The sequence below is a fragment of the Gordionus sp. m RMFG-2023 genome, chromosome 5 (assembly GCF_954871325.1).
Source record: "Gordionus sp. m RMFG-2023 chromosome 5, tfGorSpeb1-WG-v2, whole genome shotgun sequence".
NCBI classification, from domain to species: Eukaryota; Metazoa; Nematomorpha; class Gordioida; order Chordodea; family Parachordodidae; genus Gordionus; species Gordionus sp. m RMFG-2023.
In genome coordinates this window covers 27,724,794-27,868,972 of record NC_088779.1, presented here as the reverse complement: position 1 = coordinate 27,868,972, position 144,179 = coordinate 27,724,794, and the positions used below count along the sequence as shown (strand labels likewise).

Sequence of the window (144,179 nt, the reverse complement as noted above, 5' to 3'; positions counted from 1 at the left end):
TTTAAGCAAACGATAATAATGGAAAAAATATGGGTTTCAGTAAAAAGGCTTGAGTTTATTTAAAATTTTAAAACAAGAAAAACATTGCTAAGCCAAAACGGTTTTTTGAAGGAATTTCCTAACAAAAAATCGTCTATCACAGCCTTGAATAGATTGATTTTTCAATAATTGTTGCTACCGTATCGGCAGAAAAACGATATGCTGATGGTAGATCATCCACTGCTCTTACTATGAAAAACGTTGATTTTGTTAGAACGCTCGTATTGAGCCAAGAAGACCCACCTAGCAAATTAGTCATGTCCAGATAAACAAGTAATTCGATAAATATCAGTGCAATCGAATTATCCACAAAGAATAGCAGCTGAAATATTTTTACCCAAAACCTAATGATAATCAGATTGCCCGTCTGGTAAGTACCAAACACTTTTACGAAAATAATCTCAAGAGGTTAGTTAATTCCATATGTTCCCTTATGAAAAACTGCTTACGGTAACATTACCTAAAAAAATCTCCAAAAATAATAGTGTGTTATATATTGGTATTTCAATCAATCGATTTTTAGTACAACATTTGATTCAAATTAATTTAAAATGTTGGTGTTTTCATGTTTTTGTAGGTTTGTAAAGTTTCAAAAAAACATAAATTTTTAGATATTTCAATCAATCGATTTTTAGTACAACATTTGATTCAAATTAATTTAAAATGTTGGTGTTTTCATGTTTTTGTAGGTTTGTAAAGTTTCAAAAAAACATAAATTTTTAGAGTTGAAAAGTTAAAATTTTGTTTGTCCAACTTTGAATGTGCATAACTTTAGACCCCGTCATATAATTCTATGAAATTATAAAATATTGATAATTTATTCCTCTCTCTTAATCCATGATACTTTATTGAATTTTTTTCTGAATCGAAAGATTTAACGCCAAAACAAAATGGCTATCAGTTCAATCGAAACGCAGAATATTTGTATGTAGGTTTTTTAAAAATTTAAATCAACAAATGTTAACACTCCTTTCGAGATTCGATATAACTCCTGCCCATTATACGCCAAAAAAAAAATTGGTTTATTCTGAATCTAAAATAATTGATACCTATAACATACATCTTAAGATAGTATAAATTTGCCCAAATAACAAATAAATTTTATTATACGTATATATTTAGACACTGTCTTTTTCCATAAATGGGGCGGGTACTATTTGATTGCATATTTTTGTATAAATGTTCTTGGATATTTTTGGTCCCCTCTTAGAAGAATTTGGCTCTGATAAATTTATAGATTACTAATTTATATTATTTTTTTAAAAAAAAGATGGTCATAATTGAAATAATGTATTCATACTTTGGAGGGGGAAGTGTTGGAAGAAATTATTTATTAACTCATAATGGTATTAACTAAAACTGAGAAATTTGTCAATTCGGGTTACATCTAATTAATGTTTGGATAAGATGATAAATAATAGATTTACCCTAACTATGATCGTAACGTCATTTGATCGTAAATTCGCCCACTTTCCTGATTGGTTTATACAAAAACTGTAAATTAAGATTATATCTTAAATATTGTAAAAAAAAAAATTACTTGGAATTACCCGATATATCGAATTATTACCTGCATATAAATTCGTATTAATAAATTCATGAATAATGATTTTGTCCATTTTTACCGAAAATGGACGAAATGGACCAAAATACGATCAAAGGAGGCCCTCTCAATTATTTTTCTTTCTTTCTTTCTTTCTTTCTTTCTTTCTTAAAATGAAATTAAAAGGGGCAAATCGCGAATAAACCAATAACAACTTCAATCTTTTACAGGTAAAAAAAAACATCTACTAACAATTATTCTCTCATATGCTTATTTATAATTTTTTTTTTTTAATTTAATTTATTTTAAAACAATATAGATTTACATGCGAAATACCTCATCGAAGAAAGTTGAGATGTCAACTTATCGAATCATAATGCTAGAAGAAAAAAATTAAGAGAATTGATTTTAAAAACTATAAACACAAAATTAATCATATTTTATATATTTTATTGGAAAATATATGCTATAGGCCCCAATAAGGTTGTAAAAAAAACCTTAAAAAACAACAAAAAACTGTTGTTTTTTTCATATATATGCAATGGGCAAAAACAGAACATATTTTTTTTTATAAAAACATAATTTAGACAATTTTAGAGAATTTTTAAACATAAAAATTTATAAAATTAATTTTTAAGAAAATCAATTTATATTATAAGATGATAATGATAAAGTGAAATTTCTAATACAATCTCGGTAAACTATATTTAATATGATTGTGATGTAATATTTATTTGTTAAGGAACAGATTGTCAAATTTATATATTTTGGAATGTTAAAAGTTTATTTATTCATATTGTGGTATCGTAAGAATCGAATAAAATACGAATAATGAATAATTCATTTTTTTAAAGAAATTAATATTTTTTAGAATTCTTTAGTTTATAAATTATATTGTACTTTCTTTCTTTCTTTCTTTCTTTCTTTCTTTCTTTCTTTCTTTCTTTCTTTCTTTCTTTCTTTCTTTCTTTCTTTCTTTCTTCTTCCTTCCTTCCTTCCTTCCTTCCTTCCTTCCTTCCTTCCTTCCTTCCTTCCTTCCTTCCTTCCTTCCTTCCTTCCTTCCTTCCTTCCTTCCTTCCTTCCTTCCTTCCTTCCTTCCTTCCATTCTTGTAAAAAAGATTTAAAATAAGAATAACTAATTCAATTCCAAAAACAACAGTTTTCTATATTGTTTCCACTCTTCAAACTATTTGTAGTAATCAATGTCTATAAAAATAACGTTTACAAAAAAGTAAAAGAATGCTATTATTAAGTTTCCTAGTGAAACATTTTACATTTCAGGGGCTTCACTAACCTTTACAATCTCAGGGCGCTCAAAAAATATTTTTAAAATGATTTTCAAAATCACCCTTTTTTTTTAGCTAACATTACCCAAAATCACCTTTTTTTTCTTTTTTAGAGGTGTAAAAAATAAATTTCAAAATTTTGAAGAGGCTCTTCAAATTTTTTAGGGCGTGTCTCTGCACCCCCCTCTTTAGTGACGCTTATTATGATACCAGACAAAGATAGGCGTTGATGCCGGCCATGACATTTATTATAATAAAGTCCATGTCTTCCCTTAACATTTTCCAAGCGGTTGCAGTTCATACATTATTGAAGTTGAACGAGATCGCAATCAATTCTATAGAATAAGTTCACTAAGTTTGTTGGTTAAGAGATTACACAGGTTTCCGCTCGTCAAGGCTTCTAGCCATTTGTAATCAACAATCTTTTCATAACTTTTAAAGATTTAATTATCTTCAAGAGATGAAGAGTATGATGAATTAATAAAAGATTTCGATATTTTGTTATATGAATAAAGTGTATTCATGTCAGGTTTAAATAATATGTTTCGTGTTATATTTTTATCTTAAAGTTCTATTTTATTATATTTGAATAAACTAACACGTAGAGAAACTCTTTCATTTAATTTAACATTCTTTTACCTAGATAACAAAGGTGAAAATATTTTTTGGTTAATTACTATTGTAAGAAAGGTTGTTTCGGAAGAAAAGAAGCTTTGTAACATTTCTAAGGGCTTGTTCTAGTAAATCCGCGTTAGGAAAAATAAAGCTTAAAATTAGTAAATTGTTTGTAAAGCTGGAAGACAGAAAAAAGGAAAGGGATCGGTTATAAAGTGATAATAAATCGAATGCCCATAAAATCAAGCATAAATTTTTTTCCATAATATTAAAAAGTGATCTTAAAGTCTCGATTAAATTTTTAAGAGAAAAGGCGGGGTTGAACAATATAAATGTAGTGTTCTGGGAATATGTAAGCATTTACGAATGATTAAGGCTCTAGTGGACTAATCAGTATCTACATGAGAGTGTTATTATTGGAAACAACTCCCCACCCCAATAATCTATAGCTACATGTCCAAAATAATTTTGACGTATTCGGAGCAGCGGATATTCCCATCTTATTAATTATACGTTTTAAATTATAATGACACTCTCTTCTTATATTTTAAAAAAATAATAAATTATCAATACTCTATTACTATAAAAAAAAGTAAATGTAAAAGAATTATTATTTAGAACATGAATAATTAAAAAAACCTCATTTACAATGATTGCATTAATATAGTAAATTGATTGGCATGACTATGAGATTGTTGATAGATAGTCCCCTTTTAAATTGCAATTAAAAAGATAGCAGAAAATTATCTCGAAATAATTATCATTTGAAAAATAATGAAGATGATTTTAAGCAATAATTTGGAGGATATAATAGATCTACCTATAGCCCACCCCTTAGCCTATCTCATAGATGCCAAGTTTTATTCCCTTTAAAAAATAGAAGTAAATTGAAACTACCATCCCTTCCTCTCATTTGGATTCTGACTAGAAGTAAATTTAAACATTGTTACATATAAAAATATTGTTGAAGTATTTGGACAACTATTTCTCAGATGGAGGGATGTCTGATAGAAGTGAACCTAATAGAGATAGAACATTTACCTGAGATTTCGTACCCCGGTAATTTAATAAAATTGTTATCCAGGAAGCAGATTTCATTTTGGAGGTGTTGTGTTTAAGTCTAAGGTTTTTGAATTGTCCTCAAAGTAATTTAAAACTTTTATTATTTCAGGAAAAGGACGCATTTTACATAGTCAACAAGCATAGGCGTAGCCAGGATTTTTATAAGGGGGTGGGGAATTAAAAAATTTTTGGGGGCTTGGCCCCCAGACCTCCTTTTGGGCGGGCCTTCGGCCGGGTTACTTTAGTATATATATATATAGTCATAAAATATTTTTACAAATTTTAATAAAAAAAATAAGCTTAGAACAAATATGAAATATATTTTTATTAGTTTATATAAAATAAAAATATAATAAATTACTTGTATTGTATATACCTTAATATAAGAGCATGGTAATAATTTATTCCAAACAATTATAAGAAATTTATTTATAAAAAGTAAGTAGACACATAGTTGATTTTACTCTATTATATAGAATTAGTTATAAAATATTAGGTAATTCCACTTTTACAGACGTATTTGACAGTTAGAGAATATATTACAGTTAATAATTTAACAAATTTTACTATTCAATGCTCTTGATATTAAATATAGCAACAATTTGCATTCAATTATTTAACGCCATCTATTTATTTTAAGTAAAAATCTAATTAAAATTTAATCTTCATATTATTCATCCCACAATGTCTTAAGATATTTTCTGATGTCCTTATCAATATTTTATAGTTTTCTGTAAAATATATAATTCGCTATATTGATAAAAATTACGATTATCATTTGTTAATTAGATATACTGTAAATCTACGACATATAATATTCCACTGTTTGTTTGTTCTTTAATATTTTTTTAATTTATGATATAATTTTATCAATAGTTTTATTATTATATTTTACTTTTATTAAGATAAATAAATTAAAATTACTCACTTTATAAAAAATTATATTTGATATATTATATTATTTAGTAATTTTATGGATCTATTATTAATAATCAGAGTTGTTAAAAGATACTTTTTAAATGGATCTAGATACAGATACAGATACATAGTCTCAAAAGTTATCTAGATACAGATACAGATACAGCGTCTAAAAAGTTATCAAGATACAGATACAATTTTTAAATGTATCTGTATACAGATACATTTTTTATTATGCTCTTATAGGTTTGCATAAACCTAAATTAATATTATATTGTGAAAATTCATGAAATGAGCTAAAAAATTTATTGACGCGATATTACATTTATCAGAATATAACTAAAATAATGATTTTAATATAATATATGATAATATATGATTAAATAATTATAAATAATTATTAGATTTCAGTAATAAAACATTTTCAAAATTTTGATCATTTAGGCATCCTCGTTTATCTGTAAAGACATTTTTAGCAACACTAAATAGTCTTTCCACAGGGGCGCTTGAAGGAATTGTAGTGTTATATTTAATAAATAACAATTTTATATCAGGGTATTCTTTAAAAATGCTAAAATCTCTACATTCATTTTTGAAAAAATTATTTAAAATTTGTTGATTATCAAAATTTAAATCATTATTAGAAATTATTTCTGCTGTAGGGTACTGAAAAAAATCTGAAATTAAATTATTTGTTTTTTTTTGGCAGGTTATTTGCTTGCAGTCAGTTGATGACTTTGATAATTCACCAGCTAATCTTTGTATTAATTGTTTTCTTTTATTAAGATTTTCTTCCATTTGCAACCATGTCCAATCAAGTTTAAAAAAAGGGTGGAGCATGGTTGCTATAATATTATCATCTTCAAATAAGGTCACAATAAACCTAGAATTATTAAATATTTTTAATTTATTATATTAATTTACCTATCCTCAATCCCTTTAAGTAAGGCATCTAAGAGTGGTAAACAGAATCTCAGGTTCATTTCTTTAAAATTCTTTAATTTGATAATAAGTTGTGAAATAGTTGCACAGTAATAAGCTGTGTACATATACTTATCTCCCTGCAAAATATCAAGGGAATTAGCTATTGGCTTCATTAGCTAATTTAAAATAATGCTATATATATAAATATTATTTATAACTTACTAAACAATATTCATGAATAAAATCACATTCATTAGGTAAAAACCTAGGTAGTTTTATTCCATCACATATCTTGTCTACTTTGTCAGATTTATCTTTTATAATTTCTGACATTAATTGTAAGGCATTATAGGTGGAGTTCCATCTAGTTATATTAGGACATATAAAATAACGACCAATATATTCCTTAATAATCTCAGATGAAATAGGAGACTTATTTTGCCTATTCCATATATTTTGGCATTTAAGTAGTGTTGTGCTATATATCTAATGAAGAAAATATTACTTATTTAATTAAAATTAGTTTTACCCTCTGATATTGTTTACACTGCATGGCTCTATTGGCATCCACAGTGGCTATAAGATTCAATGTGTGACTGGCACAACATTGGTGATGAGGTAAACTAAATGATTCTGATAATTCAGAATCCTGTGCAGTATTATAAAGATTTGATATAGAAATTGGCACAACTGCTTCATCTTCCAGATCATCAATTGATTCACTTGTATTATTTTCAATTGGCTTGAAAACTCTTTAATAAATTAAGTAATCAATCATATATTATGTTTATATTTATTTATAATAAAATAAACCTAAAACATTTTTTAAAATTTTTGGCATTATCTGTAATGGTCTTTGAAATTTTATTTTGAATGCAATAATCCTTAGCTATATCTTGTAAATTTTTTGCTATTTTATCATATGTATGACTACCAGTCATTCTTTTACAAGCCAACGCTACATTTTTTCTTTCCAAACTTATTGGATTTATATAATGAGCGGTTACTCCTATATATGAACTAGAAATTAAAATTTATTAAAATTGCTGAATTAATTATTCTTAATTAATTATTATACAAATTGAAATGTAAACTATACCGGCGATAGGCACTCCAACAATCTGCTGTTGTGCATATTAATGATGGTTCTATAAGACTTTTAATTATTTCTTTCTTTTCATTTTCCCATCTTTGGGAAATTCTACCAACAACTGTCTGTCGGCAAATTATATTTTTGTGTGGAGCCAAAGTGTTGATCATTTTTTTAAAAGAAGGATTTTCAACAATTGAAAATGGCTGCATGCCATCTATAATAAAAGCAATAATTAAATCATCTAAAGTGCCTTGAGTTAAAGTCAAAGGTCTTTTAGCAAAAATATTGATGGAGGATGAGCCTTGTCCAGTATTTTCTTTGGTAGTTTTATTTTCCTTCCCCTTTTTTATTTTTGTTAACAAGGTTGGATGTTTTCTCTTAAAATTTAAATTAGAATTTTAAATATATAATATCTATACCCTTATGTGCTTCAAGATATTGCACGTTGAAGTCTTACTGACGGATATTTTTGTATTTTTAGGTAGACACGGCAAACATTTTACCATTAGAGAATTGTTTTCTTTGTTTTGAGATATTATTTTAAAATATTCTCTATAAATTGGCCATGGTAAAGCAATAGAACTTGTTGTTGCTTCCTCTTCTTCATCGATATAGATCTAAATAAATATATAAACTTAAAAATTTAGTTATAAAATAAAATTTACCATTTCCATATTGTAATATTAAAATTTGTATGGTTTATTGATAAACTCGGACATAATATTTAAATTAATGAATATTTATATATATTTTTTATATATAAGTTTTAATATTTTATGTATATATAATTCTTTATTATAATATTAATAAATATTAATATATAATATATATATATATATATTTATTTCATAAGCTCATATGAAATAAAATAAATTTTACAGTCAAATATTTTTATTTATAATAAAAAAAGGGGTATATAAAATGTATCTGAAAAAGTATCTAAAAACAGATACAGATACCTCTAAAATAATATCTAGATACAGATACAGATATCTTTCTAAAAAATCTATCTAGATACAGATACAGATACTACATTTTTATATCTAGATACAGTATCTAGATACTTGTATCTAGATACTTTAACAACTCTGTTAATAATTATAATACATTTCACTTCTGTCTTAAGACTTATCTTTGGCTTATATTCCATTTATTAAAAAACATTTTTGGTTCATTTTATATATTTATAAATTTATTTTCCCAAAAATCTATAAATTATGATGAATAGTTTTATAAAAAAATATCAACTTTTACATTCTTTCTTTCAAATTATTATTTAAGATATATGCATACATATTTGAGGGTCAGGGAGTGGGGGGAGGACTAAGGGGGATATTTTTTATTAGCTAAAAATTATATTTACAAAAAGTGATAAATTTCTGAAGGGGGGAATTTTCCCTTGCCCCCCTCCACCTGGCTACGCCTATGTCAACAAGTAATCCAAATATTTAGATTTAATCATAGATAATATCCTAATCCCCAACTCAAAATAGGAGGGAACCAAGTACCTCCCTGTTGTGTGTCCTCGTTAAGGTTAATGACATGTGGGCAAAAGAGGAGTACTAGATAGTGCTATTGCATAGTAATTTTATTTTTAGATGGCTACATATACACTTGTGGGAAGCTTCATAGTGTGGATAGAGATAAGGACCATATATGGTTCCGTTATATCAAGAAACTGGCTAAGATTGGCAAAAGAAGCGACAAGATTATATGGATAAATGATGAATGAAATAAGAATAGCGGCACCAGAGAGATTCGAGCGAAGGACGAGAATGAACCCATATGATCGATAGAGACCCAGGCAATGTTGGGCTTATGAGGGAAACCATCGAATGAGATATTGTCCGAACCAAGTAATGACGATTAATAATGAAGCGATAACGTTGCAAGATGAGACTACTAGATTGGATGAAGGAGAATCACGGTAAGTGCCCTAAAGAGAGGTAACTAAGGAAAGGGGTGTTGTATGTTGCTACAAAATTTGAATAATATAAATAGAAATATAAATAATTGTAAAGGAAGCAGTTATGATTTGAATAATTGAATGTATTAAACTTTGTTGCAAAAAGCTCGTTGCAAAAAGTTTGTTGTAAAAAGTTTGCTTTTATAAATCATGATAATTGAATGTATTAAAGTTTTTAAAAAGTTTTTTTTTCTTTTATGAAAATTGATTTTGTGTTTATATAAAGAAATAATTTGTTTAATAGTTTTAGTTATTTTTTTTTTGGATAAATTTTTAAAAGAAAAATTTTGTTTAAATCAGTTAATAAAGAAATTTTAAAATTTATATTTTTATATTAAAATTATAAATTCATAACAGTTTAGTCGGCATACAGTTAGTATCGTAAACAGATAGCATATAAGGAATTTTGAAAAATCAGTAAATTTGTGATAAAAACAATATAGGAAATATTTTACGCGATCTGCTTTTGAAGCATTTTGTAAAGTTTACTTTGATAATAGCATGTTAGAGGAGAATTTTGGATATAAATGCTAATTTAAAGCTCGCATCCTCCCTTAACACCAATTCTTATTTGATATCAATAGACCCTAACCCATGTAATGATTATTTTTGGTAATAAATTCTAAACATGAAGCCAATTACGAAATATCTATCTTCGCATTGTTTTTGTAAGGCAATAAGATTTGCCGCATAAATTATTCTGTAAATCTGTGATGGGAGTTTGTTTAAAATATTATTTAATTCGGTTTAAAAGCATTTAAAAAGAATTCCTTGAGGTATTATAAGAAATTGAAAGTGAGAAGGACGTACCCCATCTAGTCCAGATGTGTAAATTGTTGAAGGAATTGATAGGCTGAATTTTTTATCATTAGATAATGATAACTTATTGAACCGGTGGTATAGAAGGTATGGATGATACGATCAATTAATTTGAAAGCCCAGTTAACTCGCCCTTATTGTTTAAATATTTTTATTTTAACGAGATAAATTATTATTCATCATTATTATTTTAGTTCTTACATGTAATCAGTTATGGGGAAGGTATCAAGATTTCCCAAGTTGTATTAAATATGGTAAAATAGATAAATACTCTGTATTTGGGAGGGATGAGACATTTATAGAGGAGTGTTAGAAAAATATCTAAAAATTTTATATTATTAAACTCATTTTTATACCTGAAAACTTTTTATAAATTGTAATAGGAGATTGCTGCAAAATGTTACATTATCATGGTTATTAAGGTCTTTTGAAGAAATGATTATTTATAAGGTCTGGTTAAAGGGTTCCTAACTGAGAAAATAAGGAATGAGGGCTATGTTTATAAAAATAAAGGGTTAAAATTACTCTGATAAATAATTTATATACGGAAGGTCCTGAAAGGTCAAACGATATGTAAATAATATAAATATACCTTAAGAAAATTTTTTAATCAATTAATTTACAAGGCTTAGTAAACTTTAATTTGGACTAACTTACAAAGTATGCTTGTACTCTATTTCTAATTTGGTATTTTTAATGAAATGCTGGTGATAATCATTAAAAATATGCTTAAACGTCGAGATTTCGTTAATAGTTGTTAAATCCTTTATTTCCATTTATGAGCAAAATCTTTAGGCTTGGATAATATTTTTCTGGATAAAATATTGAGTTTGCCATTTTTAAAAATCTGCTCAAACGGCTCAAACTGATCCATTTTACAACACTAGTTTTATACTTTATTGAACGTTTTCATTGTTTTTAGAAAGTAGCTATATGTTGGCCGACGACGTGCATTATCATAAACGTAATTATGGAAGATCATCGGAGAAAGTGGGATAAAAATGAATTTGAAAAGAAGGCATATGAAAGGTTGGTAGCAGCAGAGAAGGAAGAAGATGGTGATAAGCCTATGATACCTTTTCAAAGAGAACTATTGAGACCTAGGGATTACAAAGTTTGATTACATTTCTGATCAATAATTTTTATATAAAACACTTTGGTATTAAGTTAACATTTTTAATTGAAAATTTATATGGATTTTAGGATGAATATATTTATCGGAGATGTACTGATACCTTAAGTTGTTGTAAGCTTATACAATTGATATCAAACAATGTTCAATTTATCATATTAAGTTTATAAAAAAAATACAATATAGCCCCCTCCTTATTTTATTTATAGCCAAGTTAATTTCATAACAAATTATTTTTTTTATCAAATCATGGCTCAATATAAGCCAATTTCTTTTTTTTTAATTTATGTGGGCTAATTATATTTTTTAGCTATTGGTCACTGGTATTAATTAAAATATATATCTTTATTGTTTTTCTAATATTGTATATTTACTTTTTAATATATTACAAATAATATATATATTATTCATTTTCTTAGCTAAATTATTAAAAACAACTTATTAGTTAAATATAGAATCAAGGATTGGAAAATCTATAGTTGTCACTAAAACAACCCCAGTGGGCAATTCAGGAGGCTATTACTGTGAGGTATGTGATTGCGTTGTTAAAGACTCAATCAATTTTTTGGACCATGTAAATGGAAGAAAGCGTAATAAAATATTTTATAATATTATAAATTTTGTAATCAGATTTAAATAGTTTACAATTTAAAATTTTGCCTGATTTTTATAAAATAATATGTCAAAGAATTGCTGGCTCAACTTTAAGCCTGGGTAAACAGGCTGAACTATTTTTTTATTTTACACCAAAATCAGACCTAAAAAAAATTATTTTAAAAATACCTGGGGGGTATTTTTTTTTATGAAATACCCAAGTTGAGTCAAATATTTTAAACCATAGAAATTAAAAATAAATAAAAAAAATTTGAAAATTATGTAACATATAATATCACATTCATTCACTTATATTTTCATTTTTTTTTGATCCTTAAAATATTTATAATAAAATATTGTTCAAACTAATTATTCAACTAGTCATTATGCTAGGTGATATTTAATCAAATTAAAAGCAATAAAGATACAGTTACTTTATAAAATATAATATACTTTTTAAGGTTAAAATTTATATTAATAAGTATCATTTCTCTGTCCAAATTCATGCAATTATAATGTTGGCAGGAAGAGAGCACAAAATGACTGATACTTAATAAAAGACTATATTAAATTAAAAGCAAAACAGAAAATCAAGGTATTACCATTACCAGTCTAATTGAAAGTGTGATGATTTAAACTTACTCTTTTTATGACATGGAGAGGTAAGATTGAAAAGTTATTATATATGAAATTCATATTCACTGAAGAATGATCTGTAATGGTGAATGTGTATATATATATATTTTGATTAAAAAAAAACAAGGCCATAAAAAAATTTTGCAAACCCTGATTGAAATTTTTTTAGAAAGAAATCTCTAGGCTAGGCCTAAAAATATTAAACTCGGGTAAAAAATTTTTGTTTTAAATCTGGGCTGGGCCATCCAAATGGTACCTCCGCAGGTCTCTGATATATATTAAAAAATTGCTTATAAAACTATCAAAATAAATTTGTTTTTTAAAGGAAACTATATTTGTTCTATCTGCTCAATTTCTCCTGGTTATATTTAAAAAAAATGGGGATATATGTTGCCTAAAATAATTTTTCTAATACAGGCTTTTAATAGATACTAGTCGCATATAACAATGCATCATTATAATCAAACGATGTTTTTTATAATAAATAATAGACATCCGAAATTTGGGTATGTCCATGAAAATCGAAAGATCCACACTTAATCAAGTCAAAGAGCGCATAGAAAAACATATATTAAAAACTGAAGAAGTCAAAAAGGAATACAGTTTCGAACAAAGATTGAAGGAACTCAAACAAGAGGTTGCATTATTTTAATTTCGTAATTAAGAATGAATTATTGTTGGCTGAATTGCAAACACATTTAAACAAAATTATTTTTTAAATTTATAATAATGAGTTCATCATGAATATAGTTGACTGGACTAAATCGGTTTGAACTCTTTGAGGGGGAACATGTAATTGTTATTAATGGAATCAAAAAAGTTTGGAACTAATATTTGGAAAGATTACTGGATGAAGAAATAAAAATATGAGTCAATAATGTGAAATATGCAAAGGTGAGGGCTTGACTGTTAGTAAAGATAAAATTTTCTAACACACTCACCTTCAGAATTCTTCAGGCAAACTAAATATTCCATGAACTTTCTAATATCCCGCGAAATTTAACATGGCCATTTAAGTCACCGTAAATTACCTCTAGATGTAGTATTAATTAGAGGTCTAGATTGGACCGGTTTTCAGCCCCCCAGCCCATTCTATGGATGAATGGACGGATTGAACAATATTTTTAAAACGATGGGTGGGGTGAATTTGTAAAATATTATGGGTGCAATAAGCAGAACAGACTTCTTATTTGTTGAAAATATTTTTTTATTTATTTCATAATGTGGCATATTTTATAAATTTAAGTAAAAAATACATTAAAATTAAATATATTAAAAGAAAAATCAATCAATAAAATAATTTTTAAACATTGGGCTGGCGAGTTAATCAAGATTTTTACATAAATGGACAGGCAAATTAACAAAAAACTATGCACGTGTAGAATACAAGAAGTTGGATGCGGTTTAAAACTCGTCGATTGCAGATCTCTAGTCAAATTTTTCCTGGATTCTATTCAGTTCCATCAACTTTGGTGGGGAGGGGGGGGGGTTGGCATATGCAGAGATCACGTTTAATATTGTTTACCAATGATCACTATAGCTAATTTACTATGGTTCATTCTTTTCACATATCTATCACTTTGTCTATTCAATAATAACACTAACTCCAGCATTATCATCATCGCTACCTTGCCAAAGGAACATACTCATTCATTATACCAATCATTCTTCAACCTTTTCCTTTACATCGTCTCTTGTGTCTACCCTCCTGAATAATGCCTTAATCACTTTGTCTGCTCTTCCTGCCATCCTTCCAACATTCTACTTAACTGCCCTTGTACTGTCACTACAAACTGGTTTCCTTGCAAAGTCACAGGCTGTTTATGACCATCATATGTCTCCTTTTTGTGAATTATTTTTCGACTGGGTTCTCTATTTTTTTTTATCTGAGGCAGATGAATGTATCCTAGGGTTACTTCGAACTGTATCCCACTCATATATTATTGTGCTGTTCATAGGAGGTAGTGGAGCAAATTATTATGGTCAGATGCCCTTCTTGATATCAGTCTTTTTCTTTGTGATCCTATATATTGTGGATCACTGAGAAAAACTTCCATTAGCCATCTAGGCGCCACCACTCCCCTGTTGCACTGAGGCAGAAGGTAAGATTGGGAAGGTGGCGGGGGCTGGAATAAAATAAGAATTTTAAATATTTTTTATTGGATTAAATTTACATTCTTCGTTGAGCGATCATAAATATTTTTTTATAACACCCGAAACTGAATCTAGCCTAGTAATTGGATCTGGTACCTATGGAAAAATTGTATCCGGCATATTTTTTTAGCACTTATTTTTTTTTTTTATATAAATGATAAAATAAAATATATAAATGAAAGATCAACTTTTATTAAAACCTGGATATGATAACTTAAAAAATTTATTTTTATTTACAAACCTGAGTCAAGTCAAATTAGGGTTCATGGAGATGTAATTAAATTACCTATCGAATTTTAAAGGTCGATCCGAATCACCGATATTAAATTATAGCATTTTTGATAATAATGTAATATAGCCGTTATGAGGAAATGCGCAAATAAGAATACCGACTAGAACTTGTAAAAGCAAGTTATGGGCTTAATTTAAGAGGGAATAAATTAACATATGTAAAATTTCGTATTCAGTAATCATAAAATAGTTATTTATCCACCATTTTGATATATCGGATCAGATTGGCCTATTTTACATGTTATTACTTTAAAAAAATATATATCGACCAAGGCGCTTTAAAGATAATTTTAAAAAAGAAATTTTTCATATAAACCCTGAGATGGGCTATTTGGAAAATTAGATTCTTTTAGTAGATTGTTTAGCATGCATTCATTTATTAACTGCCAATTTTTAAAATAACAGCCAAAATTTTAAGAACATAAACACGTGACTGGGATTTAATATACTACCTCTGCAAGTCTAGGATATAAATGATGAAGAATAATTGGCGGCAGAATCATAATAGATAACGGAAGGGTGGCTTCTCGTTTTTATTAAATAGCATCCATCCTAATTTATATTTTAAATTAATATCTAGCTCATAGTTCTTTAGATTATAACAAAAAATTCCCGATATATATTTTGAATATATTGATAATTAAAAAAAAACAAGGAAGAACGGCTAAAAGCACGGAAGAAAGAGAAACAACTGGCAAAAAAGCTCCAGAAGTATCACGGCAATGGTATTCTCTCCAGTCAATCATCGGATATGGCGGCTATCATGGGATTCGGAAGTTTTAGCATGACTACTAAAAAATAATTCGCTCCGATTTATTATAATAATATATTTATATTCGTATTGGTTTGGTATAGTGGAGATGGAAAAATGTATTATTGTGACTTAAAAACATTTTATAATTGTTTTAATAATATATCACAATTTTGTAATAGATATTTTAATATTTAATTTTTATTTATAGATTAGGAGGCGTTGTTATGTTTTATAAATTCATAATCGAATGACCTCCATTATTATTCAAAATAGGCGGCATTTGATGGTGGCACCTTTTAATGCTCCGTTAAATGGGAGTTATGGACCCTCGTTTTGGGATTCAAAAATTTATCATGATTTTATTGCTAAAATTTGGTCGAAATATTGAGTGACTAGTTTTTCTACAATTGTACCTAACTTACCCCTGTTCGAAATTACCCTAGGCCTGAGTATTTGTCCAAATTGGATCCATAGTTTCGGTTAAACGCGTTTCTTAAAAGTCTGATATTGATTAAGGTTAGTTTATATACGGGAAGACTATGATTAGATAATGACTTGTATTATTTCGCACAGAATTTAAAAAAATGAAATGCTCAGAATTTTTTTCATTAATTTCCGAATTAAATTAAAAGTTCAGAATTCTTATTGAATTTTACAGATATATTTTTTTTTAATCTAAGACGATTTTTTTGAGCGTTTAATATATTTTTATAAGCGATTAATTTTTTAATCAAAACCTTAAGAAATAATTCCTAGCATTCATTTATTTTTCTGGACAATTAAATAGGACCCTTAGATAAAGAGCCACCAAGTAAATGTGATTGCTCTTATTATACAACATATCTTACCGAAATATAATCTGATTTATTCATGTTATTAAGCATTAACGAGGTCTAGAAGAAAAAATAGAAAAGAATTAAATATCTAATTTTTCATTTAGTAGTGTTGAGTATATATTTGGGAATACAATGTAGGGGGTAAGATGCGAAGGTGTAAAAAGATAACAAAGTTAGATAAAGTTATTTATGATTAAAAGTACAGGAGTGGGTAAAAACAATATAAGATGATAAAAAAAATCGAAATCAAATTTAAAAGCAGTTACTCTTATTAAAGGCTGTGACCTAAATATAAATAATAAATTTATTAACCTTAACGAAAAAATGAGAAATAACAAATTTTTAATGTAAAAAAAATAGTGCATAAACCATTTTTTTTTAATTTAAGAAAATTTTAATGTAAAAATGCCCAAAGTGGCTAAAAATCCAAGATTTTTACAGTCTCCAATGAATTGATAAATAATCAAAACCAAAAAAGGAATCTTAAATTGAAATATATAAGTTCTTTCTTTTTTTCTTGAAAGAAAATTATTTTAAAAGATAATGGTATTTAGAAATCACGTGATGATGACAATGGTGTTGGGTGTATATATCATGGAGCTCCTCGTAGAAGTGGGGGTATTGTAGCGAATGTTAATGTAAAGCGCAATTTTATTTCTAGCAATAAACTTTAAAAATATATTTTTTATGTCTAACGAATTAGCTATTTCATTGTTTATAAAACACAATCAGAGTTGGGCAGGTCCTCTTGAAAAAGAATCTAAATGATTCTTTGTGAAAAAATGAATTTTAGATATAGATATTAGTAACTTTTTCAAAATATCAAAAAGATACTTGTATCTTTTACTTAATTAGAGTATTTTAAATACAAGATACTTTTAAATTATCATTACCAATTAAATTAGAATAGCCTATAAAATAGAGTTTTTACTATTTATTTGTGAAGAACATAACACACATATAATAAGAATGAATATTTATAATAATTAATAAAACATTTAATGATGAGTTAATTATAATAATCAGGCATTTTAATATTAGTATTAGCCCATTCTTAGCATAGATTGAGAAGGGAGACTAGTATTTTTAGGCAGTTGAAATAATCATGTGTAATAGAGTATTTAAAATACATTCATTATAATATAATCAAATAATTCATCATTAGTTCGGCGTACTTAACATTTTTACCAAAACTAAATAACCTTTCAATTAGAGCTGTTGAAGGTATTGTAGTATTATATGTATAAAAAATTTCCTTAATAGAAGGATAATAATTAAGCATTTATAATATACGACTTAATATAATTTAAAATCTCCAGCCTATGTTATTTGTATTATTGAACTCAACACCATTTGTTTCACCAAAAGAAAAATAATCATAATCTTCTTTATTAGATGTAATCTATTGGTTTTATAGTTTGAGCTTTATTATTTACTCTGGTACTACATTTAGGGCTTCTTTTATTAATATATTATAAAATTATATTTTTTATTATACGACTCAATCCATAAGTTTTTAAAATATGGATGTCATATTGATGTCAAAAAAGCCACGTTATATCAAATCATAGGAAAATATTTTCTTAAAATCTTTTACCCATAGCATCTGGGCAGCTTTTAAAGGTAGACAATATTGTAAACTTGAATTTTTGAGATAACCTATGCCCCTTTTAACGACACATAAATAATATACTATAATATATTTAACAAAATATGTGTTTAACCTTTTATCATTTTTTGATTTTACAAATTTTAATTTTAGCCTGTAAATTGTCTTTTTTAACTTTTATTTTAAAAAAAGTTCCATATAAAATTTTAAGATTATATGATTCAGCGGAACTTATTTCTATAATTTAAATTTCACTACCATGAGTGTTAATCATCCTAAAATTAAAAATATTACATAAAATTGGTAATGATATTCTATCGAGTTACATTTATATATAAAACCTAATCTATAAATATTTCGTTTTGGTGTTATTTTTTATCTTTCTACCTATGATTTGTAAATTTTCCAGATAATTTTGGCTGTCAATATATTAAAATATGGCGGAAAAAAATAAAGAAATTAATACATTCTCGAAGAAAATAAAATATATACTGTGATATGTAAAATTTTAAATATGAATATTAAAAAGAATCTGTATCTTTTGTCAAGAGTATGAAAATGAAAAAGATACTAGATTCTTTTTAGAATAAAGGATCTTAGATACAGATACTAGTATCTTATTAGTAATGTCAAAATGATACTGAGTACAAGATACAAAAGGATCTTTATCTTGTATCTTAGATACAAGTATTCGCGGTACTGCCAAACTCTGAACACAATAGGATTAAAGCATTTTTTTAAGAGAATTAGATACTCGCAAAAAAATGTTTTAACCAAAAAAATCTCTTATAATAAGACAAAGGTTTCCGAAATTTACCCCCCAATTCCCTATGTTTCGTGTCTTCCATCGAATAATTTCCATTACCTCCTCAAAAATTACTTTCTTTTCTTCCCATGATTCTATTTTCTGAATATCGTTTTAAACTTGTTCTATCACTTTTTTCTATCCTTAATCATAGTTTAACATTAAATACCTCTTAATTTTATATTTCAAAATAATTTATCATTATAACATTAAATATATTTACTTAAATATAGGAATTGCACTTTAAATTTTTTTATTTAATTTTAATATAAAAATGATATATATTAATTTATCTTGAATTTAACAATTTTCAATTTAAAAATATGATCTATTCCCAACTTGGGTGACTAATGATCTTCAACTTAGTGTATTTTTTTTAAAAAACGTTCTTTTCACTCTAACAATTGCTAAATATTTAGCAACAAGTGATTTTATTTCAATATTTCATAGTTTAATCTAATATCTAATTGAACAAGGTCGAAAGAGGGGATGGCTAGAAGCGTTTTACCTCCAAATATCTCAAGCGACAGATGGAAAAGTATTTATAGGGCGAATGTAGGCCTTAGCGTGTTGTCCAAAAATGGTTATCACCAATATTAACGTCTCTTTAATTTCTTATAAAACATCCATTCCTGATGATTTAATTAAACTTTTAAAATAGTACTACAATAACATTTTTAATAAATATTTGATAAAATCTCATCTATTATCATTTTACCTCGTAAAGCAATATTTTAAACTTGTAAAATATCGTTTTTAAACTTTTAAAGGATAATATTAAGCTTATGAAACTACTAATTATCCTCAAATTTTAAATTCTTATAGTATAAATTAATTCGTTAAATTTTTATTGTATAATATTAATAACAAGTATTTTGACAAGCTAAATATAATGAAACGGTTTTTGTTGTTTGCTCAGACATCATTATAACATTGTTGGGATTATAAGGATTTCATCAAAAATCGCCCTTGATTTTATTTCCCAGGCCAAGTAAAGGGACTTTGATATAGTAATATTTTAAAATATAATTATATTAACATATTTATAGTATGAAATGAATCTCACGAAGTTTAAGTAGACTGTCTGTTCAATTAGCATCATTTTCCCGTCTTATGGTCTTTTTCAAAATTAAAAAGACTCCTCTACTACTTTCTTCTTTCCTCCCTCTCCCTCTCCCCCTATCTCTATCTTTTCTTCTTTCTCACGCTCTCTATTCCATATGCCCACTCTTCTCAGTGTTTCTCCCTCTCTAATTATAGACAGAATTCCTACATGATTATTTATTTTGTAAATAATAAAAAAGTGAATTTATTTTTGTAAATTGCTACCAAGAGCATAATTGATTTTGACATTTACATTTGTTACAACAATCTCTAGAATTTGTACAAGGCACTCCTCGATACCTACACGGAACTCTGCCATATCGATTTAACATATTTTGCCTTATAATTTTTTTAAATGGAAATTCAGATTTATATATAGACATGCGCTAGTAATATTATATGGTATATTTACTCTAAGATTTATGATTTGACAACAAGGCCAATACCTTGGATATAAATCTCCCCCCCCCCCTAGAAATATATCACTTTTTGTGATTATCATTTTAAGCTTATAATAAATATCCTCCTTAGTCCTCTTCCTACCAACTGTCCCCCAAAAATGTATGCATATATCTTTAACATTAATTTTAAAGAAAGAATGGAAAAATTAATATTTTTTTAAATTAAAACTATTGACTATTGACTATAAATATTAATACTTTTTCTGAAAAAAGCATTTATATATAAAAAAGTGAAACCAAATATGTTTTTTAAGTAATGAAATATAAGCCAAAGATAAGTTTCAAGACAAAAGTGGAATGTATTATAATTATTAATAATTGTTGATATGACCGATTAATACTAACCTTTAAATTGTTTTTTTTTTGTGTTTATATTTTTTTTTATAAATTGTGAAAATTGATTTTTTTATATAAATATATGTAAATTTATTTTTTATTTGTAACATGCTATATAAGCATTACATTTTTAGTTTTAAATTAGATGTAAAATTATTAAAATAAATTAAAAATAATTTAACTCGTTATACTTATATTCTCAGAAAACTTTAATAATAGATCCATAAAATTACTAAATAATATAACATATCAATATAATTTTTTATAAAGTGAATAACTTTAATATATTTGTTTTAATAAAAGTAAAATTTAATTATAAAATTATTGATAAATTTAAATCAAGTAAAAAAAAAATTAGCGCACAATACAAACAGTGGAATATTATGTGTCGTAGATTTACAGTATATCTAATTTTATCTCATATCGTATGACAATCAAATAATTTTTACCAATAAAGAATTATATATTTTACAGAGATTAATATGGAGATCATAAATTATCTTTTAAAGAATGTAGATAAAAAAAATAATTCCTTATTTGTTAAATTAATAAACATCTATTTATATTTAATTAGCTACAAAACAAAATATTGTTATATTAATTTAAACATATGAATATAACTTTTATGTTCAACCAAATATCAATCCTCTTTATTATTATTATTTATCAATGTAAATCCTAAGTGGGTACGATGGATATTGAATATGGAATGGATGATTGAATATTTTCAAAGTTGGATAAAAAGAACTATTTTTATTGATAAGTGATTGTATTTGTAATGGCATTTAATCTATGTTTACTTCAAGGTTCTCACTTATTTTAAATAGCAAAATTAACATAACCATTAACTCTTCCATGATCAAGTTTTATTTAATTGGGCATGGGCCTTTTACCTCTCCTCTTATTTCCCTGGGCTTGCTTCTTGATGATAAAACAATAGTAATTATGCTAGAGAAAAATAATCCTATCATTCAGATAGTCTCAATAGGTAGTGTATTTAACATTATTTATATTATTTTAAGTTAATGTTGATGGAAGATCCGCAGTAAATTTTCTTATAATAATTTATTGATCATTAATACTATCTTATATATAATACATTGAAAGAACAAAATTTGCAATGTGGTTAAATTTGCTTATATTTTAAAATATATATATAATTAATTTGGGAACATTACCATGCTATTTTACAAATAAAAAAGGATGCTGATTGTTGAATTCAGCTAATTTTTAACATGGTTCAAAAAAAGGTACATTCATATAATATGATAATAAACATGCCAAGAATTGTATCAAGACAAGTACATAGGAATAATATTTCCACATAATCAATTGAGGAGTATTAAAGAATTACATTTTACTATTTATACATTTTTAACTAAAATTGGAGAACGCTTATAGAATTATAAACTGTTGCTCAATAACTTTCAAATTTTGTTATCCTCTAATCCATCAGTAAGCATTCTGATGAGATTAGAGATAAAATTCACTATTTATATACTATATGGTATTTGAATTTAAATATTGGTGTGCAAGCTTATAAAGAATGAATAAGCCTGAGAATGCACTAAGTTCACTAAATGTTTTTATACACACATAAATAAACTTTCCAAACATTGCAAAATTATTTCAAATCTAGAGAACCTCCCTATTATGACATGTACTAATGAAAGAACGTTCTCGAATTTACGAAGGCTAAGAACATATTTGAGAAATTCTACCTCGAAAATAGATTAAGTAGCTTAGCGCTCATAAACATTCATCGGGAATTAACAACTGTTAATTATTAAACAATTAATTAATTATCAGATTCTAAAAGAAAATTAGATCTTACATTATAAATTATTACTACATTTTCATATAAATGCATATATATGTAATTTATTATATTTTATATAAACTAATAAAAATATTCCTATTTGTTCCAGACTTTTTTTTTGATATAATCTCTTAACCAATTTCGTATATTTTAAATATATATATTTTTTTTAAATTAACCTACTATCTTGTAAAAATAGTTTATAACTATATATAGATTAAAGAAACCTAGCCGATAGCCGGGCAAAGGCGGGTCCGCCCAAAATGGGATCAGGGGGACAAGTCTCCAGAAATTTATTAATTCCCCCATCCCCATCCCTTAGGAAAATCTTTGTAAGCCTATGTACATAAGTATTATTAACTTTTATCTATTTAATTTTATCATGTAAATAAACATTTCTCTTCGAAATTTAATTTATGGGTTATCTGTTCAAACAATGATATATATATCAAAATGGTTGATAATTTTGATAATAAAAGGGAATGATGGTAGTTATAACAAGTAAAATAGCTAGACATTGGTGCTCTATTACAACGTAAAATAAACAATACAGCTGACCCATAGTTTGGAGAGGATAGGGGCATAGTTTAACCATGATGAAGCTTGCTATTAATGAACCTTGTTAAAACTGATTTAAAGTTCATAGGCAATAAAGTAATAAGACTCAATTATTATATTGAACAGTTATACCTTTAATTTATTAATGGAATAAAATATTCAACGATTTAACTTATTCTGTCTAGCAAAGCTTTCTGGTCGATAATAATCTAGGCTCCCAACAAATTCGACATTATCAATTGAATTTAATAGAGATATAGCATTCATTAGAGTAAGTATATAAATTGCGATGTTAAGGTTATATAAGTACTTCATCATAGGATATATTTATAATTAAAATAATAAAGCCAATTCTAGAATATAAATTATAAGAATAATAGAATTTAATACCAAAAAATGTTTCGCTAAATTAAATTTAAACTTTTTTAGGTGTTTTGTCATTAATCTATTAATTTTTTTTAAATTAGGCTATTATATTAAATCAATATTTAGTCGTTTTTTAAATGTATTTTATTAAAATAAGTGGTTTATAATAGAAATTATTTTATCTTGGAGGCAAGGAGCTATAACCCCCACCCCCTCCCCCCATCTTCCTAACCTTATTCATTTAGGTTTAACTATGACACAATATCAAAATAAAATCTGTTAAAATATATGCAAATAGATATATTATATGTGTTATTTTTAACAATTGTTTGAATGAAATGGTTTTAAAAATTTTTAAATATACTTTGTTATATTACAACCTTAGGTTGAGTATCTCATCAAATTTTTAAATTATAAATTGTTAAAATCAAATATTTAACTTTTTATTATTTTTATTTATTAAAGTATATATATTAGTTATTATAATATTAGAAGGAAGTATATGCTTTAATTTTTAAAGTATAAAATTATTGTAGGCATTAAATGTTAAACTATGATTTAAGATTAAGGATAGAAGAAGTTTAAGTTGATATCCTGAAAGTAGAATAGAATATCATGGGAAGAGAAGAAGATAAAGTACGAGAGGTAATGGAGATTATTCGATGGAAGAGATAAAGATAGATAGTAAGGAAATAATTTCGGTAACAAATATTTTTCTTAAAAGGAAAACTTTAAAAAGATCGGTCTTTTAGCAGATCCATCTTTCTAATTCTATAGATCGGGCTTGCTATCGGAAGAGGTTAAAGTAGAGGAGATGAGTATGAAAACAAATTTTATTAGGTTTAAAAAAAAAGATCGCCGTAAAACAAAAACTAACAAAAGATTTATTCCATATAAGGTAAAATCAAATTTTACCGAAATAAAAAAAAATTCAAATACAAACTAAAACTAAAACCAAAATTTTTTAATGATCGTGACTATATATTACTTTGTGTCTATATATTAAAAAATTTGTTTACAAAAAAAATCCATCGACATATCTATATAAAAATTATATATGTATTGGTCATACTTGAAACTGGCTAGGACCAGTTTCAAGTGAATAAAATATAAAGATCTTCGTCTATAAATTATGATTAGGGTAAAACAAAATAAAAGGAATAATACTGTTTTGAGTGGGAAAAAAAAAGAAAACATATAATAACAATTTTTCATTTCTTTTATATTTCCAACGGTATAAAATAAAAATAGATGTGGAAAGTGGTTGAAGGTTGTATTATAAGAGATTTTTAAGTGAAAAGCGTGTCCCAACGAGATGAGTAAATAAACACAACAATAGGTGAATAAAATGGCGCAAATCACAATTTAAGTATAGTAAAAAAAAAGAAGAAAGAAGCAAAATAAGAATTTAATTATTAATTCATAATTGGCTTAAATAATTGATAAAAAAACCAAAGTGGCTAGTCACATTGGAGTTTTATTTTAAATCTAATTAGTAGCTGATTATGCATCAAAATCTGATGGAAAATAGTATTAATGCACTAGATTATTAACCTAGTTAAAATTAATTAATAATGTATTGTGCAAGCAGACCATAACAATTCTCTTCTAAACATACTATATTTACACTAATAGTCTAGGAAACCCTGCCGAATATACTAATCTTTTTAAGTATTGTTAAAAATATTACGATTTCCGTAGTAAAGGCTGGAGCAGTTTCTTTAAATAAGATAGATCGGTCGGTGGCAAGATCCACTCTTTAACCTGTCAATAATATTAATCGAATGTGTGTTAAAATGCTGGCCAAATTGCCTCTTTTGCAGATAAAAAGGGGAAGAGGATACATATTTAGACGAGGTTCGACCAGAGCTTTATAGCAAATGTTTTGCTCTTTAGCGATAAATTTTTATCTTTATAATATATATAATCAAACTGTGTTATCATTGATAGCCTCATCATTAGACTACAAAATAATAATTTAAAAAACGGGGGATTTTTACCTTGAGTTCTCTAGGATTTTTGCCCGGCAAATTTCTCAATTTCTTCTATGCTTTATATCACTAGGGATAGTGAGTTTGCTCAAAAAGTTTTCTGGAAATTCCGGACCGTAGGAATGAGAAACCTTAGTAATTTGTAATCTATTTTATCAGATACTAAGAGCGGTATTTAAATCCCTAGAATCTGATTTGACATGAAATGTATTACATATAAATTTCCAACACTGTTCATTTTTTATATAATTTAAAGAATGCACAAATTATTTTAATAGCAAAATTGTCTAAAATTGATAGGGTCTTTATAGTCCATATGCTCGAATACATTTACAGTCAAATCAGATCAGACTAACAAATTTAAAAATCGCTCTTTATAAAATATATAAAATTAATAAATTGCTTACCCTATACATATATTTAAATCAAACAAGCTGTCGCTATTAATTGGTTTTGAATTAACGATTACAACTTGTAATATAGAAACTTTAGCGCTATTATGAGTCAAACCCATTTCAGATCAAACAAAGCGTTATGATAAGCTATCTTCATAATGCTTGCTGAATTTATCCATCGTAACCGCATCATAGACAAAGATAAAATTTAACTTAGAAATTATTTTAATATTTAACACAAAAGTCATATTGCAAATAAATATTCAATCATTTAGCCTATAATTATATTTTATTTTTTAAGGACGAAAATGTGTATAAAAAATTTTTAACAAAATAAAATCTCTAGTCATTAGCCATCCCCTGGAAAATTTCTACGAGGGCTAGAATTTTACGGATAAATACAAAACGGGAAATTACACTTGCAAATAGATCATCTTATCCTTTAATTTTGGCTAAGATCGTTAAATAAAATCCTTTATAAATTTGGCATTAATTTATGTTTAATATCAATATTTACTTCTTTTTTTTTACCGTATTCCTATACTTTTTCTAAAAAAAAGTAAAAGTGATTTTTATAAAAATACTCGAATATAAAAAAAGAAATTAAGATAATTTGCTAAATATATATATTTAAAAAAATTGTTTAAGGACCAAAAAAAAATTTAGACTCGATATTTGCTTAATTAAATAAATGAATACGCATTTTCAATTTAACTAATCGCGAAATTTATAAATTCATTTAAAAAAATCATCTATAAAAAGGATTAAAATATTTTTTTATTAACTTTTAAAAAATGAAAATATTACTCCTCCTTAGTTTCCCGTTAATGATTCTGGTTTCGATGGTGCATATGCGCGGACATGGGCATAGAGTATTAGGTATATGATCTATATTACTCACATTTTATCTTATTTTTCTTATATTCTTATATAATTATGTATACAGTATTATATTAAATAGTTCAATCAAAACCCCATAAAGTTCCTGGAAATATATGCCATATATTTAGAGAGGCATGGGAACTTTATTTTTAATTTAAAATATTATCATAGTTCTTACACTTTCAGGAGTTATCGGAAAATATTCGGGGATTATCGGGAACGTTTTGGTTTATGAAAACAACTCTATTTCATCTGGATCGAAACGGGTACCAATAAATAATATTTTTAAAAGAGGTGTAAGGAAGCAGAAGAAGAAAAACGCCTTTTTTCTGAATCCTTGTATTTCATTTTTTTTTTGATAGATATAGATCGTAGTCACGATGGTCGACATGGTGGTAGACATGGCCGCGGCGGACATAATTCTACTTTAGGCGATAGAGTTCATGGTGCAAGTCACGATGGTCATCACCGAGTTGGCAGTGATCATAATCAACGTGAGGGTCGTCGTCATGGCTCACATGATAGATTTGTTGCTTAATTAAAGGCGGATAGATTTAATAAAATTTAAATATATATGCCGTATAGTTTGTAGTTTGTTATTTCATAAAATTTAATAATATCATTATTATATAGATGATTAAAATGTTATATTAATTATTCTTATTTTCGCAATTCAAATCATATATTTAAAATCTTCGGGTATTCAAAATAATTAATGTTTGTGTAAATTATTATGGTTATAAAAATATTTCATAATTTGCAATATTAAATGAATAAATGTAAATATATTTAGCGCCTATGCTTAATATTATTGTAAGGAAATATATTTTGGCAAATTGAATCGTGCAAATTTATTCTACATATTATTTTCATATAAATTCAATGTATCTTTGAAAAATTGTAGTGATGATGAATATTTAAAAGGAATGAGTTTTTTTTACTATAATATAATATATTAAAATATAATATAAATTGGTTTAAAATCACACCTTATTATTCAATAGAAGAAATCAGGCAAATTAGTAAAATGTAATTTACCAATTTTTATAAAATGTCAATGACTAGTTACTATAATTACTTTTTAAATTAAACTTTGTTTCAAAAAATTATAACTTGTAACTATTTATTTTAATACTAATTAATTAGAAAAAGGAGAAAAATAAAATCTGGTATATAAGTTAATGAAATTCCTATCCCATAGTGAATGTGTTATGGAATATAATAAAGCTAATTACCTTATTATCGCAAGGCAATTTCTTATCGAAGGTAAAAACCTCATTTAAATTATTCCCCTAAGAAATATTGCGATGCCATTATTTGAAAAACACTAAAGTGCCGGGAGCGTAGTAACCATGATTTGTTTGAATAAGTAGTGTATAGGCACCATAAGAATAATTGACAGATCCTTGTATTGGCTATAATATCTTAGCTTAAGTTAGGGAGTGTGAGTAGATTCACACAAGATGAATCGTTATCATTATTTATTCATGGAACTTAGGATGAACCATCAAGACGTTTACAATGTTTGTTACAAAGTCTAATCCTTTTAGATTGGAAAGAATAGATTTTAAAGAAATAGTGATTGCATTTAAGCCATTGGAATCTACCTGATCGTTTGCATTGCAGGGGAACCTTTGAGGTAACATGTGCTTGGCATAGTGTCTATGAGTATTGTATGACCATTTTGCATTTAAGTCTGAGTACGATGGCATGATAAAATCTATTGTTTGTAAGTATTATCTGATGATTATTTGAAAGAATGAGTTCGATGAATTTATAGCCGCTTTAGGAATTGAGAAGCAAATGTTCCATAGGTTGGCTTATGGAGTTGCTATCCATTTGTTAATTCGCAGTATCTTTGCTAAAGGATTAAAAGGTTAAAGCCGGTTAGAGTAAAATATTTAGGTAAGTACTAGACTTCTAACTGATGGTGTGGTCACTTGATGAATGATACAATGAAGAGCGCTAATGATGTGCTGGTTTTATTTTAAAAAAATAATAAATTAACTCATTTTTATAAAGTTAAATGTAATAAAAATCATTAATTCCTTTGTCCTAATTCTAGAGAAACTCTAATTATTATTTTAACTTTAAGAAAAAGCGAAAACATATTTTCCTATAATATATTTGAAAATAATCGATTAAATTCTTTAAGCAATTGCCCTGCCCGATTTATTAAATTTATCCTATCGGATCAAGACATACCCAATATGGGCTCGGTTACGTACCTCCCCTGGGCTCTACCCAAGTGACAAATTCTCTATTCTTCTCAAATCTTATTGATGTATTGGATATATATGAACACTTTAAGAAGCATATGATTAATTCTTGAGCTTAAATTTTATCCTAGTAGTTTTATTTTAATTACATATATAAAGATTCATATTTCGAAGAGCTTGTATTCCCGCAGAGTTTTTTTCCTGCAGTTTCTAATTTTTAAGATTTTTTTTTCGCCGGGTTTTCTCTTGAGATTTTATTTCTAACCGTTTTTTTTCTTAAGATTTTTCCCCTTATTTTTTGGCAGAGTTTTTAAAACATATTTTCTCGCTAAGTTTTCTAAATAGAGTTAGAAATGTACTTTGAAATAGGATCCTTAGTTTAATTAAAAAATGAAAATAATATGGTCGAAAAGCATTATACCCTCTGTCGAGTATATATCTGGAAGAGAGAACTGTTTTAGTAAGTTCATCCTAGTTCATCCTTGTCTATTTAGATTAATTTACGTTTTATAAGAGGTACGAGATCCTTGCCAATAGTCTCTGTATATATACAATTTTAGAGCTCCGATTATGTCCTCTTAGTCTATTATTTTAAATTTATAGCCATAATTAGTCTCACGTTAGGCATATATTTTTCCATTCTTAAATCATAAAAAAATATATTCTATGTTTATTGTGATCATTAAAAGACAATTTTTTATCTGTTGATTTTGGTTTAATCAAGACTTTAAAGATTAAAAGATTTACGGATAGCTATATAATTTATTTTGAATTTATTTCTTTTATAATTATTGTTTAAAAATTCGAAATTATATTTTTTAATTTAAATGATAGGTGGATCGAAATTAATAGTTTATTAGAATAAGTATTTTGAGTTAAACTGGTATTTCAATCTCAAAATTATTCTGTAAATTTTATATAAAGGTGGTTAATCTGAGTTAATACATATCCATCTGCCCATAGTTATATGAATTATTGTAAAGGTTATATTCCTATGGAAAACATTATAAATGCATAATATTCCCACTTATAAAACAATTATATTTCATTCTTATCTTTTTAGAGCTCTTAAAGACGAAGGCATTTGCCCAATCATAGTAGGGTTTTCTCCCGTAAAACTATTTCTAAAATCTTTGCAGAGGCGCAAATATTTTGCTCATCTTGCCCGTATAACTATCGCAAATATTATTCCTGATAATGTTTTAAAATTTGATTTTAATAATGCCTTCAATACAATAAAACGTCAACCCTTCTTTCCTTTGTTTTGCAACATACATCCTGAATACTCATAGTATATTATCCACACCCTACATTTCTAAAATAAATAACAAAATAAAATTTAAGGAGATTTAATAGGAAGACACCTCAGACCCTGCCCTATTTTGTATTAGGTTCCACAAAATAATCCAGGAAATTTAATCCAAAATCCTTACCTTAAATTCCTGGTATCTAGATGATGGAATTGTTGCATCAACCTACCCATCATCAAGGATCTCTCACATATTACGGGAATATCACTCAATCTCCTTAAATGTGAGGTTTGCTTCCTAAATCCTAATTCCATTCCTTGAGGCACCACATCACATACCATGTCAATGATGACAAATCTTGGATCATCAATGAAAGGTTCATCGAAACTTTTTAAATATCCCTTATGAATTTGTCTAAATTAAATATATCAATTAATTACCTCCTTGCTCATCAATCTTCTTTTTAATCAAAAACTGATTAATATACCCAAAGGCCTCTAAACCGAGATCCTCACCGATCTTCAAATGCAGTGATTTGCTAGTCTCATGAAATCCAAACCAAGGGTTTTCTCGAAAATATATTGAACATAACATTTTGTGATTTATCCTGGCTTCAGACCATTTTTCCCAGCAAGTCAGGTGCTATATAGACGTAGCCAAAAGGGGGCAAGGGGAACCCTCCCTTCAGAAATTTACCACTTTTTGTGAATATCATTTTAAGCTAATAAAAAATATCCCCCTTAGTCCTTTCCCTACTCCCTGACCCCCAAAAATGTAAGCATATATCTTAAACAATAATTTGAAAGAAAGAATGTAAAAGTTGATATTTTTATAAAACTATTCATCATAATTTATACATTTTTGGAAGAAAGCATATATATATATAAAAAGTGAACCAAATAAGTTTTTTAAGAAATGGAATATAAGCCAAAGATAAGTCTTAAGACAAAAGTGAAATGTATTATAATTATTAATAATAGATCCATAAAATTACTGAATACTATAATATATCAAATATATAATTTTTTATAAAGTGAGTAATTTTAATTTATTTATTTTAATAAAAGTAAAATATAATTATAAAACTATTGATAAAATTATATTATAAATTAAATAAATAATTAAAGCACAATACAAACAGTGGAATATTATATGTCGTAGATTTACAGTATATCAAATTTTATCAATTATCATATGACAATCAAACGATGGCGTAGCCAGGATTTTCCTAAGGGGGGGGTTAAAAAATAACTAGGGGCTTCGCCCCCAGACCACCTTTTGGGCGGACCTTTGTCCCGCTTTTGCCCGGCCTTCGGCCGGGTTACCTTAGTCTATATATAGTCATAAAATATTTTTACAAGAGAGAAGGTTATTTTTAATAAAAACAAATATGAAATTCATTTTTATTAGTTTATAAAAAATATAAAAAATTACTTGTATACACATTAATATAAAAGCATGGTAATAATTGATTTTAAACAAGTATAAGAAATTTATTTTAAACAAGTATAAGATATTTATTTAGAAAAGGTAAGTAGGCATGATAGTTGATATTCTTCTATTATATAGAATTAGTTTCAAAATACTAGGTTTCCACTTACACAGACATATTTGACAGTTAGAGAATATATTACAGTTAATATTTTAACAAACTTTACTAATCAATGCTCTTGATAATAAATATAGCAGCAATTTGCATTTAATTATTTAACATGCCATCTATTTATTTTAAATAATAAATGACATTAAAAATTAATCTTCTTATTATTTATCCCACAATATCTTTAAAAGATATTTTTTGATGTCCTTATCAATATTTTATAGTTTTCTGTAAAATATATAATTTGTTATATTGGTAAAAATTACTTGATTGTCATATGATAATTGATAAAATTAGATATATGTAAATCTATGACATATTATATTCCACTGTTTGTATCGTCCTTTAATTTTTTTATTTATATGATTTAATTTTATCAATAGTTTTATAATTATATTTTACTTTTATTAAGATAAATAAATTAAATATTACTCACTTTATAAAAATTATATTTGATATATTATATTATTTAGTAATTTTCAATGTTATGGATGAAATAAGATTAAATAAATTTGGTTTTAATAATATAAATTTAAATTTTATCTCAAACTAACTAATCTGGTTTCTATCACAATCTATTTATACAAAATATATCAAAACAAAGTTAATTGAATATATTAAACAATCAATTTACATAATTTATAAGATATTCAAATGATATAAACGTTAATATATTTTAAACAATTTAAATATTAATATTCAAATCGACTCATATCAACATTCCACCCTCTTCTACAAATGAACTCAACTCAGCTTCTTCTTGCATGCGAGTCTTATCGAGCAGCTCTGTCATAGTCCTAGAAGTTGTTATTCTGTTTCGATTGTACATACGGTTTCTTCTTTGTTAGCTCATAAGTCATCAGATATTCTCGTAGGCTTGATTCTATCACGTAGGTTTGATAAAATCGTTCTGAACGTTATCGTTAGCTTGATATCAAGCTTCATCGTTATCGTTGTTCACATTTCTACAAAATTGTTATTATCATGTTTCATAATTAATCCAGTCGAATATTAGAATTTGGAATAAATCGGAATATGTAATTTGGAATAGTTGATCAAATCAGAATATATGAATAATATGCACTAATAAAATTTTGAATTTCGGAATAATAAAATATGTAATAAGGAATGATAATTTATGGAATAAGGAATAAAATTTTAATCCAGAATAAGGAATGATAAATCATAATGATTATTATATTATTTTTTAGGTGTTAAGTTAATCATAGCGTTTTATACTTTTAGCGTTTTATGCGTTTTATATTTTTTTTGCGTTTTACATTTTTTATAAGCGTTTAATTTTTAAATTTTGAGCACGTAATCTTTTAAGTAATCAGGTTTATTTTTAATTCTTATTGGTCTAATAATTGGTATCATTGGTATCTTAATCTCATTCTTCGTGTCCACACTTCCCCCTTAGAGGAATTTTTAGGGTCAATTTCATAATATTTTAAACTGTTGTAACATTCTCTTTTCCTTAACTGATCAAGATGCCTACTTACTATCCCTTTATCAGTATAAACTTGAAACATGGTGTTACTCTCTTTAAGCTTGATGCTGCCTTTGCACCACGTATCATCACCCTGTTTCTTATACCAAACATAGTCTCCTCTATTAAAAGTTCGATTTCGTGGTAACGACATGAAGACTTCACCAACTTTATCCTCCAAAGGTTTTAATAAATCCCACTTTATTCTAATGTCACGGTTAAACATTCTCTTGGACGGTGTAACTCCCGTAGTGTCATTCGGCGTGTTTCTATAGTTGAACAAAAATCTGTCCAGCGCAGTTTCTAAGTCAATCTTTATGTTTCTTTTCATATGAGCTTTAAATGTTCTCACCATACGTTCAGCTTGTCCATTAGATTGCTGATGGTAGGCCGACGTTAGTACATGTTTTATACCATAATTGCTGCAAAATTTTTCAAAATCTTTGCTCGTGAAATTGGTATCATTATCTGTAACAATGGTTTCAGGTATACCAAATAGTGAAATAGTTTTATAAATTTCCTTTAACGTGAATTCAGTCGTAATACTCTTTACCGGAACTATAACCGGAAATTTACTGTAAGCATCAACGATTATCAACCAATTCTTTGTAAAAAACGGACCCGCATAATCTATGTGTATCCTTTCAAATGGTTTAGTTGCTGCTACCCATGGATTTTGTATTTTCTTTGGATTGTCATGATAAATATTACAATCATCGCAACTTTTGACTTCCATATCAATGTCGTTGACCATACCAGACCACCACATACGATCTTTGGCTAAGGATTTAATTTTACCTGCTCCCAAATGACCTTCGTGTAACGCCTTCAGTATGTTCTTTCTCAGACTTGATGGAATTATTATTTTGTCGCTTTTGTACAGACAATCTTTAATGATACTTAGTTCGTATTCAATATTTTTATAAATTTTATTTTGGATAGGCACATTATTTCTTATGTCACTCATAACTTGGGATAATTCAAAATCTTTGGACGTTTCATCACGTATTCGGTCAAAACTAAGAGGTATATCGCCAAAGTCATTTATAATCGCGATATCATCAATAACGTCATCATCAATTACTTGTGGTAGTCTTGAGAGGCAATCAGGAACAACATTGTATTTACCAGCTTTATATCTGATGTTAAAGTCGTAACCCCCCAAAATTATACTCCACTTCTGTAACCTTAATGACATGGTGCTAATATCTTTGAGCCCTTTGGTAAAAATATGGATTAGCGGCTTGTGATCCGTTACAATAGTGAACTTAGTCCCTATCAAGTATTCTTGAAATCTCTTGATAGCAAACATAATGGCCAGAGCTTCACGCTCAATATTGGTATAGTTTGTTTCGGATTTTGCTAAAGTTCTTGATGCAAAAGCTATCGGTTTTTCTTTGCCATCTTTTTCAGTGTGAAACAAAACAGCTCCTAAACCTCTTTTAGATGCATCAGTTGCAATTCCGATAGGTAGTTCAGGATTAAAGTACATCAAAGCTGGAGGAACACTAATCAATGTCTTTAGATCATCAAAACTTTTGGAGTGTTCCAAATTCCATTCCCATTTTTCTTTGTTAACAATCTTGTATAAAGGATCAGCTATTTCAGCGAAGTTGTTCAAAAATTTTCTGTAATACCCGGCCATACCTAGAAACGTTGACAATTCCGCGGCTGATTTTGGTTCCGGCATTTTAACGATCGCCTCGATCTTGTCATGGTTGGCGTGGATCCCCTTGGCGTCGATGTCGTGTCCTAAGAACCTTAGACTTTTTTTGAAAAATAAGCTTTTTGCAAAATTAGGCACTAAACCATGAGATAGTATTCTTTCAAAAACCTTCTTTATGTTGTTGAAATGAACTTCGTCCCTACTTCCCGTAATTAGTAGATCATCAATATAAAATATGACATCTTTCATGTCACCGAAAATTTGATCCATAATTTGTTGAAAAATTGCAGATGAAGTCTTTAACCCAAAAGGAAGTCTGGTAAACCGGTAGTACCCCCTGTGTGTAGATATAGTTAATATGTCTCTGCAGGTTTCGTCGATGGGAATTTGTAGGAACGCATCCTTGAAATCTATCTTGGTGAACTTCTTCCCTTCCTTGAGCTTAGCGATAAGATCGTTTATTCTTGGAAGTGGGTATCTGAAGTCCTCAAGGGCTGGGTTGACAGTGTCTTTGAAGTCGGCGCAAACCCTAACGCTCCCATTATCCTTGTAGACAGCGGTTATCGGACTTGCCCAGCGGACATCTGTTACCGGCTCAATGACTCCATCTCCTATCCATCTCATAAGTTCTCTAGTAACAGCGTCTATCTTTGAATAAGGTAACCGTCTAGGTGGTATAATTTTCGGTTTGGCGTCATTACGTAGATATATCTTGACATTCCCTTTGTTGATCGGTTTTTTAGTCAGTTTAGATTCGCAATCATTTATTAATTTCTTTATTTCATCTTCATAGTTGGTATCAATGTTTGCTATAAATTTGTTCAAAATATTACTAAAGGCATTAATCCACATACGTCCCAATAACGCATTTTTATTAGATTTAACGACCACGGCTTGCAAGTGTTTGGTGATACCTTCGTAGGTTACTTTAACTTGAGTGACGCCAATAATCTTGATTAAGTTTCCATCATAAGCTGTGAGTTGTAGAGTGGACTTTTTAAGATCTTTAATACCTATTTGTTTAGCCATATCATGAGGTATAATTGTAAACTTGGATCCCGTATCAACCTGCATATTAACAGCAGCATCATTTACTTTTAAAGTAGTCATGAACGCATTATCATTAAGTTTAATCTCAGTTAAATTGTTGATATTAAAATCACTACCATTATTATTTTGTGTAGGGTTATTTTTTTTTTCAACAATCTCTTCAATGTTCATGTTACAATTGATGTTACTTTGATTCACGTCATTATATTGTAATGGTTTTCTTTGATTAATATTTTGATTATAATTTTTCCATGTATTATTTTCTCCATTATTGTTGTTATTGTAGGATTGATATTGATAACCATATCGATTATTATATTGACTCTGATTTCTTTGATTGTTGTAAGACCTCCCATTATAATTATTGTTTTGCCAAGTACCTCTACCATAATTGTTTGAATTGTTATTGTATTGCCAGGCATTGTTTCTATCATAATTGTTTGCATTATTGTTGTTGTGCCACATGGAGTTTCTTCCGTAATAGTTTGAAATGTTAATCGAAGATTGGTTATTACGAAAATTTCTAGAGTTACCCTCACTGTCTCGAAAAATATTGTTTTGATAGTTTCGGCTAGCACTATCATTAGGCCTAAAATCATTATAATTCCTCTTCTTAAAATCAAAATTTTCCTTACGAGTGTTACGTCCATTATAATTAAAATTATTTTCTCTAAAATAATTATGTTCATAATCATTAGAATTATTCTCATTATTACTAAAAGTACTTTTGCATGGTATTTTATCCATGTTTAAATTGTAAATTTTTTTATTTTTATCCAATTTTTTATCATTGTATACATAATTTGTATCGCTAACGTCTGGTTTAATATTGCTGCCATCTAACTCCACTCCTAATTTCATCATCTTATCTAAGCCTTCGTGCTTATGTTTATTTAACTTCCTTCTGATATTATTATTTAAAGAACAAGTTATTAATTTCTCAATCATTCTTGTATCGTTATCAAAATCGCATTTTTTATGAAGTTTTGAAATTCTAAAATAAAAAGTATAGAAGGACTCCTCGGCACCTTGTACCGCTAAGTTAAAGTTCTTTATATTTACATTAATGTCCTCACTTGGAATTAATAGTTTCAATTTACCAAAAACAATATTAAAGTCTTTTAACTGTGCTTTAGAACATATCGACGTAACTTGGTCTACAATCTCAATTGGTAAGCTACATAGTAGTGTCCTAACTTTAGATCGAGTCTGACTCTAATATGTCCTTCAAAGTATGTCTTCTATTAAGTTAAGATAAGTCTCAGATAATTTTCCTGATATACTTGGGAAATTTAGGAACATATTGAGTGTGTGTAAGAGTTAATTTTTCGTCCATGATAAAATTTTATTTGAGTAAAGTAAACTTTCAATATTTAAAATCGTAAAAGCAAAACATTGTAGTTCATTAAAATCAAATTAAAGTTGTCTAAAAATTTTAATTTTAATCAAGAGAATATGGTCCACTAAGTTTTAATAGTTTATCTATAAAAATTATAATTCTAATTCGTAAAGAGGATTTAGTCCACTAAGTTTTAATTTAAATTATCTATAAATATCTAGACTTAATTCGTCACAAGGAATTAAAAAATTTTTATTGATATTCTATAGGTTAAACATCGCGTAAATTTATATTTAATAACGTAACATAGGGAAAATTTTCTATACCCTATAAATATAGTATGTCAAATATGTAAAGCGTAAAGATATTTAAATTTTAATATTTAAATTTTAATATTCCGTAATTTCACAAGATATAAAAATGAAATTATTTTCATCAAAAACATAGGGCTTCCCATTTAGAGACATATAGGCATCAATCATTTTTCGTAAGGACTTAAAATAAAAGACAATTTCATTCATTCTATTATCACGGACATAAGAGAATTCATTACATACTCCCATTTCCTTCAACATTTTATCAATAATAATGCACTGAGGTATATTATAAGCTTTAAAACAAAACATCATAACGTAAAATGCAAAGATTCCGATGAAAAAACTATTTTTTTTATCATATTACTCTTTTTATTTATATATATATATTTTTATTTTTTCTTTTTTTTTTAACCTTTTACGATTTTGTAAATTTGGATAAAATTTTGACTATCGAAAAGAAAAGTCAAAAAATTTTATTTGTCCTTTTATCATCTCCAATATCGAACGACGAATTTTCTTTTACGATTTTGAAAATTTGGATAAAATTTGACTATCGAAAAGAACGTACCACCGTAACCGGGGCACCATGAAATAAGATTAAACAAATTTGGTTTTAATAATATAAATTTAAATTTTATTCAATTACTTCTTTTTTCTATCACAATCTATTTATACAAAAAATATCAAAACAAAGTTAATTGAATATATTAAACAATCAATTTAAATAATATAAGATATTCAAATGATATAACGTTAATATATTTTAAAAATAAATAAATATTCAAATGACTAATCAACAATGGATTAATAATTATGATACATTTCACTATTGTCTTAAGACTTATCTTATATTCCATTTCTTAAAAGCATTTTTGGTTCACTATTTTTTAATATATAAATGCTTTTTCCCAAAAATGCATAACTTATGATAAATATTTTTATAAAAAAATATTAACTTTTACATTCTTTCTTTCAAATTATTGTTTAAGTTATATGCATACCTATTTGGGGGTCAGGGTGGGGAGGACTAAGGGGAATATTTTTATTATCTTAAAATGATATTCACAAAAATTGATAAATTTCTGAAGGGGGGGGATTTTCACTTGACCCCCAACCCGGCTTTGCATATGCAATCAATTTTACGCGAATTATATATTTTACAGAATTCTATAAAATATTGATAAGGACATCAGAAAATATCTTTAAAGACATTGTGGGATTAATTATATGAAGATTATTTTTTGATATCATTTTTTATTTAAAATAAATAGATGTCGTTAAACAATTAAATGTAAATTGTTGCTATATTTATTATCAAGCATTGATTAGTAAATTTTGTTAAAATATTAACTGTAAGATATTATCTATATGTCAAATATGTCTGTATAAGTATAATTTTACCTAGATCTGGGGGCGAAGCCCCCAAGAATTTTTTTAATTCCCCCTCCCCTTTCCCCGCTTAGCAAAATCTTGACTACGCCTATGGGTATTGGTATCCAACACAGCTTTCTCCTTTATCTTATCTAGTCTATCTGTTCCAATTATCATTAATAATATATCCCCTCCTATAGATCCTGACATATCCTAAGCCCTACCATTTGGGCAGAACAGCTTGTCCACCCTCTCGTCCATTCTCCAGCGTTCAAAAAGACTAGGATGCTGCTTTGAATAAGATAAATCCATATGACGATATTTATAAGCATTCATTCATATTTGAAAAAAAGCATGAAAATTAAAGTTTTAACAAGAAATCCTGACAATTACTTAAGAGAAACTAAGAGAGACATTAATAAAGGTAAATATATAAACCCCATACAAATATAATATCGCGTTTTAAGTTTTTAGAAATTATGATACTTATTTGCATCCTTTTGAGGCAGAACGAGAATATATGCAAGCTTTGAATGCAATAAAACTTGAGAGAGTATTTGCCAAGCCTTTTATGGGTGCATTAAGTGGACATTCCGATGGAATATATTGTATGGCCAAACATCCAACTACATTATCCTGGTTTTTTTCTGGAGCTTGTGATGGCGAAATTAAAATGTGGAATTTAAATACCAAATCACCTCTTCATTCCATCCCAGCACACAATGGGTTTGTTAGAGGGATATGTTTACCTAATTCTGGCAATTATTTTTTATCCTGTGGTGATGACAAGACAATAAAATTATGGAGTCTGAATAATATACTATTTCAAAAAAATATCAAACCACAGAGCATGATAGTTTCTGAGGTATAGCATTTATATTTTATAAAAATATAATTCACTTATATGCTATTTTGTTGTTGATATTTTTACCATTTAAATATATTTAGAAAATCATATATGGGTGTGATCATCACTTATCCAATCCTTTGTTTGCAACATCCGGAGAAGAAGTTAACATATGGGATATTAATAGAACAGAACCTATTAAGACATATACCTCTTCAATAGACAGTTCAAACTGCATTAAATTTAATCCTGTTGAGGTATAATGTTTATAAACTAGAGGTGCACCAATATATATTTTTTTGACTGATGGGGGCTAGTATGCCATTACTAAGGCTAAGTATTGACCTGATGCCAATTGTTTTTTTTTAAATTTAATTTATTCTTGTACCAACAAATGCTTTTCAAAATGTTAACATGATAAACAGTAATTTAGCACTTAAAACAGCTTTTATTGTACTAAAGACATGTTTAATTTGTGCTGAATGATGAAAGGGTACTATTATATTAACTAAATAACATTTTTTATGGAAACTCATTAAAAATACTTAAAAAATTAAAATTATTTTTACTATTTGAAAATTTAACTAATTTTTGATTAAATTTGTATAATTATATATTTTTTTGAATTTAGTTAAGCTATAATTTTTTTAAATAATTATGTATAAATTAAAATTTTAATTAATTTATAAGATTAAATATTATAATCTTTTGATTTGATTTAAAAACTTGCCTTAATATTTAATTTTTCTTAAAAAATATATATATATAATAAATTAATTTAATTTTGGATAATTGTTCAGCTCAAGGAGGGTAGTTAAATACTATTTTATTAACAACCAGTCAAATCTAACAGATCGTTGTTTCAACTAATAAATTAGCTGAGATAAAGGCAATTTCCAACAGTTGAAATTATTTCCTAATTTTGCACTTAAGCTTCAATATTTTAACCACACATTACTTGCTACTCAAAAAAAAATTAAATTACCCATTAAAAATAGTAAAGAATTACAAGGAAATTTTAAACAATGTTAATTTATATATTAAGTTATTATTTTATTTGCACATGAATATTAATTAAGTAAATTTTTCCATGCTATATTATTTTCATTTCCAGTCATTTTTAATAGGCTCAAATAGATAAAAATATCCTGTTTATAACTGCAAAACATTCTCTAATAATAATAAAACCAGTTATATGTGTATATGGAGATACTTCGATAAATTAATCTTTTAAGAGAGAAGATAGGAAAAACGCCATAATGTACGATTATATTTTTTTTGTTAACCCTGTTTAAAAATGGCGAAAAAAGTTAAAGAATCTGATACCCATACTTTATTTACGCAGTAATATATTTTAATTTTATTTTTATACTATTATGTAAATTAACAGGAACCAAGATTTATTTTTGAATATTTTTACACAAATTATACGCCACCTCAATTTTTAATTAAGCATCTAAAATTTATTGACATGACCAAAATTGCAGAAAAGAATAAATTCTTGATAAGGCTCAAACATCGACCACATGAAATGCAAAAATAGCTCGAAAGCATTCCGCCATATGTAAAGATTCGAATAGCAGAACAATTTAGGGCAGAAATGTTACTTGGTCAACATACTGTACCAGAACAAGTCGCACTATTCTTCTGACGAAAATGGACTGGAATTCCCGAAACTGCTAATTTAGCTAGATATTTACATACCTAAATAAGTACACTTAGCTAATGAATATATTTTTCTATTGCTGGATTAATACATAACGCCAAAGGACATCTATCTCCTACCAATCTTTATAAAATGGAATATATTACGACAATCATCATATAGCTAAAATTTTGATTTTTTAACTTATTTATATATTAAATTGCTTAAATATTTTGTTTACATTCAAAATTTATAAAATATGTTAAAATATTATACTAAGAATATTTTGTGGCTGAATACAATGTTATCATAAATCTATTAAAAAAATTTATAATGGGGTTGAACACGGAAAAGATTTCAACCTAGCACCAGAGTTGTTAAAAGATACTTTTTAAATGGATCTAGATACAGATACATCGTCTAAAATAATATCTAGATACAGATATTTTAATCAAAAATCTATTTAGATACAGATACAGATACAACATTTTTATATCTAGATAAAGTATCTAGATCCTTTAACAACTCTGCCTAGCACAAATAAATCTTATGAAATTAGTCGCCATCGCTGTCAATTTATTATGCGGCGGCCCGCATCACCGACAAGCACCGGCGGAAAATAGAAAGAAACGCCGACGCCGATTTATAATCATGGAATCGTTCTAGGTTGACTAAGAAATTCGAAGTTTCTCATCACTGGGAAAGTATTAAAACCGACTTTTTTTCCATGTGGAGCAATCAGGTTTCCAGTATCACTGTGGTTAAACTTAATCATTGGTATCAATACAAATGCCAACTTTAAATTTGCTTTATTGGTGCGCCTCGCTAATTTATAAACAAGATATTATTTTTTTTGAAACAATTTATCGGTATATTATATATATTTAGACAGACATATTAGCTTCAGCAGCTTCCGATAGAAATATAACGCTCTACGATGTCAGAAAACCAACGTATATAAAAAAGGTGCATTTCTATTTCTAAGTTATACTTTTTTTTTGTGGTGTTGTTAAACGGCTCGATTTGAGCCGATTTTTTTTAAAAACGGCTATCTCAATATTTTATCCAGAATAATATTACGCAGACCTGAAGATTTTGCTCAGAGATGGCACAAAGGTCTTGACAGCTGTTAGTTAAATCTCGAAGTTTCGACTATATTTTTCTGGATAAAATATTGGGTTAGCCATTTTAAAAAATGGGTTTAAAAACGAGCCGTTAAACAACGCTACTCTTTTGTGTTTATTTTATTTTTTTTTAATATAAATTTTTTTTATTTTAAATATTTAAAATGCTTAATATTTTTTTTTAAAAAAAATTATCTAAGCTGAAACAAAAGTATATATGCAATATATTTAAAAGTATAAAAATCACGATTACGCAAATATTGAACATATGACGAGTATGAAGAAATTTTTTAAAAAAAAGAGAGAGAAATTAAATAAAACAATTTTTAAAAAAGAGTGAGAGGTATTTGTTTGCGCTGAGACATGGAACTATGGATAGCAATGCGATTGTTTTGATGAATGGGCATAGTAAAGTCCTTCTTTAGTGCAGAATGCTTCATTATGATCGCCAATTATTTCACTTAATTTTCTGTCTAATAATGTGATGAATTTAAAGAATTACTCATCAAAAACCACCAAGAGTATTGGTGGCAAATGGGATAAGTATTGCATTGGCGATGTCCGCGCCAATAGTTCGGCTCTGCAAATCGCAAAGGCAATTGGATCTTCCTGAAGATAAATATGCATGTATCAACCTGGGGACCCGAAGATGAAGGTATTAGGCTGACACCAGCGGGTCTTAAGTTGTTGCTTAAACATAAATGATTTGGCTCAAAGGATATTTGGGAATATTAGCTTTGATGCCCTTTTTAATTCTGTAGGTAGGGAACAATTAGTACACTCTGAAATAAGCGATATATCCAACCCAAGAGGGAGTTGAAGACTAATATATAATTCGTCGTTAGTATAGTTGGAGTAATGGCTAAATGTCGTCTAATTCGGCTCAATCTTCAGACCCTACCGGAGAAGGCGTTTTGATTTATATTACTTTCTTTTAAATTTAAGCTGCTATCTTTTTAAGAAATAATTCCGAGGCCAAAGTGATTGTTTTCGGCTAAAAACTTGATTTAGCCTATTTTTTAGCCGTCTAAAAAATAGGATTTAAACAGCTAAAAATATAATATTTGCCCAACTATAGTCGTTCAGTTAGGAGAAGACCGAGATTTTTTTTACCAGCAATTCTGCAAACATTCTATAGCCCGATTTAGATCTCAGAATAACTTTGGCTGGGAGATTATTCTAATGAAGCATTCGATGATGGGTCGGAGTGAGACACTATACTTTGTGCAAATAATATTTAATCATTCATTCATTTATTTGTTTTTCATAAAATCTTCAGCGTTTTTTAGCTAAAAACTATCACCAGCCTCTACGTATCAACCTCGAAAGAAGCGGAAATAAAGGAACTTGAGCATCGATACTTTGTCGATTTTTTTTCGGTATGGGTTTGTAGATTTAATTTTTAGCCATTACCCAGTTATATCTGATTAATTATTAACCGTATTATGTTATTTATTTGTCCCTTTTTCTTAATATATATAAAAAAGATAACCTTAAAACTGAAAACCAATTCCTTATGTTGGAATCCCATTGAAAGTTGGACCCTAACTTGTGCCAACGAGGATTACAATGCGTACACGTTAGACGTGCGAATGCTCACGAAACCCCGAGTCATGCACGCCGGACACACGCAGGCGGTGCTCGATGTCGACTACGCCCCGAGCGGAAAAGAAATAGTTACGGCCAGTTTTGATAAAACCCTTCGGATATTCCCCGTTGATAAGGGAAATAGCAGGTTTATTATTTTTAAATTGATAAAAAAAATAAGAAAGCTAAATTTAATAAATAACAATTTCCTCGTTGATAATAACCTTTCCCCCTCCCTTTAGGTTATAAATAAGGATTTTAAAATAGATATAAACACTAACCTCAAAAAATATAGAAATTGGAACCAGAACCAATTAAAATTTCCAGAGATCGGTACAGGTTCTAACAAAATTGATACAAGTATAATCAGAGACGCGCCTATACCACTTTTTTTAGTTAGTTTCGATGCAAACACAGTATCGGCTGATAATATTGATATAGGTATCAAAAAACAATAATTTAATATTAGCTAGCTCGTCGCCAGAAATTTGCTTTAGATGGGGGGAGGGGCAATATTTTTTTTAAAATTTATTTATTTCTCAGCGAAATCGAATAATTTATACTTAGTCCACGCCGAAACCTTAAAAAAAACATCCTACGATCTCCGAAATTTCTATGCTCATCGTTACCAACACCTTGGAAATTAACTAAATACATGGAGGAAAAATAATTGTTGACACCAAAAAATCCAAACTATGGGTTTTATCTAAATGATCCTTTCAGAAATCTGTCATTCTAACTTCCTAAGCATCACCTTTTCTGGGTGACATCATATCTTTTTTTAAAATTGATTTATTTAGTTTCTTTTTTTTAGTCACTACTTTTAAAAATATTTTTTATATGCATTCATTTTATGCTTTTTTTAAATGTATACAATGTTTCTGTTATATTTTTATCTCAGATATAAATATCCATCTTTACAAAATCCTTATAAAATTAAAATCTTTTTAAAAATAGATATTTAAAAAAATTACAACTTTTTGATACCGGCCATTTGTATCGGGTAACATTAAAAATATCTGTAGATCGGAAAATGGTTTCATTGCTTATTTACAGAGTTTATGGAACCAGAATGGAACCTATGAATCCCAAATCAATCTCTTAAAAAACTATCCAGATGGAGCTAGATCTTTTTTATAGTCCAGTTCCCAAAACCCGAATTAAAGCTAGGAAGAAAAACAGATAAGAATCAATTAGAGATTGAGTATAATCCCTTCTTTGACTAAGGTGCACTTTCTAAAATAGAAACGATATTTGGAAGGGGACTATGATATAAAAACAGTTGCTTCCATTTTTTTACAAATGTTATTTGAATAGGGAGATATACCATGCTCAAAGAATGCAGCGAATATTCTGCGTGAAATGGTCGTCCGATAACAAATACATATTTTCCGGTTCCGATGAGATGAACATAAGAATATGGAAGGCCACAGCATGGGAAAAACTAGGAAACGTATAATTTTTTAATTTATTATTTTAATGCTTTAGGGAAGGAAATCCCCAAAACACAAAAGAACCAGCTTTGTTTTTTTTTAAATTATTTCAATGTTTTGTTTTTTTCTGAAAGAATTTATTCTAGGATTAATTAATAATATTGTTATTGTAGGAGAGGGAGGGGGACTACAAATAATTTTTTTATAAATGTTAGGTCAAATATGCTTTCGAAACATGTATAAATTTTGTTTGGGAATTTCAAGTGTTAAAGATACTTTTCATAACTAATTAGATAATTTTATTTGGGTTTCGAGTAGTTAGATACTTTTCATAAGTAATTAGTTACAGTTATATTCAAATCTACAACTCAACTTTACTTCTAAATTATGCTTGAATCCCAATAAGTTTCGTTTATTTAATTAAAAATTAAGAAAATTGTTGACCAGCACTTTTGACATCGAAAATACATTGATAGTTTGAGGTTGAGGGACAATAAAAGTAAAAGCAGCAGCGTTCCTGCTACTCTAACCATGGATTTAAAAAAATAATAAATTGTTTTTGATTATTTTTTCTCCAACCTTACCAAAAATTGTAAATATTATTTTAGCTTAAAACGCGAGAAAGAAACGCCTTCAATTACAACCAAAAATTGAAAGAGAAATATGAGAATCACCCAGAAATTAGCAGGATCAATCGGCATCGACACATACCTAAACCTCTCTACAAAGCTAAACGGGAGCTCTTGGAGATTAAACAAGCCCAGTTGAAAAAGTTAGGAATCACATTTTATAAATTTTTGTCCACAAAAATAAACGAATATGCTAGATTTTATTCCCCCCCGGCGCTATCTTCAAGGTTGAGACAATAATATTACAAAGAACTGATGAATCATATGGGAGTCATTAGCTCAAATGTTGTAATTTATCAACACTAAGTTTACGTATTTAACATTATTGTTTTAAAAAAGTAATTACACATTTTATTGTAAAATTTGCATGTTCCTGGCCTTGATAAGTAGATCATAAGCCAAAACGAAATATGAAATATAGTCCTGTCGGTCAGCCTTACATCATCAGCAAATTAGCCTGATGGGTTAGTGCATGTTAATTAGGATTGATCTAAATTTTGAATTCATATAAATAATATTGGCCCAGCCCATTACCCAAAAAAAATATTACTGTTTCGTATTTTTCCTTTTTTTAGCCTGATTGCATATCACTACTATATAAATAAAAAAATTTAAAAAAAAAACAGGTGATAAAAAATGTGTAGGAATCATTCTATATACATTTTTTTATGATAAATAGAATAAACAAATATCATTAAATTATCAAAGTTATCGCTGAATATTTAAATTTAATAATGCATAATGAGTTTTCTTCTTTTTGGACACTTTTTAATTCGACTCCGTGGAAGCTGACTAGGTTTAGAGTTAAAACATAGCTGCTGATAAGCTTGAACTGAAAAAAATCAATTTTACAGATTACTACCATTAATAATACAAATTTATTTATTTTTTTCTCTACAAAAAAATAATTACGGATGGTGTAGAACTTTTAAAAAAAATTGGGCTAGGCAAATTATTCAAAAATATTTTTTGGAACATTCGAAAATCTTAATTGGACAGACCAAAAAATCTTTTTAAAAAATTCTTGACAAGGTAAAAAATTTAAGCCGTTATCTATAATTTAAATACTTTACATCCTTAGCGAAAAAAATCATGTAGGGAACTTTAGCTTCGATTTAAATTAGATTAAAAAAGCAATAGATTAAGAATATAAAATATTTCAGAGATGCAACAATACTAATATTTTGATGTTGATTGAGTAATCAATACCCATTGAATAATTAACTTTTATTTTTTAAATTTTTATTCCCTAGAATTTCTAATTTTTTAATTGTATCTTTAAAATAATCCTCTTATCTTCACTTTTGATAGTTTTTTCTAAAAACTAATTTTCGATTAAAGAGTAATACAAATCGACGCATGTGAATACTACTACCTTTATTCGATTCATATGAATAATACGATTATTTTATTCTGAAATTCGTATTTCTGTATAATGGCTCGATTTGAGGCGATTTTTAAAAACGGCTGACTCAATGTTTTACCATAAAAATATTTCCTAAGCCTCGAGATTTAGCTAATGTCCAAATTTGTGCTACCTATGAGCAAAATCATAAGGCTTGCATAATATTTTTTTGGGATAAAATATAACCTCCACCTAAATATGGAATCGTTAAAAACTTTGTGGTTTGGTCGTCTTAGCTGATAAAGAGTATCGTTATTGATCTAATTTTAGTCATATTACACAGAATTAACAATAGCTCCTTTTATAATTTAGGTTAAAAATAATTATAAAGCAATCGAATTTTCAAATTTGAATATATTATTTGGATGATCACTTTAACATGAGCTAAACCAGGCATGATGCTTATTTAGGCAAAATTAAAGTTTGAGAATTTAATTTTTTTAGGTGCTGAAACTCTCTAGGACCCAACCCTCCAAGGTTTTATATTTTCAGGCCTAGACCGAATTTTTCATAAAATTAAATGGCACAGTTAAGGTATTTTTTAAAAAAAATATTTGGGCCCAAGTATTTAAAAAAAATTAAATACCACTTGGACCAACAAGCTGACATATATTGATAAAATATCATGAGATGATAAATTTTGCTGTTACAGGATCTACCACTGTTATTTTAAAAAAATGTATATTTTAAATATTGAATGCATCTTTTGTTAATTTTAATTAGATTGATCATCTAAAATATTGATTAGTCGAATAATAAATTTAGAAGAAATATTAGTGAATAAATGTGATATATTCTTTACATGTACATTTTAAAAATAATGGCTATTCAAAATATTTGGCTTAGTGAGAATATTTTTTTAAAAATTTTTTAGATCCAGCTCAAGCATTTTTTTAAAACAATTTTTAGGAATCCATGTACCCAAATCTGCAGGTCTCTAATATTTATATTGTAAATAACACAAAATTTTTACAAATTATTTTATTTTGTTGGAGTTTGATCAAGCAGAAATCAGTCTTTACAATAATATCTTTAAAAATTAGCATTAGTTATCGATAATAAATGTTGGTTAAGGATAGGTATTTATGGAAATAGCTCCATCTATATTATATATTGAAATTAATAATAAAGGTCACTATCAATTAAATATAAAGGTAATGATTCCAACCGAGTTTCAGCATCTAAAAAACCTCTCCTTAACTATTTTTTTTACATTCCATAAAATAAACAATCACTGAATATTTTACTATTTTGGGCTTCAAAATGATATACAATTTGTGACTAGTATTAGAAGCAATAGTTTTCAATACTTTGAATTTCTCTTTAATTTATAGGTATATCATCTTTTTGGCAGTTTGCTTTCATTAAATCATATCTACATATAAAAAAGTAGTAAGAACAATTTCAGTTTTATAAGAGTAAAAATATTGATAATGCACACAAAAATTTTACACTATTTATCTCATAAAAAATAATTATTAGAAGATGGGTTGAATAAAAATTTTATAGGCTAGTTTATGTCAACCTCTACTGCCTACAAATTTTTAATTATTATCTTTTACATTTCTATATTTCAAAGCTTAAATGCAATATTTGTATTTATTTATTAATATGATAACCTAAATAGAAATTAGTTTATACTATAGATTTGCAGTTAATGCAGTTCAAATATTATTTTAGGTTGTGCCCAAAACTTTTTCCCAAAATTTAAGGAAATTAATTATAGTTTTAAAAATTTTACATATGTTTTAACCATATTTTTATTTAAGGGGGCCTGATAACTTTTTTTTGATATTTTAGCAACAATTTTCCATTATTTAAACCTTTTTTGTTTTAGGGAAGCCAATGTTATGAAATACAACAAAAATAAAACGAAAGTTGTTGATAAAATTGTAATATCAGAAGAATAATAAAATGAATATATGAATGTGATGTTTATGTCTTTTATTAAATAAAATTTATATATTTTATAAACTACATAATAAACATTATTGGCCTTCTGATGGAAGTGTTTTGATTATGTCTGAATCTCCTATAATATTAATAAATTAAATATATTTTTTGTAAACAAATTTACCTGGTTCAATTATACTAAGCATTCCAACCCTATAATATTTACCACAAGCAGTTCCAAGATCAATATTACTTCCACTATAATGGTGTACACCTGTTTTGGCTAACATAGCATAATATTCAGCTTCACTTTTCCTATATAAACACTTATTTAATATTATTAATGATCTATACCTTAGTTGGGGTGTGTTGTTAGCGATTATAATTAATTTGGCCTTGCCATTTCTTAATGCTTTTAGTGTTTGTTGATATCCTAAAGCACATTTTCCACTTTTCATTACTAGAGCAAGTCTAGAATTGATATTTTCAATTGCTTTTTTCTTTAAAATATGGTATAATAGAATGTGCAATAAAAATTATGAGATTTACTGTCTTTTTTTGAGCAACCATCGTTATGTAAAAAGATAAGCTAATGGAATAAGTTATAGTTAATTCATATAAAACTCATTTTACTTGATTGCGGATAAAAGGCTGTTGATTTAACAAAATGAAATCTCGTTTTATTATTTTTTGAAATTATTATTAAAAATCAAAATTGTTTTTTAATCTATTTATTTGAAAATATGAAAGATTGAAAATAGTATAAGATTTGTTAAGATTTATAAATAAAACATTATAATATTATACATTAAGCTGGTTTATTTTTCTGTAAATGATGGTGTAAGATGTACTCTTTATGTTGGTGGTGTAATCTATTTGGCATGGAGGGAATAGAAACAGCGGATATTACATATCTTTTTTCAAGACCTTAATTTAATATAAATTAAATATGAATTACTTATTAACATAAACTTAACCTCAATAATGATAACTTAGAGAATTAATAAATATTAAATTATATGTTTTTTCAAAGAAGGCTTTATTTCTCATTATATTTACAATTAAACTTTCAACCTCTTTAAATAATATATTTTAATAAATAAAAAAAGCAACAATATATAAATATTTTTTGCTGGCAACAATCTTAAACATTGGCTAATAGACGATCACAAAATTTTTCATGTTTTAATTTTAAAAAGCCATTTTAATTTCTGGGCACTGGAACTGGAAAGAAGCTATTATTCAATCCTATTACTACGTTTGGGCGTAAATATCTTAGTAAAATTTATTTATTTGTGTAAAACCTCATCGTGTTTAGAAATATACTGAATTATTATTTTATTTTTTTTAATTCATATTTTTGGATGTTCTCAAAATAAACAAAATCTTAAAGAAGTAGAGAGGATTATATATCATTTACTTTAAATTCGCATATCATTTTGCATAAAATAAGCAGTTTTTTATAATCATTAAAATTATCTCAATGACATAATGATCATCATTTATTGACATAATATAAAACCTATTTTTTAGATTTTGTTAATTATATTCATATTATAAGTGTATATTAGTATTGTTCCTTTGTTAAATGTATTTTATAAGGGATCTTGTATTTAATTTAAGGTAGATTTAATAAATAAGATTTCTTCTGGATAATTTTAGATATACATTAATCTAATAAAATTAACTTGGAATTTAAAAACTTCAAAATAAATATTTAGATTAAGTTACCTAACTGGATCAATAACTAACAAGAATTCGAACACTTTCAATCATTTAGAATAGTTCTTTAAACTAAGCTCAAATTAATATATAAATAAATATAATTGTATACATAAATTAACTAGCAATAAATAAAAAAAAAATTTTTCAATAAATCTATTCATTCATAGAGGATATATATATATAATTAATTTGCGGAGCTATGATTTTGAAAATATATTTATTCAACACAATAAAAGATCTAAAAAAATTATATTACGTCTTTGTTACATCTAAATATTTATAAAAAAACAAGTAAACGTGCCAAAAATATTATAAAATAATTAAATATTAGCGGTTAAGTCTATAAGAATGTGTATATATGACATACAACTAGTGATAAAAATGTGTGAAAAGGTGAGTTATGTATAAAATGTTAACTAACATTATATTATTTTTTTTATACTAGAGGTGTAGGCTGGACACGGATACTTGTTATCTTTTGACAATAAGTTTTTTTTACTTAAAAAATAATATTCAAATTGGGCTATGGTTTTTAATTTATTGCATCAGGGATAAATCTTTGTCACCCTCTAATGTCATTAATTCTGATTCTTCCATAATATTAGAAAATGAATTTATACCAGCAGACTCTGACTTCTGTTTATTTAGTTCTAAAATCAATATGTAATTTTTTAAATAATTTTTGGATCCACTATTTCTAAATCCTAGCATTTTTAAAGTTTATTACAAACATTATTTTAATATGCTTAGTTATATTTTGTGTCGACTCTCTTGATTTATCTTATAAATTTATAATCTTTAATATTATTAATGTATATTATATTAATAAAATATAAAATAAATCTCTGGCAAAATTATGTCTACTCGTAAACACTTAGGTCTGACAAAGTCAAAATTTTATTTGAGTTTGGGCACATAATGTTTAAATCGAGAATCATTTTATTTTGAAAAATTTTTGACTTTGGAAGCGGCATCCTTAACAAAATATTTAGGAAAGTATATGAAAGCAACTTAACCAAAAAAAGTGCTGGATATTTCTTTGAACCTTTGTCCCTATTCAAAATTTTACAAAGTGACTTGATAAAATCTGATAAATTGAAGTCGACGCGCAACATTTAAATGTTCTATTTGCCAGTGTTTTTATTCGTTAAATTACTTTTAATCCTGTTGTTACAGCGCTTTTGTTGAAATATTTTATAATTTGTTTGATAACATAAAAGCTCTTTTTATATTCTATAATATACATAATATATTATTATTTTTATATTTTTGTATTTAGAACGTTAACTTGATTTTCCTATCTTGTATCTGACAATATCTGTATAATTTTCCATCTTTTTCCATCTTAATGTTGAAGCTGAAACATGTAAGAGAAAGAATTGTTTAATTTGGCATGCGCATGTGTAAAACATCATCTAGCAGATTTTTAAATTTATATCACGTTCGTCAAACAATTTCGAAATTTTTTTTGAAATTACTTCCTAATATCTGGATTTCCAATTTCTACATCTACTACAAGTAAAAATATTACTGACATTTGGTCAGTTGGATATAATTTGGTCTATACTATATAAAAATATTCGGTGTAGATGCCTAATAATTTTGGGTTGAATTGCATTTCTGCTTAAATGTATATTATTTGGTTTTGAACATTTTTTTTAATAAATATATTAAGTTAAAGATCCCGCAAGATTTTAATTTACATGTGACTTTTTTCGCATGAAAACTTATGTTAAATGATAATTTTTATCGATTCAAAATAAGTGTCCTAAAAATCAAAATTTATTTGCGCTTTAAAAGCTGATTTTTTTCGCGTCTATTGATGTATGAAGAATGTTTTATATTAGAAAGAATACTTTTAACGACTTTCAAATTTTATTAAATCATTATTTTTAAACATAAACTGACCCGAATTTTATAATCCTAAACCTCTTAGGCTAAAATTTCAAAAAAAAATTGTCCTAGGATGGGAATTTAACCCACGTCCTTTGAATATAAATTCCAAAGTGGATATCACTAAAAAATACAATTGAAGAATAATGTCTTTGTTATAATAACATGTGTTTTTCTAACAGAATTTAGTAATTTATAACTAAAACACTTAAGATTACAGTTTCTTTTAAAACAACATGATAATTCCGTGTTAGAAATAAAAATATTTATTTTATTATCTTATCAATAGTCAGCATGTTTATAAAATTTAGATAAATGCTTGCTTTCTAACAAAATGATAGGCAATAACCTTCAATCTTTTATTATAGGCTCGAAAGCTGTAAATCCTAAATATTACCAAGTCGAGATATTAACAACCTAATTTTCTAAACAATGACCGATTATTTTTTTTTAATGCAATAAAATTTTTTTTAAAATATATATTAAGTGGTGGAATCACCACGTTTCCTTTAAACTACTATATATTACACACCCCCCCCCTATCTTTTAGAACCGAACCACCAAGTTTGATCCAGGAAAAAATATGATTCTTTCTAGATTTAAATCAAGGGCTATAGAATTGGCTAGCCAAGCTCTTATTGAGTCAGATGAATAAATAAATACCAATTCGTTTAAAGCTGCCTTATGTTATAACTAACATTGACACCCAAAATTAAGGTGCATACATGACAAAAATACATTTTTTAATTTAAAGCAGAGGACTTAAACCCTCCTAAGGGGAATCTTATCGGTATAACCTTTATTTCCTTAATTTAGTCCCTGCACAAACTGAGCAAAATTAATAAAAGTCGCGATATAAGGTTCCACAAACGGCTGTTAACTCAATGTAATTTAGGTTTAACATATGTTTTAAAAGTGTGTTTATATTGACAGGCAAAATTATCTATTCCGATTTTATTTTGTGGCAGAGGCCATGTGTCTTATTATATTTTTATACATGCTCATTTTTGGACTATACAATATACATTATCTTTTTTCGATAATAATATAAATTAATATATAGGAAATAATAATTAAACTAATGGATTTTTATCTTTATATAATAAATCAGAAAATTACCTTTTCCTTTTATGCCAATTTTTCCCTGATAGAATAAATTTCGCAATAGTTTTTCTACTAGCAAATTTTCTGAAAATACTTCTTGTTTAGTTACCATGACTAACTGGCCCTGCACCATTTCTAATGTTAAACCACATTTAACACCTGACAAAAGTTTAATTATCAAATCAAGGATTTGTCCGAATAAAATTTCAAAATCTTCACTAAATATTTCATTAAAATCTGATGGATTCGACATTCCAAGCAATTAATTTGAAGCAAAACAAAATTTATGTGATGAAATTTCAAAAAAAATGTTTAAATAATGTTGTCATAGTTATACATCATAAACTATAATTTTTGAAATAAATTTTAATAAATGATAACAATTCTTAAAGATGGTGCAACCGTTTTCAATAGGTATGACTCGAAGATATTCAACGCCTGAAGGAATTTATAATTTCTTATAAACGACTATGGGAGCTTTGATTATTTGAGTAAGCTGTTATCGCCATTAACCCTATGCTATGTGAAATGGCTAAGCACCTTAAAATAAAATAGGCGAACTTTATTGTTTTATTGAACAAAATACATGATTTTTAAATACTTTTTTGATAAAAAACCCATCAATACATGAGGTCATATAATGATCAAATTTGGGTACATCGTATATTTTTATTATTTTTCACTTAAAATTTTCATAGGTTACATTTAATTACACGAATACTTTTTATTAAAAAACCTTCTTGCTCAATAATTTCTTTTAAATAAACGCTTTTCCCATAACTCGTTTTCTACAGCTTAAAAAATTAAACGGTTTTACCCATAGCTGCTTAACCCTAATAGTATCATCTATTATATAACTCTTTATTAATGCAATATATTTTATATATATTATATGCTTTTTAGATATTCATTTTAATATTATTAAATGTAACATATTTATATTTCTTATATATATATTTTTTCTTTTACATATTCAATTTAATAATCTTACAAATTGTATTATTTACTTGTTATCAATGTTTCGTGCAATCATTCAAATACTATTTATTATTATTTATTAAAGGGTATTCTGTAAACCAAATAGTATAATTCAAATTACATTCGAAATTATATTAAAACTCAAATAGTTAATGATGACACAATCTTATAGAAATAAGATATTAACATCTATCTTTCTCATGGAGTTTATTTTTATTTTTACCTTTAATAAAATTACAAAAGGCTTTTATTTTGTCACACTTAGGAATAGAATTTTCTTCCAATTTTTACTTTATTCTTACATAAAATTCCAAAGACATATCATGAGGTGATCTAATTATTAAAAATATTCCAAGAAAAACATTATATTTTAGGAAGGTTTCTACTTTTGCAATTCATCACAGGAGGAAGAAAAATCCATAAGTCAAATATATAAATAAATCAAAAATGAAAGCTAATGAATGTGAAAAAAATTTCACTATATTATGATTGCTAAATTATTTTAAAGCAAGTTTAACTGTGAAACTCAACCCCAAATTTGAATGTGTTAAAAGCAGACCAATACCATTTGCTTAGAGACTCCCAAATTAGAAACTGAACTAAGGTAACCATAATTTATTAGAGTGTTAGAAACACTAAAATTTTAGAAAATTATCTCTCCAATTATTTTACTTAAACTAAAAAAGAATGGATCCCTGCGAATTTGTGGCTGACCGACCATTATTCCGTTAGGGGTAGCCGGCCATATTTCAAAGCGAAGATTGCTAGATATATCGGTTAATTTAGGAGATATATTAATTACCGGGAAATCAATCGATACTCATAATTAAATTTTAAATCATTTTTTATTCAAAAAGATTGAATTCCTATGTCATACAAATTAGCAAATAATGTGAATCAGTTGCTGATTACAAAAGAAGCTTTACAAGACTAACTTATTTATGGTCGTTTACGCTATAGCGAATGCATAGTTATTAATTTATTAATTGCAGGTACTTCAATTATGGTGACATCATCATTGAAAGTGGTATGGTTGTTAACGCTATACGAATAAATTGTGAACTGATTTTTTTTTTAAAATATATATTATAATATTTATTTTATTATTCTTTAATAATTATTATGTTATTTGCAAATTAAATATAGTTACATCACTCGAAATACGATATGTGGAAATATAATGAACCATAGAATCTTTACTTTAATTTTAGCCTCATCAATAAAGTTATAACAGAATGAGTTTTGTAAAATGGTTTCAAAAGTAACGGTTATATATAATATATCAATTCGCAGGTATAAGCAAATATTTGGCATTAGAACATATGTAAAAAATACTGGCATTCTTAATTGACTCGGCACTACAGAAAGAGATGTGTATAATAGAAATAAGTTATATATAAAAACTATTTTTTGTCAACAATGCATCCTGGTAGGTTAGTTTCATTATGCATTTTTAGTATGAATGGCAATTGAATCATAAATTTCCTTTAGAAATTATTTCAATTTTTACAAAAGTCAGATTGCAACTAGAATTTAATATAAATTTATAATATTTTTACTATTAATAGGATGACTGGTTAATTTCGATTTTTTTTATAAAGCTTATTGTAGATATAAATTATTACTATAATATTTATGTGGTAATTAATATCATAAAAAGACGTAAAAAAATACAAGAAAAAATCTACACTACACAAAAATTGTAAAAAATAAATTATAAAAACATTAAACCACATAAAATATATTAAAAGTAAGCAAAAATATAAGAGAAAATAAAATAAAAATGCAAAAAGTATGTATAATATTGTAAACTGATAAGCAGAAGCTGAATATATAACAAGCACGCCAATTTTCTAAATGACGCAAATGACAAGCTATAAAAATCTAATTTGTTAGAAATTCTTTAAACAAATTCCCTTGCATTTCATTATAATTTTTTACATTGTACTGAAAAATTCAAAAGGCGCCCATGAATATACATATTATCTTTATGTGAATCCAAAAAATTCGAAATCTCAATTTTAAATTATTTAATGTCGCTTTTTAAAAATTTAAAAATTGTCTAATTTTATTAATGTATTCCAGCATGTTATAAGCTACCCTATGAATTTCAGACGCCACGTAACCTCATAAAAGCACAAAAGTTATTAGCGAAATTCTATATTTTACATTGGAATCCTCCATGTGCTGGAATATCTTATAATCGATAAGTTTTATCTCGGACAATGATTATAAATTGAGATCCAGAAATAGGTATAATATTATTATATAATTCCAACTTAATGATTTTCATTAAAAAAAATAATTTTAGATCAATGTCAAAAGTTTTTGTTCCGAATGCATTAAAACAATATAGTCATAAATTTTTATTTAGTAAAATTTTTATACAAAAATAAATATTGTAAACATCCTTTTTTTAAAATATACTCATCCTTTAACAAAATCAATCATATAAACCTCAACCTCATTCTATTTGATCGATAGTTTAAATTTTTTATCAGGGAAGAAAAATTATTTGTAAATACGTTTGAACATAGCTTAATGCCAAAAGAGATAGCAAATTATAGAATTATAATCTCTAATAGCCTTTTGAGAATACGCACAAATCAGATCGAATTTCGTAAATAATGCATTAAAATGTAACTGATCCAACAAAGAATATTGTATATTTGTATCTTAATGTATTCTACAACTTTCGACGTGATTTAATAATATTTTATATCGATACCCAATTTAGAAAAACATTTATCGCCACTTTAAAGTTACATGAATTCATTTTCAGAAATATAATGATATTTAAAAAATGGTCCTTTTACAGTCACATTACTATTAAAAAGGTCATGAAGTTTTTTTAAATAAAGAAAGTCAGTATGTCTACAGAAAATAATTCTATGTAACTCTAAAAAATGCTCAACATTGAGGGTCTTTTTTCCTTAAAATATCGTTCGGCATTAATTAAATCGGGAATAAGAAAAAATTAGTTTTCACATTTTTTAGATAAGCTTACATAATAATAACTAGGCGTGAATAATTTGGTCCAGATTTCCTTATTAATTTATGTAATTATCCGGATGTTCTATCTTCCACCCGTCGATATCGAAGCACGGAAATTATTAACTGTTAATACCATTTACATCCCCTATTCTGTAAATTGAAAGTAAAGACATAATATAATCTGATGTCTCTTCAAATCTAATAAATTGAGCACTTTTATCTTTAGTTATTTTCATATAAATTATTTTTATAATTACATCACGATCAGAGTTGCCAAATAGTAATGATTCTCATGATTTCATGCCAAATTTTTTACCCAATCATGTTTTCTCACATTTTATGTTTTTCTCACGTCTTATGAGCAAATCAAAATAATTACACTTTTTTTCATGTTTTTAAATTTTCTCAAGATATTTTTAAAAGCAAATATAAAGTTTTAAATTTAAATTTAAGAGGCATATTTAGGCTTAGTCATTAACGTTAGCCCTTTATTAAACAATATAAATTTACAACTACATGAAGATTCTCTCAACAAAAAACTTAAGAATTCTTTAAGTTTAAAAATTCAAAATTACGGAAGAATTTATAAAAACATTTTACAACGTAATAATGATGAAGGAAAGATTTTGAATTTCAAAAATGTATAAAGGATGTTTGTAAAAATATTGTAGAATTACACAGAAATACGGTATGATGTTAAACATAATATAGGGAGACATATTAGCTCTATAAGTTATGTTATGAGTCGGCCAAATAGTTCTGACATGGCAAATAGGCAAATTTATATTAAGAGAATGAAATAAGATATGTAAAGTCGCAATGATGAATACCTCGAAAAATGATGCGAGAAAAATATATAAAAAAATCTGAAGGAAAGCAATAAAATTGAGAGAGAGAGGCTCAAATTATTAATATGCGAATAATAATTTTTAATTTTGGATCACCAAATCGAGAGATCATATGGAATATATAAGAAAATATTATATCGCGGCATAATTAATTTAATGATAATTTAAAAACTCCGTTTAATATGAACGGTTTTTATTTTTTTTTAAAAATAATGAACTCTGATACAAAAACAGAATAACTCCAAATTTAACGAAAATAAAACTAAATATTGGCAAATTTTAACATATATGTCAAGTCTTAATTCGATAAAAATATGTATAATAGCGCGTTGGAATTGAAAGTAAAAGCGAATACACAATACCTCCTGTAAGAAGTCTGTGAATTAATATACTAAAATAGAAAAATAATAAATATGTAGCCAAGAAATCACGATCAAAGATGAGAAACAGCTCAGTATGAGATGTTTCTAGTTATCATTTAAAAAAAATGTGTTAACTGTATTGTACATATATTATCAGTGGATATTAAATAATTTTTTCACATATGATATTAAAATTTTAAATCGATTTTTTTTTGACGATTTTGGATTTATGCAATGAATATTTGAGTATTTATGTAAGAAAATGTTAAAAATGATGTCGGGAATGCCCATAAATCTAACATTACCTGATCTAAGTCATTTAACAGATGAAGAGAAAAAAATAATCCAGAATGTTATTCAAAGACAAAAAATAGAAGAGGAAAAAGAGACAAAAATTAGGAAGTAATTCATATTTTGAATGCATACTTTTATAATATTACATTTTCTATGTTGTTATTTATTGATTATCTATTTTAAAAAAGTAGACCAAAATATATTTTGGATAACCCTAAAACCTTTTATTTTCCCATATTTTTATAGACATTGATTTATAGATTTAGTTATATCTATTTATTGTTAACTAGAAAAAAAAATTAGTGCATTATCAATCATATATTATTTGTTGTAGTGGTAAGTTAAACATGTAAAATGTTTATTTTAGAAATTCCAGTTACCTATTATACAAAATTTTTGACTAAAAATATAGATAATATATTCCCCTCTAGATTCTATTAATGTACCCTAACCATGGGGGGGGGGGGTGTAAATTCAATTTCATTAATGAATCTTGTTGCCTCAGGGATGTGATATATCTTTTTATTCAAATCAAATTATTTTATGTTTTGAACATTGTGGAAGAGGGGGGGGGGTGTTTCAGTGTTATTATCTTAGGAGTATCTGGGATGAGGTTCAGGGATAATAAAAGTGAAAGCAACAATAATTTTGCTGCTATAGATAAGGCTCTAAATCCTATTGCATTATTTGAAAAATTAAAATGACAAAATATTTATTACATCTCTACATAGTTATTTAAATGTCCTTAAAATTTAAGTTTAATAAATTTTATTCCAACACAGTGTTCCCATAATATTTGACTTTCCAAATAATCTTTTAAGAGTGTTTTAGTGCAATTCAACCTTATATTTTTAATAACCGGAAAACATTTATTGATAGATTTTAATAGATGTAAGTAAAACTGTTTAAGATGAAGATAGTAGTTATTTTTTTTGATATAAATCAAACCAAACTTTTCTCCTCATAAATTAGTTAGTTGATATTTTTCTAATCATGTTTCTAAAGATAATTTTACATATTATCTGGATGAAGTTATAACAATTGGAATTTATATTGATTTCATCATTAAAACAAGTTGTAAGCAATGAAATTAGTACATACCTCCTTCCATAGTTATGTGGCTAGTTGAAGGCCATGCCCCGGGCTTTGATATGGAAAGGATGGAAATCTAATGACTGTCCTAGGTGACCATTCTGATAAAACACTTGTCCAAGAAAATCTGACCGCAAAATCGATCTTTATATGGCTTAATTCTTGTATTCTATAAAAAAAATTGATTGCACGAAATGATTTGCTCCAAATAATTCTGGCCTCTAGATTTATTTTAGTATGGTTTCGGTTCATGACGGATAGTGTTGTTAAATGACTATTTGAACCGATTTTCCAAAAGGCTAACTCAAGATTTTAGCCAGAAAAATAATATTGGCTAAGCCTTGAGATTTCGCTAATAGATGTCCAAACCTTTGTGCCATCTATGAGCTAAATCTTTAGGCATGAATTATATATATATATATTTTATATAAAATATTGAGTTAGCCGTTTAACAACATTAGTGAGAGATAGGCCCGATTGTCACCGGTTACTGTTCATGTTTGGATCTCCTATTTATGGATTCAATTTCGGAGTGGAAAAATATACATTTTTGATTTATATGGTATATAATAATCTTAAACAAATTTTTTAGTTTCATTCTCACTCAATTACGATTAACCATTAAAATATATTATATATTTTTTTTATTAAACTTAAAAATTTCCCCTCCAATAATTTTATTAATAAATTAGTATTCCCTGTCAAATCATGTCTGGCTGGCTGGTTTTTTTACAATTATACAAAATATTAGACTTAATTTATTATAAATTTTTTAAATATAATATTAGAAAAATGCGACGAATTTTTTTTTTTTTATTAAATGATAAATCCGCAATCGATTTTTGAACGCAATACTGTAAGAGAACCATAAATTATATTTTTTTAAAAAACAAGACTTTTTTCTTAAAAAAAAAATCATTTAATTTCGATTTGTTTTTGAACTTGAATATATTTATATATTAATCATATAAATATATTCAATCCTATTACGTTATAATCCCCAATCTTTTCTCCATTAATTCTTTTCATTTCAATTTCCTTTTTATCTCTTTCTCTTCTTTTTTTAGTTCTTATTTTCTCGTGGCCTTTAACGAAAAGCTTTCATTTCCATTTATCATTTAGAATAACGTCTTATACTATTTTCTATTATTATATATTATTTATATATTTGAAATTTTATCTAAGTTTAAAGTGGATTTTTTTTTATTATTTTACCTTTTTTAAGTGTGGCGATAAAATAATTTTTATTTTACTTTTATTATAAGGTTGTGTCTTAAATATAAAAAATTATATAAATAAATAAATTTATTAATTTTGAAGAAAAAAATAAAATAACATAAGCTATATTTTTATTTTAATGTAAAAAATATAATAGTTTTCTAAATTATTTTTCGCTCATTTACAAATATTAAATTTAAAAAAACTAGTAAGTAAAAGTATTTAATTTGGCGACATTGTTATTAACGTAATTTTTTCTCTTTTTTTGTTTTTTTGATGTTTTTTTCTATTTTCTTTATTTTATTTACAAAACTTTAATAAAAATAATAATGGAAGATTTAAGACATGTTTCAAAGTTTTATTAATTTGAGAAAATTTATAAATTTTGAGGTTTTTTTTCCATATATTTAGGACACTGGCAAAAAAAAATATATACATGGCTTAGATATTTTCACTTTATTATTTATTTATTTCTCGGTTTTTTTCATTTATTTTTCTCATTTTCTAATTCTTTTTTCTTCCATTCATTTCTTTTAAACTTTTTTTTATAAAAATTATTTTAAATTTCCGAAATGGTTCTAAGCATAAGCAGATAACAATGAGACTGACGTCATTCATTAAAATACATTGTGAAGTTTCCCCTTATTCAGTTGGGCACACGCCATTTTTGTTTCTATTGAATTTTTATAAATACATAATTTTCATATAATTTTTATTCAAAATTTACACTGAAACCAAAAATGGCGTTTTACCAGCTGATTTATATATTTATGCACATGTAAATAAAATGAATTACCAGTCTAGATAGTATTATCATGTTATTAGCAAGAGATTCGCTGCTACAGATATTTAGATAATTAAATTTATCTAAACTTTTTTATTTGGTATGTATCGGGCGATACTTCTAATTTAAACCTATATTAAAGACAAAGAAAGATAACTTTGTTAATAAAAAATTTTTGCGGAATTAACTTTATTATGAAAATTAACCAAGATTTTGAAAAAAAACTTTATTTCCTAAAATTTTGAGCAAAAATATCTTTGAAAATCACAAAATTCAATTTTTTTTATTTCTAAATTAAAATTTATTTAATTTTTTTTAAAAAAAAATTTGTGATTTCCTCATGAAGATATTTTATTCAAAAACACTAAAAACAGTTTTTCTTTAGAAAAAAAACGAATTACGCTAGTTTTGTGGTTGCTTCTCCGATATCAAGTCTTTACTTGCATTAGTTTATTTTTATTATTATTTTTTGATTGCTTAAGAATTATCGTCCTTTGATTTTTTTGCGGACATTTTTCTTCGCATTCTTCCTCCATCTATCATCATTAACTTTACATGAATTCCATCTTTTTATATATATATATATCTTTATTGCCTTTATTGCGCATGTGACAAAGAAGGGGAAACGTAATTAAGTCATTTTGTCATTTACGTATTTGTATTTATTAATACTTAAATAAAATAGACACATCGGTCTAATTAATTATTCATTATTAATTTCTTTAAAAAAATCGATTTTTCTAACTTAGCTCTAAATTGTTAAAGGGGGAACGGAAGAAAGAAATAAAAATGCGCGCGAAACCATTTTGTTTATCCGGATCGGGGATCTTTACAGCCCGAAGCTCTAAATTCCGATTAATTTCGGATGCAAAATATTTTTTTTGGCTCGGGTCCGGCCAAAAATTTGATGATAGCCGGCAACTCAAAGAATGTTTTATCTGAGGGAATTTTTTTTTTTAATTGGATGAAATATAAGCTAAAAATTTTTTTAAAAATAAAAAAAATTGAAGTAAGGAGTAGGATTGAGGGCTAGGGAGATGTGGGTTGAAATTTTTAAAAGTGTAATTTTTTTTTGTCACATTACCCATCAAATTTGACATGTCATGTGATTATCAATAAACACATGCTAAATAAGAATCAGCTGTTTTTTCTTATTATGGGACACCTCCCCCACATCGACTCCCACCATCCTTAGTTGAAATATATTTGACATGGAAAAAATATAAAGCGTGAAAATCGACCCGTCAATTGAGTTGAAGGCCGAACCTATCTAACCGACAAGCCCGAATACATTTTTTTTTGTAGCAACGACTGCAAGTGTGGATGTTGGTTTTTTTAAAAATGTTTTTAGCCCAACCTTTTTTTTCTTTAAAATAATATGACTTAATAAATTATTGGATCCTTAAATCTATATAAATAATATGATGAATAGATGAAATGCTATGAGCATTAAGTGAGCAGTTTATTAATCCTTGTTTATTCAAAAAATCGGGCTGCGCGAAGGCCCTGACAGATGTGAAAGCCTTTAAAAATAAGGCTTCGGGTATCAGGTTTGTTTCTAAATTACTATCCGGTGAATACCTATAGTTATTTTAAAATATTTTGCTTAATAGAACTAAAAGCGATTGTATATATACTCCATTGATTTTTTTTTACAATAGTGAACTTTGTGGGTGACTTTAAAATATATATTTATTTTTAAATTGATGAAAATGAGGATAATAACTGGTTATTTTTTTTGTATGTCAAGTTAAAATATTATGAATATCATAGGATGAAAGACAGTTATATATTTTATTGTATACTCTATCTATGGTCATCCAATTTAATTTAATTTAATTTTTTTATTTTATTTTTTTATCATAAATGTTTCATAAAAATTTAATCCATAATCATACAGTTGAATGATCCATAATTCAATTTCTAAATTTCCATAATAAAATCTTCGATATAAAAAAACAAACAAACTCCAATCAAAGCGATTTACGCAAGCATACAAGCGCGGATTATATACCTTGATTCCAGGAGATTAGGATCATGCCATTGGGTCTGGTTTGGTTGTCAGGGCTGTGGCTAGAGGATTTCAGGGTGGAAGGAATATTTGTGGATCTCAACACTATTGGTGATAAAATTGATGAGACAGTGCTTAGGTACTTTTGAAAAGGGACAATGGAAGATGGTGGCCTAGGCTATCGTTATTAATATCACAGAGGAGTATAGTTGGGTGATGAATGTATTTTTAGCTGATTCCGCCAATTTTTAGCTGGCTCTATTTCTATACTTAATTTGTGGGTAAATTGTGAGGGATGTTAAACTTTTCCCAAATGCATTGTAAGGGCAGTATGCCATTTACGTATAACGGTAACATATATTTAACAATGTCTGAGTCTTACTGTGTTTCATCCTGCTATCATTCCAGCTTTCCAGTTCACAATAAATGGTTTACATCAATGTTTTGAACATGCGTACCTTTTAAGGAAGTAACGATTTGCGAAGACCCGTATTTTTATAAACCAGTGTTACTTTAAGCTTGAAGTAATCACCTTTCTTTTTTCCTCCGTCATGCTTCCCCCATTATTAATAGTCACTATCAGATATTTTTAGGGATAATAATTTTATATCTGATTTCCCCTTTTGCACGGTAAAAACTGATGTCATCATTTTAGTATAATTAATTATATTGGATAATGCACTATATACAGACGTTCTCCCAAAAGCTTGGTTAAGTGTAAGATACGGGTGGAGAAGGTCCTGTCCCTCAATCGCTGCAACTGTTTAAAAATCACAAGGCTCCTGGTTAAGATAGGGTATTGGGAGAATTACTTAAGGCTGACCCATAAAGTTTTCACGTATACCATTGACCTGATCTTACTATTAAAGTTATGGATACTAAATAGGATAAAACCCCGTGATTGATTTTATCTTGATAACGCCGTTTATTTTAAGTAAGGAAGGACATAATACAAATGAAGCTAATACGACGTTGTAGCAGACGCGTAGCCAGGAATATTCTACGAGGGGGGAGGGTGATTTTTTTAAATATTGGAATGCTCATTTTTGAGCATTAAAAATTTATTTGAACTAATATCAATGACGACATATAATAATACCTAGACCGACGATGCATTCATAATAATGAATTTGAAGGCATCGTTGAATGCAGATCAGCTGGACTCGCCATTTTGGTAAACCATATAGCAATTATTCTCTTGTTAAAAATTACTATTAAATTGATAACTTGCTCCCTATCTCGATGATCAGGCAATTCTTTAATAAAGTTTGCGCCACACATAGGAATAAATTGGCCTCTCGTTTAAAAATTTTAATATTGATATGGGTATTCAAAATGGCGTCCCCATCTGTTTTCAATGATGTACACTTTTTAATGAATGCATCTTCAGTCTAGGTATTATTATATGCCATTGACTAATAAAAAATTTATTTTAGAACCAATCATTTTTAAAAATATGATAATTTCGAACACAAAGTTATGAAATATTGGAAAATACAAATTATTAAGATAGAATATAATACGTTTTTAAAAAATATTAATAAACCGATGTAAATCACAGTAAAATATATAATTAAACATTTTATATAATTAATTTAAGAAGTTAATCAAAATATTGTCTATAAAATGAAAATTTAATCTTCATTGTTTTTTTAAATAATTTGTTTTGTGTTGGGGATAAGATCTCAAAGAGTAAACCTATTTTATTCAATCAATTTTAATATGTGTCATACTTTTGATATAGGCTCTTATTATCTGTAATAATGGAAAGGTTCTCTCATTTGTGCTTGTACTAATTGGTATCATTTGCAAAAATATACAGTTTAATATGTTTGAAAAACTTGTAGAATTAATATATTAAGGTATGCTCCACTGTATTTCTTGGAGGATTATCTACAAAAAATAAATATTTCATACCTATAACCACTGAAATTAATTGGCCTTCAGATACATTTATATCCTCTGAAACTGAATATAAATTTGCGGAATATTTAATTTTTCAATATCAAGATTTAATATATCCTCAGATCAGAGGAAGTTAAGAGTTACAGTATTTCTAAATTTGGGTAGAGCCATTTGATAAATCACAAATCGTTCATTGATTTGATTCAAAATTAAAAGTGGAATAAAAACGGTTATTTTATAGTGATCCTCAATTAAGTCCACTTTAATAGCGGATGAAATTCGAGGCTTTTGAATCTCAAAGTCATACAATTTCGCGTTCACCTCAACAATCACATAAATCTCGACAAATTCCTGGCTTATATTAACTCCTGGTTTTCTAAGTTGTAATCGCGATACTCATAACTCAGCGAAATCTATTTTCTTGAAAAATATTGCATAAAATTGTTGTGTAATAAATAATTTTTTAATACAATCCAATGAAAAAAAATGGGCAGTCAATGCATCAGCTTTTGATGAAAGATTCTGATATTTCTCCAAGGGCATCCAAAATAAACTTTTCAGATTTAAAAAATGCAGAACAGCTTGATGTAGAAGACTCCATCTTGTCGTGCAGGCTTTTTGCAGTTTCTTTTTTTTCCTGTAGCAGAAGTAGAAATAATTAAATTCTGTCTTTCTGGATATCTGAAAATTTCATGCACTCTAGGAAATTTTCTAATCATAGTTATTAATTAGTAGAGATAAATTAAATATGGTTGTTAAAATTTTCTTATACCATAAATGTTTAAGGTTTTAAAAAAAATGTAAGAATATAGACTTTTAATTTTTGTGAGATAAAAAATGAATATATACAAGAAATTAATAAAAGATATAATGGACCTAAACATGAACATGAAACAATTCATCAAACTGAATAACAATAAAAGATCCATTAAAAAGCTGTTTCGCATCAAGAAAAGTTACCTCCAATATGAATAAAAATACATCTCAGAATTCAAGATTCACTATCATTACCCAATAATCCCTACCGTATATTTCCTATCATTTCAAAAATTTAAACTCATTATTATCAAATATTACCAATACCAACAAACATTCATTCATCTTATAAGTATGCTTTTGTATTTCCTTACTAAAAGTTGTTCTAATATAGTAAAGATTTGTAATGTAAAATTGTCCTCAACCCACCATAATGTAATTAATTTTCACTGTAGTTCTTGGGTATAGGCTCTTTTTTTGTCCCATTCCCTTTTAAATAAGCCTATAGAGGTTTAAGTAATATTTTTCGAAATGTTGCGCCTACAAGTACGTGCGGCTTGCCCACAAACGTGTGGAGAACTCCTCATATTTTAACTTTTATACCCAAATTAAATTGATCCAATAAGATGGAAATGAGGAAAACTTAGCGTAGCTATGTTGCATTTCAACACTAGATGGCATATGCGCTATATATCACGTATCACGTACGTAATATTTAAATTAATTTTAACTTTTTCCTAATATATATAAGAGAATATAAACTATCCTATTTGAAATAGAATCCTTTGCATTTCACAATTGGTGAATTTATTTTATCAAATACAAATGTTAATCTGGATCAAAAGATACCTCCTTGTTTACCTTGGAAGAATCAACCGGATAGGGGATGTAATAATTATTTTATTCGATTAAATTTTAAAAAAATAACGGCCGAGCAGAGGTTATTTATTAGTGACATTTTAAAGTTAGGTCTCTATTTTTTCTGAAATTCCTGCTACAGGTAGGAGAGAGGGGGATTTTTCCCCCACCCACCCCGCTGACTACGCGCCTGCATTGTAGATATTATTAAAGAAAACGACGGTGTGTAAAAAAGCAAATGGTTTTTCTAGCTATAGATTTTTCATTGGCATTTGGCTCGGTAAAATCCATAAAGAAAATAATATTGAAAAGAATTTAAAAAAAAAATAAATAAAACTTCGGGGCATGTCTTAGCTAGATTTAATTTTTGAATTCTATTTAGCAACCTGGTTGACCATTTATTTTTTAAATTTAGAAAGATAGAAAAGAAAAGAAAAGAAAAGAAAGGAAGAAAGAAATATTTTTAGTTTAAATTTAAAAAAAAATCTAAAAAATAATTTTTATTATCATTCATTGATTTCTTAGATATTTTTTTAAAATAAAATTGTTCAATAATTTTAAACAATTATAATTATAAATGTATCCGGCTTTTTAAAAAAACACAAAAGCGTTATTTAATGTTTTTTTTAAAAATAAATAAATAAATAATTTATTAGTTTTTTATTTAAGAAAACAAAACAAGACCTCCCTCCCCGTATTTTGATTGGATATAGTATCATATACTTGGAGAGACAATCCCACGATTAAGTGGGCACTCCACCACCACTTAAGGGAGGGCGTTTCCCCACTGCTTGGTAGTAATTAACCAGAAAGACAGGGCCAGTTTAGTTGTAAAGTGATGTAGGTACCTTTGTAAGATTAAGGGCATGGATAGAAGTTAGAATTAGATATTATCCCGATTTAGATTATGGACAAAATAACATCACGAGTCTCGCTCGTCATTTGGAAAATAGATGTCCCCAACCTTTCCGCCATCTACGAGCAAATCTCCAGGCTTACATAATATTATTTAGGTTATAATTTGAATCGGGCCGTTTTTTTTTAAAAATCTATCCGAATCGGACTTTTTAACAACACCAGAAATATAGGTATATATATTTTATATCTAACCACTAAAATTTGTGTTCGATATTCAGTGGATACCCATGGTGGATATTATATTAGCCTTGTGTTTATAACTATTTTTGGTTAATTATTTTTTTTAATTATGCAATCGATTTCAACTTTTGGTAGTTGCATTTTAATACATCACTGCTTACGAAAAGTTAGTTCAGCCTTGAGTCTTTGGGCCCTCGTCTATATCTTTTTCCTCTGAATCCGGTCTGACCAAAATTTAAAAAAAAATTAAGTTCGAGTTCCACCGAATAGATCCGCGCAGAACTCTAGTTTCCACTTTCTTCGTAAGAACAAAGTTAAAATCACGTGGTACAAAGAAAGAAACAAAGGAGAAAAGAAATATTGAAAAGAAATATATTTAATCTTTTTAATAAAAATACTATATTATTTTTTTTTTCTATGTTGGACTTAATAAAATTCGATTAAAATAAAAATTCTTACGGATTACTCTAAAAGAATTTTTCTATAAAACACAAAAAAGGAAAATAAATTATTGGGCAGCTTATTTAAACATGCTGACACCTGTCAGATAGAGCTACGTCTATAAACATAATAAAATTGGGCACCCATTGGATAAAATGTGGATTCCAAAGGGCGCACAAATTTAAGAGGTCTTCACTGTATCTATCAATTATATTATTTTTTGAAGTAGGTGTATTTATTATTACAAAAAAAAATATTGATTGATATTTTTTAAAAAAATAGATAGATTCTATATAAAGGAATATATACCGCAATAGAAGAAAATGCCTTTATAAGTGGGAATTGGTGATCTTATATGGCTCGATTAGCCGATCACTCGGTATATAATTCAGAAAAATATCAGGCAAGCCAGAAGATTTTACTCATAGATATCATGAAGGTTTGGGCATCTATTAGCGAAATCTCAAGACATGGGCTATATTTTATCTGGCGAAAATATTGAGTTAGCCTTTTTAAAAATCGATTTTGATCTCTAATCTCTAAAATCGTTCTAAAAAGAAATAATAATTAAACATTTATTTCCTATGATTTTAACATTTGACGGCAATCAATCTCGTCCTCTAATTATGAGCAGCGTTTGAGAACAGGAAAAGAGCCAGAACTCTTTTTAAAAATCACCAATAAATCGGTTCTTTTAATTGCTTTTACTTTTAGCAATCGGGAAAATTATCAGCTGAGCCTTTTGAGGTTTTTTTTTTTGAAAATATTAGCTCTATTTCGAAGAAAGCAGCGGAAATAAATGAAGTCGGACTTCGATGCATAGCATATTTACTTTGGCACGCGCCTGAAGATGATTTTAGCCATTATCCAACTATACCGTCTAAAATAAAAAAGGACAACTAATTTATTTGATTCATTTTTTTAGGCAATTTATATGAATTTTGAACCGGAAAATTAATAACGCCTTCGTTTTAAATATTGGAGAAAGCGGGAGAGGGGAAGGGGATTTGGGATGGAAAAATAAGCTTGAATAAAAAATTACATGATGACTAAACGAATAACTTGGTCGTAAAATTTATTATAACGCATTTTTTTTTGTTAGCAACGATGTGGCCCTATTTTCGCGGTTACCATCAGAGTCTGCTTTTCAAATGTGTCTATCTAGATATAGAGATATGCCCTAAAATTACAGATTTTTTTTTATGTATGCATTTAAGATACTTATTTTTTTGTTTTATAATCATGTAAGGCATGCATAATATCAAAATTGTATACAAACATAATTGCTTAAAATTAAAACTAAATATGTGAAGTAAACCAACCAACCATTTTTATTCAGCTTTAATATTTTTAATTTATATAAATATATATAATTAAGCGATTACAAATTAAATATTTAATATATTGACAAAACTAGGGATGTAAAAAAAACGGGGAAAAACATAAATCACTATTAATTATTAACTTTTAAGAATTAAACATTTTTCAAAGTTTTCTTCGCCGAGGCACTTATCCCTAAACGTATGTCATCGCACTAAAAAGAATACCACATTTTTTGTATCATGATATTTTAATGACATTTGTTACTATAAACGGGTCCTTTTTTTATTTTATACTAAAAACAGAGTTTTAACCTTTTTTTAAAGAATGCTTGCTTAAACAGGGGCTAAGATAAAAGCAAAATTAAGCTTATTATTACGAAGGAATCTTAATATACATAATAATTTTTAGAACCTAAATTTGATTCGATTGACGGGGTAACAATACAATATTAAAACGCGAATAACTTTTTAACTCTTTTGAGCATTAAATTTGGTTATGAAGATCTATTTTTCATACTTACCTATATTCATCTTTTGAAATATTTTTCTGGTCGTTTTTACCTCAAAATACTCTAGTTTATTTTGATTTTAGTAAAAATGTGTATACATGTTCCTTAAAGTCATATAGCTATAAAATAAAGTTTAATGGAAGCTTATAACGCAACTTGAAGTCACGTAATAACGATTTTTATCATATATATTACCTTGGGGGTAAAGTTGTTATGGGTAAAACGGGTGTTCCATCTGATTAAAGCTTTAAAATGATTATTTTTAAATATTAACGCCTATACCATAAAAAAAAGATTCTTTTGATCAAAAAAGAACATATATAAATAATTCATGTGTTATTTCGAATAAAATTTTAAAAATTGTCGCAAAGGAAAGAATAATTATAAAAAAAAATTTTTACATTCCCATTATTGTATTGATTAGTTTATAATTAATAGTAATTAATAGATGTCGAAATTGCAATATTTTATTCAATAATTCTATTTTAACCACTTTACCCCTATACTTAGCCCATTTTACCCTGTGTAAGGGGTAAGCGAAATTCACATCCTTAACATAATTAAACCATACCTCTCAAAAGTATTATAGGTAGAGAGCTACACTTTTTTTTAAAAAATATTTATTTTGTAGGTGAGCGATTTTGCTACAATCTATAATTTGTTTTGTTTCAAAATTTTATGGTAAAAAAAAATGCGAAATACGAATCGTTTTACCCCGGTATCCCCTACACAGAAAGAAAGAAAGAAAAGCAAACCGAAAAAATAGAGAGAAAATTATGTAATAATTTTGCGACTAGGACATGAATTTAATTAAAGTTTTTTTTTGATAATGTGTTTTTTTTAAAAAATTTTAAAGTCGATATTTCTGTTTCAGGTAAAAGATCTAGTTAAAAATAATATTCAATTTATTTCTTCTAAAATTAAATTTATTATCTAATTATTTAAAAAAAGGCAAAAATTGATTTTTTTTTTAAAAAATTTTTGGTAGAAAGGGGAAATTTCGAACTTCCTTCACCCGCCTACGCGGTAAATAATGCGTGTTATTAACTACACCTAATAATGATATCCATAAATCATATCAATCTGTGCTGTCTAACAAAATATTTTCGTAAATAACTTTGCCTGACAATAAATTACAGTTTAATAAAAAAAGGAAAATATTGTTCGGTTCCTGTATCACGTAATTTCTAGGGTAGTGATAGATAGCATCGGACTTTATTGGAATTCTAATTATGTTTATTTATTTTTTTGCCTAAAACATTAGAAAACGTCGTAAAAAGTTGTAACCCTAATCCTAAACCTTTTTTTTTGAACTTTAACATTTCTGACTATCTTTTATGTAACAGCCTTTAGCTTAAAAAAAATGGACGTAGTAAAGTTTTCGCTGCTAACCTACCTTAACACTACCCCTTTTCCCCTGAGTTACCCTATTGAGGAGATTGATTTAAGACGGGAAAATAAAATTGTCCAGAGCTGGGGATCGAACTCAAGTCTAAACGCCTCAGTTTATATCTTCTGCGTCATGCCAGCTTTTTTTTTAAAAAATATGCTGATCCTTCACCAATTTCTAATGATGGGATGGATACGTCAGTAATTAACCATTCGTGTTAGGTAGAGTCCGATTAAAATATAAAAAAAACATGCCTTATTAAAATATTATATAAAATGTTTCATAGATCTTCATGTAAAAATATTAAATAAAACCAGGATTTTCTTATAATATAATTATTTTTAAAAAAATTGTGTTTATACATATTTATAGTTATATACACATCATACAACATATTATATTAGTTTGGTTAAATGATTTTTTTTTGGTAGCCCATCCCTAGAGGATCATTATCGAATTATACAAAAAAAAGTTTCGAAAAAATAGATGAATTTTTTTATATATTTTATCAACGTCTTTTCTATGCACGCATTCATTTTAATTTTGTTGGCGCGCAAACGGGCCTCGTTTTTAATTCGATAAACGAAGTGTATCTAATATTATTTATATTTGCATGATAAATTATTAATAATTTATTTTTTTTTAAAAACCAATCACAAAAGTATAATATCTATTATGAAATGGGGGATTTAACAACTTAAACAAAATTATCATCGTAGAAAGAAAGGAAGGTAGGTAGGTAGGTAGGTAGGTATGTAGGTAGGTAGGTAGGTAGGTAGGTAGATAGATAGGTAGGTAGGTAAGTGGGTAAAAAGGAAGGAAGGAAGGAAGGAGGAAGGAAGGCAGGAAGGAAGGAAGGAAGAAAAGAATTATATTATACGTTATACTTTATGGAATTGTTTGAAATTTATAGGATAGTTTTTTACACATTCTATAAATGCATTTCCGGCAAAATGAAAATAAATTGGCAAAAAGCTTGCTAAATAATTTAGCTAACGTTGGAAAAGGGCGTTTCCTGATTGCGTTTTTAGGTATGTAATCTTGAAAGTTTAAAAAAAAATGAATATCTCGAACAGAGCCGCATATTATGATCATGATATATTGTGGCAAGCCTTCTTTTTTTTCTTGGAAATGCAAAAAAATTAATTAGGTTTTTTTTTTCATCCTGACTACTTTTAGAGATGAAAGCGATAATAAAACAAAAGTGCAAAAATGTATTTTTTTTTTCCATGAGGATAAATGATAATGCTTAAGATAAAGTTTATATTTAATTTTTTTTTTGTCCGCCTCGAAGAATAATTTCTTTCCACGTGGAACTAAATCGCATTTTTATCAAACTAACGTATGGCGAAATCTTGGACTCCTTTAACCTTTTTTTTTATTATTCTTTTTTTTTAAAATTAAAATGAGATTTTGAAATTGCAAATCCGGCCCTAAGCCCGTCCAGGATACACTCGCCTGGTCGGATATTTCGAAACCGAATATTTTAAATCGCCATTTTTAGCTATAAAAATTAAAAATGAGAATCCGGGCCGGGTCGGGCCGCGTAAATGAAACCTCCATTAATTAAAATAAATCACGAAAGGATTGTAATGCAAGTGTATAATTTTTCAAATAAAGATTTGAATGATTTAAAAATGAAAATATTTCATTGAAATATCGGAATTTTATTTTTCACCCTTTTTCTTAAAAGTATGGTGATGATTTATTTTTACATTATTTATTTTGAAGAATTGTCTACAGAGGGGGAGGGGGTAAATAAAAACTTAGTCTATCCTAGCATCAAAAATTTCCATTAACGTTAAGTCTACACTAGGACCTTCAAGCGTTTGAGCCAACGTTAAGCCTAGAAATCGGGCCTTATATTTAGGGCTTTGCAAAGTGTTTTTTCGCTGCCCGAACCCATCCCCGAGCATAAATTTTTGGTTCCAGCCCTGCTAAAACATTTTTGGAATGAGTATGAAATATCATAATATTTTAAGGGAAAATTAAAAGATACGTGTATTTAGTCACATATTGCCACCTTAAATAATAATATTATTTAATTCCCAATTTTATAAATGTATAATTCTTAGGCTATTTATTTGAATAAATCATTGATAGGATATAAATTATCAAATGAAAATAACTGTTATAACAGATTAATATTCTATATTTTATGTTGGCCAAATGTAGAATATAAATACATATATATTTTATTTAACCTTATAGAATATGATGTATATAAGTGATAGAGTTTTAACTAGTCACAATACAAATCATCAATGACAAGAAATTGTTATTTGGGGAAAATGGAAATTACGAAAATGAATAAGTGAAAAAATGTGCGAGATGAAAGATGACATGATTTTGATTGACATTTCGATGAAACCAAATAATTATTCCGACCCGAGCCCGAGAAAAATATCCGATCCAGACCCGAATAACCCGTACCAGACCCTACTTATGCACATCACGAAAGGTTCAGATGCTTTAATATGATCCAACGATAGTACAATACTTATCGAGATTGATCATTTATTTATAAAAAAAATGTATTTGGTGTCGTTAAATTAAAATGTCATGCCCACAGCTGATTTGTATAGAATACACATTTAAATGAACGAATAGTCGCTTTAGGTAAATATTATAATGAATGTCATTGGTTATGTTATGACCTTATGATAACGCGACGGAAGCATTTTTAATATGTGAATGAATAAATTTTAAATTTATTTATTTACATCTAGTGTTTTATTTTTCCCCTATGAAATTCTTGATCTCCTTCAAAGGTATTTTTTTTCCAGTTGTTTTCATTTGATGGTTCCATCAAAAAATAGATTTGGAGCTAACTAAAAAAAAAAGTAAAAATTAGAGCATATTTGGGCATAGTGTTATATTTAATCCTTTAAATGTTTTACTTTGCATCATGTACCGTTTCGTTGTTTGGATTAGAGGTCTGCAACAGGCGGGCTTTAGCCAATAATCCCGTCCACTCGTTGTTCGAAATTTTTTTTTAACCCTCCCACCTAATGTTAAATGGTTGTTTTGGCTCTTTATTTATTTTAAATGTATTTTATAATAAACGTATATAATGTGCAATATTATGAAATAAAACTATTATTTTTAATAATTTTGATGTCCGTTCTGCTCAATTTCGTTTGAAAAAAATATTAAAAATTCACTCTCCCAAATCCTGCTCATTACATAAGTAAGGTACGCTAATCTCTTTCGCGAATAAAAAAAAATCGCCGCTACATGGAAGCGCTAAAAAAAAATCAGTGAAAAAAGATCTTACTATATTATTATGTAATTTTTATAAATAATAAAAACTAAACACACAAAAAAAAATTTCTTTTTTTATGTTTATATATATACATTATAATATAAATTTTTTTAAAAGGAATATTAATATATATATATATATATATAACGTGCAAACTAGGAAAGACGAATTAGAAAAGTTTGAAAAAAAATAAAATCGAAAAAAAAATCGATATAATAGTATAACTAATTTATATATAAATCTTTCAGCCTTCCAACTCTTGGTCGGCTTAAAATGTAATGTAACATTTTCATGTATATTATTTAAAAGAAATTTTTTTTTTTTCGGAATTTAAATCACCTAATCTTCTCAGACATTAGAATGTAATATTTTTGATTTTAAAAAGTATCGCATAGGTTTGTTAAAAAGCCCGATAAGATTATAACCAAAATAACATTACACAAGCTCCTAAATATTTTGCTCATGTCTGGTAGAAATGCTTGGGCATCTATTCGCCAAATCTCTAGGCCTACTTTATAATATATAATTTTAGCTAAAATCTTAACCCCGGGCCCTTTTAAGTTATTAATTTTTTACAATTTTTAACTTATTTGGGTAAAAGTAAATTGATTAATTAATTTAAGATGTCTATAGACATGTTTAGAAATAAATAACTCGGAATTTCTATAAATTTTTCTTAACCGGGCCGGTTTGAAGAAATTGAACTCAAATCAGGCCTTTTAACAACACTAGTGTTGCAACAACATATTCTATTTTATTTTTTATTTCTTTTAAATCCTTTTCCATGTTAATTTTTTTTAACATTCAAAGCTATTTTTGCCGTCTCTTATTTATTTTTTTACCGCAAATGTGTGATGGCGATGATAAAAATTTGAAAGAGAATAAAAATGATTAACGGGCCAAAGTGGGAAAAGGGGGAAGAATCCCCAAGATTATTTTTTTTTAATGTTATAAAAAATACATTATCTGCCAAAATAATATACGTAGGTGAAATTCGAGGTATAAGGAACCCGAAGCCCTTTTGGAGAGAGAGAGGAGAACGCTGACTGAATGTTAACGCCTCTTTTTAATTATATTATGCGTAAGATGAGACATGTTTATATATATGACTAGCTATTATTACATTGTGTACGCTATCTTTTCTCCCCGACTGATCCACCTCTTTGCCACATTTGAAGGGGAGGGGAAGATAGATTTATCGGCGTACGCGCAAGGTTTTGTTTTTGAATCCAGAGATCAGCTCGGCTGGAAGCGATCCTCTAGGAATATTGAAAGTTTTTATGGTCAGGCTGGCATACTTGACCCCTCGTGATCATTTCCGTTAATCATAAATTTGCATCATTCAAGGTTTTGAAAAAATCCGAGTCTGTTTTGCACGAATAACCCGGTGCGGTTCGAAAATATTTTGCAACAGATCTCCGAATCCAAGGTAGATCATGTGACCTATATGGAACCTCTTTATTTCATTATTATTGTATACGTATTTATATTTATCCTTAATTTAATATTGATGACATGACGTTCAATGACGCATAATTTTATTTTATGCCTATCACATGATCGATTTTTTTTTTACCTTATAAAATTAATCAATTTTTTTTTCGATCACTTAAATGTAAAATTAGTATGACGCAAAACTACGTATCCATTGTTAATCAATATCGAAAAATATTCAATTTGTCTTTTGAACTTGAGACATTTAAAATAAAATATTAGAAGATAAGAGGGGGGGGGGGTGTTATACCCCGTGACCTGTGGGGATAGGCCACATTTTTGCATGCAGGAGCCTCAAATTATGGGGAAGGACTCCATAAGAATTTTAGTTATTTCATGTTACGCCTCTCTAGAGGCGGGTTGTAAGTGTTAGAATATTAGACCAGACCGCACTTTATGAATGATTTTAATTTTACTCTTCATTTTTAACCGTCATAAACTTGTAAAGCTACGCCCAACGCTTACTTACTTTTTCGTAACCAATCACGTATTAGATACAATTTCTCCAAAAATAAAAAATAAATTTAGGACAACATATCAAACTTTGATTTAGACTTGTAAAAATATCCTTAAAATGTCATTTCGAATTTGTGCAAAATATCACTTTAACCCCCCCCCCCCCTCCACCCCTCTAGTAGAGATAACGTGGGGAGTTAAAAATTTGTATAATTAATTTTAGGAGATATTCCAGCACGATAATTTTATAATGGCGTTTCCTATATTTTAGGTCAAAAGTGCTTAAAAATTTTATGAATTTTATATCCGTCCAATAGTCATTCAACCACTTTACCTCTCCGTCATATCTCATGGGGACTAAAATATAACGCGCAAATGACATATCTTTATCTGATTTTATTTATATGACCATATACCACAACCTTATAAATTTGAAAGGCTTAGATTTACTGATTGATGAACCTGTTTTTTGAAAACGGCCAATTCCATATTTTATCCAGATGAATATTATGCAAGCCTTAGAATTTTGCTCATAGATTGCACAGAACATCTTATTAACGAAATCTCTAAGCTTAATATTTGTGAAGCTAAAATATTGAGTAAGCCCTTTTTAAAAATCGGCTCGAATAGAGCCTTCGTACAACACTAACCATCAATTTATATAAAGATGAAAATATTTAATCATACATAATTAATATTTAATAATATCTCATTAAATTTTTCCATCTTTGAACCATTTTTACAAAAATAAAAAAAAACATGGATAAAATTTTTATGAAATATTTCGACAAAGGTAAAAAAATTTTTTTTTTAAATATCCGTCGGGTTCAAAATCCGGGCCGGGTTCTAAAAATTTGACCACCAACTATTTTTTTAAAAATAAATTTAAAATTTTGATATTCGCAAATTCAAGATCCTCCTTATCCCAAACTAGATCTTCCAAAAAAATTCCCGGGTTCTTCTCGAATCCAACGTCGCCCTCCCGGGACTTCAAACAGTCAGCCATGTCTCTAACGTCGAAGCTTCCTCTTGAATTGGGCGCAAGCCATTTAGTTTCGTTATTCAGGTGCGATGAAAAGTTTTTATATATTAAACCACACCTTTTTGACCATAAATAATTTTTCTAAACATCATCATGGTCACTTATGTCCTTCATAAGCCAACGAGAGAAAGAAAGAAAAGAAAAGAAGAGAATTCGATGTATGAATATTAGAAATAGGATTTGAGCGAGTATAATAATGACCCTTGCGATAAAACGTAAGCTTTAAATGACTAAAAGGGAAAATAATGATAGCTGGTTGGCTCAGCTGTAATACAACGATTCGCGAACCAGAGAAGGTATAACACCTTCTGAATTGTTTCTGGGTCGAAGAACCAACGTTCCATTCGATTTATTAAGACCCCCCCCAAAGACGGGGTTGAAACAAATAGGGGACAAATAATTTGGGCTTATTTGATAATTAAGAAAAGAAATGGGCTATGGGGTATAAGATCATTTAGATAGGCTCTAGGTTAAATAAGATGTTATTATTAATTGGTGTTACCATTATTCGTCATATAATGATCGTATACGATCAGGAGAAATGTAATGTGTTGTAATATTGTGGATTTAAATTAATTTAACATTAATATTGTGATTTTCATTCAATATAATATATTTTATTAATCATTCGTAAAAACTTATTAACTTTTTCCCAGTGACGAAGCGTCAGGTTCACTACTAGGGAAGCAATCAAAAAATTTTTTTTATTTTTATTTTAGTCAAACTCAAACCATAAAAACATTAAGATTTATAAATAAGTGGTATTCGTCATTGTTTTTGAGTAAAATAATAGTACTGCATTATAAAAGTTATTGATAGATTTTAAATTTTTTAATAATTTTTTTCAATCGAAATCAAAGATAGATTCGATAATTGATTTTGGCTCATCCTGTTTCTGCAATAAGATTTAATTCTTTTTAAAGATGAAAAACTCCGTTCTGCACTTGCTGTTGTTGAAGCGCCAAAGTTAAGATAAATTTGCATAATTTAAAAAACTCTTTAAAACTTTTCATCAAATGGTGCATATTAAAAAATCAAGCATTTCATTAACATTCTTTTTCTTTTTAAATTCAATATCCCGAAACACTACCTTAAATTCGGTATCCAGCTTGTGTAAGTCGAAAAATTGAAAATAAGTGTCGTTTAAATTATCTAATAAATATTTTGTGAAATTTTGTTTATTTGGAATTTACTAATATCTAACAATTCGACAAATTTAATATTTTTTGGTGTAAGACTTTTTATGAAATAGAATTAATTAAATCATTTTGAATATCGCTTGATAGTCCAATAAAAACTGCACTATTTCTAAATGATGTTTCAATAGTAAATTTTCTTCCGCGAGAAAATAAATTAATTCAATATAATTTCCTCTATTTACTGAATTAGAAGATTCATCATCACCACGGTATACGAGCTCCTGAATTCCAAGAAAATATATAGAGTTGATCAATATTTTCAATATTTCTCTATTTTATTTAACTTTAGAATTATGCTGTTTCGATTGATATTTTGCGCATCAAATCTATCATATTTTAAATACGATTTTGGCCAAATGTTTTTAATTGAATCATCGACTGCAAAAGAGCGGTTAATTCTTCATGCCGTTGCCTTTGAAATATTCATATCCGAAAACCTTTATCATTCCAAATATATTTTTCCTTTGGGAATAATAGGCATGACCAACAATATAGAGAATTAGAAAATTCACATCCAGTGAGCCATTTATATTTTTCATATTTATCGATAGAAAAATTACGGATACAAGTTTTGATTTCTTTTTTTAAATTTTGTAAAATTGGGTTTGGTCTTCCTTTTCAATAATCAATTTTTTCGCATCAAGATTTATTTAGCTAAATGATAATGTTAATAAATTTTCAATAATACATTTACAATTATTAAACATTAATTAAGGATTTTAAAAACGAAAAATTTTTTATTAAATGAAAGGAAAAAATATTATATAAAAAAATTTCTTTCTCTTTTATTTATTAAAAAAATAAGCATTTTTTTATTTGCTTCTCAATGCTTATATTTTAAATACCATGGCATGATTTTCTCTTTATTAATTAAAAAAAATAAGCAATATTAAATTTGCTTCCCTTATGTATATTTTTTTAACGTAGTAAAAATATAGTAACTTTTTTAACATAGTAATAATAGTATTTCTTAATATAGTAAAAATAATATTAATTTTTTAACGCCATAAAAATTATAATAATCTTTTTTACGTTATAAAAATTATATTAATTTTTTTAACGAAATCAGTTTAGTTTATTTAGCATAGTACAAAGATTATATTAAGTTTATTTAAAAATTTTGTAAGAAAAATTTCAACATAAGTGTAAATTAACCTACTTTTATAATAATAATATAATAAACTTGTAACTTTCCATATGCCATGTTATGCAACAATATTATATCATAAGTAAATTAAACAACTTATTTTTGTACTACCAAAGTACTCAGTTGTTACTCGTCCCATTCTTAAAATTCAATATTATTGTAACTGTAAGACTGCAACTTTATGTTCAACGAAAAACACCATATTCATGCTGAATGTAGATCACAATATTACAATTATTCGCCCGATCTCACGTGATCATAATAGCGGTTGACTATAATGTCAGATAATAATAATATCCTATTTAACCTAGACCTATATGATCTAATACCCTGCACTTAGCCAATTTCGTCTTTTTATTATCAAATAAACGTGCCCAGACTAATTGTCACACACTTAATTTTGTTGGTTTTATCCGAATAAACGTTATAACATCGATATTTTTGGGTTTCAATAAATCGAATGGAACCTCTTCGACCCAACAATTCAGAAGGTATTACATCTTCTCTGGTACGCGAATTGTTTAAATACAGCTGAGCCAACCTGCTATCATTATTTTCCTTTTTAGCCTTTTTAAGCCAATTTACAATGGCTACCAACCTCTCAGCTTGTCTGTTGGAGCTGGGATGATACGGTGGCTCAAAAAACGTGTTTATTCTATGACTCGGCACAAATTTGTTCAAAATGCTCGCTTACAAAGGCCGGATCTCCATCGGATACGATAGTGTCAGGGTAATCCAAACCTGGCCCATAATTCACATAATAAATTTAATAACAATTCTAGTCTGGTACCCGTAAAACCTGTTCATATTCGATCCACTTCGAATAAAAAAAATAAGATTTTTTTAAAAGCTAAATCAAAGAAATCTATATGAATCCGTTCCCACGGTTTCATTGATTTAGGCCAAACACTGCTTACCTATTTACGGAGCATAGCTGCGCACGAATTACACGGGATAGATTCGTTTGTAATTATTTTCAATTTTCATTGCCCATATCAGGCCACACAAATTTTGATTGGCATATCCTATTATATAATAACATATAATACTAATTGAAAAAATAGTTCAATAATATAAGAATAATTATATATTAATAATTTCAAAATCCTACGATTCATATAATATGGTACATTTATATATTTGTCACAACCGCTAATTAATCAATTCAAGTCATTAAATTTATTTTATAGCTAATTAAAATGGGAAAAAATATTACCGAATTTTTTGAAAAGAATCATCAATTATAACATATTACATAGGAGAAAAAGATCATCAAAAATACCGGTGACCATCAATTTATTATAGTCATTTTGGGAAATAAAGAAGGAAAGAAAGATGAAATCTGAAGAGCTTATGAAGTAAATGATAGTCGCCTTTTCGCCATAGTATCCTTTAGTAATATCCAAGGTTTCTTTTTATAATATCAGTGTCCTTTGGCAATTTCTGAGTACACTTCTCATTACTATTAATCACTATATCACGCAGCGACTAAAAATTCTAAAGGCGAATATTACGTTGTTAAACTTTAGTATGATTTAAGGAGAAGCGATTTTTATTACTTTCTCCTTCTCATAGAATTATCCTATCCGCAAAATGACCGAAAGTTTTTTGAGTGACTGGTTTATAATTTATTTTTATAAAGACATTTTTTGTTTTTAAACAAGCGAGCATATAAATAAAATATAAAATATTTTAGATTATATATTTTTTATTTCCGTTTTTAAAAAAAAAATAGACCATCTTCAAAGGCGGATCCCGCCTCGAGCCTTCCTTTTTCGCCTTCCTCATTTACGCTACCCCAATCTATAACTAATAACACTAACTTGCCGCTTCCGTACTCCGCCAGTACGAGTGGAAATAGGTTTTGTGTTTACCTTCTTCACTCACTTTAATTTTTTTTAAAAATTTACTCCAAGAAAAATTTATCTTCCCAAACCTAAATTGAGTAATAAAGAAAAAAATAGCGCTCAAATTAGAGACGTTAGTTGCTACTACACATTTTAAATTAGGAATCATTCATTTATATAACAATTTTAATATCCCTTCCCTTTAACTTTAACAGGATGAAAACCCACCTGTTTGAATGACATTAAATACTTACTTAGACTGATAATCAATTCATTAATTCTAAAATGTGTAACGATGCAAATCAAAAGGTGACACGCCATTTTGATTTTTCAACTAGTAAATTTGTAATATAATATCTTTTTAAACCTTTTTTTTAAATAAAACCTTTTACAATTTTTTGCATCATAATGAACCAACTAGCCACAGGCGTATGCGAATTATTTCGATAGCGGAATTCGGCAAGAAACCTCATCGCAAATCTTCCGATACAGGTGCCCTTTGCGACGTTTGTGGTAAAACCAAATTCGTCGACGGAGCCGGCCATCTTTGTTCTTATTGCAAGCGACTCTCTTGTGCTCGGTGCGGGGGAAAAGTGCCACTCAAGCCGTCATCTCCCCAAGTTATATATTTATATTCCAAGGATTATTTAATTAACTCTCAAACCTTGGTACCCCTCATAAACTAATGTATTATATTCTCTCTTGCCTAACACAAAAAAATACAGAGTATTTGGGTCTGCCTGGGCTGTCGCAAGAAACATCAATCCGTCACCAAGACCGGAGATTGGTTGGAAAAGGTTTCAACTACCGAATCAACGCAAAATCCAGAGGGTTCATCTAGAGGCTCTCTGACGGATACCTCAATTTCTGTCCCCTTTCTATCCAACACACCTTCCAGAAACGGTAGTAGCGGACATCACCTATCCTCAACTCCTTCTCACCTAGGTAGTATGCTAATTATTTTTTTGTCAAAGATTTTCGCCATTGTAAATTAGTAAACATATTATAAATGACTCAACAAGGATTTGATCAAAATAAGAACCAGAATTAAGTACCTAGTCACATAAAGTTCGTGTAAATCTTTTAGGCCATGTGCCTATATAGCAGAGACCTGCAGAGGTATCACTTCCCCGGCTTGGATTTTTTTCGGTCCGGCCTGGGTTCTATATTTTTAGGCCCGGTCTGGATTTTAAAAAAATAAATTTTTTATAGTTAATAAAAGCGTTTTAAAATATACGGCCCGCCGGGTAATTAAAAAATAATTTTTTTAGGAAAAAATTAACGGGGGCCTGGCCTGCATCTCTATAGTATCTAGATATAACTGAAAAGTATATCTTAGCAACTCTGTTAAGTACTATTATTATAATTTAAGATAATTAAAATAGTATGTATTATAATACTCAATATTTTATTTTAAACTTTTTTGCACTTATATTACACGGCCTTAGGTCTCAACAATTTCAACAATCTATCTTTCTCGTCTTCACCTACACCCCCCTTGTTCTCTGACGATTCCGCGAGGGACCAGGATTCTAGACGAGATTTTAACAAGGACTTTAACCGACATAATGCAACCAATGCCTCTGATTTAGAAGTGACGCCCAAGGCAAACGGTATCAACCACAACTATGAAGGTAATGCGTTACTCGATTCTTGTTCGAATACAGTGAATTACTATGGAAACGATCATAATGTCGAAGAGAATGAGGGACGCTCAATTGTTCCCAATGTTTCTCCCGCCTTGGCCACACCTCGCGTTAATATAATGCTAAGCGACGCGGAAGGCGTCTCTCGCCAAACGCTCAACGATAATGATGTTTACGGGTACGACGAACATCGCGAAGAGGAAGCGGATGGGGAAAGATTATTATGTCATTCCAGATCAACGAGCTCCTTTAATAAGCATCAGCAGCTTCAGAGGAGAAGGAAGAAATTGGCGTCTTCCAATATAGTCCACAGTCCCAAATGTAATTTATAAATATAATATTGCGTTTCTTTTCCCGCTTCATCAAAATTAGGGTTTATAAGTTTTAGAGGATTTGTTTCTTTTTTCGTGAACAATCGTAAAAAAAGTTATACGTTTCCAAGTCACCTGATTTCCCGCGAGTGGTTAAACATAACGGTTATGGTTAGCGGTAACAGTTTTAAATTACGTGAATAGGTTTTGTACCAATTTTTTAAAAAAATTAAAATATGAAGATTATTTTAGAGAATATTATAACTTCTCTTCTTTCAAGAATTTGGTGCGACATTGGTTACGAATTTATAAATATAATATTGCGTTTCTTTTCCCTCATCATCAAAATTAGGGTTTATAAGTTTTAGAGGATTTGTTTCTTTTTTCGTGAACAATCGTAAAAAAAGTTATACGTTTCCAAGTCACCAGATTTCCCGCGAGTGGTTAAACATAACGGTTATGGTTAGCGGTAACAGTTTTAAATTACGTGAATAGGTTTTGTACCAATTTTTAAAAAAACTAAATTATGAAGATTATTTTAGAGAATATTATAACTTCTCTTCTTTCAAGAATTTGATGCGACATTGGTTACGATTGTACGATTCTGGAAGTTCTAAATATTATCTCCAGTTTAACGGGTCTGACTCTGAGTTCCGGATTTAGGCGCGTTGTAGTGGTAATACTAAAGCCTGAAGAAATCTATTTTTTTTTATTCCCTTGTGCGGGGCTATAGGATTTTGGTTCTCTTACAATTTTCTCCGAGCCAACTTCTGATGTTTAACCTTTTTTAAAAAATATACTTTAATAAATCTATATAACATTGTTATGTTATTAGCGTAATCTTATAGATAATTAATAGCGAAACCTTGGTTGCTTCTGTTCCCTCATTTAACCTTTTAAAGCGAGTCATTATAACTCCACCCGTTTAAACTGAATCATTAACTTTCAGTGTTATTCCATGACATAGACCAAAAAAAAATTTTGATTACTTATATGAAAACGAATAAAACTTTGTATGATGGTTATAATGGAGTCCAACTTAAAAAATTATCGAAGTTTTAAAGCTCTAACTCTAATGGACCCGTGTATACGGGCTCCCAATACCTTTGCGATTTCCCTTTTAATAACCTCAAATTAAATATTTTGTTCAAATGTATAAAGTGTACACATACAAGTCTACCATGAATTGTACACATAATAGAAAAACTACGAAAATTGTAATAGGTGTTTGCAATATTGAATTGCCATTTATTTTTTTTTAAAAAAAAGAGGGTTATTTTACATAATATTATAATATATTTCATGCTTTAACTTTTTAAATAAAATATATAAAGATTATTTTTAATATATAAAAATGCTTATTTTTATTTAAATAATTTTCTTTATATTTGAATGATAATTCCTCTATCCTAACTCTTACTTAAATATTTAAATACATTGGTAATAAACATCTGGCGAGTTTAATCGTCCCAAATTGGCACTAGCTAAAACTAATCCTTGATCTACCTGAATTATATCTACGCTGAAGGGTTAAAAGTGATTTTTAAGGGCCACAAAATGATATATAATTTATAAATTAAGTGGCCAAATATTTATTGAATAATTCGAGATTCCTAAGCCCGAGAGCTCACCCGGAAATCTGGATTCATTTGAGCTATACCTTAAAATTCACACTATATAATACATATTTTACAACATATAATAACCAACAGAGCAAGTTTCATTAATTCTAATAAAAGGTATCAAATCTTAAATCGATTTGGGCATGCAATCACCCTTCACACATATGAAAGAATAAAGGGAACGGAAAAGGGATATTATAAAGAAAATACCAATCTAATTTCCACCAATCGCATTCAAATTATTTTAAGAGTGTTTTGGGGTGATTTAACCCCAAATAGTATAAACCGCGTGTTATAACCGATCTGTTATAAATTAACGGCTGTTCTTTTACTCTCAAACTTATATCACCTTAATTTGTACGGTTGTCTTAGCTTCTCCTAGTAGGACCGAGCCAGGAATGGTGACGCCCACTGTCCAGATAAATAACTCCGTCGATTTCAACCTATCCGACCCCGAGGTCTCCAGTAACGATAAAATAATCGCCGTCTCATCCGAAACCCTATGCCCGAATGCTAGGAATCGAACCAATTCTGTCGAAGGAGTAAGTTTTATAACATATTATTCTTTTAAATGTTAGTTTTTTTTTTTTGGATATTTGTTGCATTTCTTAAATTTAAAAAAAGAAGTTTCCCTACATTCCCAAGGAGGATAACAACCACTTAAAACCTCTCGAAAAAACGTACCTTACCGACGACCGACTAAAATCCAAAATTAGGGGGTTCGACGCTCGCCCATCGCTCGGTAATCAAAGAGTTCCTCGCTACGATTCGCTGAGTTCGGAGCAGAGCGAAGAACCGCATCGCGTCAAGTCGAATGCCCACCATATCCGAAAATATAAGCCCCTACCTGGTCAAAATAATGATTCAAGTTTTTTTTTACCCCACATAATTTAACTCATTTATATTTTAATTTGAATATTTATCTTAAATGTGATACTTTATTGACCCTTCTAATGTGACCGAAAAGAACCGAGCGACTGCAAACATCATCAGAATCTCCAAGACATAAGGCCTCTCCTGGATATTTATTTATAATACTAATTCTAGCTTTAGCGATATGAGTATATATATCTAAACATATTTCAGGGAAATCTCTCAAAATTCAATCGTTTTGAAATTTATTTATTTATTATTATTCAAAAAAAAGAAGAAGTTATTTATTTGTTGTAAATTGTAATTATTCATAATTTTAAGAAGCTAGAAGATTAGCCTGTTTATATTTCACTTAAAAGTAAGGTATTGGTTAAGGCCTCGTTTATAGTAATCGCGCAAGCGCAATAAGCATTGGACAAAAGCAAGCTAATGATAAGTTAAAATTTATATTATCGCGCATCGCATCGCGCAGTCAATATAAATTTTACCTATATATTTGCTTTCTTTTGAAAAATATCCTGAAGGTTTTAGTTTTAGGATTTTGAGGGCTTTGTTACATAAACCCAGGTTTTTTTTCCCCTCAAATTTTTTTTAAAAAAAACTTAAATCGCTAGCGTTTTTTTATTCATATTTAAAAGATGTGATTTTTCCGGAATCGTATTCCGGCGACTATAGAAATACCTACCCTTCAATACTTTAGACTTAGTGACCACTCCACAATTCTTGGTTTGCATTTGGATCTAATTTTATAAACAAAATGGAATCTAGTTTATTTTGTCGATCATATTTTTTTCGCTCTGGAACCGATACTCGACCTAGCCGACCATTTTTTTTAAAATTTTTTTTCTAAGGATTATGAGGCTGTAGAAACCGGTCCAAAAAAGTTATAACTATAGACGGTAAAACTTACCTAATTAATTTACCCAAAATTTTTAGCCCCCTTTCTCCCAAATTCCTATTGGCTACTATGTATCCAGAAAGATACCCTGATAAATTGTGCAACTGTCTAAGTTGGGCAAAATATTGGTCTTCAACGGTAACTAGGAGTCGATCGAAACCTTAAATGACATTTTAAGTTAATAAAAAAAAATCGTCCTCTACACCCCCACCCCAACTCTCCCCTCACCCCCTTCAAAATATATACAATGAACATCTGCAAATCATAACCCGGCTCGAACGGGCTTCGGGCTGGATTTATCTATTTTTAAAAAAATAATTTCGGTTCGGGCCTGATATTTTTGAAAATAAATAATAAATCAAAGTTAATAATTTGTTAAATTAATGACTTCGTAATTCAAAATTTTAGAGAAAAAAAATTGATATAAAAAAAACCAAAATTATCTTTAAAAAAAATATATATAACTCATTCAATATCTGCTGGCCTACCTAATATTGCTAATACCCTTCCCAAATCTTGGCCAGGCCTATGACACATAATATATATATATATATATATTTGTACAGACTATATAATATGTATTAAAAATATCCTTTAAACAAACAAAAATATTTATTAGTGCATTCCCCCAGAGGGGGTCAATTTATCGAGCCTTATTACGGGCGCGAAGCGGAAGAGGAAGACTACGATATCAAATCGACACCCCTTTCGAGTTGCGACGACGGAGATAAGGAAACCGAGAGCCTGCTCAGTTTAAGTTATTATTCTAAAAAAAAATATTTTGATGAGTGGGTAAAAAAAATAAAACAAAAAAAAACACGTGATTTAAGTATTATTATTTTTATTAAATGGCGGTTCTAACAGACTAGCTAACCCCAGTCTACTTCAGGTGGCCTATGATGACCACGATGATATCTTTTTAATTTTACCCATTTTACCAAAAATTTATAAATTTAAATTTATAAATTTTATTATACAAAAATCAAGAATAGTTTTAGCACTTATTACGGGAGAATAGATTTGGTATTAAGCAAAACCTTCCAGAATCCAGACCCCCCCCTCCCTTATAAGCTAATGGTGTTGAGACAAGAGTCGTCGATGAAAGGGTTTTAGCAAAGCCCACTTGTTATTTTAATTTAACGCGTCCGCCCGCCCAATGTTTAAAATATTTTAGAAAACCTAGACCGGTCTAAAAATCCGCTTATTGCAGACCTCAAGTTGAGATATGATTAAAATATTAAATATATTTAAATCATAAAATGAATATTGTCTATTGCCCCATTCCATGAATTCGAATCATGCAATTTATCGCTCCCCTCTGGGGTTTCCTTATATCAGATATTTTGAATGAATTAAAAATTTATTAGCAATGTAGAATGGACTAGTATTATAATTATGAACTAAAAAAGGGAAACAAGGGGATTTCATTTTAATATTTTGAGTATTATAGTATTCCGTGCAATTCAATTACAAATTTCTTTAGAAAATTACTCCCCCTCTATGTCATTTATTTTATCTACATAGTAAAAAAAACCTAAATATTATTTACTAAATCTAAACTAAGAGCCGACGCCACTACAAATCCAGCCTAACCTTGCATTCATAGTTAGCGCGAATTGGCGGCCAAGTATATAAAATATGCTGTATTTTTGTATTCCTTCACGGCGAATTTGCGCTAACTGTTAATTAAGGGTAAGTCGAGCTCGTTGACTCGATCCATCTAACTGACAACACTTAGTTGAGTCATTTTTATTGTTGAAAATATTTGACAAATACGTTTGTTAAAAAAATATACAAATAAAGGTGAAAGGGAGCTACCAAACAGCCATTCTTCGCCCAACAGGAAGCAGCAGAGAATCACAGAGTTCCCTGATAGCTACTTATCGCCCACCACCCCATGTCAAATGAAGTCTAAGCGATACGAACAAGTTTATATGATGACATAAATTATCGTTCCTTTCTTTTAAAGAAGCCCATTACACTTTCCGGTGTCCATCTTAATTCCGCCATTTTGTAGAAAAATAAATTTTTTTATTCCGTTTATCCATAGCCCACTTCGTTTTTTTTTTAAAGTCAAATCTTGACTTATTTTTTATCACTTCACATTAAGTAGTTATATTTTTTTTTTGGAACGTAAATAATTTATTGATGTGTCTCTTGTTAAAAGATACGAAAAAAAAATAAGTTTTCCCGCCTCGATTCCCTATAAATAGATAAACTGTCATAGATTAATTCTTTTAAAAGCCGAATTATTTAACCCATAATAGGTATAAAATTATAAATTTGTAAGTTATAGTTTACAATAGAAATGCGAAAAAGTTCTGATAAAAAAAATTTATCAGCTGTTAATTATTGTCCTCCATCATTATGATAAAGCAATTATTATTTTGTTTACATATTAGAAAAAATAAAATACATTAACGAATATTTTTATCCATTTCCTCAAGGAAGCTAAATTGGAATCGCTCAATTCCAATGGACAAGATTTAAATCTAGCTAAGAATAACAATATGCATAGCGTAGAATGGATGCCTTCCCCGAATGGCACAGAAATGTTGGGCAGAATTATTCTTTACAAACCAATTACAACTTCGAGCTATGAAGCGACAGGAACTAACAAAGGTTCCACTGACATTATTATTATTTTAAGATTATTTTTTATAAAAAAAATAGTTCTAAACAACTTGCTTGGGTTGAAAATTATTGGAGGACAAGAAGTTCCGTCATACTTACCTTCCGCCAGATGGCGCAAGAGTGCTATTGTGGATAAAGTGAAACGGGGCAGTCTGGCTGATACTGTGGCGAGGCTAAGGCCAGGTATACCATATTACCAACAAAACTTTTCATTATTTCCTCTATCTATTTTTTAATTTCTCTTAAATCCTTTTCTTTATTGGCTGGTGAGTGATTTTAGGAGGAAAATCGCGTTTGAAGATTGAATTCGAGAATGGGAAAATATTTTTACGAACCGAATAGGTCAATCCCGCCCGGGGGGGGGGATTATTTTTCTCTAAATAAATTAATATAAAATCATTGCCACTTAATTATTTAACGAAAAATAGTGAATTCTACCAAAGAGTTACAGTGAATTCTACCAAAGAGTTACCAATAATATTTTATATTAAACACTTTTTACCCCCATATATGAAATTTATTATCAAAGCTTTTCCAATGCTTGCTAAGTCTTATTTTCTTTATTTTACAGCTGTTTTTAGAGAGTTTTTTTCCCCTCGCATCACCCCTTCTTACCCTTAGAATAGGATCTATGTATCTAAATTTGATAAGATGACATTACCCATAAATACGCCTCTATTTTTATTTTATAATATGGTTCAATCAGGTGACGAAATCATCAGCTGGAATGGTCACTTGTTAAGGGACAAAAGTTATGAAGAGGTCTCGCAAATTATCTCGAAATCCAAGCAAGAATTTAAAGTCACTTTTCTCGTCAGTAGACCTATACAGTTAAATATATTTTAAAAAAAAATTGAATTCTATTTATATCTTGTTTCTTTTCTTTTCTTTTCTCGTTATTTTATTTATTTATATATTCATCCATTCTTTTTTTTTATTTAACAGTTCCTTAGTCGTCAGCGAGCCCAGGAGCGACCGTAGGATAGAAAACAACGTTCCCGAAAGTTACCTCGATTTCAACCTCAAATACCGAAGGAAATTTATTCATAATAATCGTGGTTACAACGCTCGTCCTTCTTCTAATCTATCCCCCATATTTTCGCCCCCAAAGTTGTCAGGTTACTCATTTTTCGTCATGATTCTATATTCTCGAAGCCGAAAGATCTAGTTTAAAAAAAAAATGAGCTTAAGCATGATAATTAGCGCATTATCGTTCTCCGTTGCGATGAGAGAAGACACAATTAAACAAATACATCGCTTATGCGTAGCGATAGCGTGGAACAATCACTCCCCCTTTCCCCGACAGAATATCTATATTTTTTTTTGGGGGGGGGCTAGTTATGTTAGCGATTTATTCTTGGATGTAACCGGTGACGCTGAGCTCTAACTAGGAATAGTTAAAAAAATAATTATTTTTATGTTTTTTTTTAAATATAAAAAACGGGGGAAAAATATAACAAAACAAAAAAATGCTTAAAAATTATTTATAAGGGAATTTGGAAGTCAAAAATTTAATTTAATTCAATTTAACAAAATAAGGGTAAGATTGAAAATTTGCGATAAAATATCGGTAGATTGTATTTTTCACGAGGATTGTTGGCAAAGATATCTGAAAATAAAAAACATAGTTTGTTTTTTTCCCTTAGAAAAAAACGGTTCTTTTTTTTATCCCTAACTTCAACGAGCCTTTTTTTTAAAGCGAATTTTTAAAATCGTGAAATTTCGAAATTATACTTTTTGGCAAAGTTTCATAGATATAACATTAGACTTATATATAGTATTCAAACCGGCAAACTTCAATTAGTTGGCCCAAATACGATAACAAATATAAATTTAAAAAAAACATAAATTTATATATTGGAATATTTCAAGACGTTAAAACTAATAATATAACCATTAAAACTCTATTTCCCGATTCAATTTTACCGTTTTAACCTTCATTTATCGTTTTGAAGTTAGGGTTACTTTCAACTCGCCCGAGTTTTTTTTTTTAAAACCAAATTCTAATTATACACTAGCCACCACTAGTAAATTGTATAAGAAATAGTAAGGGAATAAAAGAAATTAGTTAAGCTATATATCAGAGATCTGTAGAGGTACAATTTGCCCCGGCCTCCCGGGTATATTTATAAAAAAATTAAACGGGCCTGGATGGCCGGGCCTGCAGGTCTCTGCTATTTATATATAATTTATTTGATATTCATTATGTGTACATACCAACCATTCTGTCGAAGGTGACGTATATAATAATAATCTGAAACATAAATGGAATATATAAATAAGAATGTCAATTGCTATAGAGAGGAAATAGTGTTGTTAAACGTGCTTCAGCTAACTCAATATTTTAGCCATAAAAAAATATTTCCTAAGCTTCTAAATTTCTCTAAATAGATGTCTAGAACTTTGTGCCCCCCCCCCTGTGAGTAAAATACTTCAGGATTGCTTAATATTCTTTTCTGAATAAAATAATTGAGTTGGCCGTTTTTTTACAACACTAGAAGAAAGAAAGAAGGAACAAGAGAAACCAATAAAAAAAAATAGGTGAAATTTTTGATCAATTATCAAGAAACGTGAAAAAATTTTCTGTTTTATGGATAACACCATTTTCTTACAATGCAATATTACCAAAAATTATAGGCCTTAACTCTTTTGATAAATACTAGCTATGATTTTATTTTATTATGAGGTAAGGAGGGGGAGGGGGCGCGAGAGTGATACATAAAAAGGAATGGAATAAAAATAATTAAAAATAAAACGAGTGAAAGATAAAATGAAAAATAATATTTATTTTTTAAAATTAAAAAAAAGAAAAATAAAAAATATGTAATATATTTTTTATCCCCCCCCCCCCTGCCCCCCATTTGTTTTGTTATTGATCGCAAACGTATAAATATAGAAATATTACAATATTTATAAGAGATTATGAATTGGACACAAATAAATTTATCGAATAAACATTAAATTAATCTTCTTATTTTTTTTTAGACGGGGCTAAATGGCAAGAAAACGTAAAACTAATTTTTACAACAAAAAAAATGTAATCTTAAAAATTTTATCTTTTAAAAGTGTTATTTTGTTTATAATTATGTTATATATAAAAATAAAATTAGAAAAATCCAATTAATATCCCTTTTTTTTGATCATATTAAAAAGTCAAATCCCCCCCACAAAAATATTTGTTTTTAACATAATATTTTTGGAAAGGTATATAAGGGGATGGGGGTGGGGTGACGAAGAAAACAAGACTAATAATGCTCCACAAAAAATAACATTTTTTTTGTGATGTAAAATATCAAAAAATTAAAAAATTTACGCACAAAAAAAATAGCGGCTTTTAATGTTTATACGCAGGCCCATGGTAGGAATATGGCCCCGCGAGACCAGGCGAGTGCGAATTCCGTAATGTGTGGGAGGGGCTTCGCGTTTTTTTCTTCAAAAAGTCCGTTACCCGAGGTCGCATATCTCGATACCCCGACTTACGTCATTACCTCTAAATCAATCAGGCCTTTTTATACAATGTTTTTATCATTTTTTATATTATATAAATAAATTCCAGGGCTAAGCACCGCTACCGCTTACCAACCCGCCTTTCAAAGCAGCGATTGGGTAAATGTGCCAGGCGTTTTAAGCGTCGAATTCCTATTGAGCCCAGATCAATCCGACCCCGGTCTTTGTTCCTTCGGCATGAGGATAATTTCGGCCAAGGATCTTTACTCCTCTTCCACCTCCTCATCCTTTTCCCTTCCTTCTTCCGTGACTATAACCGCCCAAGATGCGAATCTAGGAATTCCTTTCGTCAAAATTTATTTTTCGTGCCAAGGCAAAGAACCTATAGAGTGATATGATTATACTATAAATAAATCTTCATAATATACAAATATTCTAAACCGATACGAAAGAAATCTTTCATTAAATTTAGAGATCTTCAAAAATATTGAAGAAGAGTTAGGAACACTATTAAAGTTTAGCGAAACAAGATGTCAGACACATGAGAAAGCCAAATGTTTACTCACTAATCGTACCTTATAATAGATGGTAGATGGTTCAAAATTTGACTCAAAAAATTTGAAACATTTATATTTAGAATATGAGTCATTAAAAAAATTTATCAGTAGCTTACTCATATTGTCATAGAACAATTGAGCACTCCTGGGGGTTTAAATTAATAAAAAATATCAAGATATTTTGCAAAAGATGCCAATTCACCCCACCCCTTCCCATTTTTTTTTATCCAATCAAATCAGGCGACGAATTTCGAAATTTTTTTTAGACAATAAATTGTTAGGGCATTTATTTTTTTTAAAAAAATAAGAAACGGACAGTAATATTAATTATTTTGGGCGGTAAAGTTTATAATATTGGGGCAATTTAACACAAAGCTGCGAATGCTGCAGATAAAATTACACTATATACCTTTAGTAATTTTTTTAAAAAAATGTTCATAATAACTTTATTCATCCTAACTGTTGTAGCTGTTGAAAAAAAGAAGAAATAAATTTAATATAATACATCAAATGTCAGTTATTTTGTGACAGGGAAATTAGTTTTCCTGGTGGATGGGAGGAAAACGAAATTATCACATGGGTTGTTGTTAGAAAAGAACATTCTTTGTTTGGATTTGGAGTGGAGATATTGGATGAAGACGGGATTGATTGGGGAAGATTTAATATGTTTATATGTTATATATACATGAATAAAGATGAATTGTAGTAATGTTTATTATATTTATTTAATATTATTAGGAAGGATTATTTTGGAGTGATAAGTTATATTTTTGTGAGGGAAGGGTTGAGAGTAAAGGGCATTGTATATTTAATTTTTTTCAAAACTAACCTGTATTAATTTTTTTTTTTAACAAGGGTTTACAAATATTTTTTTTAAAAATTGCTATAATAAGTGATTATTAGATTAAAATGAGAAAGGACATGATTATTAATTTTATGTGACTTTATATTTTTAAAAATATATCCAGTAATTTTATTTAATTTTTAAAAAAGTACGTTTTTACAATTATTATTATAAGAGGATAAATCTAAACTTAATTAATAGGGTGTGGCGTGTTGCGGAGTTTGAAAAAAAATTTTTTGATTTTGTTTTTGAAAGATAATTTTTATGCACGAAAATTTATAAAAAGAATTTTTTTGTGAACAGATTTTGGCATCTTTAAAGGTAAAAAAAAAATTTAATCGAATAAAATCTTTGCCCTTCCAAAAAAAAAAAACTCTTCAATTTATGCACAGAAATTTGAAAGATTTTTTTTTCCAAACTCTGAACGTGTGGTGTGTAATATCATTTATAAACCTGAATCATTTGTTCAGCTTTATACCTATGCATTCGCAGTTTTATCGAGAAGAAAAAAATGACCTTTATTAAGTTTTGTTGATTGATTCATTTCATTTTTACACACATTATGATATGGGCACCGTTTGGAGCTAACATTTTTCTCCCCAACTTAGGACGCATTCATAGTGGTGGGTATACCCATCCGACACTATTTAACAGCTGATTGATTTTTAAAATCTGTTTATGAGATCAATATTTTTTTTTCTTTTTTAAATTCTATACACGATAATAACCTAAGAAATATTGGTTTTAATAAAGAAAAAATCGATTTCTCATAAAACCGATTTTAAAAACCGATTTTAAAAATCGATCAGCTGTTAAATCGTGTCGAATCGCGGATCCCACTTTGAATGCGGCCTTAGACGGTTGCCCAAATTTATCGAAGCATTTTTTTTTTCTAAATAAATGGTAGTCAGTAAGATTTTCTTTGGGACTCAAAATATTTGGACAAATTAGGGAGTTGTTTTACCCGCCAATCATCGAAGAGCCCGAATTACTATGAGTTATGTTTTACTTTTAATAATTATGATAATCGAAAAAATTGCGAAAAAGTACTGATCGGAAAATTCTTAATTTAACTTGCTGCTTTGATATTTTAAATAAATACTACCCAAAAACATTAGATACATCCCATTTTGATTATTTTACTCCCCTCAAAAAAAAAAATCATAACTAAGTAACCTTTTGCCATACCAATTAGAAGATATTTTTTTTTCCGCCAAAAAAACTTTCGGCAAAAATCTGCGTTTTGTCATTTACCTTATTTTGGAGGATCTACTAAACAATAAATGGGTGCGCCTCGGATATCAAACGCGTGACCCAAAGGGCGGGAAATTGGTTAATTTCCTTAGGAAGGAAGGAAGGAAGGAGAGAAGAGGAGTATCAGAAATTTGCCTTTTTTTTCGTAACTATCATTTTTAAAGAAGCAAAATTTCCCCTTACACACCCTCCACCACCCTTCTCCCTCCTAAAAAATGTAATATGTTTTCCAACAATGTGTTATTTTTTGAGCGCGTTTTTTTTAAAATTTTGATTTTACCGGATATATATTCCAGCTGTTTGGAATACCTAATCTTATGAATTGTCGATAATTTTACCGATAAACTTTTTAACCCCATTTTATAATTTATTTGAAAAAAAAATTAAACGGAAAAACTAATATAATAGATTTTATATCAAATTCAAAAGTTCACGACAAAAAATTATCTGAAATTCGTAGGGTTAGGGTATTCCAAACACATGATTGAATACATTTCCACTAAAATCGGATTAAAAAACAGAGTTAAACCCTTCTCGGTAGGTGGATATTATACAGCGTCAATTTCTATACGTATTTGAAGAGTCTCCTGAAAAATTTTGGATCAGTTTATAAATGTTGCTAAAAAGAAAAGGTACGAAGCCCCCTGAGATTGTAATGGCTAATGAGGCCCATATAATATAGCACGGACACCTAAAGACCTTCATAAAATTTATGGCGGAACCACTCCTCTTCTTCACATTGGGAAAATCTTGTATCCGGCCTAGACTCATTTTATAAATAAAAGAAAGAAGAAAAAAAATTAAGAATACGAAAATGGAAATGGAAAAATAAAACGAAAATCCAAAAAAATTTAATCGAAAAAAAAAGATTCATTTTTTTTTATATACATTATATATTTATATAAAGTTAAGTTCATCGTGGCGTGGTTTTTTTTTTGAACTGAAAATGAAACTCAATTATTATTCGCGATTTTGCAATTTTTTTCTTTTTATTTTCCAAAACCAAAATATAAAATTTCTTTTTTATCGATTTTAAAATTTATCAAAAAATAATAACTTTTCATTTATATTTTTTATTATTTTACATTAAAAAAAAATCATATTTTTTTTGTGTGATATTTTTGTTAATTTTAGGACAAAAATATTCAAAATAAAAAAATGATATAAAAATATTAAATTTAATTATTTTTTATTTTTATAAGAGAAAATTTTTATGGGAGGAATCGAAAGATTTATTGGATAAATAGATAATTGGAAAAAAAAAATTTTTTTTTTCTTTTCGCGAATTAGAAAATTAATCTCAAACTGCTTCAAAAATTTCCTTTTTTGTTACCACGAGGGATATATTAGAGACACGTCGAATATTTATTTGATTCCATTAGAATTGTCATCCGAAATTTATTTAAAATAATCGAAATTGTAAAACGGCAAAAAAAGATTTTCGACCAAAGCGGCGAATCAATATTCCGCCGTCTCTCGTTCCTGTATCTGGGATCAAGCTTTCAACGCCGGAATTCACGAATTCCAGGAACTATGCCATTCTGCCTCGGTTCACTTCGTAATTTTTACGACTGCCACTGCCAATAATCTTTCGATCCCGAAATTCGACGAAGGGGAGCAGAACCCATTTCTGGTATTGGGAGAGGTTTAGAATATGTATATATATTTTTGTCGTTCTTGTTGAAAGATATAAACATATATATATATATGTATATTTCAATGTAGTAATGGCGAGGGAAGTTGAAAGAACGACAGGTGACCAATATCATTTTTTTTATTATTAAAAATGGTAGTAAGTTAACCTAAAGCCCTACCGGACCGAGCTCAGGTCGGTCGGGCTCAAGCGGATTTGAGCTCATACCTATTCCTAAAAATACGGATTGGGTCGATCGGATAAGATTTTTTAAAATAATTCATTTCCCCGAATCAGGTCGAACCTGTACGAAATAGATCCGAAGTTCACGGTCCCATCTTTGGTCAGGTGATGACCGTTCCGTACCGCGATTTTCATATAAGTGGGTTTGGCCCAAGTGCGACCTAAAACCGGTAGTATCGGAAAAGAACTTTTTTTTTAAAAACAAACAAATATATTTATTTATTGACGAGATGATTTAACTCGTAGTGTTCTCCGTTTTTTTTTGAGTTGTAATCATTAGGGATTTTGTAGCAGCGGTTTTTTTTTACACTCGGATGCCCTTCCTGCATCAACCCATTCAAGTGGTATTCTATTATAGACCTATTAGACTTACATTACCCGCCAAAAGACGTTCTCACCACCCCCCGCCACGATGAGGCTGAAGGTATTGGAAGTTGTAGAATATAAAATCATCTAATTAGATGCTTAAAAGATTTAGATCTTTTCTAATTCGACAATGTTTTTAAGCCGAATAAAGGCTTTAAAAAAAAGTAGATACATTCTAGTGAAGGTTAACCAGGACCCGTTTTATACCGTTCTAACAGTCCAAAATTTTTTTTTCTTCTAGTTTCTTAAAATCTTATTTTCTCGCTACGTAGCCGTCTTAACCGGTTCCGGCTGATCTAACAAACTCACGAGTGATTGGACTAAAATTAATTTTTCTTTTGAATTGTCCAGTCACAATCAACGAGAAAGGAATAAATAATTTTTTTTTTTGTTTTTATGTTCCCGAGAAAATACGTCCTAAAAAAGGAAATCCAAAAATTCGCGAATAGAAAATGGGTTTTTTTTTTCGTTGAAGAATAAAATGCGCGATTATTTTGCTTATGACCCCCCCCCCCCCTCACTCAACGGCGAAGATTACAAAAAAATACAGCATATTTCTGTATGCTGCCAATCTAATTCGCGCTAACTTTGAATGAGAGGTTACACTTAGCATGGTTCATAGTCATTTTTAATTTGGTTACTTTAGAGCTTCGTTAGCTTTAAAATGAAAATTTAAAAATAATGAAAACAATTATTCAGGCTTTTGTCAAGATCCGTTCGCTGAATTTGAAGCTAGGTGTACGAGATAAGGTCATATTGGATTTACCTCTATTCATTCATGCCTCCGTTTATCACGTAAATTTTTTTTTCCTCATTTTATTATATACACATTATTTTAGTATAAAGTTTTTGGTACTTGCTAAAAAAAAAAAAATTTCCAGCTGAATCGACTAAATAAATCTATAGGCGCATATGCGTATAAAAGAAAATTTGATAAGCACTTAAAGCTCAGTCGATATATTTATGGCTTTCTTCAAAAAAAATGAGCTATATTTTATTTTTTTTTAAAAAATCTGAGGCTGGGGTGATAAACTATGCAGAACCCAATTTTTTTTAGCTGGCTAGAAACTAGTCCTATTTATTCGCCAGGCTAAAAATTAAGCTACCATATTTTAGTCGGCCAATAAAATAGGCCAAAATTGGCTAAAAATTGAATAATTATCCAAAACTGTAATTATTGGGTTTGAATGAATTAAATTACGAACTTAAAAAAATAATAATATGAAGAAATGATAATTATGTTGCAAAATCAAATTTACCCGACAGGATACCCGCACCAGAAACGCCAGAACACTCATGAGCCATCCCACAAATATGACGGGCGGCTATTACAGCGATAGGGAAGATCTCAGAACAGCGTACTCTTATCGAAAAGAAAACCCACCCGAAACTGAATATGTCGACAAATCTTCCAGTATCAAATATTTAATTTGCAATTCTGATTTAACGTTTTTATATAATTAAAAGTCATGCAAATTTTTACCGATAAACCTAGGGGAAAGAAGTGGAAATGTAAAAAATACGTCATTAGTATCTGAAAATATTGCAGGGGAATGGATCTCTTATTGAAATATATTTTTAAATAAAGGGTCCGATGAAACGGGTAGAATATTTTATCGTTCCATCAGCGATTACGAGGAAGACCTACCCAGTTCTGCTCAACACTCCTCGCTCACTTATAAACCACCTATCAACGATCCCCGTCATTCCGCAAAACAAATCATCGACGCTCGCCTGTTAGGGACATCGCCACATTTTTTCGATGAAACCGCGCCCAACGGGAGGAAATGGTCGAGTATAGGGAATTTGGAATACCGACCATCATTGAGGGGATATGCACACTTCACCGAAACATCGAAAGGTTTCGCGTCACAAATAAATACTAATCTTATTTATGCAATAAAATCACCACCGCTACATTAAATTATAACGACAACCATTATCCCAAGTTACTTGCCATGAAATAAAACGCGTTACCTTTACATCGATATTTTTTTAGAAAATGTAACGAATGCCGTTACTTTTTATCACTCTACAACACTCGATAATAAATTAGGAGCCTTAAATTTTTTATTATATTTTACACGAAAAAAATTATTAAAAAAATTATTTATAAAAAGGAATTAAATTTTTGTATGCTTCTATTTTTTTCAGTTCCCGATAGGCGGCCTTTAAGACACGAATCTTCCCTTTCAGGCGATGAACGGATACGTAGCGAGTACCCTTCCTATCTGTCACCATCCTACGTCGCCTTTTACGGGTAAATGATATAACCATTATTGCTATTGTCTATATATATTTGGATAATATAGGAAAAAAAATGTTCTTTTAAAATTAGTTTTTTAAATTTTATAAAAAGGTAATATTTGGTAGCCTCAGCCCCCCCCCCCCATCAATTTTCTCACGCTTATCCTTAAAACTTATATCAAGTCTCAATTTTCGTTAAAACCTAACATATCACTCTGATATAATAAATTAAAAGCCGAAATTATGACAATCCGAACATCCATTCTTTTCTTCCTCCCCGACATCAGAAATACTCGGATCACTTTTCCTACGCGTTCCATCGAACGAACCCGCCCCATGTTCTGGATAGCTCTAATGATAGACGCGAAGAATTTTACAGGAGAATGCTGCCCCGAATCCCTCTACCGGCGCCGCGGCGTTACCTCGAAACTCACAAACCTCAAAAGAGCTTCGATTCTAGCGAAATCTTTCGTTTTCACCATTATCCCGAAACTCTTTATAATCCTCAAAAAAGTTTCGACTCCAGCGAAAATAATTACGACCTACAACGGTTATGCCCACCTGCCTCGCCTCAAATTGCGCGAATAAGGTAAATTCACACATATATATATATATATATATCTATACTGTATTATTCAATTTCTTAAATAAATTATCCAATTTTTAATATTTAGTTGAAAATGAACCATATCTTCGCATTCTTTTACTTTTCAAAGTTTTAGTATTGGAGACTGAGGTAATTACACAAGATTGACTAAATTTAAATTTTATTATTAAGTAAAGTAAACCTCCCAAAAAAAGAATAAATAATTATTTATATAAAAAAGTATTATATAATATAATCCTTTATCATCATTTGCAAAGTCCTAAACATTGTACGAAATATAAAAATTAATAATGTACACCAAAAATTATGAATAATACAAAAAAAAATAAAAAAATTATAATTACCCACGCAAAATTAACATAATAAAAATCCATCATAACATTTGCAAAAATTTTATAGATTTTTTTTTACATACTATGTGATATACCTTTAAGATACCTCTAGAGGTCCAGGGTCAAAGAATATTTACCATTCCTAAGGTATTTTCCTTTTTGGATTTCCTTTTTTTTCAAATTTAAAAAAAAAACAATAATATTTCTTACCCCCTTCCCAAAAAAACAAAATAGAGGTAATCACCCTCTAAATTACTCGACACCCAACTATTACATTTCGTCCGGTGACGAAAGGGCGGATTACCACAGCGATACCTGTTACCACAATCAATATAGGTCGCCCGACGCTGGTCCTTCCATATTTTCCGACAGCGAGACCGCTAATATCAAGTAAAATAAAATAGCATTTCTAAGATTTATTGGGGAGGTGGGAATATTACCTCATTCATAATCAGTGATAAATGGCTCTGATTTTGCTAGTATTGTAGTACCAATTAGACTATTTCTCCAGTCAGGGATTTCTATTACGGGAAGGGAGGTGCCAGGAGCTTCTTGGGGCGGGGGAAAGTGACACAATACCGTCATCAAAATTGAACTTCAAACCGATTTTTCAAACACTTTGTTTTTTTCTTGTGCGATATAAAGCTATAATATGTGCTATGTCTTATATTCAAATCATATTTAACACCCCATCTATTCCACGGAAGTACTAAATCAGCCGACCAAAAGCGTAAAATTCTGCCTAGAGTAATGCCCGCCATAAGCAATAATCGCCTTCAATCACCCGAAATTACCCGTAAAAATGGCGAAGAATCGAAGGCCTCCAGAACTCCAGAAAAACCGCCTTCGAAATATGTCGAAAACCTCGACAAATCACCCGTGATTGTAGCCGACGATAACGACGAGAGGCAAACCTCCGAAAATGACGCGCTCAAAGTTTCGGCCAAAATTCAAAGGAAACCTAGTATAGGCGACATGGTTAACGCCGCTCTCTTCAAAATAGTCAAAAGGAGCAATTCCACTTCCCATATACCTCCTCAAGGTATGACCAAATTTTTTTAATTAATTTTTTTTTATCGAGAATAATAGATTTCTTTTTGATAACAGAAAAATTTGATATCATTTCTCTCTCTTGAAAAACTAAAATAGATACTGTTATATATTGAATTGTTTATTTTTGTTATTTTTTTTGTATTTTTTTTTTAAAATGTTAATTTTCATTATTATATTTTGTTATATGAATTTGAATAGTAAAAAGATAATGCGATTTGATAACGAATGAAATAAAAATATATTTCAAGAATTACTTCTAACATTATATTTTAGATTTAGATATAATGGGAAAAAAAAATATATGCTTACCAAAAAGCCATCAACAACGTTTATATATTTCTTCCCAATTTGAACATTGCATTTTTATCGAACTGAACAGAATGTTATCTTTATTAAGGGACCAAGGGCCTATAGCAAAGCCTCTTTTTATCATGAGCCTCCCCCCATTTTGCCCTGAATTCACAGTTAGCGCGAATTGGCCGCGTAGTTTACAAAATTCCCCACGCGAATTCGCGCTTGATTGCGAGACAAGGCTCATAAATTTGCGAAAATACAGTTATTTGTCGCCATCCGCGTCGCTTGGTCTTCAGGTGAGGAGCTCTACTTTAAAGCAGACTTATTATAAAAAAGAAATAGCATTTTAATCTTTATTCTTTTTTTGGGAGAGAATTTTGCTATTTGCATTCTTACCCCCCGTCCATCTTTTTCTGTTGCCGGTTACGAAGAAATTAGCTACTTTTTTAACCCAAAATTTTTAGACCTCGATTCTATTACCCTTATCCAAACCCTTTTATCCCTCGGACTTCTATCTTACATTCTTAGACCTTATCTTTCAATGTCCACACCTTGGCAGTCCATTCCTTTAAATCTTAAGCTAACCCGTATAAATATCATTCATTTTAACCATTATCAGCCAATATATTTCTCATGCATAGTATTATAATATAATAAATCAAATCACTCGACCCAGATCTGGCGGGCGATGTTGAAAAGCCTGAAAAACCGAACACTTTATCGAAAAAAAAGTCGAAAGAAATCGTCTCCCCCAAATCGGACAAATCAAGTAAAAAATCACCCAACAAACCTAAAATCGCGACGGACACCAAAAAGCATGGTGCTATCATCTCTAAAAAGTCCGAAAATGGCAAGGTCAGAGAAGGAGTTATTTATTATCAATTAAAGTACTTAATAATAAATATTTTTATGGCCTTTTAAAATTCAGAATCCTAACCCCGCAACCCTCCTCAAAAACGACAAAGGCAACACCTTGCCTCAAAATGGCGTCGACAAATCAAAATTACAATCGTCTCCCAAAATCCCGAACAACCTCGTCACTACATCCTCAGTAAGCGGTGGCGTCGGTAGCTCTAAAAATCTGCGAAAAGCGGTCCTACTCAAACAAGCTAGCAAGGATTCTTACGATAAAGGCCGACTCAGTATAAGCAGTGGAAGTGGAAAGTTTTAAAAGAATATTTTTTTATTATTTCTGAAAGAAAAAATAAAAGATGGAAATAAAGAGAGGAAGAAAGAAAGAAAGAAAGAAAGAAAGAAAGAAAGAAAGGAAGGTTGGTTAATAAAAACCATACATTTATTTATATGATATATTCTCAATATATTATAGATTTTACGTGTTTTATTGTTGTACCTCCGTTGTGTTAAAAGTAAATTTATAATTTGCTTTATATATATAATATAGTATATTGTAGTATATGTTTGTTTATCTAAGACTTTTAATTTGTGTCATAAGTTTTTTCATCAATCCACCCGCTAGCTGTTTATTCAAAAGTAAGGTTCGCGGTTTGGTGCATGAAATTCTTTCCGGTCTTTTTGACCGCTAATTTATTATATCACAAATAAATTTACGTTTTCGTAAAATTTTTGTTTGAAATTTTTTTTGCCTGATACATTAATAGATTAATATTGACCATTCGAAATTATTATCATTCTTTCCCCAATAACAAATCAAAATTCCATTTGATTGGAATACTCTGCGCATGCGTTTACATTTTTTTACCTAGATTTTTTTTGTAATTTTTTTTAAACCTATTACAGGGTTGCTATCAATCTTTCCCCAATAAAAAATCAAAATTCCATTTGATTGGAATACTCTGCGCATGCGTTTACATTTTTTTACCTAGATTTTTTTGTAATTTTTTTTAAACCTATTACAGGGTTGCTTGAATATCGAAGTGCTCTATAACTCATCATTTTTTAAAAAAAAATAAATAAACTTTCAAAATTGCTAGACATTCTAATTATCTTTGACGCGTAAATTCTAATTTTTAGATTAAAATTTTTTTCTCTTTAAATATCGACGTAAATTCAGATATTTTTGGAACTTTTATTTCTTAAATGAAACGTAAGTAGGAGCACTCCAACAATCAAGCTCCTGCCCCGCCTCCGATTTACTATTTCTCACCATATATTTTTTAAGGTGTAAATTGAACGAAACCATGTATATCAGGAAATTTAAATTATAAAAATCCCTTTTCTCCAATAAGCGTATCCTCATCTTCCAAAATGACTTCCTCCTTAATCCTTCCCACTACCCCCACGCCTCCGCCCTCATTAGCAAGTTCTTCCAAACAGTATCCTAAATCATCTGCATCTTCTACTTCTTCGAAAATGTCAGTTACGTCCCGACCAACCTCCACCAAATCTCCCGATTCGCCTCTCCCTTCTACCTCCGATAATCAGATAGAAGCCCCAAACCCGCATAAGTGTTCGCCACCCGGTGATGCTTCCGATTTGCCTTACGATAGTTTTATAGAGGGTTTAGGCCCGGCCCAGATCGTGGGTATGCAAATGTTAACCAGCCCTGCCTTGGGCGATGTTCAAGTTTCGCTCCAAAACGTTAAAAAGCCCGCCAGCGTTTTAAACATTTATTCTTTCGCGACGAATTCTCCTTCTACGACATCAAAGTATCCTAATCACGAATCGGAAAAATTATCAGCTCAGGAAGACGGGAAGGGACTCGAAGTAGAAGTCATAAGGGCCAGAGGTCTGGTCTCCAAGCCTCACGCCAAAGTTTTACCAGGTTTCTTTTTTTGAGGAAAATAAGTACTTATAGTAATCTTATATGATGCTAAATATGAGTTAGGCCTATAGTTACTTAGGTATCATATGTCTTAGGACGCGTCTTAGGTTATATATCTACAAAAACGTTTTTGAAATCCCAGCTACCAAGCTATGAAAACTATATTTTAAACAAGAGTACAACAAAAAAAAATAAAGCATTTGAAAAAAAAATATAAAATTTTGGGCAAAAATCTCTTTAGATATCAACAAAAATGAAGATTTATTTTTAACATAAAATGCAATTTTGGAAAAAATTTCATCCAAAATATTTTCAAATCTCATAGGATTTTCTATCCATTTAAAAATTATTCCTTTTTTTATTTTTATCAATCTTTCAATATTTTTTTGATTTTAAAGGAGATTATGAAACCTTGAAAACATTTTGATTCGTAGTGTTAACCTAATGCTAAGATAAAGTTCAATCTTTATTATTACAATTTTGGAGTATAGAATATAGCTTGTATAACTAATACCAATAAAGCCCAATGCGGTTCATAAAAATGAAAAATTAATATAGCGCTTTCTAAAAATAAATGGGACCTAAAAAATAAAACACTTGAAAAGAGAAAATTTATCTTTGAAATGCGAAAATTTCATAAATTTTCTGATATATTTTATATTTACCATTTTTCACCATAATAAATTGATTTGTAGCTACTAGATCTTGGTTCGACATTTAAATATAATACGTCGGATAGGGAATTACAAGTGTTTCTCGGGAGTTTTCGTGTTAAATATGGCAAAAATATTATAATACATTTTGTGGATTAAATTATATAGTAATATAACAATTCCTATTTTATTTTATTTTTTTTAATTCGGAAAAATAAGCTCCTTACGTAAAATTATATTTGCTCGAGGGAAAGAGGTGTGTCGCTAAGGCCAAAACCTCTGTCGCCAGAAGGACCCTGGACCCGTTGTATCAGCAACAATTAGTATTCGATCAAGACTACCGCGGAAAAATATTACAAGTTGTTATATAACATTAATAATATGTAAATATTTATAATCAACTCAAGGGATGACGTATAACGATGATAATAAAGATACTTATTAAATAAATCCATGATAATAATAAAGATACTGATTCTTGATCAATATTACCTTTATATTGTGAGCTAAGATTCTAAGACAAAATATATCATTCTCCAATTATAACCGTTCAAGGTTATATATCATTATCATAATAATTTAATTGTTCTTTGGATTTCTTTAATTTACCTTCCAAACACAAGTTTTTCTAATTGCATTTCCAAAGGATTCGAAATCGGCCCGGGGTTTCATAAAATTCGAAAAATTTTACTTTGTATATTACAAATTTCTGGACAACCATTTAAATTCAGAGTATTTTGGGACCGGGTGGGTTCAGACCAATTTTGGAAGGGTCATTATTTCAGGTTTACGTTGAAAATTCCTGAACTCACTTCCGGTTTTGGGACTATTAGATTTTTAGATAGTAAATTTTTTTAAAATTTTTATAGTCAAAAAATATATTCCCTATTTAAATTTTTTTATTTTAAATGAAAAAGATAACGGTTTGGGGCGAATACTCCAAACTCGAACGCAAGTCATTCATGGGCGTGTGCCAAATAAGGCTCGATCATTTAGGTCTCGACAAAGGTGCCGTGGTCATAGCCTGGTACAAACTCTTCAATAACACCCCTTCCCTCAGTTCTCAGTCAGCGAACGCGCCGGTTAGCAACGTGGGTGGTTTATTTAGCGGGTTATCGAGCGAGATTGCCAAAAAATCCAAGGATAAAGATAGAGACGAAAAGAAATCGCGACGCCGTGGCGGCGATAAGGAAAGTAACAAGCAGTCACTCAATAGACAGCGTTCCTTGTCTTCCATCGAAAGATCTTGAAAATATTTTTTTTTCTTTTCTAAATGATAATTTTTAAATCTCTCCCCACCCCCCTCCTATTTTTTTTCTTGCACATCTATCCTCCTGGAAAATAGTTTATTTTACAAAAATGACATCATAGTTTAATTAAAGGCATGAATATAATTTTTATAATTATTCCAAACATTTTAGTATAATTCCTAAAACTATATTATTTGTTTCATATATTTAATTCCAGTATAAAGCATGTATTTTTATTTTCAAATCAAAGACACACAAATAAAAAAAAAATGAGCTTCCCTATTTTTGAATTAAATCTCAAAACTATATTTCATATCAGATTTTGAATTATTTTGTTTCTTCTTTATTTTTATTTTTATTTAAAATCTCTTTTATTCATTATTATTATTTATTTTTATAAATTATTTCCCTTTTTTCTTATTTGTTTCCTATTTTTTTTTGAATCTTTTTAATGATTTAACTATGTTGTATTTTTGATTGTTTATTTGAATTTATTTATTAATTATGATATTATATAGTATATATATATTACATATTTTAAATTTTCAAAAACAAAAAAAAAAATACGATAATAAAATTGATCTATTATAAATAATTACATGTCATAAGGAAGAAATAACGAACGAACGAATGGAAAGAAAGAAAGAAATTAAATAATGAATTAAAAATAGGAATGAATATGGAAATTACAAAGGAAATAATATTATTTGTAATTAAAAGTATTATCTAAAATTCTTTTCCTTAATATTCTGGATATGTAGCGTGATTCAAAATTTTCACTCTTCTTCAGCCTCCATTTTTCTCTCTAAATATTATAATTTATATTTAAAAAAAAATAAGTATAAATTTCTTATAAATGAATTGTGACACCGTTACTTATAATCAAGGCTTAGAGTAACTAACTGCAAGTGGTTGCTAAGTTACCGCTATAGTGATTTTTGGATAATGCAGTCTAGCTTAGCTAGCCTTTCAAAATAATAGTTTAATTACTAGTTACATTTTTTTAAAGCGAATATCATGCTTAAAGATCATTTATTTATGATGAATCAATTTAATGACAAAAATTAAGTGATATTATATCAAACAATTATTATTATTATTATACTTTAAAGATGAAATTGTTATAAATTCTCATTTTTGTAGCCTTTACTTATATAGCTTATCACTGGAGTGCTTCCCTGAAATTTTTTTTATAAGGTATTCAAGCTCAAAATTTGTTCCGCAAAGTTTTTTAGGTCAAAAGTGTAAAAGTAAATTAGCAAAATTTGTATATAAGATTTGATTTTATATAAAATCTATCAGATTCTTATAGCCCCCCCCCCTCCCGTTTCGTTTGTTAGTTTATTTGAGTAAATAAAGCTAATATAATATATTCTGAAAATTTAGAGGCATATAACTATATTCTCTAAGTAAGACAAAATTAATAAAAGTGATAAATATTAAAAACACGATGTCTTGAAAAAATAAAACGGTAATGAGAATCTAGGAAGGAGAAGGAAAGAAAAGTGTAGGGAGGCATGGAAGAGATAAAACTTAAATAGTTAGAACGAATAATCGAGGTAGCAAGTCTTTGTAAGAAAGGGGATTCCATCACTCACAATATAATAAAATAGTTTCAATAGTCTCTAGTAATTTTGAAGCCATTAAGTAAATTATGTTTTATAAAGGTAGCTCATAGCTTATTTTCTTTTTAATAGTAGCATGTAGTCAGTAATATTTTTCTCATAGTTAACATACCCACCGACAAAGACTAATTTTATAACCTATAAAGTAAATTAACCAAAGAATTACTATTGGAGAAAAGAAATAATTTATTATTAAAAAAATATTTTACCTATACATCTACAGGTTGGACAACCTCTAAGGTCACTTTTGAATCCATTTTTACATTTGAAACCACACCTTACTCGTTTACATAGATCTAAATGTAAATATATTTTCAAAGTAAATTTCCTTCACGCGCATTAATATTCAAACCTAAAAAATTAATTGTCAACAACTTAAGTTTACTATATAATTACTCATCCATTATTCTGCAACAGGGATGGGCATAATTACTCAAAAATAGTAATTAATTCCTAATAACAATTACTTACAAAATTTTTGTATTTAATTATAATTACTAATTCCTTTTCTAAATACATGTAATACTGATTTTCTAGAGTAATCATAATTACATAATTGTAACTCCTTTTATAATAAAATTAAAGTAGGATTTGATTAAAAATCATAAAATATAACGATTTTTATTACTAGATTTTTATGTTTGAATAACAGAAATTTTACTCTTTCAATATAAAGTACAATATCATGACATTTGTATATAAATTAGTATAATAAACAACATTTGATTTATACAATTATTGTTTTATTCAATCGAATTCGCTGTTATAAAATGGAATATTATTTATGATGTCTAAATCTAAATTGTTATTATGAACATTGACATTTGGACCTCTTTCTTTACCTTAATCAACAAATGAGATTGAATATTTTTTTAACTAATATTTTTATAAAAAAAAACTTAAAACTTTTTTTTTAAAGTATCTATTTTTCAAACGATTCGTTATTTAAACGTGTTTTATGATATTACTTATTTAGCAAGGTTGCAAAGGCAAATAGTCTTTCTACAGACGCCGATAAAGGCAAATATGCTTTAGAATTTTTATAATCAAGCTTACTTAAAACATTAGACACTTGATGACTTTGAAAAAATTATAGTAAAATTTGTTATATATATGCTTTCGATGATTCAGTAAAAAAAAAAATGGATTAGGAATTTAATATTTATATATCCTTCATTTTAGGAAATTATTATTAATTTGATTGTGGTCCCTTGCGATTTGAACGCAGAATGCACAAACAACACTTGTGGTTTTTATTAGTTTTTGAAAAAACAAATTGAATTTGAAAATTGTTATTTTCAATTTATCTTATTGTATTTTTGAAGATCAATTATCAGAGTGCAAGGTAAAAATTCAGAAACAATAGTTCAAGGTAAAAATTAAAAATTCACAAACATTCATTATGTTTCCGCCAAAAAATATACGGAATATTGCAATTATTAATTATTTTAAAAATATAAAAAGTATAAATGAATGATTTAAATTTATTAAGCGTTTTTCATTAAAAATTAATTATATAAGAAAAGGAATCATAAATGTAACTGCGAATTCCTAATTAAATGCCTGAAAAAAAATATAATTTAATTACTTACCTTTTTTTTATTGCGAAATTGTAATTAAGGAATTAATTACAATGTAATTAATCATGTCAAATCTTACTCTGCAATTCTCTAAAAAAGTCGGGTAAAAGAAAGAAAGTAAGAAAAATCTCCTCATACCACTTTTAGATAAGCCACCTTCATCTCTAATTATACCACTTTTTGGTGAGTCTTCTTCCTCGCTAACGGGATCGGCACATTTGCATACTTGACAACCAGCGTTGTCAGTAATTCTCTTACAACCTGTTAGACATTTACTTTTAGGTGGACAATCTGATTCATCGATGTCAACCAGTTTTTCTGTTTACAAAATCAATTTTTAAATTAATTCTTTCTTTTTTTTAAAAAATATTTAAAATTAAACGATCTATCAGAGATATGTGCGATTTTAATATAAAACTCACATCATTTTTATTGGTTTTTAGCTAAAATAAATATACTCTTACGAACTACTAACTTATAATATGATTTCGCATAATTAGAAATTAGTATTTATAGATTCCAAATTAACCACTGAAATTACTTATAATCAAGCACTATCCCAAGCTAAGGAACTCCGAAATTATAACTTAACATTGGAGAACCTTAACTGAAGGCTTAAAGTATTTAAATTTCGACACCCCCGTGTCAGACTTTATGAAACTGCCTAACATGATCCCTTCATATTGAGTCAAATGTAATATTAAGTTGAAGATTTATTAATTATGATGATCAAATTCTTTGCAACACAAATTTCTGTGATCAAACTGAATGTGGTTTTAGCGAACAATTAAAAATTTTCACACGAATTTCTTAGTTTATTTAAATATCGCATTTTTTTTTGGAACCTAGTTCCTAACTTTATGACAAAGAAGAAGAATATGGAAACTTTTATTAGTAAGACAACATTCAGTTCAATGGTATTACATGGGGATGAATCGAAATTTGAAAATTAAAGTACATCAGAAAAATAGAAGCGGGTGAGGAAAGGGGGGGGGGGTTAAGATTAAATTACTTTTTTTATCCCGAATATCGGGGTCTCTGATAATCGAGGAACCTCCAGATGGCAGAACATCTTCATCCTCATCGGTGCATCGGCAACTTTGACAACCATTTCTGTCAGTTTGAATACAGTCCCTGCGACAGTTTCTATCAAATACAGGGCACTTCTTCACTATGCCATCATCCTTCCAGTAATCTTTTGATATATATATATATAAAGGAAAGAGTGAGGCAAAATATAATACTAAATCAATTGTATTTTGCATAGTATATTATATATTTTATACAGGAATGATACTATAAATTGAATTTATATTAGTAGGATAAAACTGTTTTTAAGTTATTGAAACTTGTTAATATCTAGATAAACTTTATGAACCTTAGGATTTAACAGAGAGGTATATTTTCTTTTATTAGATACTATTTACCTTAACAAATTATGAGTTGGAAAATTTTTAAAATTATGATTGCGTCTGCCAACTTTATAATTATCCTCCAAGAATGCAAAATAGAGCTACCTTAGTTGCAAAGTATTAAAAAACTTTATCGCACAATCTATCACGAAAAATATGAATGAATAAAAAATAAATATATAATATAATGTATAACATCTGGTGTAGAGAGATCTTTGGCCTGCCACTATTCCGACAAGGATCAATAATCCTAAGAAAAATAAACGGGGTTCCATATTTTTCACTTTATTTAAAAAATTTTAGGGTATAAAAATCGAGAATTTTATTTGCGGGAATGAAACGGATATAATTAAATTTTCAAAATCAAAATGTTTTAAAAAAGCCAAAAATTATTTTAAAAAAATTGGGAGGATTATATTTGTCAAGGTTAATAATGATCGATGGGAAGTGTTTTAAATGTCATATAAATATACGTTTTCATCAAAAAATAATTAACAATTCGAGTAGAATTGGATAACTGATAAGTTGCAAAATCTTGGCTGATATTAAAAAAAAAGAAAAGGAAAAAGGATATACCTTTAATATGAGAGATCTTTTATTCAGTTCAGGTTGTCTTCATAAGATTATTAATAACTTTCTTTCTCTAATTCTAAATGCGAAACAACTTCATCTTACGTATTTAATTATTCTATTTTTTTTTAAAAAAAAATATCAAATCTGTCAGATAAAAGGTAGTGTGTTGTTAAAAGGCTCGTTTTCTGCTAGTTAAATATTTTAGCCAGAAAAATATTTCCTAAGCCTCAAGATTTTGATAATATATGTCTACACCTTTGTTCCTTCTATGAGCAAAATTCTTCATGCTTAGGTAATACTTTTCTGGATAAAGTATTGAGTTAATTGTTTCTAGAAATCGGCTCAAAATGAGCCGTTTAACAACACTAGTTTAACCACGCTAATAGAAGGAATAGGCAAGTAGGTGGAGGGGGGAGGGTAAGGTTTCCCAGAATTTCTCCTATTTAAAAGGATTTATACAAATTAAATTTAAGAATGATTATATGAAAAGTTGGTCAAAAAAAAATATCCAATGATTATTAAATGAATTACCAAATCTTTTTCTTTTTTTTAAAAAAAACTCAAACTCTTGATAATTTTAAGATTTAAATTTATTTGATTTCTGAGAATGCTATCAAAAAAAAATTATCATTTTTCTAAAATATGGGAAAGGCATATCCAAAAAAGATCATCCGAAAATGAAATGGCGGAGGGCACAAATTTCTGTCGATTAAAGACATGATAGTGATTAAGTGATCAGAGCCAAATGGTAATCAGTTTTCACGGATACAGATCATCATTTTATCATGGTTCAGGTAGGATACAAAATTGAACGAATAACGGCTGCTAAAATTATCGCCATTGGCGAGCCCATTATTATTTCCTATCTAAGTTAGTATAACAAAGAACTTTAGGCCTGCTGGTAAATTTAGCTTGAAGACAATAGTTTTTTTTTAAAAAAAATATATCTAAAAAAAGTAAATAATTTGCTTTTTTTTATTAGAATTATTTCCCCAATAGTGATTGAATATTTATGTAAAACAAAAAAAAAAATTTTTCACATGAAAAATGACAAATTTGTCTAGATCGTATTTCTCTCTTTTGTAAAATAAATGTGAAGTTTATTTATATTATTTAATGTGATTATTTGAAATTTTCGGGCTAAAATATTTATTAGTATTAATATTTGGTTTATTTTGATGGTTATTATTTGAAAAATAAAAATTATGATTAGAAATTTTATATAAAATCCTTAAAGATTGTGTTTATTTTGAAGAAAATTCTAATGAATTATATAATACACTATAGATTTGTATATGACTGTGTGATACCCAGTATTGTGCGGCATATTTACAAGTTTCTTTTCATAAAAAGTAAATCTGACTAGTTAAATAAAACTTCAATTCACTAAATATAATATTGACAGGGCAGGCCAGATTTTAGGCCTATTTTAATTTTTTAATATTTTTTTGATAGATTTTCTAAAAATAAGAATGTAATGGGAGAGAAATAGCTGTTTGTTTAAACCATTATCGGTTTTCTTTGAAAAAAACTACTATTTATTCGTGTCTGCTGAAATACCTAAGAGCGCCAACGCACGAAGGGAAAATGTAAATGTAGTTAATTTGGTGGAAGAATGAAAATGATCAAGATGCCGATATTCAGAATAAGGAACATGAGCCTCTGAGTTTGCAAATAAAACAAAATGAATAGGTTTAGATTTTTAAGTTGTTCTTATCGCAAACATTATATTTACTGATTTAAGTCAGGTATATCACCAAATATGCCAACATCTATGTTAGTGTTAAAATCGGATCGATTTTGAAAAACAACCCAATCAAATTTATAACCAAAGTAATATTATGTAAATCAGGAGATTATGCTCATAGTTGGCAGGCTTACATAATTATTTTTGGCTATAATCTTAATAGGGCCATTTTTAAAAATCGACCTAAATGGGGCTTTTAATTACAATATAGGTAAAAGACTGTTACTATTAAATTAAAGAAGATTTTCTTATAAAGTTTTATAATAATTAATTGGAAGCTGATGCAGCTTTTTGCCTCCCTATAACTTAAACAATGGTGAATCGAATAATCTATACCAAAATGGGTTTAACCAATCGGAAGAAAGTTCTTGTGCCCTTGAGAAACATTATATAATTGCAGAGAATACATGGAATAAGAGGATCATAAAGGAGATCAGATTTTTCCAATTTTATTTATGAACTAATAAGCAAATTTAGATACAATTTAAATTAAGGTAGCCATTTCAATTTTCTAGGCATAAAAAAAAATTAATTGGCAACCAATATTACTGAAGAGGAATTAATCGAAATTGAGATTGTTAAAAACTTATTTGTTAAAGTTTAGAAAAATTCTATGAGAGTCAACTTCACCATTAAAGATAATAATTAAATCAGATAGACTTTCAAGTAGTGATATAAGAGAGGGTAATTTGGTTCAATTAGGAAAAAACATAACCGATTAATTTTGAAATTGTTTTCAAAGTATTTTAAAAAAATAATAATATTGTCATTACTTTATTTTTGTTAGTTTTACACTGCTCAATCATTGCATTGACATAATAATCAATTGTAATATAGTTATAATTATTTTCTAAATTACATATATTTTATAAATTGAATCCCTAACAAGTATTATACAAGTATACAATTAAACTATATCAACGTTATTACATAATAATTGTAAAATCAATAAATCAAACTTATTTCTTTCCAGCTATTAGTCAATTATTATCTTCCATCTAATTTTTATAAAAATATCTGATCATTATATATATTATTTATATTTGCTATTTTTCAAATAAAATGGTATATTTTAATTTTGTATTCAAATAACAAAAATTTTATTTTTTAACTACCCCTCCAATAATTTGTCTGACCCCCTCCCTCCCACAAATGAATGAGGGTTTACAAGAGTCCAGTACTTATAAACCAAATGTTGCCTTTTTTAAAATTTAAGTAATAAATCATTCGATATCGAGAGATTCTATTTTGTTCTTGAAAGAACCCCCCTTAGGTTTAATCATTTATACCATTTTCGTGACAATTCGGACATCATATACGCTACAAACATCAAATATATACGTATAGAGTTTAAATTGATTTTTTTTTTGATATAAATAAAATGTAACATACAATTTATTTATTCTAATAATTCTTTACTCAATTATAAATTTATAAATAAAAAATTAGCAATTATTATTATTATCAAATATTATAATTTAATAATAATGAAAATTAGGAATAGAGAATAAGATAATGTTTGGCAGTGTTTGTGGTTACAGGCACAAATTTATCGCAAATAGAAAAAAATATGATGTTTGAAACAGCATCATCTTAGTGGGTTTAACAAACGCAAAAGAAGCAATTATTGTAAAATCTCTGGCATCTCCGTCTGCAAAAACCACGTCGTCTTCTGAAAGGAAGGCATACCGCGAACGGTCTAGCCGAATACTCTATTATATTTTAAGTATGATCAAAATAAGTAATATATGTTTTTATAATAGTAAATCAAAAAAAAAAGAAAAACATTTAGCTTTAAAACCATGATTTAAATTTTTAATTGTATATAGGGCTTTCTAATAATAGCTCTTTTTCTAATCTCTAAATAATTTTTATTTTAAAAAGTGGAAATTCATTTTGATTTAGTTAATTTAAAGCGGGAGGAGGGTGGTTTAAATTTTGTCTCATTAAAAATTTTGTATATTTAACTGAAATACCTTGACATTGACAAATGGGGCAAAAGTTTATATCATGTCGCAAGCCGTATGGACATTCCTTGGCGCAGGTTAGTCTCGGGCACACTATAAAAAATATTATATAAAGTTTTGATGTATATTACTATTTAAAAATTATTTTTGTACATATAAAGAAAAAATTATCCATTAATAATTCAATATCTTTCGAAGAGAATCAAAAAAAAAAGGCTTTAAAAGATAAAAAATTTGTCAATTTTTTTTTGAAAGATCTTGGAAAAAAACGTTCCCCTGCGCCAATCTTAATTGTACGAAGATATACATTTTAGATGATTAACTATAAAAAATGAATTTTTTTATATTATCTAAATTCTGAAATTAATTGGCCTTCGGATGCTTTTTATATCCTCTGAAACTGAATAAAAATTTAGCGAAATATTTAATTTTACAATATCAAGATTTGATATATCCTCAGATCAGATGGGGTTAAGAGAAATTTATAAATTGAAAAAATCGGCAGTCATATAAAATATCAGCTTCAGATGAAATATGTGGTTCAGGTGATTTTGATATTTTTCCAAGGGCATATCAGAATAGGTTCTTCTAGATCAAAAAAAATGATGTAACAGTTTGATGTCGAAGGCTCCATCTTGTCGTGCAGGCTTTTTGCAGTTTCTTTTTTTCCTGTAGCACAAGAAGTCTCAGAAATGTAAATTCTGTCCATTTGGATATCTCAACATTTCATGTACTCTAGAAAATTTTCCCAAGTTATTAGTAGAGATAAATTGAATAGAATTTTTTCTGGTTGATATAATTTTGTTATATCCATCAGTTTTTAACGTTTTAAAAAATGTAAAATATTAATATACAAGAAATAAATTTAATTTTAACTTTTTGCTAATAATTTTGAATAGAATGTAATCTAGAATACTTTGCAATTCACAACTAGCTACGCGTCTGCTCATTACCAAACAGCTGACTGATTAGCCGGATATATAGTTTAGACTAAGCAGTCTAAAAGGTAAGAGAAATAAAAAACGAATTTAAAAAACGTAAAAAACAAACCAAAAAAACCGCTCATAACCAAACAAAAATATTTTTAAAATTTTACCTATTTTAGAATGAACGGGTGTTGCAGTAGTTTTTTTGACAACCCTTTGAATCACCTTCTGCACTACCACTCTCGGAGTCGGAGTTACCGGCTCTATAGATACCTGCCCAAAGAATTTAAACAGAATAATTTCATTGAGTTATGGGAAATGAGGGGGGGGGAAGGAATTTATTTAAAAGATTTAGCTTTTATACCTGTCCAAGTACGAAATGAATTGATAACAGAATCAATACATATTTGATCGCGTAGAAATTCTCACCTAATTTATCCAACATTTAATTAATTTTTTTTTTTTTACCCCAAATTATTTTGACGAGAAAATTATATGAAAACGAAATTTTGAAAATTGTATATTTTTTTTGTGTATAAATGGCAATGAAATTTTTCGTAATAAATGATGAAGGTGTATATAATTAACATTTAAAATTTAAATAACATTGAATTTTTTTGTTTTTTTTAATTAAAATTTAAAAAAAACATTATCAAGATTGATGATGTATTTTTTTTTGGGGGGAGGGGGGGGGGGATTGGAGAATATAATAATTTTTTTCCTAATAATAAAATAAAAGAGTTGTCAATTAGTTTATTTGTATTTTTAGTCATCGATGATATTGTACTTTTAATAAAATTTGTCGGTAAAATTTTTAATAAATATTATTAAGTGTTTCTTTCTTTCTTTCTTTCTTTCTTTCTTTCTTTCTTTCTTTCTTTCTTTCTTTCTTTCTTTCTTTCTTTCTTTCTTTCTTTCTTTCTTTCTTTCTTTCTTTCTTTCTTTCTTTCTTTCTTTCTTTCTTTCTTTCTTTCTTTCTTTCTTTCTGTCAAGCTTTTTAGCCTAAAAAATTGAATTAAACCTCTAAGTTGAGTCTCAACTTTAATATTGATTCGAATAATTTGGGATAAAAACATGGCTACGTTGTTTTATAGTTGACTAAAGTTAGGTAGTTTAACAACACTGGTAAATTTTATTTAAATTAAAATTGCAATATTTCTTAGTTTTTGTATCATAAAATATTATTGTTACAATTATTCACAGCGTAAACGGAGAAGGGCCCACCCCCTTCGAAAATTTGCCTTAAGCTAATAAAACACATTCCCACCTCCCACTTCTCCCATCTCCTGAAGTATATACAATAAATCACTATAAACAATAATTAGAAAGATAAGAGGACCTAAGTACTTCTAATTCCAACTCCCCCCCCCCCCCTCCTCCTCTCCAGCAAAAATTCTTGCTATGCCTATATAATTATAAAGCAATATTGTGATATTTTAAAGGTTCTATTCGCTGAATAAATGCTAATCAAAAAGATATTTGCATAATTATATGTGACATAAAACATGGAATTTTGCATACTCTTTCTTTCTTTTTCTTACTCGAAAAATTATATAAGGTTGAAAGGAAAATAAAAATATTAAAATATTAGTATTTTTCTTGAAATTAAATATTTACAAAAAAAAATTTAACATCAGGAAATATGTAAATATTTTACTAACTTATTTAACTTAAATATGTATATATTTTTCAAAAATCATTTTTCTGCCAGTCCGGGCTTCAAGGTCCTCTGATATATGTATATTTCACCCAATTAAAAAAAATTCATTTAAGTAACAATTACTTGAATTGTGTTATTATCAATATATATATATATATATATATATATTATATATTATATAATATATTTCCCATTTCAGAATTGTTGATCTTGAGAAATATTATAATAAACTCTGAACAGCATAATAAATATTTTATTTTTTTTTAAAATTCAATACATCGCATCATTTCATTGTATATTAGATAGATGAATTTAAATTTCTTTTGCAAACATATTAAAAAATATTATAAATATGTAATTATTTTTTTCCTGTTTTATGAATAATTTTTTTCTTTGCTAAGTAATTAGGATTTTTTCCTTCAAGGATCGCTGCCTATGTATTCTTTCCTATTGTATTAATATAAAATATAATAATTAAGTAACATTATGTTATATAATTATTAGAAAATTTGTTAATTTTAAATCAAAAAACCCATTTATAATTTTTACCTATATATATTGTCATTCTCACTGCCAAAACCTTATATAAAAAAAATGTTAAGGAGAAGTGTGCGATAAACGGCATTTTGGTTATTTCATTTATTTAATAGTTGGGAAATAATGGTTAAAAAGGGGATAATTCGGGTTTAATCTACAGGAACGCGCCGAATTTGTATTAAGGGGGTGCCAGTCTCCAACTTATACTTTATTATATTATATGTAATGTATTAATCCACGATACTTTCTTTTTAGCAGACGCAATGCGGACATTGGTTAATATATTTTTGGCATTTTGGTAAGCAAAATCGCCCCATTGGTTTACAGCGACTGGATTCTATTAAATTGGCACAAGGAAATGAAAAAAAATTGATTAAAAAAATTTTTATATATATATGAGAAAAATGAGTAAAAATTGATGAAGTTTAAAAAAGAAGAAAAAAATATTGATAATTGAAATGGGGATAAGTTAATGTAATAGATCCAGGAAGTGAGGAGAAAGAAGTAATATTCAAATCAAGTAATATTCAAATCGATTGTTAAACAGAAAAACGTAACGAATTATTAGATTTTTTGAATAAAGACTGCGAATGAATAGGAAAGAAAAGTATATATAATCGGGAATATTTTAGTTAAGAAGAATTATGATTTTACGAACTTAATTTTTAATTTTAATTTATTTTTTATTTTGATTATGTTTTTACCTTATATTTAAGTATTTAATAAAGATTTAGTATCATTTAAGTTCTAACTTTTCTTTATTTGACAACGGTTCTCATCTCCCAATCCTAAAAATATCATTATTTTACAGAAAGTTTACATAGCTTTGGGTGGGAGGGGGAGGGGCAGAGAAGTCTAATAACATTTTTATATATAAAATTTTACTGTATAATCTTCTACATAGACATATAGGGCAATCGTTATAATCGGGCAAATAACCATCACGACCACATGGCAAATTACATAGGCGGCAGCGACCTATAAAGTAGTTTTTTTTTAAAATATTTGAAGAATGAATCTTTCAAAAATGAATAAATAAAATAGTAACCTCCCACACTGTGTCCGTGACGGTACTGAGGTTCGAGGCAACCGCTCAGCGTTATTAGAATCCCTAAGCAGATTGTCAACGTCCAATAAAATTTAAGCATATTTATAGAAAATACGAATTTTGGTGGCCTAAATCTTTTGTGTTTATTTTTTGTACGAACAAATTTTCACAAAAAAATCGGGTAAGGATGCAAAAAAAAAATATTCAAAAATTTAAAATTTAACCTTCAATTGATTATATTTTAATTCGATTATTTATTTTTTTTGTTTGTTATTTTTATAATTTTTATTAGCTTTAGGGTTATAATATTCCCAGGAAGGTTTTTAAGAGATATATTGTTCTTGAAAAAGTCAAATATCCGCTTTTTCATTTTAACAACGGATCGCGCACCTCATATAGGCAAGACGCTATTCGCGGGGGCAAAGCGTGTCTAGGCTTATCCCAATTTTTTTCTTAATCTGATAATTTTTATGAATAATTTTAGTGTTTTAATTTTTAAGAATTTAATGAAATCAATCGTATAAAGTTAAATTTTTGATTTTAAAATTTCTTAGAATTATATTTTGGACATGTTTCCTACTTTTCTCTTTTATCGATAAAATTCAAAAGTTTGCGAATCGAATTCTTTTTGATATTTTGGACACAACCTTAAAAAGGTTATATTATCTTAATATAAAATAGATTATACCGCATAGAAAATCCTACGCTCTTAGGGCAAAATTCTTTGACAAAATATAAAAGGTTTCACGAATTGTGTATTTCAAATAGGTTATTTTGTATCATAATTATATTAGCAATAAGTTAAAATTACTTTTTATAAAAGATAAATAAGGAAGAAATAGGGACTTCTTCGGGAGGTTAAAAATCATTTTTAAGGCAGAATTTGCTAAATATAATTATTTTTATGATTTTTCGCTCTACAAGAAGAAAAAAAAACTGCAAATAGAGCTTCGGTGTCATGATCTTTCATCATTTTTGGATATAGAAAGAGCCTATTTTGGATGTCCTTGGAGAAATATAAAGAATGGGAACCAATTATTCACCCGAAACTGATATATTATTCGAATGAATAAGCCGACTTTTATTTCACACTGAAATATATATAAATATATTAATAAATTATTTAATTACACAACAATTTCATGCAATTTTAATTTCAAAAAATTTGTATGGATATGGCTGTGGTTACACTATTATGTTTGCATCTTAGAAAAACTATGAGATAATATCGACCAAGAATTTCAAGAGATTTATTATGATTTTTGAGATTCACAAGCCGCAATCAGTGCTGTGCCAAGACCTTAGGCTACCCAGGGCTAAAAGTAATTTGGCGGCCCCTTAATAAAACACGATTTGCCTTAGCATATTTGATGATGATCTTTCGCAATCAGAACTAAAAAACATATAAACTTTATTAAATTTTAATCATAAAAGAGTAACGCACATTATAAAAATGAATCTAAATAGTCTTTAAATATTGCGATTTCCTCTCCGCATGTTTTTTTTTGCAAAAAGCGGATATTTTGTCGGTATAATCTAACGATGAGGCGATTAACAAGTCTGTGCCAATACAGAATCAGTTTTAGTTAATATGAGCTTTGAGAAGATTTCTGCGGATACCATGGTAAATTGGAATGACTAAAATAATATTTAATTACAATGGATATAATTTGTAAAGCATAATTTACCAAAATTAGTGTTAAATGTTAATATAATATAAAATTTCCAATGGAGTTTTTAATTCAATTAGTATATCTTGCGGATATTAATATCGAGTTCCAACGTATCTGCCAAACATTTATTGATAGGATTTTTTTTAGCGTGCTTTTAAGGCTCATTTTTGCATTTCTCTATTGAATATCAATCCAGAATGATCTTTAAAGAGCTTTAACTGCTGAACGTTCCTGCAAAAAATTTCTCGCCTGGTCTAGTAATACATCGAAAAATTCAATTTTACATTTTTTGAGGATCATGTATAGGCGATCTTCGTAAGAAAATTATTTTAAATCTTTCCGCCTACTAATTAATGTTATTGAAGAAAAGCCCTGCTCTTCTAAACTCATCCAATTCCTGCGTAAGCTCATTGTTGAGTCAAGGAAATTCTGAAGGCCGTTTTCCTTAAAGCGATATCTTGCATATTTCATATAAATGTAATGGTTCTTTTAATATTGTCACTTTACATGACTTTTACTTAATAAATTAGCCTGAGTGATAATAAACTTTTTATCAATAAAGGCATAATATTTTAAACCAGATGACGAGAGTTACTAAAAAGGGAATTGTTTTAAATATTTGGCAAATGGTTTCTCTGCAGCATTTGTGATCAAAAGGGTCTGACACTAGCATATTATATAATATGCGTATATCAAATTAAACACTTAAATCTAATAATAATCTAATCTAATTTAAAGGGTTTGTATGACCAAAACTATAAGTGTGATTGATTTTAAATTTTAAAATAGACTAATCAAAATATCCAAAAAGTGCCTCATAGTTATACAAGCTACAAAAACAGGATATTTACGAGAAAATAAACCAAATTTATTAAAATAATCATTTAAATGGTAAATAAATTTATAAAAAGAAAATTTCAATTAAAAAAAAATCAAATTTCTTAACTAAAAATTATATGCTGTTTTTTTTTAAACTAAAATATATATCAAATTTTTCTTTATAATACATATGGCTAGCAATTTCAAACCTTTATTATAAATTGCAGCCCCTAAAATTGTAATTTCGGCAGCCTGAGGGTGAGATGGCTTCCACGGTGACTCCCCCCCCCCCCTGTTTGCACGGCCTGACCAGGACTTGTAACTAGGTAAAAAAAAATCGTTTCAATATTAAAACGTGATGCTTTTGAGGATTATTATAAAATGACAGTTTTTATTCCTTTTTTGTATATATATTTTTGACTTGAATCAATGAAATTGTGAATTCACCAAACGGCCCTATTCGATTTACAAATACTATTACTTAGGAATAATATTGTTATTGTAATTAAATATTTAGCTCAATTTTATTCAGAGGATATAAATGTATCTAAAAGCTTTAAGCATTTGAATCTTCTTTGTATCAAAGATTAATTAATTAATAATCCACCAAGAAACGCTATGGAAGCATGGAATAACTTTAAACTATATTTCTCAGTTTTTTCCAAATATATTAAAAATAGAAGGAAAAGATTTTCCTGTATTTTCCAAAAATTTCATTTCTCCTCCTCAATAAAGCGAACGAAAAGGAAAATGAATGTAATAAATTCGTTTTTTTTGTTTTTACATTTAGTGATCTGCATCGAGCCTAATTTTTCAAGCCCGGCCCGAAATTTTTTTTAAAGGCCGGGCCTAACTTTGCAGAACTCTAACATACATACTCTCATATTGAATTATACTTGATTTTCTACCATATAAATGACCTAAAAGTTATTTACGTATATATGCTTTTCTGGTTAGTTTTATTTACAGTAAAAAAGTTAGGTTATTTTTAAATTTAATAATGTAGGGAATAGGATGGCTTAGATTTAGGAGAATTGAAATCGATTTAGTAGTATATACTATGTTGGTACATTTTTATTGTAAACATTTAACCGAACTTAACTTATAATTCATATCGTTGCCTGAGAATTAGGTTATTCCATCTCCACTTTTTTGTAATTTTACAGGACAGAAATTTAAAGTTAAATTAAGTTTGGAATGGATAACCTTATATAGGCTATAATTTAAATTTATTTTATTTAAATATTTTGTGGGTTTTTTTTTGGTGTAAATGATATGTTATAAAAATTGGTTTATGTATAAAAGTCATTCTTGAAAAGTGGATATTTGAATTACCTAATTTGTGAAGATATATTGATTAATACACATAATTTAAAAGAAAAAATTGTGTGAAGTTCAAAGGGTAGTTACTTTATATATGCTGGATATTTCGGCTAATTCCTACTTTCCAAAAATTTTTAAAAATATTTTTAATGATATAAAAATTCAGAAATTACATACTTCCTCTATTATTATATATTACATTACGACATAAAATATTAAATTTAAAATTTAACAAATTACAGCTCTTTTTTAAAAATACATATCATGATAACCCCCCGTTTTAAATTGTATTATTAATAATAAATTATATCTAAATATATTTAAAATATCTATTTTTATACCTCAGCTTAAAAATAAAAAAATTTAAAGAGGTTTTTTAAAAATGAGATATATTGTATTGTTTTGGTGTCCTTTTTTATATTTAAAAAATTATTTCGCATTATTTGATATTTATATTTGTATATTTGTGTGCTTTTGCTTAGTTCGCCAATTATATTTTCAGTATTTTTTTTTGGTCGAAAAAATAGAAGAATATTTTTGAATTTAAATTTCTTTCGCCAAATTTTCGGATAATCGTTTTGCATATTTAAAATCCATTTTCATGTTCCCTGTCATTTAGCTTTGATTTAGTAATGTTGATTATAAGTTAATAATATTCAAAAGTGAAATTACCGCTCTGGGATCTAAATCCTGTCTAACCCCGCATTAATAGTTACAGCGAATCCGCGGCTAAGTATAAAAATACACAAAATGCGGCATATTTTGCATAATTCGCCGCAAATTACATCTAACTACTATGAATGAAGGGTAAAGGACTAAGGTGATGGTATAATGAGTTCTTCCCCCTGCGCAATAGGTTTTACATAAAAATGTGAAAATAATGTTTATAAAAATAATTTTGTCGGTAAATCTTCCAGTATTTTGAGCAAGAATTTAAACCGAACTTGAACAGCTAAAAAATTTGTCACCCGAACCTGAACCGATAACCCTTAAAAAATGATTGTGAACCGCGGATAGATATCCTGAAATCCCTATTTTCCAACCTCAATAGGATTTTTCTATCCCATGTTTATCATTCTTTTCAGATTTTAATAACCAGTTTTGACCTATAAATCACTATAATTATTTTGGATCTGGAAACGACAAAAAATAATATTTAATCGACCGGGTGTTTGATTGATTCTGATAATTCATAAGAAGTAAATATTTGATTTCAAATATTTGTACATTTTGGTGTTCAAAAACACATATTTTTGATCCAGAACTTGTACGAAGGAATTTGACTTTTGCCCCCGGCCCAGCCCGGTTTTAATTTTTCGAAACGGTTGTCCTGTCTGGTTTTTAATATATGGCACCTGAGAACTTTGCCATTCTCAGACCTTTAATACCAAATGTATAATTTTCAAGGGAGAGGAGGGTGAGAGGTAGGGGGATGTAGGGGGACAATTTTTAAGCGGGTTTTCCCACAAAAGGAGGTGCCACTTTTGGGCATGTTAGATTTATCACCACATCGATGCACGTTTTATTCCATAACAATTGGTAAAACCATTAGCAAGGGTTCCCATCATAGGTTACGGGGGTTGGGTGCGGTTCAAGGTTAATATATCCTATCAAATAAATAGGAAAATTAAAAATCGAATCGTTTTAAATAATATAATATGTTTTCGAAATTGCAATAAAAACTCAGAGGGTTTAATTCCTAATATAAAATGAAAATTAACCCTATAGTTATAAAAATTATTTTAAATATATAAATTAATTACGCGAGAGAATTGCCAAAAATTCCGTATATTTTGATATTTTATTCTACAATTTATTAATTTATTAAAGAAAATTACTTTAACCTTCATCAAAACAAATCTAACTTTGAATCAGGATAAAAAGTGTAAAACAATTTCAAATTGTCATTTATTTAATTTATAATTTTTTTTTGAAAAAATTTGTTATAAAATGAAGATATATTTGATAGTGCTATTGTTATCAGTTTACATTCTGAATGTGTTATCTCAAGAAGAAATCGCCGCTGCACACGGAAGTATATATCTCTAATTTTTCTCTTTTTTTATTGCGATCTTTCATTTACTTTCTTGTGCATTCTTTTCTTTTAATTTTTGATAATTTATACATTTATATTGTCTTAATATTCGATGCTCAATATCATACCCGTGTGTATTTGAGAGTGATAACAAGGGTTGCTTAAGGTCCGAATATAGAAGAGGAGGAGGGGGAATAAGAGGTTTTGAAGGAAAGAAAATTATTTAAGGGTCCATTTACCAAGGATAACTTATTTTCTTTCCCCCTTCTAGTTTATAATGATACACGTGGGTGGGATAGAAGTTTAGAAATAAGTTTGGCATTTTTAATCAGGTTTATTATTATTATTATTATTATTCTGACTCTATTTTGCTATAAAGTAACTACCACGCAAAATTTCAATCCCTTTCTCAAAAAATATTTATTAATTATTTTATTAATTTAATATGGGAAATTAATAAGAGGTAGTTTCAAAAATTAAAACAGGTTCCACTCATGGAATGTTTAACTGAAAGGATTAGGTTTTTTTTTCTAATTGGATGAAAAGTATCTAAAGTAACGGTCAGGGTTATGATATATTAAAAATAGTTTTATTGACCAAAATTTAGACATTTTTATTGATTTTCTTTGAGTTGGACCATATTCATAATAGCATTTTAACTTTGTTCCTTTACAAACTTGTGAAATATCATTTCTAATCTATTTATACATATATTTTTAGATAAATAAACCGTTAGAACTTCACATAAAAACTTTTTTTACGAAAATGAAATGCTATTAGCAATTCCTAATATTTATTAATTTAGGCATGTTAAAAAAACGAGAAATAAAACATTAAAAAACTATAACAACAAGAAAAACATGTTTTGAAATATAAAAATTTTTTTTAAGTTTGAAACATTCTCCCTCTAAGACTTCAATAAATTATTATTTTTACAATATGCGTTTAGGACGTTGTCCGCCTTTCCATTGCAGAAAGTATTGTCCTAACGGATTTGAAACCAATTTCAGGGGATGTAAAATATGTGAATGCAGAAGAAGTATGTTTATTAATTTACCTTTCCTAAGATTTAGCGTTTTATATCAAAAAATGGTTATTTAACAGTGCAAAGTAGCTATAAAAAAACCGATTAACTAAGAAAAAAAATAATATTTTTTTATAATATGCTTTAGGACGTTGCCCGCCTTTCCAATGCTTTATGTATTGTCCGAATGGATTTGTAATCAATCACATGGGATGTAAATTATGTCAATGCAGAGGAGGTATGTTCCTTAATTTACTTTTCCTATAATATATTTGAAACAAAATAAAAATCTTATTTATATATTAAATTTATATAGTTTGAGAATTTTATATCATAAAATGGTTATTTAACAGTGTGTAGTATTATTTAAATATTTAAAAAAGGCCTAGCTAAAAAGAACACAGAGCATAAGCCTTGAAATGATACTTTACCAGGTAAAAGCTATAAATAATATAAGGAGCTTAGAGGTAAATCAGAATGAAATAATGGCTAACAATATGTTTATACCCCCCCCCCCCCTTTAAAAAAAATAAGAAAGAAGCTCCAATTAATAATTTCCTTTTTTACAAACAATCCTGGGATTTCGCGATTTTATGGCTCGAATATATTCCCTCTTCTTGGAAGTAAATATCCCTACCATATACTTGGTTAATATGAAATATAGTACTTTAAAGATAAATATATAATTTAAAAAAAATAATATATTGACCAGGACGCCCACCTATTCGAGCTACAGTAGGACCAATATCTCCTATTAGAACTACTCAAGGAGTTAGACCTCTTCCTGATAGAACAACTCAAGGAGTTAGACCTCTTCCTGGTAGAACTACTCAAGGAGTTAGACCTGGTTGAGCTGTCTAAAAAGATTTTGAATTTAGTGTAAATGATAAAGGTATATATATTTATTTCCCTTTAATTTATTTTATAGGGCTGAAAAGCATTATTTCTTACTAAAAAATAATTAAAAAATTAAAATTAAACAACCTACGTAAAAAAAATTTACACTTATTTTTAGTTTGTTTTTTTTGTAATTCATCTAATTTTTTTTTGTTAAAATAATCAACTTTAGGAAGAAATTTTAATAAAATAACTTTTCTGGACCATGGAGAATAAAGGCTAGGTTAGGATGAGAGATTAATTTTTTCAATAGTGTATATGATAATCATAGGCGCCGACTTTGTCCAAACTGCGGTGCTTTCATTAATAATTTCTACGGGGGCTTAATCCACATTTGTATAAAACCGATAATTGTATCAGGTAGTGTCTAGATATAATGGAAAATTTTATCTTAACAATTCTAAATCTTAGGGTAAGAGTGAATTCAGTTTGCCAGGAATCAGTATTTCATCACGTGCAATGTCAGCACTATCTTAATATGAAGGTGAATATATTTTTAATACCCATTTTTTTTTAACTAATATAAAATTTAATTTATATTTTTAAATTAATTTCAAAGTTCAGAAGCTAAATTTTTGCTGAATTTCATTGGTCACGTTTTCTTTAATACAATTAGGAAATCAATTGGTTAATAAATTAAAAACTTCCGTTATTTTTAACGAAATTTTTTATTGTTTTATGATTAGTATATGTATATTGTTTATTTTCTATTTTCATCCTGTATAAATGGTTAGAATTATTTATCGGGGTTAAATTCAAAATGACTCTTTTGACATTGGCTAGTGATAGAGGTCATGGAATGTCCTTTGCTACCACCTGATTTTTCAAACATTTGACTAAGTGCGATTGTTAAATCTGATTGTACAGGAAATAAATTTCAGCGTATATAAGAGGTTACCTAAGGCATCAATTTTAAAAGTTATAAGATGGTATAATTATTTGAAAAATTTACAAGGTAGTTTTCTTTACAAAGCTGGAATATTTAATTTCAGGTTTAAAAAAAAAAGTCGAATTTTTTTTATTTAAAAATTTAAAAATCCTTCATTGAGTGGCTAATTTCATAATTCACAACGGGAGGATTGGAGATAAGTCCTCATTCCAAATTAACTTGCCATATACATATAGTTAATAACTCTTCTAATCTGTGATCTTGGCAATTCGGGAAATTCCCTAATTTAACCCTAAATCTTGAGTCTCAATCAAATTCCTATTAACTTACTATGTATTCCTTGCAACTTTCTATAACTTGGGGAAAAAATCTTGGAGTTTTTGCTGTAATTTATTTTATTTAATCATCATGCATTAAATTTTCATGTTTTTTGTTTTTTTTTTAAAAAAAATACTAGGACATCAACAAATACAAATTATCGCGCTATTCAATCAGAATCTTTTATTTATGAACCATTATATACGTTAACACACATCACAAAACTATATAAAAAATTTTTATTATCAAATATTTGAATCTAAAAAAATATAACAATATGTTATATATTATATCAGTATTTGATTAAAAATAATTGAATCGATATACAAATTTATACCTATTTATTGTAAGTTCAAATTGTGTAAAAAATAAAGTAATAATCATTTCCTTTTTTTTTCTAGGTGTCTTATGATGACATACTGGTATTTATTTACGAAATTCATCAGGAAGGTGATGGGGAATGTAAGTGATTTTTTTGAATGAGCTTTATAACATACTTCGAAAACGGCCAAATTTCTTAAGAGGGTGGGTGGTTTTCAGTCAAAGAGAAGCGATTCTTAAAGCAACATCGGTGCCCGGTTTATTTCATGCCAATGATAACAATCCGGCCTGACCTCAAGATCCGATGGTCTGGTCCGGTCCGATAGAAGACCGATTAAAAAACAGTTAAAAGTTCACCATGATTTACTTTTTAAATCGATAAATACGCAAAAAACATATGATTTGTTTAATGCCAAACATTTTATATAATGTCTAATCTTATCCATACTTTTACTTTTTTCTTTTCTGTTTCATTATTTATTCCAAATAATTGCTAAGTTATTTAGCATTATTGCTTATTCTTATTACTATAGTCAGATTAATATCCTTAAATAGATATATAACATATAAGTGTATGGATTCTTGAATTGGAAATAGAAAGTTGATAACGATATAATTACTCTCTTGCTGTATTCCAACTACGCTCTAATTGCAAGTTATTTATTTCCTTTCAATAATATTTTATCATTGAAAATATTAGATTTGTTGTTCCCTTGTATTTTTTTTTCGATAGAAATTTGATTTAGATGATTAATTTTAATTTTTAAATTAAAATATATTATGTTTTGAAATCCATAGGTTTTTTTTTGGTATTCTATCATAATTTTAATATGTATTTCCTAATATAATTGGTATGGAATTAGTTATATTTGTTATGTATGAGAGCTAGTTTGTCATGGTAGATAACTGTGTTAGCTCCTTCCTGGTCTTCGTCCTATTATGCTTTAATTTAATAAGCACTAACATAACAAATAAAGAAGAGAAGGGTAAAAATAAATGTTTTTTAACAATTACTGGATTATAACAATTGCCTGATGGCCGGACCGATAGTACCAGTCAAGTCCCATCCGACTTAATAGCGTCGACGATCCAATCCTGTCTTACATAAAGACTACTACCGGGGTAGGAAGGTTCTAAACACTATGAAAAAATATTTTAAATGGTAAAATTTAATGTTTCACAATTTTACAAGTAAAATACTGCACACTTTTATTTAAAAAAAGATATGTTCCCTATTTTTTCCGGTTCTCCTGGTGAATTTATTTTTTCCCAAATCAGAGTTATATTTTTCGATTTATTATAATATAAAATGGAGTATACCGTACCGCTTAAGGTGCATAGCCAGTGGAATGGAAGGAGGCGATAAGGGGAGAATACCCACTTAGGCCAAATGACGAAATATAAAAGGTTTCATAAATTGAGAAATGCAAAGTGTGTTCTATTTCATATAGGTCATATTCTAATTTAATTATATATTTAAAATTTATAGCAATAGGTTCAAATTAATTTTTATAAAAGATAAATAAGGTAGAAATAAGGTCTTCAGGAGGTTAATAATCATTTTTCAAGCAGAATTTGCGAATAAAATTATTTTTAAAACTTCTTGCGCTACAAGAAGAAAGAAAACTGCAAAATGCATCTAGAGCCTTCGGCATCATGCCATTTCATCATTTTGGGATTAAGAAGAGCCTATTTTGGTTGTTCTTGGAGAAATATCAAAATGAGAACCAGATATTTTACCTTGAAGTTAAATATATTTTTAGGATAAAAATAATTTTATTGAAACCCGGCCTAAGGGGGGGGGGCAAAAAACCTAATTCCTACCGGGTCTGGCCTGAGAATTATGCTATTTTCAGACCTCCAATACTGAGTTTGTAGCGAAATTAAAATATGTAAGAATTCAAAACTCGAATATTTAATGTTATTATGAATTAATTATATGAAATATTTTATAAAATAAAATTGTGTCGAAGAATTATCTTTAATATAAAATCTTTGGGTGTCTGAATGAAATATTACTTGGGGGGGGGGGGTAGTAGAGATTATCTTACCCATTTCTTAAAATAAAGATGGGGTTTCCTAAACGTAGCTCAAATTTCGAGGTGACCTTGGAAAGAAAGTACAAGTGGTCATAGTCTTAGCAAGGATTTTGATAGGAATGGCGGCGCAACACAACACTTATGTTTTTTTTGCCATTTAAAAAAAAAAAATCTTATTTCTGGGTATTGGCGGTTTCATTCTTTATAAAATAAATTTGGGCTTTCTCTTTTTTGAAAAAATTTAAAATGCATTTTTTTCTTCCAAAATATTTAAATCATAAAGGTAAATATTTAAAAAAAAATATATATCAACTTTATTTATTATTGTTTATAGTATAGTATTGTATACATTTATGGGGGATAGGAGGGTGAGAGGGATTATGTAGGGGACAATTTTTTTTTAACAGCTTAAAATATGATTCCCGATTTGTCACCACATTGGTATGCGTTTTATTCCATACAAGTGGCGAATCCATCTGCTAGGGTATTAGTGTCTATTAGTGTCAACCCCACCCTATATTACGGGGATGGGGTTCGGTTCAAGATGAATATATCCTATCAAATAAATATGAAAATTAAAAGTCGATTTGTTTTAAATAATAAAATATGCTAAAATAAAATATGTTTTCAAAAAATGATTTGCGTAAATATTAGAGATTTAAATTCCTAATGTAAAATAAAAATTAACCCTATAGTTATAAAATCATTTTAAACACATATGTATATATATATATATTAATTACGCAAGAGAATTGCCAAAAATCCGTAAATTTTAATATTTAATATTTTTTACAATTTAATAATTTATTAAAGAATATTACTTTAACCTTCATCAAAACAAATCTAACTTGAATCTGGATAAAAAGGGTAAAACAATATCAAATTGTCATTTATTTATTTTCTTTTTTGAGAAATTTGTTATAAAATGAAGATATATTTGATAGTCTTATTGTTATCAGCTTACATTTTGAATGTGTTATCTCAAGAAGAATTCGTTGCACGCCGAAGTATATATATTTCTAATTTTTCTCTTTTTTTATGCGATCTTTCACCTTTCTTATGCATTCTTTCTTTCAATTTTTAATAATTTATTCATTTATATTGTCCTAATGTATTCGATGCTCAGAATTATGCCTGAAGTGGATTAGATAATGATAACAGGGGTTGCTTAAGGTGCGAATATAGAATAGGAGGAGGAAGTATTGATTATTACATGGATCCATTTACCAAGGATAACTTATTTTCTTTCTTCCTTCTAGTTTTCAATGATTTATGTGGGTAGGATAGAAGTTTACCAAAATTCAAAACTATGTTTGGGAGACTCTGGTTTTTTTAACAAGATTTGAAAAATTTTAATCAGCTCTAGTACACTGTTTTTTTTTTATTCTGAAAGACTTTATTTTGCTATAGAGTAAATACACCATAAAATTTCAATCGCTTTCTCCGCAAATTTTTGTTTATTATTTATTTAATATGGAAAATTAATATAGAAATCAATTATAAATAAGGGGTAGTTTCAAAAATAAAAACAGGTTCCACTCATGGAATGTTCAACGGAAGAGGATTTTTTTTTAAATTGGATGAAAAGTATCGGATGTAAAGAATAAGTGTAAAGGTTATAAAAGATATGGGTCAGGGTTATTTGATTAAAATTTAACCAAATTTATTAATTTTCTTTGAGTTGGACCATAATCCTAATAGCATATTAACTTCGTTCCTATCAAATTTGTGATTTAACATTTCACTTTAAATAATATTCAAAACGTTTGAACTGTACATCAACATTTTTTCGAAATAAAATGTTATCAAAAAATCTTGATATTTATTAATTTTTTTAAAAAAAAACGAGAAAGAAAACATTCTTAAAAAAATAATTATCTTAAGTTTGAAACATTTTCTCATCTAAAACTCAGAAATTTTTTTTTAAAATATAATATGCGTTTAGGATATTGTCGGCCTGTCAATTGCCATCATAAGTATTGTCGGAATGGATTTGTTTATAAAAGGGGATGTAAAACATGTGAATGCAGAAGAGGTATGTTCATTAATTTACTTTTCCTAAGATATATGAAACGAAATAATTAGATTTATTTATTAAATTTATATAGTTTTAGCATTATATATCATAAAAATGGCCATCAGTGCAAAGTATCATTTAGATATTTAAACAGGGCCTAGCTAACACCCCCCCCCCATCCGGACATAGATAAATTCGGAGGTTCTTTAGAAACTTTAAATTTAACTAAGCGAAAAGAGCGATAAAAAATAACCACGGCGGTTCGACTAAATAAACAGCCTAGAATATGAATAGATATTAAAATTTATGGAATATTTTATGGTAAAATATAAATAATTTATAATGCATAACCGGCATAAGCTTAAATTATGTAATATTTGTACTTTTTTCTAAATTATACAGAAGAAACAAAATTTGACAGCCCTTAAAATAGTCTAATAATGGAGGCCTTGAAACATTTGAAATAATTGCTTTACCTCCCCTCCCCTATTTTGGAGCGTTTGAGAGATTAAGCCTTTTCCAAAGTTAATTTAATCCAGACAAAATATTCCAAAATTAGAGAGAAATTAACATTGACCCTCGATCGCTCGAATACTTCAATTAGGCATTAGTCCATACACTTTAAGCCTGAAATTACACTTTACTAGCTAACATCTATAAATAATATATGGATCTTAGGAATTAATAAGAATGAAATGATGGTTAACTACGTGTTTATAAGTATAGAAATGACATTTATAAAAATCAAATAGTTAAATAAAACATTATAATCCCCCCCTCCCCCCTCTCTTAAAAAAAGAAAGATGGTCCAATTAATAATTTCTTATTTTTACAAACAATCCTGAAATTTGCGTTTTAAAGGCTCGTATATTTTTCATTCTTTTTTGATATAATAATTATCTCTATCATATACTTGATTAATATGAAATATACTACTTTCTTTATACATACATTAAAAAAATATATGTATTGATCAGGACATGTCCCACCTATTCTACCTACAGTATCACCAATAACTCCCATTAGAACTACTCAAGGAGTTAGACCTCTTCCTGGTAGAACAACTCAAGGGGTTAGACCTCTTCCTGCTAGAACTACTCAAGGAGTTAGACCTGGTTGAGCTATCTAGGGCTTTGAGTTTAGTGTAAATGTTAATGGTATAAAATATTTATTTTCCTTTAATTTATTTAGGGCTGAAAAGCATTATTTCTTATTAAAAAAAATTAAAAATTAAAATTAAACAACCTTTATAAAAAAAATGATATTTATTTTAGGTTTTGTTTATTTTGCAAATCATCCAATGTTTTTTTTGTTATGGTAATCACCTTATAAAGAAATTTTAATAAAATAACTCTATTAGACCATGGATAATAAGGTAGTCAAGGATGAGTGGATAACTTTTTTAATAGTGTATGTGATAATCATAAGCGCCGACTTTGGAACTGCGGTGCTTTAATCCTCATTAATAATTTCTGCGAGGGCTGATAGCGGATAGTATCAGGTGGTGTCTAGAGATAATGGAATATGTTATTTTAACAATTCTGAATCTTAGGGTATGAGGGAATTCAGTTTGCCAGGAATCAGTATTTTATCCTGTGCGATGTCAAACACTGTCATAAAAAAAATTTCTTACAATTTTTTATTTTTGGAGATGATTTTTTCTTTTATGATATGTATATATTATTCATTTTTTCAGACCCTCCCCCACACCCATTCATTATATTAAAAATTTTCTTGGTAACACCCCCCCCCCCCCCAATCCTTAATTTATAGTTAGCTTACAAAAATATGCTGTGTTTTTGCATACTTCTCTTCCATATTCTCGCTAACTGTGAATGAGGAGTTACCCTATCACCACAAAATATGTCGTAATTTAATCTGGAACAATGAACTGATTTTTTAAACACTTTAATAAGTACGGTTTTAAAATCTGATTGCGTGTATGAGAGGTTACCTATCCTTTGAATTTCAAAAATTAAAACGATATAATTATTTTAAAATTTTTTTTATAAGATAGTTCTCTGCAACGCTGAAATACTTTATTTCCGGTAAAAAAAAACTTGATTTTTTTTTTAAAACTTAAAGATCCTTCCCAGTGAATGATATTTAAAATTGTTAGGTTCGGAATCATAACGGGAGGATTTTGGGTAAATCCTTATTCCTGAGTATCTTGCCATATACATACAGTTAAAAACTTTTCTAATTTGGGCTCTTGATAATTCGCGCAATTCCCTAGTTTGACCAAAATCTTGAGTCGTTCAAATTATTATTAACTTACTACGCATTTAGAAAAATGTCTTGCAATTTTCTCTAACTTGGGGAAAAAAAATCTTGGTTACCAACGGTGTCACAAATTCTACAAGTTCTGCCATATGATTAATGATAATTGTTGATGTAATCTGGTTATTTTTATACATAAATTAAGGGGGGGGAAGCTATCTGCTGAATTCCTCAGCAATATAAGATTTGCAATCTAAAAATATACCAGTAAAAGTGTCTAAATCTTAGATCCTAGAATTTAATTGCAATTTGCAACGTACTTTATTTATCCCGCATGCATTAAATTTTCATATTGTTTTTAAAAACAAACTAGGAAATTGACGAACACAAATTATCGCGCTATTCAAAATTAGAAATCTTTTTATTTTATGAACCATCATATCATATACGCTAACATACATCACAAAACTAATATCAAAAATTGTAATTTTCATTATCAAATATTTTAAATTTATAAATATATAACAATCAATATGTTATTATATTATATCAGTAATTAAAAATCCTATTTATTTATAAGTTTCAAATTTAAAAAAAAAAATTAAAGCAAATAATCATTTCTTCCCTTTCTAAGTATTGTTAAACGGTCCGATATAGCCAATTTTAAATTAAGAGATGTTAACCAAAATAATATTACCCACAAGCCCAGAGATTTTGTTAATAGAATGTTCAAATCTTTAGGTCATCCTATGAGCAACATATCGAGACTTGCGTATTTTTTGGCTAAGTTAGCCGTTTTAACAAATATTTTGTGTTTTTTATAATTATTTCACAAAATTTTTATAAAAAAAAATTGACCTTTTCGTTTGTCATCTGTGATCTAGTCGGTAGATGAATGGGCGCGAAACCAGCAATGATCACCTTAGGCAAACGGATTTGCGAAAAAACCGATCAGCCTAAGGAATCCCTCTTCTTACGCCGAAGATTAGCTACCGCCATTATTCGCTCTAACTATCTAAGTTTTATCTCTTCCATTGAATAACATTCCATATTCCTAACTTCCTTTTTTTTTATCCCCTATCCTTTCCCGTAAATTCTATTTCTACATTTTTCACCTTTATTTATTTTACCTTTTAAAAAAAATTAATTATTTGCTACTGCATTTTGACAACATATCATATCAGTAAATATTCAAATAAAGTAACCCGTGGACCGGAAAAATAAAATGTATAAAAATTTTTCGTTATACATATGGCTAGACATGCCAAAACTTTGTTATAAAATTAGCGGCCCCTAAAATTGTAATTTCGGCTGAGGCAGCTTCCACGGTGACACTCCCCCACCCCCTATTCCAAAAAAAATTTCCAATATTAAAACGTGATTCTATTGGGGTTCTAAAATGACAGTTTTTATTCCACTTTTGCATACATTTTTGATTTGAATCAATCAAAGATTTGTGATTCGACAAATGGCCCTATTTGATTTACAAATACTATTACTTAGAAAATTCTTTAAGATATATTAAATCTTGTTATCGTAATTAAATATTTAGCTCAATAATTTTCATATAAAAATTACAAAATTTTCAAATCTTGGTATCAAAGATTAATTAATTAATAATCCACCAAAAAACGCTACGGGAGCATTGAATAACTTTAAACTATATTTCGCAGTTTTTTCTAAAATTATTAAAATTAGAAAGAAAGAAAGATTTTCCCGTATTCCTTTTCTAAATTCCATTTCTCTTCCTCAATAAAGTGAAGGGGGGGGGGAGTGAATGTAATGAATTCGTTTATTATTTACATACATACTCTCATATTGAATTATACTTTTAGAAGATTTTCAACCAAATATATACCTAAAGGTTAAGTTAGGTAATTGTACATTTATTTAAGTATATATGATTTTCTGGTATCGCCGGGATGGACTAAGTGGGTTTATGATGCATGCTTGGAAACAGAAGGTCCCAGGTTCAATCCTGGTAAGGAATGTAAAAATTTTCAGATTTCTTCGATGATTGATGTGCAAGGACATATGCTACGACGAACTTCATTTCTGAGCTGAGAAATGCCACCCCGGTCAGCGGAGTGGCTTGGACAGCCGTGTGCTAGGATACTAGTCCAATAAATCAAAATGAAAGATGGCCAGCTGACCTCGTGGGTCATTCAAGGATGATAGATGGAATCGATAAGAATACTCCGGTGGGATCTGTCGATATTGACAATTCGGCGTGAGATCAAGATACAATGGCTTCGATACCAATACTCCGATGGAAGATCCAAATGGAATAGATAGGGAAACTATGGTGGGGGATATCAGAGATAAAAAGAGATAGAGAGCATGAATAATAAAGTAGAGAGAGAGCTTACCACCAGAAAAAGGTGAAAGCTTAAGAGAAAAAAAAGAAGATTTTCTGGTAGGTTTAACTATTTATTTACAGAAAATGGAAATCGATTTAGTAGTATATATACTATGTTGGTGGGTAAAACAGAGGTATATAGATAGTGATTTTATTGTAGTAAATATTAGCAAATAAATACCAAAGTCTGAATCTAAATAATTATAAATATTTTTGAACTATATAATAAGTAATTTTGTTTCTCTCGTTAATATCAAGTGAAATTGTATATAAATTAGATTAACCGTCTCTTGTTAAATAAAATTAAATCATTAAATTAACAAAATTAAAATAATATAAAATAAAATAAACAATTTAATTTGAATGTAATATTATAATATTATCAATATGGTGTTGTTAAAAAGTCGAATTCACCCAACTCCGACTCAGAGTCTCTAGTCGTTAGTCTAAGTCGACTAACTCAAGTCGTGAACCCAAGTCTATAAACTTTAGTCGACTAAGGATACTTAGAACCCAGCTCGGACCGAACTCTAAAAATGAAAATAAAAATCAGGGCTGAACTTAAAAATGTTCTAAAAAAAACTTAAAAGTCAGGGCCGTGATTTAAATTTTTTCTTAAAAATTTGTATGAATTAAATAGTTTGAAAGATCTTACAATGGAAAGCTTTGAATATTTTTATAACTGCTCATATTTCCTATTTCCCTTTCAAAACGATTTGCGAAATAGATGTTTCTTATTTTGATTAAAGAAGAATATAATGAAACTAAATAAAAGTGAGAATAAATAATGAAGGGAGAATAAATAATGAAACTTTAAAACATCGAGATTAAAAAAAATTAATTTAAAAAAAAAGAAGTGTTATATGTCGTATTGGGATTATGGAATCGTGGAAAGAAATCTCCTTAATTCTAAATCTTTTTTTTACTGAAGACTATTTTTAAATTCGGGAAATTGATATTTGACCGGAAATGTATTTATGCATGTATGGAATAGATTACACTGTGAATTCCAGACAATTTTATTGTAAACATTCGATCGGCACTTAACTTATAATCCATACCGTTGCCCTGAGAATTAGATTATTCCATCTCCACTTTTTTTGTAATTTTACAGGACAGTAATTTAAAGAAAAATTAGGTTTGGAATGGATAACCTTATATTGGCTATAATTTAATTTATTTTATATAAATATTTTGGGTTATTTTTTTGGTGCTGTGCTGGGAAACCTTAGTTAAAAAAAATTGGAAAACGAACAGAGTCGGGTACAAATTTGGCTGGGCTGAGGGGTGGCTAAAACTAATCTAACCAGAATTTTACTATTTGAGATCCTTTAATGACAATTGTGGTCTTTTGGAATTGCAACCGTAATTATATACAAATATTTAAAAATCACTGTTATTTTTATATCGTTTTACGCGCTTTTATGTTATTTTGCTAAGTTACGCAATAATTTTGCCTACTTCATAGTTTAAAATTTAGCTTGCTTTGTATTGCTAGTGCCTTTTTCTACATTTTTCATGTTTTTTTTGCTTTCTAGTGTTGTTATTGTTAAACGATTAAATGGGTTCGAATCCAGCAAAGAGCATTCTTTTCTGAAGCCAACTTGGTTGTTCCGTTCCCTGGGGGAATGTTATATAAAAAGGGCTAACTCTATATTTATCTAGAATTCTGAAGCCAACTTGGTTGTTCCCTTCCCTGGGGAGGGATATATATAAAAACGACTAACTCTATATTTTATCCAGAAAAATATTACACAACGTCTGAAGATTTTGCTCACCGACAAAAGAGTCAACCGTTTTTATAAATCATCCCCCCCCCCCAAGGCCGGAACAACCATGTTGACTTCAGAAAAGAATGCTCCTTGCGGGATTACATTAGGACCCATTTAAGCAACATTTTTCTGGCTAAAATATTGAGTTAGCCGTTTTTAAAAATCGGCTAAAATCAAGCCGTCTAACATCATTGTTTGCATTTGTTTTTATTTTTGTCGCATATTTTCGTGGTTTAGTAAATTATTTTAAGTAGTCTCAAATTTTGTTTCTGCCTTTTATTCCTGTCGTTTTTTATATTTGAAAAATAATTTCGCGTTTATTTGACCATTATTTTTGTATATTAGAGTCGCATACTTTTGTATTTACATTTTTGCGTGTTAATTGCTTAGTTTACCGAATTACATTGTATTTTTGGTCTAAAAATAAAGGATATTTTTTTTGAATTATGCCCTAAAATCCTGCCTTTTTCGGACATATTTTTTTTTTTAATCTTTTCCATATTCTAAATTTAATTTGATTTTCTCTGTCATTTAGCGTGAATGTTGATCATGAGAAATAATATTCTCTGCTCTGGGATCTAGATCCGTCTAAAGTATCATTTTGCGTTAGAATAATAAGTAAGGCGATAGTTTAATGGGTTGTTCCCCTTACATGGGCAATAGGTTTTACTTAAAATGTTAAAAAATTATATATATAAATGTTTTAAAAAAAAAGATATTTTGATAAAAACTTCTTAAACCGAACCTGAACCGTTGTCACCCGAACTTGAACTGAACCTTTAAAATGCCTGTGAACCGGTTTGAACCATTTGATATTTAAATTTTTATATCTAAAGATGATTAATAATCAGTTATAACTTATAAATTAGTATTTGGGCAGGGAAACGACTAGAATAAATGGGCCGGGTCGGGCAGGGCAAAATATTTCCGAACCAAGTCGAGCTAAATTCGGGAGGTAATAACTGATTAATTCTGATATTTCATAAGAAGTAATAATTCATAAAAGGTAATTTTTTTTAAAAAATTTTAACTACTCACCAAGATTACAAATGTTTGTATATTTTGGTGTTTCAAAAACATATATTTTTAAATTCAGAACTTGTATTTAAAAAAAAAAAAATTAAAAAAAACCTGGTCGGGTCTGAGAATTTTGCCATTTTCAGATCTCGAATACCGAGTGTATTCATTTTTAGGAAAGAGGAGGTTGGGAGGAGAGGGGGTGAGTGTAGGGGAATCATTTTTTATTAGCTTAAAAACGATTTCCAGAAGTGGGTTTCCTGAAAAGGATAACCATTTTGGTACTCGTTTTATTCCACACAAGTGTGGTAAACCAATCTGCTAGGATATTAGTGTCAACTCACCATAGGTTACGGGGGTGGGGTTCGGTTCTAGGTTAATATATCCTATCAAATAAATAGGAAATTAAAAGTCAAATCGTTTTAAATAATAAAAATGCTGAATTTCGAAATGATTTTGCAAATAAAACTGTTAGGTTTAATTTCTAATATAAAATAAAAATTAACCCTATAGTTATAAAATCGTTTTAAATATAAATATTAATTACTCAAGAAAATTGCCAAAAAATCGGTAAAATTTTGTAATTTTTTTTAAAAATTATTTATCAATTTATTAAAGAAAATTACTTTAACCTTCATCAAAACAAATCTAACTTGAATCTGGATAAATAGTGTAAAACAATATCAAATTGTCATTTATTTATCTTATATATTTTTTTAAAAATTTGTTATAAAATGAAGATATATTTGATAGTCTTATTGTTATCAGCTTACATTCTGAATGTGTTATCTCAAGAAGAATTCGCTGAACACCGAAGTATATATATATCTAATTTTTCTCTTTTTTTTATTGCGATCTTTCATTTCTTTCTTATGCATATTTTTCTTTCAATTTTCAATAATTTATACATTTATATTATCCTGATATATTCGTTGCTCAGAATTATGCCTGAAGTGGATTAGAGAATAATAACAGGGGTTGCTTAAGGTG

General features: G+C 28.2%; 5 protein-coding genes and 1 long non-coding RNA gene across 10 annotated transcripts; 4 read left to right on the top strand and 2 right to left on the bottom strand.

Annotated features, from left to right (window-relative positions):
* Window positions 1–9,339: 9,339 nt before the first annotated feature.
* LOC135930315 (zinc finger matrin-type protein 2-like) lies at window positions 9,340–15,994 on the top strand. Its single transcript, XM_065467097.1, has 6 exons — window positions 9,340–9,407; window positions 9,553–9,565; window positions 11,188–11,379; window positions 11,843–11,987; window positions 13,119–13,264; window positions 15,728–15,994. The coding sequence occupies exons 1-6, from the start codon at window positions 9,340–9,342 to the stop codon at window positions 15,872–15,874; spliced, it is 711 nt and encodes a 236-aa protein (XP_065323169.1). The 3' UTR covers window positions 15,875–15,994.
* Window positions 15,995–39,643: 23,649 nt separating this feature from the next.
* LOC135929474 (DDB1- and CUL4-associated factor 13-like) lies at window positions 39,644–49,911 on the top strand. The gene is made up of 8 exons (XM_065466077.1): window positions 39,644–39,713; window positions 39,757–40,154; window positions 40,238–40,393; window positions 42,670–42,747; window positions 44,393–44,640; window positions 45,810–45,945; window positions 46,534–46,697; window positions 49,797–49,911. Exons 1-8 carry the CDS (start codon window positions 39,644–39,646, stop codon window positions 49,867–49,869), a joined length of 1,323 nt encoding a protein of 440 aa, XP_065322149.1. The 3' UTR covers window positions 49,870–49,911.
* On the bottom strand, window positions 49,852–50,530 carry LOC135929475 (large ribosomal subunit protein eL30-like). The gene is made up of 5 exons (XM_065466078.1): window positions 50,486–50,530; window positions 50,402–50,441; window positions 50,207–50,352; window positions 50,037–50,167; window positions 49,852–49,991 (listed from the first exon to the last, which is right to left on the bottom strand). The coding sequence occupies exons 2-5, from the start codon at window positions 50,420–50,422 to the stop codon at window positions 49,948–49,950; spliced, it is 342 nt and encodes a 113-aa protein (XP_065322150.1). The 5' UTR covers window positions 50,423–50,441; window positions 50,486–50,530; the 3' UTR covers window positions 49,852–49,947.
* Window positions 50,531–59,971: 9,441 nt separating this feature from the next.
* On the top strand, window positions 59,972–109,747 carry LOC135930042 (regulating synaptic membrane exocytosis protein 2-like). Of its 5 annotated transcripts, none has more exons than XM_065466820.1 (28): window positions 59,973–60,158; window positions 79,563–79,715; window positions 83,773–83,898; window positions 84,306–84,504; window positions 84,610–84,829; window positions 85,333–85,851; window positions 87,836–88,005; window positions 88,091–88,331; window positions 89,854–89,991; window positions 91,038–91,162; window positions 91,682–91,856; window positions 91,908–92,051; window positions 92,575–92,698; window positions 92,814–92,986; window positions 95,425–95,704; window positions 99,408–99,615; window positions 100,912–101,007; window positions 101,479–101,626; window positions 101,801–102,073; window positions 102,367–102,472; window positions 102,695–103,048; window positions 103,633–103,788; window positions 104,106–104,440; window positions 105,422–105,600; window positions 105,674–105,909; window positions 106,953–107,488; window positions 108,361–108,500; window positions 109,059–109,747. In XM_065466820.1, the coding sequence occupies exons 1-28, from the start codon at window positions 60,019–60,021 to the stop codon at window positions 109,389–109,391; spliced, it is 6,027 nt and encodes a 2,008-aa protein (XP_065322892.1). In that variant the 5' UTR covers window positions 59,973–60,018; the 3' UTR covers window positions 109,392–109,747. The 5 variants fall into 5 exon arrangements, with proteins under 5 accessions (XP_065322894.1, XP_065322892.1, XP_065322891.1 ...); XM_065466819.1 differs by having other exon boundaries at window positions 88,088–88,331; window positions 104,109–104,440; window positions 109,059–109,746; XM_065466818.1 differs by having other exon boundaries at window positions 59,974–60,158; window positions 88,088–88,331; window positions 109,059–109,743.
* An 11,914-nt stretch (window positions 109,748–121,661) lies between these two features.
* Window positions 121,662–122,397, bottom strand: LOC135929550 (uncharacterized). The gene is made up of 2 exons (XR_010572612.1): window positions 122,304–122,397; window positions 121,662–121,755 (listed from the first exon to the last, which is right to left on the bottom strand). It is a non-coding gene; the product is annotated as an uncharacterized LOC135929550 (long non-coding RNA).
* Window positions 122,398–128,226: 5,829 nt separating this feature from the next.
* Window positions 128,227–131,655, top strand: LOC135930381 (antistasin-like). Its single transcript, XM_065467171.1, has 5 exons — window positions 128,227–128,316; window positions 129,266–129,355; window positions 129,489–129,578; window positions 130,053–130,232; window positions 131,584–131,655. Exons 1-4 carry the CDS (start codon window positions 128,232–128,234, stop codon window positions 130,190–130,192), a joined length of 405 nt encoding a protein of 134 aa, XP_065323243.1. The 5' UTR covers window positions 128,227–128,231; the 3' UTR covers window positions 130,193–130,232; window positions 131,584–131,655.
* Window positions 131,656–144,179: the final 12,524 nt, after the last annotated feature.

Coding starts and splice junctions, on each gene's coding strand:
- LOC135930315 (XM_065467097.1), top strand. CDS start 9,340: ATGACGATTAATAATGAAGCGATAACGTTGCAAGATGAGACTACTAGA. Junction 11,380..11,842: donor TGAGACCTAGGGATTACAAA/GTTTGATTACAT, acceptor ACAACTTATTAG/TTAAATATAGAATCAAGGAT. Junction 11,988..13,118: donor CCATGTAAATGGAAGAAAGC/GTAATAAAATAT, acceptor AATAAATAATAG/ACATCCGAAATTTGGGTATG.
- LOC135929474 (XM_065466077.1), top strand. CDS start 39,644: ATGAAAATTAAAGTTTTAACAAGAAATCCTGACAATTACTTAAGAGAA. Junction 42,748..44,392: donor AACCAACGTATATAAAAAAG/GTGCATTTCTAT, acceptor TATATAAAAAAG/ATAACCTTAAAACTGAAAAC. Junction 46,698..49,796: donor AAACAAGCCCAGTTGAAAAA/GTTAGGAATCAC, acceptor TTTTTGTTTTAG/GGAAGCCAATGTTATGAAAT.
- LOC135929475 (XM_065466078.1), bottom strand. CDS start 50,422: ATGGTTGCTCAAAAAAAGACA. Junction 50,353..50,401: donor TGGTTGCTCAAAAAAAGACA/GTAAATCTCATA, acceptor CATATTTTAAAG/AAAAAAGCAATTGAAAATAT. Junction 50,168..50,206: donor AACAACACACCCCAACTAAG/GTATAGATCATT, acceptor GTGTTTATATAG/GAAAAGTGAAGCTGAATATT.
- LOC135930042 (XM_065466818.1), top strand. CDS start 60,019: ATGTTAAAAATGATGTCGGGAATGCCCATAAATCTAACATTACCTGAT. Junction 92,052..92,574: donor TGTGGCGAGGCTAAGGCCAG/GTATACCATATT, acceptor TGGTTCAATCAG/GTGACGAAATCATCAGCTGG. Junction 95,705..99,407: donor CAAGGCAAAGAACCTATAGA/GTGATATGATTA, acceptor CGGCAAAAAAAG/ATTTTCGACCAAAGCGGCGA.
- LOC135930381 (XM_065467171.1), top strand. CDS start 128,232: ATGAAGATATATTTGATAGTGCTATTGTTATCAGTTTACATTCTGAAT. Junction 129,356..129,488: donor AATATGTGAATGCAGAAGAA/GTATGTTTATTA, acceptor AATATGCTTTAG/GACGTTGCCCGCCTTTCCAA. Junction 129,579..130,052: donor ATTATGTCAATGCAGAGGAG/GTATGTTCCTTA, acceptor TATATTGACCAG/GACGCCCACCTATTCGAGCT.